This window comes from Aquarana catesbeiana, linkage group LG01 (genome assembly GCF_042186555.1).
Source record: "Aquarana catesbeiana isolate 2022-GZ linkage group LG01, ASM4218655v1, whole genome shotgun sequence".
Taxonomy (NCBI): Eukaryota; Metazoa; Chordata; class Amphibia; order Anura; family Ranidae; genus Aquarana; species Aquarana catesbeiana.
The window spans coordinates 893,018,452-893,162,630 of NC_133324.1; the positions used below are offsets into that span (position 1 = coordinate 893,018,452).

Genomic DNA, 144,179 nt, shown 5'->3' on the forward strand with positions numbered 1-144,179 from the left:
TATTTTATTCCTTTTGGATTATGGGAAACCCTATGAAAGACTAGGCTTATTTATTCTTATTGCTCAAATGGGATCACTTTTACGCAGTCAAAGAGGAGGTGATGAAATCTTCCCACAATTCAGATAAGCTCTCAATTCAGGGCCACCAAATTTAGATTTTTTCCGACCTTTCCCCCTACACGGTTCAAAAAAGACGCTCATTGAAACCTTTGCTCCAGGTTCTAACGCAGAAAGAAATTGTATAAAGATGGGTCTTCCCTTTTCGCCTGAATTTCTCCTACCAGAATAAGCCTCATGGCTTTTCATCCTGTGGGGAAGGAGAACACCTACTGGTACGCCTGGCGCTGATCGCCCAGGAGATTCTACAGCCGTCCACTGACAAAGGACCCCCCTCCATGAAACGCCCATCTCTGTCTAGCCCACTGACCCCTTTCTGGCAAAAGCAGCAGTCAAAAAGATCGAAAGAATCTTGCCCCCCCAATGCAAAGCTTCACCATGCTGGAAGTCCTACTTTACTTCGTTCTTTCTGGAAATGTTCCTATGAATCTTTGAGGATTCCACCCGATTCAACATAACAGTGGGGGAGTCCCCGGAATAAGAGACTTCTTGCTAGAGTCGAGGACCTTCTGGGAGGCAGCTCTTTCCTTATTTTTCTGTCATATTCACTGTGACAGGGCTTTGTCTATCAGTAGTTATTGTTTATATCTAATGGCGGGTTGACTGGAATCGTTGCAATGCACCTCCCTTAGTCACTTTGAGGATGATGTTCTTCTTACTGAGACAGCACGACTTACCTGGGGTGAGGGAGGATCTCCCTCTCTTAGGATTGAGGGGGGGGTGGCAGGTCCCTTCCTCACTCGACATTTAATCGATGTTTGCTTTTTGTATTAATTCATTTTTCTCTATCTTTTTCTCTTCCTTTACCTCCCTCTCCTTTCTTCTCTCCTCTCCATCGAACTTTCTCCCTGCTCAAGATCATACAGGGGACTATCCATCTTTGAATCGCAAGCTCGGGCTACCAGGGACCATGTGAGCATGACACTCCACCAGGATACCTTTCTCCTTGGGGTATGAAACCTATCAATTTAGCACAATTTCACTTTTCTGATCCATGACTGATCCACCACATGCAAATCGGAAACTAAGGATTCTCTCCCACAACACCCCGGGGTTAAACTCCAGAAATGCAGAAAGCTGCTGCAACTGTATCAAAAAGGCGGATGTCATTCTCCTCCAGGAGACACAAGTCCCATCCTCTTATAAGCCAACATTACTTCATCAACGATTCCCTTAATTCTATCTAGCTAACACTGAAAATAAAACTAAAGGAGTAGCGATAAGCTTTTCCAAAAAATTTAACTTCTCATCTTCAAAGGTTATCAGAGACTCAAGGGGCCAATATCTTCTGATTGAGGGCTCCATAGACGGGGGGACTTATACATTTGTCTCTTACTATGCCCCTAACAAGGGTCAGGGAACATTTTTCAAATCCATGATGAATAACTTAAAACCACATTTTAAAGGAACTGTCATTCTTGGGGGAGATTTGAATCTACCGTTCGACCTATCCCTGGATAAGTCCAGAGCGAGGACACCAAAAGATAAAAGACCACCCAGACAGAGCTTAAAAATAGCACAACTGCTAAACACGCTAGGTTTGGTGCATATATGGAGGGAGCTGAACCCCCACGCCAAAGACTACACACACTATTCCACCAAATTTATGCCAGGATAGACCACATAGCCTCAGCCATCCCACTAGCCATTGCCTCTAAGATCAGAGATACATCACTATCAGACCACTCTATTATGTCCCTATCAATAGGATCCCCCCGGGGGTGGAAGGGCCCTATAAATGGCGTCTTAACTAATCGATACTGAGCAACCCAGTCCATTGCACTATTCTTGAGAAATCTCTACAGGACTTCTTCCTTGACAATGACGATGGTGTGGTTTCCCCATCGACATTTTAGGCGGCCCACAAGACGGTGCTGAGGGGTAGGCTGATTCAGCTGTCCTCTCAGATAAAACGTGAACATAAAGCAGAAGTTCAGAAACTTACCAGGGAGTTCCTGGAAATAAGTAAATCACATAAACGTAATCCCACATCTGACTCTTTACTCAAATTAGAGACGGCTCGAGTGCAACTTAATCTAGCACTAACCACCGCAGCAGATAAATACCTCAGATGGACTGTGCAAAATTCTATTATCATTCAACCAAAATAGGAACTAAACTGGCAGCTAAATTGAGCCCCAAGACACGTACATTGTCTTTTCCTAAGATCCGCACTGCTTCCGGAGACCTGACCCAAAATCCGCATCATGAAGTCCTTCCAAGATTTCTACTCCAAACTTTACACAGACAGTAACCCCCCTACCATTAACAAAATAGACTCCTTTCTTTGGCATTTATCACTTTCCAAAATAACGGATACACATAGGGAAACCCTAGATAGACCCTTATCAACCAAAGAGGTCTTAGAGGTTATAAAATCACTTAAACAAGGCTCATCCCCAGGCCTGGACGGTTTTTCGGGATGTTACTATAAAAAATTTGGATCTTCCCTAGCCCCCTATATAGCCCCTTTAATTCTCTACGGGGGGGAGGGTCCCCCATGGACAAGGATTTAAAAACAGACTTTTTATCAGTTATCCCTAAACCGGAAAAAGATGGGAGCGAGGTAGGCAACTACCGCCCAATATCCCTCATAAACAATGACATTAAATTATGACAAAAATTCCTGGCATCTAGAATGTCTAGCTTTATAGCTTTATGTACTTTATATTCGTACACAAAGACCAGGTGGGCTTCATCCCGGGGAGACAGGGTCCAGACCAAGTTAGAAGAGCCATAGATTTAATCTCTTTATTGCACTCACAGTGGGACGGAGGGGCCCCACAGGAAGGCTTTCTGATCTCCATTGACCTACAGAGAGCTTTTGATTCTGTCTCATGGCCATACTTCGAAACGTTGAGGATTTGGCCCCAACTTCATAGGAATTATTCGCTCTCTTTATTCTACCCCCAGTGCACAAATCCGGCTAATGGGTCATTATTCTGAAAGCTTCAACATTCTTAAGGGCACTAGACTAGGGTGCCCCCTATCGCCGCTTATATTCACAATCGCCACTGAAACCCTAGCAATAGCTATCAGATCCAACCCAAATATTAAAGGGGTCTCTTGTGGCTCCCAAGAACACAAATGTGCTTTATTTGCAGACGATATGTTACTCTTCGTCACGTCCCTGTTAATCTCCACCCCCAATATACAGTGGGGACGGAAAGTATTCGGACCCCCTTAAATTTTTCACTCTTTGTTATATTGCAGCCATTTGCTAAAATTATTTAAGTTCATTTTTTTCCTCGTTAATGTACACACAGCACCCCATATTGACAGAAAAACACAGAATTGTTGACATTTTTGCAGATTTATTAAAAAAGAAAAACTGAAATATCACATGGTCCTAACTATTCAGACTCTTTGCTGTGACACTCATATATTTAACCCAGGTGCTGTCCATTTCTTCTGATCATCCTTGAAATGGTTCTACACCTTCATTTGAGTCCAGCTGTGTTTGATTATACTGATTGGACTTGATTAGGAAAGCCACACACCTGTCTATATAAGGCTTTACAGCTCACAGTGCATGTCAGAGCAAATGAGAATCATGAGGTCAAAGGAACTGCCTGAAGAGCTCAGAGACAGAATTGTGGCAAGGCACAGATCTGGCCAAGGTTACAAAAAATGTCTGCTGCACTCAAGGTACCTAAGAGCACAGTGGCCTCCATAATCCTTAAATGGAAGACTTTTGGGATGACCAGAACCCTTCCTAGAGCTAGCCGACCGGCCAAACTGAGCTATCGGGGGAGAAGAGCCTTGGTGAGGGAGGTAAAGAAGGATCCAAAGATCACTGTGGTTGAGCTCCAGAGATGCAGTCGGGAGATGGGAGAAAGTTGTAGAAAGTCAACCATCACTGCAGCCCCCACACCAGTCGGGGCTTTATGGCAGAGTGGTCCGATGGAAGCCTCTCCTCAGTGCAAGACATTGAAAGCCCGCATGGAGTTTGCTAAAAAACACCCGAAAGGACTCCAAGATGTTGAGAAATAAGATTCTTTGGTCTGATGAGACCAAAATAGAGCTTTTTGGCCTTAATTCTAATGCCCCGTACACACGGTCGGACATTGATCAGACATTCCGACAACAAAATCCTAGGATTTTTTCCGACAGATGTTGGCTCAAACTTGTTTTGCGTACACACGGTCGCACAAAGTTGTCGGAATTTCCGATCGCCAAGAACGCGGTGACGTACACCACGTACGACGAGACTAGAAAAGGCCAGTTCTGAACCAACCGTGGCACCCTTTGCTCGTGTTAGTAAAAGTTTGGTGAGAGACGATTCGCGCTTTTTCAGACTCGTGGTTTTCAGATCGTTTTCTGCTGTTCAGTTTGTGCTTGTGGGTTTGTATCTGCTCTTCAGTGCGTGCAAGCAAGCTACGCGTGACTTTGTCATTGTGTTCTTGTTCGTTCGTTACTGTTTTTCAGGTCGCACTTCACAGGCCTTGCTGTTCTTCAGTGCGTTCTGTTACTTCGTTCTGAGCAGCCGACCATTTTCTAGCCATGTTGCGTATACGTACTCCTCGTAGAGTTCGTGCTGTGCAGGGGCTTGGTGTTGTGGTCCTGACCTTGACACAAGTCCAGTCCATGAACAGGGTGGGGACCTCAGCCAGGACGAGGCTCTGGAATGTGGCATCCAGGAGGAGGCTGTGGAATGTGCCAGCCAGGAGGAGGCGGGGGTTAGTGGTAGCCAGGAGGAGGCAGGGCTAAGTGGCAACCAGGAGAAGCGTGGGACCAGTCAGAGCCTGACCGAATTGCAGGTCCCTCCCCTCCGCCTTCCATACAAAAGACCCAGGAAGGGGAGTCACTTTCAGGATTCAGCACTCAAGCTCATTCAGGAGGCTTCTGCGTCCCTCAGAGCCTTACCCACTCCTGAAGAGGCCTTTGCCTGCATGGCTGCCACCAAACTGAAGGGCATGCAGGAGGGTCAACGCCTCATATGTGAGAAACTTATTTATAAAGTCCTAACTAAGGGGGTGAGTGGCGAAATCACACCCAAGACCGACGTGATTGAGTTGGACCATCCCCCTCCTCCTGCCACAACTCCACCACCAGAGCCACAGCATGGTAGGAAGCGTGGAAGGAAGACCAGAGAGTGATGACCTGGGTTCAGTCTGGTCTGACAAAAGATGCAGTCTCTTGTATGACCACAGCCTGGGGACACAGATGTCATCTGCTGCTTTCCGGATCTCTGTGACTTCTGGACCAGACTGCACTCCCTTAGATATGGACTCCTCAGGCCACCAATTTTGCAGTAAAATTATTGATGTGTGCCCTGGGGGCAAAGGCTTCACCAATTTCAGCTGTTTCTCCAGCGTTGCCTCCCTCTTTGTTTGGTTGTGAGCCCTTAATAAAGGAATTTTTGGTTCAATTATACTCGCCTATGTGTGTTTTCCTTAAAAAAAAACAGTTTCATTGAGATTAAATATTACAGGATAATAATGGTGTTGTGGTAAGTTGACACACAAAACACACACAAAAATATTCTGGAATAAAAAGCAAAAAAAAGTAAAAAAAAAAAACTGCCTTGAAAAAAATTTTTTTACAATTAAAAAACAAACAAAAAAAAATTGGTCAGATGTGACAAATCAAAATATATTTTAGGGAATCCCGATAAATAATAAAGAAAGAAGTTTGTGAGAAGTCTGTGTGAATATGAGCAGCAAAACTACTTCATTCTTCTCACATTATAAACAAGAAGAGAGTGCGCTGTATTAAACCATTTTTTACATTGCAGCATGACGAAAGTACTGTATCCATTGCGAACGCTAATTTTACCAGACCGAGCTGTTCCGTCTCAGAATCTTCTTCTGAGCATGCATGGCACTTTGTGCATCGGAACTGGCCACCCACGGTCGGAATTGACGCGATCGGATTTTGTTGTTGGAAAATTTTATAGCCTGCTCTCAAACTTTGTGTGTTGGAAAATCCGATGGAAAATGTCTGATGGAGCCCACACACGGTCGGAATGTCCGACAACATGCTCCGATCGGACATTTTCCATCGGAAAATCCGACTGTGTGTACGGGTCATAAGCGGTATGTGTGGAGAAAACCAGGCACTGCTCATCGCCTGTCCAATACAGTCCCCAACAGTGAAGCATGGTGGTGGCAGCATCATGCTGTGGGGGTTTTTTCAGCTGCAGGGACAGGACGACTGGTTGCAATCGAGGGAAAGATGAATGCGGCCAAGTACAGGGATATCCCGGACGAAAACCTTCTCCAGAGGGCTCAGGACCTCAGACTGGGCCGAAGGTTTACCTTCCAACAAGACAATGACCCTAAGCACACAGCTAAAATAACGAAGGAGTGGCTTCACAACAACTCCGTGACTGTTCTTGAATGGCCCAGCCATTGAATTAAACCCAATTGAGCATCTCTGGAGAGACCTAAAAATGGCTGTCCACCAACATTTACCATCCAACCTGACAGAACTGGAGAGGATCTGCAAGTAGGAATGGCAGAGGATCCCCAAATCCAGGTATGAAAAACTTGTTGCATGTTTCCCAAAAAGACTCATGGCTGCATTAGGTCAAAAGGGTGCTTCTACTAAATACTGAGCAAAGGGTCTGAATACTTAGGACCATGTGATATTTCAGTTTTTCTTTTTTAATAAATCTGCAAAAATGTCAACAATTCTGTGTTTTTCTGTCAATATGGGGTGCTGTGTGTGCATTAATGAGGAAAAAAATGAACTTAAATGATTTTAGCAAATGGCTGCAATATAACAAAGAGTGAAAAATTTAAGGGGGTCTGAATACTTTTCGTCCCCACTGTATTACGAACACTTAAAGATTTCGGAGCTATCTCGGGCCTCAATGTCAATGTTTCTAAATCAATGGTATTAAATATCTCAGTCCCTCAAAACTGGGTCGATCAACTGAAACATCACTTTCCGTTCCCCTGGGCAACTGAATCCATTCCATACCTGGGAATCACACTCCCCAATAAGATAGACAAACTTTTTGGCTCAAATTACCCTTCGATGTTTAGGAAACTGGAAGAAGACCTTTAGGCTTGGTCGAAGTGTGGTCTGTCCTGGTTTAGTAGGATCAATGCGGTAAAGGTGACATTTTTTTTTCAATAAAAAGGGTTTTATTGCTCATAAAAAACAAACAGTACATTTATACATGAACCATAATCGACATTTTTTCCCCCAAGTATTAAAATAGCCATCAATCAAGTGTTATAGTTTACAGCTTAACCACTTGACGACCGCCTCACGCCGATGTACGTCGGCAAGGTGGCACGGACAGGCAAAATCACGTACATATACGTGATTTGCCTTCCGCGGGTGGGGGGTCCGATCGGACCCCCCCCCCGGTGCCCGAGGCGGTCGTCTTTTGCGATCGGAGGTGAGGGGGAGGCCATCCGTTCGTGGCCCCCCCCTCGCGATCGCCGCCGGCCAATCGAATCATTCCTTTGCTGCTGTATGCTAAACAGCAGCAAAGGAAATGATGTCATCTCTCCTCGGCTCGGTAATTTCCGTTCCGGCCCGAGGAGAGAAGACAGGTATGTGAGTGCACAACACACACACACACAGTAGAACATGCCAGGCACACTAAACACCCCGATCCCCCCCCCCGATCGCCCCCCAATCACCCCCCCCTGCGTGTCACAAACTGACACCAGCAGTTTTTTTTTTTTTTTCTGATTACTGCATTGGTGTCAGTTTGTGACAGTTACAGTGTTGGGACAGTTAGTATTAACCCCCTGTAGGTCTAGGATACCCCCCTAACCCCCCCTAATAAAGTTTTAACCCCTTGATCACCCCCTGTCACCAGTGTCGCTAAGCGATCATTTTTCTGATCGCTGTATTAGTGTCACTGGTGACGCTAGTTAGGGACGTAAATATTTAGGTTCGCCGTCAGCGTTTTATAGCGACAGGGACCCCCATATACTACCTAATAAATGTTTTAACCCCTTGATTGCCCCCTAGTTAACCCTTTCACCACTGATCACCGTATAACTGTTATGGGTGACGCTGGTTAGTTTGTTTATTTTTTATAGTGTCAGGGCACCCGCCGTTTATTACCGAATAAAGGTTTAGCCCCCTGATCGCCCGGCGGTGATATGCGTCGCCCCAGGCAGCGTCAGATTAGCGCCAGTACCGCTAACACCCACGCACGCAGCATACGCCTCCCTTAGTGGTATAGTATCTGATCGGATCAATATCTGACTTAGCGGTGTTAGCAGTGTTAGCGGGATCAGCCCAGATACCTGCTAGCACCTGCGTTTTGCCCCTCCGCCCGGCCCAGCCCACCCAAGTGCAGTATCGATCGATCACTGACACTTACAAAACACTAAATGCATAACTGAAGTGTTCGCAGAGTCAGGCCTGATCCCTGCGATCGCTAACAGTTTTTTTGGTAGTATTTTGGTGAACTGGCAAGCACCAGCCCCAAGCAGCGTCAGATTAGCGCCAGTACCGCTAACACCCACGCACGCAGCATACGCCTCCCTTAGTGGTATAGTATCTGAACGGATCAATATCTGATCCGATCAGATCTATACTGGCGTCCCCAGCAGTTTAGGGTTCCCAAAAACGCAGTGTTAGCGGGATCAGCCCAGATACCTGCTAGCACCTGCGTTTTGCCCCTCCGCCCGGCCCAGCCCACCCAAGTGCAGTATCGATCGATCACTGACACTTACAAAACACTAAATGCATAACTGCAGCGTTCGCAGAGTCAGGCCTGATCCCTGCGATCGCTAACAGTTTTTTTGGTAGCTTTTTATTGAACTGGCAAGCGCCAGCGGCCTAGTACACCCCGGTCGTAGTCAAACCAGCACTGCAGTAACACTTGGTGACGTGGCGAGTCCCATAAGTGCAGTTCAAGCTGGTGAGGTGGCAAGCACAAATAGTGTCCCGCTGCCACCAAAAAGACAAACACAGGCCCGTCGTGCCCATAATGCCCTTCTTGCTGCATTCACCAAACCTAATTGGGAACCCACCGCTTCTGCAGCGCCCGTACTTCCCCCATTCACATCCCCAACCAAATGCAGTCGGCTGCATGAGAGGCATTTTCTTTATGTCCTCCCGAGTACCCCTACCCAACGAACCCCCCCAAAAAAGATGTCGTGTCTGCAGCAAGCGCGGATATAGGCTTGACACCCGCTATTATTGTCCCTCCTGTCCTGACAATCCTGGTCTTTGCATTGGTGAATGTTTTGAACGCTACCATTCACTAGTTGAGTATTAGCGTAGGGTACAGCATTGCACAGACTAGGCACACTTTCACAGGGTCTCCCAAGATGCCATCGCATTTTGAGAGACCCGAACCTGGAACCGGTTACCGTTATAAAAGTTAGTTACAAAAAAAGTGTAAAAAAAAAAAAATATATATAAAATAAAAAAAAATAGTTGTCGTTTCATTGTTCTCTCTCTCTCTATTCTCTCTCTCTATTGTTCTGCTCTTTTTTACTGTATTCTATTCTGCAATGTTTTATTGTTATTATGTTTTATCATGTTTGCTTTTCAGGTATGCAATTTTTTATACTTTACCGTTTACTGTGCTTTATTGTTAACCATTTTTTTGTCTTCAGGTACGCCATTCACGGCTTTGAATGGTTATACCAGAATGATGCCTGCAGGTTTAGGTATCATCTTGGTATCATTCTTTTCAGCCAGCGGTCAGCTTTCATGTAAAAGCAATCCTAGCGGCTAATTAGCCTCTAGACTGCTTTTACAAGCCGTGGGAGGGAATGCCCCCCCCCACCGTCTTCCATGTTTTTCTCTGGCTCTCCTGTCTCAACAGGGAACCTGAGAATGCAGCCGGTGATTCAGCCAGCTGACCATAGAGCTGATCAGAGACCAGAGTGGCTCCAAACATCTCTATGGCCTAAGAAACCGGAAGCTACGAGCATTTTATGACTTAGATTTCGCTGGATGTAAATAGCGCCATTGGGAAATTGGGGAAGCATTTTATCACACCGATCTTGGTGTCGTCAGATGCTTTGAGGGCAGAGGAGAGATCTAGGGTCTAATAGACCCCAATTTTTTCAAAAAAGAGTACCTGTCACTACCTATTGCTATCATAGGGGATATTTACATTCCCCGAGATAACAATAAAAATGATTAAAAAAAAAAAAAAATGAAAGGAACAGTTTAAAAATAAGATAAAAAAGCAAAAAAATAATAAAGAAAAAAAAAAAAGCACCCCTGTCGCCCCTTGCTCTCGCGCTAAGGCGAACTCAAGCGGCGGTCTGTCGTCAAACGTAAACAGCAATTGCACCATGCATGTGAGGTATCGCCGCGAAGGTCAGATCGAGGGCAGTAATTTTTGCAGTAGACCTCCTCTGTAAATCTAAAGTGGTAACCTGTAAAGGCTTTTAAAGGCTTTTAAAAATGTATTTATTTTGTTGCCACTGCACGTTTGTGCGCAATTTTAAAGCATGTCATGTTTGGTATCCATGTACTCGGCCTAAGATCATCTTTTTTATTTCATCAAACATTTGGGCAATATAGTGTGTTTTAGTGCATTAAAATTTTAAAAAGTGTGTTTTTTCCCCAAAAAATGCGTTTGAAAAATCGCTGCGCAAATACCGTGTGAAAAAAAAAAATGAAACACCCACCATTTTAATCTGTAGGGCATTTGCTTTAAAAAAATATATAATGTTTGGGGGTTCAAAGTAATTTTTTTGCAAAAAAAAAAATAACTTTTTCATGTAAACAATGAGTGTCAGAAAGGGCTTTGTCTTCAAGTGGTTAGAAGAGTGAGTGATGTGTGACATAAGCTTCTAAATGTTGTGCATAAAATGCCAGGACAGTTCAAAACCCCCCCAAATGACCCCATTTTGGAAAGTAGACACCCCAAGCTATTTGCTGAGAGGCATGTCGAGTCCATGGAATATTTTATATTGCGACACAATATTTTTTTTTTTTTTGTCATTATTCAATCACTTGGGACAAAAAAAATAAATATTCAATGGGTTCAACATGCCTCTCAGCAACAATTTCCTTGGGGTGTCTACTTTCCAAAATGGGGTCATTTGGGGGGGTTTTGTACTGCCCTGCCATTTTAGCACCTGAAGAAATGACATAGGCAGTCATAAACTAAAAGCTGTGTAAATTACAGAAAATGTACCCTAGTTTGTAGACGCTATAACTTTTGCGAAAACCAATAAATATACGCTTATTGACATTTTTTTTACCAAAGACATGTGGCCGAATACATTTTGGCCTAAATGTATGACTAAAATTTAGTTTATTGGATTTTTTTTATAACAAAAAGTAGAAAATATCATTTTTTTTCAAAATTTTCGGTCTTTTTCCGTTTATAGCGCAAAAAATAAAAACTGCAGAGGTGATCAAATACCATCAAAAGAAAGCTCTATTTGTGGGAAGAAAAGGACGCAAATTTCGTTTGGGTATAGCATTGCATGACCGCGCAATTAGCAGTTAAAGCGAAGCAGTGCCAAATTGGAAAAAGACCTCTGGTCCTTAGGCAGCATAATGGTCCGCGGCTCAAGTGGTTAAAATTTTTCAACATTCGGACTATATGTCCCGTCTGATTTAACCAGAAGTATGTTCTCCAGTTACCTCACACCTTCCTCCTCCATCCTTCATTACACATTTTCTACAACTACATGTTATATTTGTCATGTGGCCTAGCTCCCAACCATCTGGCATACACCTCATTCCGTCTATGAATTTAAGCACTTCTTAACAATCTCATCTGTACCAATTCCATGGGGCTTATTCCGGGCACATCTAACCATGGGTCATATAGTCTATCAAATTTTCCAGGCCTCCCCCTGTGCTGATATATATATTTTTCCATTATAAGTGTTTTTCCGATGTTTTGTATCCATGTTGTGCACCTAGGTGGCGTAGCAGATTTCCATCCCATCAGTATTACCTTCCTGGCCTGAAACAGTGCTCGTGCAAAGGCGACCCTCGTCACCTCCTCCGCAATCACCCCCTCCAAAACTCCCAGTAAGCAACACAACAGATCTAGGGGGACATTGGCCTGGAGGTGAATCAGGTCCCCAGCCGCTGCCCTGCATCTGCCACATAGTGGGTCTGGTGCTCTGCCCATTCTGTATAACTTTACAGGGGTATAATGTACTCTCAATAGGATATATAGTTGGGAGACCTTTTGCGTCACGTTTAGTGAGCAGGTGTTAACCGCTTGCAAAGCTTCTTCCCAAACCTCCACGGAAATGGGGCCCACATCTGCTTCCCATTGAAGATGACATTGATGCCTCGTATACTCTACCTTTTATGATCACTCCCCATTCCTATAATCAAAAAGGTTATCTCAAAAATCTAAAATCATCAATTTTGTCTGGGGTGAAACAAGGGCACATTTTTCGAAAGACATTCTTTTCCGGCTCAAAAAGCAGGGAGGGTTAGGACTCCCAAACTTATGGTGGTATTACCAGGTGGCGCAATTGGCTCAGATTTCCACAGTGTACTCGAAGGGCCCCAAACCGGACTGGATAGCTATAGAGAGACAGGCAGCTCCTCACCACACAATCGACTTCCTGATGTGGAGCCCTCCAAAACAGAGACCCCCCCATCTTAGCTCCTACTCTTTCACACTCCTTGCCGCTTTGCGATATACTCCACAAGCAGGTCACTCTAGTCTCTACCATAAAAACCAATCGCCCATCTATTCCATAACCAGAACTTTAAGCCAGGGATGAACATTCTAGCCTTTAAGTGATGGTTAAACAAGGGATTATTTAGAATAGGTCACTTCTTCACCTCACCGGGCCCACTCACACTGGGTTATTGCTCCAACAAACTGGAGATGCCAAACGCTGAGAAGTTTAGATTCTCCCAGATTAAGCATTTCCTACACACCTTATGGACAGACAAAACTACCCCCCCCCCCCAAACCTATGGACTATGAACAATGGTGCTCCAACCTCATGGATCAGAGTTTGGTGGACAAGACAAGCTCACCCCTCTATGCTCAAGCTTGGGAGTTTGAACTGTAACTCTAACTGAATCCAGGAAAATGGTTTCTCTCTTTTTTCGAAGCTCATATAAAGGTATTTTAAATACTGGTCTAGTTGAAGCAGATGTTAAGATACTCACGAGATGGTACTATGTCCCATCCAGATTAGCAAGAATTTATCCAGAAACTTCTCCCTTGTGTTTCAGGGATTGTAATCAGGCGGGTACTATGTACCATATCTGGTGGACCTGTCCACACATCAGAAGCTTCTGGAACAAATTCTTCCATTTAGTGAGGAAAGTCACTGGTATGGCAATTCCCCAGGACCACTCCTAATATACTCAAACCCTGATATTTTTGATGCTTTTGGTGGCTAAAATCTCCTTGGCAGGGGCCTGGAAGATACCCAGAGTATCGATGCTGATAACAAAACACAAGATCTCTTGGATCATGACCCAAGAACAAATTGCAGCAAAACTTTTAGACAAGGTATCTACGTTTGAAGCAATTTGGGAGCCCTGGGCTTCATATAAAAAGTCGCCCTTCACCCTTCATAAAACCCTCTAAGCAGACTCTACTGGATGCCTTGCTCTTCCTCGCTCCTTCCTTCCATCGATGCTCTATCAATACTCTTTCTTCTCTTCTTTCTCTTTTCTCTTTCCTGTTCCACATTGCCCCTTTTGGTGTGATATCGAATGGCATAGTTAGGATACTTTTCGAGTTCATAGTTCTGAATTAGTGAATACAGTGGGAGATTTTTCCTAGCTGGGAATCTCCACTCAACAATATTTGCAATTTAGTGCCACAGGAGTGCATAACATGAGACTTCTCAGCAAAAGTAGGCAGGGGGGGAGGGTGTCAGGTTCAAGGTTCTCGGTCCGCCTACGGGAGGGCTGTGCAGGCCACAGCGTAATCCTTTTGGGGGTGGCCTGTGTGAGCTCTCTGGGGGTCGCCTGGGCCTACGTTATTGCTGCTGCTTTCCCTTCACTGTCCCCATTCTATTTACTTATCAGAAACACTGAGAATTTAACTCAATTCAATATGCAGGCAGCTCATGTATAATTCCTGCCTTATGGATGGACATTTAATCACAGCTGTATTTTAAGCATTTATTGTTACATATCTAACCTATGTCTGTAAGTCTCTATCAACAAGCTATGTTGGCCTGTAGGAGGGGGTACTATCTATATTGTTATTTTGTCTATTTAAACTGAAAATTCCAATAAACATATTGAACAAGAAATTTAACATGGATTATGCTACTAAGTGTACCTTACGTTGCAAACGAATATTAACATAACTTGATTCATCAGAGAGTCATGCATCACTGTCGTAGTATAAATGGTTAAAGTACCCACAGTGTCATATAATTGAGAGCTGCGATCAGAAACCCTCTTACACTGTGGGGGAATAAGTGAAGTGATTGCCAAGCACTGTGCAAGCTCTTGTCGTCAAGTAGGGGGGTGGTATGCATCATTGAGAGGACGAGTGATGACGCTTAATGAAATGTGCGGGTGGGACTAATTACTAAACAGATTGAGGCAGTTTTTTGTTCTTCAGCTGATGTGGAACTACAAGTCCCAGCATGCCTTACTAAATATAAGTTATTTAGCAACACATTGGTTTTTAAATGTCTGCTGTACATCCTTGTTGATTTTTTAATTTAAATGTATGTTTAATAGAAAGTTTTCAACAGTCATAGAAAAATATGGCTCAGCATTGTATACAAATATAGACAGGTCTTTTTTTCTCAAAGCATAGGTGTAGGAACTCACTGCTTCTCAGTCACTTCTTGTCTCCACCTTCTACCCACCTCTGAGCACCATTCATTGGTTCCACCCCCTACCCACTTCTGAACACCATTTATTGATCCCACCCCCTACCCACCTGTGAGCACCATTCATTGGTTCCTACCCCTACCCACCTCTGAGCACCATTCATTGGTCCCACCCCCTACCCACCATTCATTGGTTCCACCCTTACCCACCTCTGAGCACCATTCATGTTTCACCCCTACCCACCTCTGAGCACCATTCGCTGGTTCCACCCCCTACCCACCTCTGAGCACCATTCATTGGTTCCACCCCCTACCCACCTCTGAGCCCCATTTATTGGTCCCACCCCCTACCCACCTCTGAGTACCATTTATTGGTTCCACTCCCTGCCCACCTCTGAGCACTATTCATTGGTTCCACCCCCTACCCACCTCTGAGCACCATTCATTGGTTCCACCCCCTACCCACCTCTGAGCACCATTCATTGGTTCCACCCCTACCCACCTTTGAGTACCATTCATTGGTTCCACCCGCTACCCACCTCTGAGCACCATTCATTGGTTCCACCCCCTACACACCTCTGAGCACTATTCATTGGTTCCACCCCCTACCCACCTGCCTAATTTGTATGGAATTTGTTAATAACAACAAGAAAAGCAGTAAAGTAGATCCTTCGCAGCCAGCAGTAATAGATCCGTCCCAGCAACAATACATTCCCCCAGCAACAATGGGCCCAACAACAGTGGCAGCAACAACAGATTTCCCAGCAGCCAGCCCAGCACCAATAGACTCTCCAGCAGCCAGCAACAATAGAAACCTCCCTCAATAGTAGATGCCTTCAAGCAACAATTGACCCCCTAGCAACATAAGCCCAACCAGCAACAACAGATCCCCCACCAGCAACAATAGATCTACTCAGCAACAATAGACTGACACAAAAAATAGATTTCCTACAACAACAACTGATCCGCAACAGCCAGCAACATAAGACCCCTCCCTTAACAGTAGATCTCCAGCAATAATTGACCCCCCCCCCAGCAACAATAATAGACCTCCCCAGCAATAATAGACTGCCATGCAAAAATAGACCTCCTCCAGGAACAATAGATCCCCCAGCAGCCAGCATCAATGGACCCTCCAGCACATCCCAGCAAATAGAACAAGACATTTTAAATTCAGCCTTAAAGAAGTCTTGTCTCATACATATACGAATGTGACAGGCAGTAACAGCAAATGCTACGATAAAGCAAGGATATACAAATGTTCAAAACAAAGGGCCATAGTAATGTCCTTCAGATATTAGGGGGGCTGGATTGTGGCCAGTGGGGGTAGAAAATGTCCCAGCATCAATAGGAGTAAAAAATGCCTCAGGTTTGGTGGGCAGTGGGAGAAAAAAATGACCACGTGATCTGTAGGAGGAAGAATAGTGTGCTATCATTTTTATCAACTTAAAACTCCACTTCCTCCTCTCCAACCCCTCTTACCATTGGGGTCCCTTGGACCTCTACTACACGGCCTCCCTGGGTCAGCTGATAGCCTTTCATGACTTTCACTACCATTTATATGCTGATGATACCCAAATCTATCTCTCTGTCCCTCAGCTCACCCCATCAATCTCCTCACACATCACTATTTACTAACAGACATATCAGCCTGGATGTCAAACCACTTCCTCAAACTCAATCCAAAACTGAGCTCTTAATATTTCCTCCCCCACGTACCCCCTCCCCTGACTTCTCTGTCAAGATCAATGGCACCTCTATTAGTCCGTCCCTACATGCCAGGGTGCTAGGGGTAACCTTAGACTCTGAACTGTCCTTTCAGGCCCACATACAATCCCTGTCCAAATCAAGCCGCCTTGGCCTCCGCAACATTTTCAGAATACGCCCCTTTTTAACTAATGACACCACCAAGCTTCTAATTCACTCCCTGGTTATCTCTCGCCTCGACTACTGCAACTCCCTCCTCGTTGGATTACCTTTACATAGACTATCTCCCCTTCAGTCCATAATGAATGCCGCTGCAAGACTCATCCACCTTACCAACCATTCAGTGTCCTCCACCCCTCTCTGCCAATCCCTCCACTGGCTTCCACTCACCCAACAAATAAAATTCAAAGTACTAACAATAATTTACAAAGCCATCTATAACTCTGCCCCCAGCTACATCAATAACCTAGTCCCAAAATACCAACCAAGCCACTCTCTTTGGTCCTCCCAAGACCTCCTGCTCTCTAGCTCCCTTGTCACTAGGGATGAGCCGAACACCCCCCGGTTTGGTTCGCAGCAGAACATGCAAAAAATTTGTATGAACACGCAAACACCGTTAAAGTCTATGGGTCACGAACGTGAAAAATAAAAAGTGCTAATTTTAAGGGTTAATATGCAAGTTATTGTCATAAAAAGTGTTTGGGGACCAGGGTCCTGCCCCAGGGGACATGTATCAATGTAAAAAAAAGTTTTAAAAACGTCAGTTTTTTCGGGAGCAGTGATTTTAATAATGCTTAAAGTGAAACAATAAAAGTAAAATATTCCTTTAAATTTCATACCTGGGGGGTGCCTATAATATGCCTGTAACGTGCCGCATTTTTCCCGTGTTTAGAACAGTCTGAGAGCAAAATGACATTTCTAAAGGAAAAAAAAGTAATTTAAAAGTACTCGCAGCTATAATGAATTGTCTATGGGAGAAATCAAAAGTGCTAATTTTAAAGGCTTATATGCACGGTATTGTCATAAAAAATGTTTGGGGACCTGGGTCCTGCTCCAGGGGACATGTATCAATGCAAAAAAAAGTTTCAAAAACGGCCGTTTATTTTTGGGAGCAGTGGTTTTAATAATGCTTAAAGTGAAACAATAAAAGTGATATTCCTTTAAATTTCGTACCTGGGGGGTGTCTATAGTATGCCTGTAAAGTGGCACATTTTTCCGTGTTTAAAACAGTCCCTGCACAAAATAACATTTCTAAAGGATAAAAAGTCATTTAAAACTACTAGCGGTTATAATGAATTGTCGGGTCCCAACAATACAGTTCATTGAAAGTCATTGAAAAAAACGGCATCCCCCCCAGTCCATTACCAGGCCCTTTTTGCGTCTGGTATGAATATTAAGGGGACCCCCAAACCAAAATTTTACAAAAATATTGCGTGGGGGCCCCCCCAAATTCCATACCAGGCCCTTCAGGTCTGGTATGGATATTAAGGGGAACCCTGCGCCGAATTTTTAAAAAAATGGTGTAGGGGTCCCCCTCAAAATCCATACCAGACCCTTATCTGAGCACGCAACCTGGCAGGCCGCAGGAAAAGAGGGGGGGCGAGAAAGAGCCCCCCTCCTGAACCGTACCGCGCAACACATGCCCTCAACATGGGGAGGGTGCTTTGGAGTAGCCCCCCAAAGCACCTTGTCCCCATGTTGATGGGGACAAGGGCCTCATCCCCACAACCCTTGCCCGGTGGTTGTGGGGTCTGCGGACGGGGGGCTTATTGGAATCAAGGGGACCCCCAGATGCCAGCCCCCCCTGTTTGAAATGGTAACGAGTACATTGTACAACTACCATTTCACAAAAAAAGTGTCATAATGTTAAAAAAACCACAAGACACACCTTGGGACAAGTCCTTTATTAAAAAATAAAAAAATTAAAATGTCTCACAAAGTCAATTCATCTTCTTCTATCGCTCTGCAGACAGACCGAAAAATAAATAAATAGGATCTGCCTCCATGGGAGGCACCCACCGTGACCCCTCTGACGCACGGGGACTTCCCAATGGCTTTCCCGTAGCGTCAGAGGGGGGCGGGGCCACCAGTTTACGTAACCTGGTGGCCCCGCCCCCTCTGACGCCCCAGGAAAGCCATGGGGAAGTCCCCGTGCATCAGAGGGGGCGGGGTCACCCGGGCACGTCACCATGTGGCCCCGCCTTCAGTTATAAAAGAACTGTCACCTGCGAGGACGCGTCATACGGCGGGTGCCTCCCATGGAGGTGGATCTTTTTTTATTTATTTTTTCGGTCCGTCGGCGGAGCAAGAGAAGAAGATGAATGGACTTCGTGGGACTTTTTTTTTTTTTTAATAAAGGACTTGTCCCAAGGTGTGTTTTTTAACAGTTTGACACTTTTTTGGCACTTTTTTTGTGAAATGGTAACAGGTACAATGTACCTGTTACCATTTCAAACGGGGGGCCGGGATCTGGGGGTCCCCTTGTTAAAGGGGGCTTCTGGATTCTGATAAGCCTCCGTCCGCAGACCCCCATAACCACCGGGCAAGGGTTGTGGGGATGAGGCCCTTGTCCCCATCAACATGGGGACAAGGTGCTTTGGGGGCTACCTCAAAGCACCCTCCCCATGTTGAGGGCACGTGGCCTGGTACGGTTCAGGAGGGGGGGCGCTCTCTCGTCCCCCCACTTTTCCTGACCTTCCAGACCTGAAGGGTCTTCTGTAGACACCAGCAAACACATTTAATGGAAGAACAATCAAACATTATCTTAACAATAAATAGGTAGATAGATAAGAGGAAGGGTTGGGGAGTTATAAATGAGTGGGAGAGAGCCTGACAGTTAAAGCCATCCATAGACTGTACAAATCTCACCCCGTGGCTGCAGGAAAGAAAATCACTCCATCTATGGCCGACTTTTGCCTGGGTCGGCTTCCGAACTGGAATCTCAGTATATATATATATATATATATATATATATATATATATATATATATATATATATATATAGTAGTTGCAATGTTAATTAGCAGACTCCAAGACTTCTGTAGGTAGGCAGCCATGCAGGGAAAGGCATCCAGCAAGACACCACATCTGCATGTGTAGACACACTGTCTCCTATGGCAACAATCTTGAACAGTTTTTAACTAAGGTTGTAATGAACTCTTTCACTTCCTCCACAATCTCCTTCTTAGATCTTCATTCAACTGAGCTCCCAGTCTATCACCTAGACCCGCTGATTCACTGCCACTGGATCTCCTGAGCTCTTCCAATGTTCTCACTGAATATCTTCCTTAAGCGTCACCCCACTGGCCTGCTCAGTCCCTGGCTTGGCATACAAGACTGCTCTGCAAGCGTCACCTCCGCTGGCTGGGTCCCTGGCTTGACACCTGCTGAAGTTTCCCAATTCTTCACTGTCCCCGGTTGGTGAGAATACTTCTCTGGTACTTGCTTCAGCTACTCACGGTGGTCCCTGGTAACAAGGTGGATGGCCCCTTAGTTGCGACAGCTTCCCCTCTACCTCCAACCGCGACAGGTTCTCCGGCCGGCAGAACCATCAATTCGGTTGGACTGCAAGCCGCAGTCCCAACCCTGCGCTCCTCTCTCTTGCTTCTGGATAGGCCCTCAGACAGCCTAGCAGCCAGATGTCCCTGGGATAGGCCTCAGGCTTTGGCCTAGCAGCCCAAGGCAGTACAACACACGTCCACCCAGACAGCCGTCCAGGTGGCACAGAACCCTGATCACCTGACCTCACCCAAATAAATAGGCTCTCCCAGCAGGCCATGGGACCCAAGAAGATCCCTGCCCATTGGCTGATCTATGGCCCATCTATTCCTAATCTGTCATTGCAATGCCCTTGTCTTATCCAGCTACCCGGCCATCTAGTGACAGAAGAGAGAAGTGTAGCAATTCCATAATTAGGGTGGAATCAATTGATCTCCTATCAATTGGCCAAGGCAACTATACTTGGCAGGTAAATTTACTTGCAACCCTGCCTAAACATCAGGATGCTACATCCATTAAAAAAAAAAAAAAAAATTATTCACAATTTTTTTTTCCATACTGTCACTAGTGCAGTACGGTGTCATCATATGATTGGTGTGGCTGTGATCAGGGATACTGACTTTTTATTTAGGCCTTCTGAAGACGTCACCACGATGAAATGCTGCGTCAGGTTGGGCTGAACAGGAAGAGACATTGTCCTGCTGATACAAACTGTGGTGAGAGATATCTCTGTGAGAATAGCATCACTCGTGCTGTGGATTGCTCTTTGGACCAGTGGAGTTACTGCTATGTGTGATTACATGTCTCCATAAGGGGGCCCTGTCATGCTTTATTGCTATCACAAGGTATGTTTACATTTCTTGTGACAGCAATAAAAAAATTAAAGGGACAGTGTAAAAAAATATATTTAAAATAAAAAAATATTAATAAAAAAAAAGTTTAGGCCCCTTTCACACGAGCAGTTGGATTTCAGCTTTTAACTGCAGATAGAGGAACATATTTACCGCAGTTAAATCCACACGATGCATCCCTATGGCCCCATTCACACAATGCTTTTAGCAACATATTCATAACATAAGGTTTTGTGCATTTAAGAAAAATAAAGTTGACAGCATCCAGGGGCAATGTACCGAAGCTATCTGTATATAAACGCAGTTAATTGCAGTACAAAGAAAAAATAAGTAAACAGTTGCTATACAAATGACGAGAATTTACTACCGCAGATAAACGCAGCCGCATGTAAACGCAAGTAATCGCATAAAAACGCAATGTGCAAATGTGAGTAAACTGTGCCAGGATTGTTGGAATTTCAAAATAACAAAACATGCTTTTACCATTGACAGAACAACCGTCCGTGTAAAAGGGGTCTTAAAAAAGCAGGTCGTGCACGCATGTATATAGTGTATTTTTTCCTAAGAAATTTCAAAAAATTCTGCGTAAATACCATGTGACATAAAACATTGCAACAAGCACCATTTTATTCTCTAGGGCTTCTGCAAATATATATATATATATATATATATATATATATATATATATATATATATATATACACAGTTGTGCTCATAAGTTTACATACCCTGGCAGAATTTATGTTTCTTGGCCATTTTTCAGAGAATATGAATGATAGCACAAAAACATTTCTTTCACACATGGTTAGTGTTGGGCTGAAGCCATTTATTATCATTTATTATCAATCAACTGTGTTTACTCTTTTTAAATCATAATCACAACAGAAACTACCCAAATGACCCTCATCCAAAGTTTACATACCCTGGTGATTTTGGCCTGATAACATGCACACAAATTGACACAAAGGGGTTTGAATGGCTATTAAAGGTAACCATCCTCAACTGTGATCTGTTTGCTTGTAATTAGTGTGTGTATAAAAGGTCAATGAGTTTCTGGACACCTGACAGACACATCTTTCACCCAGTGCTGCACTGACGTTTCTGGATTCTGAGTCATGGGAAAAGCAAAAGAATTGTCAAAGGATCTGCGGGAAAAGGTAGTTGAACTGTAAAAAAGAGGAAAGGGATATAAAAAGATTGAGAATGCCAATCAGCAGTGTTCAAACTCTAATCAAGAAGTGGAAAAAGAGGAGTTCTGTTGAAACCAAACCACGGTCAGGTAGACCAACTAAGATTTCAGCCACAAGTACCAGGAAAATAGTTTGGGATGCAAAGAAAAACCCACAAATAACTTCAGATGAAATACAGGAGCTACAATAGGCACAGGCAATTTGGTCAGAATTGATGGAAAGATGAATGCAGTATGTTATCAAAAAATACCAGAGAAACATTTTCATTCATCAGCCAGGAAGCTGCGCATGGGACGAACTTGGACATTCCAACATGGCAATGATCAAAAACACAAGGCCAAGTCAACCTGTCATTGGCTACAGCAGCATAAAGTGAAGTTTATGGAGTGGCCATCTTAGTCTCCTGGCCTCAATTTCATTGAGCCACTCTGGGGAGATCTCAAACGTGCAGTTCATGCAAGACAGCTCAAGATTTTCCAGGAACTTTTTGCCAAGAGAAATCGGCAGCTTTACCATCTGAGAAGATAAAGAGCCTCATCCACAAATACCACAAAAGACTTCAAGCTGTCATTGATGTTAAAGGGGTCGATACATGGTATTACGAACTTGGGTGTGTAAAATTTTGATCAGGGTCATTTGGGTAGTTTCTGTTGTGATTATGATATAAAAAGAGTAAACACAGTTGATTGATACTAAATGGCTTCAGCCAAACACTAACCATGAGTGAAAGAAAAGTTTTTGTGTTATCATTCATATTCTCTGAAAAATGTCCAAGAAACCATAAATGGGATAGAAGGCAGCAGGCATTTTACATTGTATATATAATAAATTCAAAACCAAACAAGCAATTAATTTGAAATAAAATATTTTACTGGATAAATATTTTGGCCGCGGTTGTTTTTATTGGTTTAATACATTTTCTAAAATATTTACAAATAATTTTATTATTACATCACATACAAGTATAGCTAAATAAATAAACCCAGCCACTACGGCTCAGGCTTAATAATATTCTCTCTTCTGAGTAATCAAAACAAAATTAACCCAACCGACAGGAAGTATGATAAGCATACCGCCTGTCACCTAACCCCAGCCCGTGGCTTTTTCTATGCAAGTCTGGAAATCATTGTTTAAAATATCAAGCCCAATATCTGATAAATGAATACCGTCCTCACGGTATAAACCACAATGACCACCCTCCAATTATAAGTGGCAAAAACTAAACCCAAAAGGATGTTTCAAAATTTTATTAAAAGATCTATATACTATTTAAGGCCGTAAGTAGAAAGAATTAATTCATCGAAGTCTAGGAATAATTTCGGAAAATACAAATCTTAAATGAGGAAAAGCCAAGCTAATGAGATTAACTGTTTGTTGAATCTCAAAAACTAAATCTAAAGTCTTCATCTGACCTATGTCATTACCCCCTTAATGGATAAGCAAAATATCAGACTATGGCCAAAAGTCAAACAATCTATAAAACTCAGACTGTAAGTCATTCCATCGCATACCTCTCCAGCCACTCCAGTACACTTTAAAAGAAGAATCAAGACTCAAATTAGAAGAATAGGATCTTGCTGACGCTCTCTTCTGAGCCCAATACACGAAGGAGTGGCTGGGAATCCAAACAACATTCAACGACCTGTTAGCAAATTAAACCAAAGAGTTAGGACGGATATACAACTTGTAGGAATCAGATCTCCATCTACCCAATTTCTTAATAAAATTTGCATGAAAACCAAGTTTGGCCACTTCAGTGGCTGCACCTATTCTAAAAGAATGAGGAGTTAAGCAAATATGATTCAAATGTGGATAATCCAAACAGCCGTGAAAAACACGGTCAAACTGGTATCTTGTTAATGGAGAACCATCAACATGAACAAACAAATTATCATTAAATTCAGGTCTTACTAGCAAATATTGTCTTGAAAGCCATATAGGACAAATGTCAAAGAAAGGACACCGATTTAAATAAATCCAATGTCCCTTGCCATACCCATCAGTCTTAATGTAAAGAAGAAAAATCCTCAATTGGTTATCCTCAATAATTACATTCTCAATTTTCATCGGAGAGGGCTTACTTTTTGCAGCAGAGACAACCTCCGACATGTGAAATGCTCCAAAGAAAAGGAAAGAAAAAAACGATTTAAAAAGAAGATCTTCATAAACAGAAAAACAAACCTTTGCAGAAACAGAACATGCTCAATAGATCAATATTAATAGAAGAGCGTTCGTCTCTGCAATGCGTAGATTTCGTATACCCTTTTAATGCTTGCTTGACAGAAAAGAAACTCAAACAATGTGGAAATGAATTTAGCTTTAGAAAAAATGAAACGCCAGCTAACGTTTTAGTCAGATGAGACCATGAATATTGTTTATCCATTAAAGAACTAAGAAATAATAATATAACGTCTTCGAAAGAAAATTGTACAAAATTATTAGTTTGTAAAAAGGACATCCATAACTTCCAAGAGGAAATATAACTCAACCAAGTAGATTTAGCCAACGAGTGTTGAATATGGTCGAAAATTATATTAGATCCCATAAATAACAGGGGCATGAAACACCTTGAAGGTCCGCTTCCGGCATCAGATGATAAAAACGATCCATCTGGAATCTAGAAAGCGAGTCTGACAGACTGTTTTCTCTACCAGGAATAAATTTAGCTTCAATCCAAACATTTAATGACAAACATTTAAAAACCAAATACCTTAACAATTTATTAATCTGTTGCGATTTGGAGGAAAGGAAATTAATAGCATAAACCACCCCTTTATTGTTAGTACTGACAAGTAATCACCTGTTCTGAAAAGAATGTCCCCATAATTCTATCGCCACAATAATTGGGAATAATTCTAGCAACATTACGTTCTTGCAAAAACCTTGCACAGTCCATTTTGAAGGCCAACGGGAAGCACACCAGTGCATCATCCAAATAGTGGAAAAACCGACAGATCCAGCCACATCAGTGAAAAGAGAAAAAGCCTCACTGGAAATAAAGTCAAATGGCTTTACCATTAAAATGCTGTAAAAATTTCAACCAGATCAACATATCGGCTTAAATTTCTCCAGACAAGCGCACATGAGATGAAGGATTTTTTAACCCCAAAATAACAAAATAAAGACGTCTAGAAAAAATTCTACCAATCGGAAGAATTCTAGTCGCAAATGCTAACATCCCAAGGAGAGACTGCATTTATTTTAAAGTAATTTTATTACGTCTAATAAATGTAATCAATAACTAAGAAATTTTTTCTAATTTATCTAAACGAAGTCTAAATTCCATATTTAAAGAATCAATAGTCACACCCAAAAATTCTAAACAAGCAACAGGGCCAACAGTCTTTTCTGCAACTAAAGGAATATTAAAATACCTACAAATACTAAAAAAGGAATCCAATAAATAATTGCATTCTTCCGAATCGTATTTACCCAAAAATAAAAAATCATCCAAATAATGTATTATTAAATCCGAACCACATAGTTTTAACTACCCATTCCAAAAAGGTTGAAAAATAATAATAAATAATAACAAGCCAAAGAGCACCCCATGGGTAGGCATTTATCAACATAATATTCCCCTTGAAAATAAATACCCAATGAGCAAAAGGAATCAGGGTGTATTGGAAGAAGTCTAAAAGCAGATTTAACATCCGTTTTAGCCAATAAAGCGCCCTCACCTAACAAACGAAGATGTGAAATTGCAGATTCAAAAGATACATAAGCAACTGAAGACAAAGACGGATAAATTTGATAATTTAAAGAATCACCGTAAGGATATGACAAATGATGGATTAGCCGAAATGAATGGGGTTCTTTTTTAGGGATAATCCCCAAAGGAGAAATTCTCAAATCAGCAAAAGGAGGCTGCGAAAAAGGGCCCGCCATTCTCCCCTCATTAACTTCTTTTAACAATTTAAACTTAACAACAGAAGCTAATGTGGCAACAGAAGGTAAATTATGCACAATCTTACAACCAACTCAATTAAATTTAGGAAGCTGAAAAATGTGCGAAAAACCCTCAATTAATAGCAATGCTTGCTGCCGATCAGGTTAAATTAGTAGCCAAGGCAACATCTTTTCCAAGCTCACTGGTGATCTGGCTTTTACCCGTAAAGTTTCTAGGTTGTTGTTGAGAATGTGACGATAATTTACGAAAACATTTTGCTACAGGGAGAGCACCAGAGCAAAATGCACATTAGTGCTTGTACCTACAGGAATGAAGCCATTTACAGTGGCTATCATTATACGCAGAACAAATCCCCTTTTTATAAGGCGGAGTAGAGTAAACACTAGAAGAAACATTGGTTGGACGAGGCAGAACAGGTTGAGTAGGGAGGAATAAATTCAACCAATGTCCCACAACCTTTACACCCCATTGTAAAGTAGGATGAATACTCAATTTATGTCTGAATGCTTCATCATACGTAAACCAGTAATCTCCACCAAACTTACGATAAGCTTCCAGAACAATCAATGTCCATATGTTGGAAAAATCCTGGACTCTTACTTGGAAACTTCTTGCAAATAACACTGGAAAAAATTGAAAAAGCCTGAAGCCAATTAAAAATTGACTTGGCAATAGACTTTTTACGATCATCATCAAGCCTATCGTCCTTCTTACCCAGTTTAGACAGGTAGTCTTTTAAATACGGTAATAAAGTTAAAATAAAGTTAAAATAAAGTTAACAACACAGTGTATTCACCACTCCAAATCTTTTCTTTGACATCCTTGGGCGAATGAAAACCCAACGGTGAAAGTATACAAGGCATCACTTCTTTACCATATTATTCAGACCTGTTGGAAGAAGCATTTGTAAATGAAACTGTAGAATTAGAACAATTAAGTGAACTGTGATCCACACCCTTATCAACAACCACATTAGCAGCATTGATTTGATGCGAAGGTTGTTGAGGATTATCAATAGCAGACCATACAGACGCTGCAGGATCAGAAATATCATTACTATGTGAAGCAGTTGAATTGGTGGGCACAGTAATGCTAGCAATAATATTAGTTAAAGAAGAAGACAAATCATTCAATAAATGCAAAGTATGAGACCCACCTCGCAGAGGAGATTGAGGAGTCTCAGCCCGTGTAAACTGTTGTTGCGTCAATAGAACAGGAATACTCTGAAAAGACGATCCAGGTGCTGCATTTGATAGAACAGAGCCTTCAGGAACACTGCTGGCTGAAGCTGTATGTGAAGATCGGCAGTCAATATCCTTCCTAGCTAGAATAGAAGAGGCACAGAATGTCAGCTGATTCTGCGCCGATGATGTCTTCCTCACCGCAGCTGAGCTGACAGGCACTCGTTTACCTTTCGAGAAGGCCAACCCAGCTGATCAGTGTGACGTAGCTCTGTTAGGGGATGGACTGTAGCTCCATCTCTGAAGGCGCCTCCTCTTACTGAGACTTCCGATGTTAGTCCCGCCCTTAGAGACTGACCGCTCTTCATTCACAAATACAGGGTCAGCTGGAACGATGCTTTCGACTATCTCTGGTCCTTGTTCACTGACAGGATGACGCTGCATGGGACCCAGAATAGAAGAGACGCCAGCCACGGAGCCGAAAACTTCCTGCGCCATCATAGTAGAAGGTAAAGAAAGGCAATTCTTTAACCAATCCACATCTTCGGCACCGGCCTTTTCAAGAAGTTGTAACATCAGAGACCGTACAGAGCCAGATGAGCAGTCAGAAGCCATGGAAATGGCAGGAGAGCTTTCCTCTTCACTTTCTTCCGGCAACTGTCAACGGTTCATAACCAGTAACCCATATTTATAGGGGTATTTTGCAATATACATGCATTCATTGGTGGGTTAACTGATTTAACTGACCTATCCTATATTAAATTTAAAATGTATATAATTTTATTGGATAACTCATGCTAGCCTATGAATTTATCCCGTTTTCAAAACTATTGGGATATATTTAAGACAATTACCGCTGCCTTGGATCCCACGAGGAAAGGGGGGCTTTTTTACCCCCTTTTTTCTTTACATTCTGCCAGGGTATGTAAACTTAAGAGCACAACTGTGTGTGTGTGTATATATATATATATATATATATATATATATATATATATATATATATATATATATATATATATATATATATATATATATATATGTAGCACTGGTAGATTGTAAATTGTATATATATGTAGCACTGGTAGATTGTATATATATGTAGCACTGGTAGATTTACAATCTACCGCAGATTAGGTAAATTTAGTAAATAGAGTGTTAGGAAGGTCAAAAGTTCGCCTCTGTTCCAGCTTGGCTGACGTTGTGTGTGCTTCCGTGCTGACCGGTGGGTGTCGCTGTTACCATTAGTCAGTGTTGGAAGGGCAACGTGTCGAAGTGTATGGATGCTCCTCTGTCTTGGGGGCAAGCTCGGTGGAGGTGGTCCTCCGAGTTGCATTCTGGGCGAGGGTATTTATGGGACAGACGCCATGTTCTAGGTTCATTTTGCAGCCACCTGCTGGCCCTCCTGGCCGACAGGTATGCGTTAAGGAGCTACCTCGTGGTCCTCCGATAGGGAGGCCCACGATGCTATGGCGCAGGGGTGGGTCCAGAGGCTTGTCTGGGGTCTACCACCGCGGCCGAGGAATGGTCCTGAGCTGTCGGTCCTGTGTGACGAAGCTGGACGGCCGAGGAGATCCCAGGGGAGGACCCGTCTTGGAGAGATCATGCAGCATGCTGGTCTATAGAGGGGCCTGGTGACTCAGCTGGAGGACGTATCCAAAAGAAGTAACCACACAGCATAGTGTCGCCGGTTTGGCTTAAAGGTTCAGGCACTGTGACTAACTGTTCACTGCAGAAGATCTGATACATCCTGTGGCAGAGGATCGTGCAGATTTATCCCCCCAGGTAAGTCTGTGGCAGAGACTTTAGATTCGTGCTGCGTACTGGCTGCTAGACCGGTGAGAGAAGCCTATCCAGACGAGCAAAGAGTGTGTCCTATGAGGGGAGCGCATTCCACATAATTATCTGAATTCTATCGGGATATTTGTCGCTAAGATTTTGCAAGAAGATATTTGAGTTTCTCCTGAGAGTTTCCTTTTCCGTCTCTTTCCTGCTACTTCCTAAAGTTGGACTGTTTAATATAGCGTTGAGGGTGTGCTCCAGTGTTGGTGCGTGTGTCGTCCAGCAGTGGACTCAGCGGAACCCCTGGACCCAGTGCCGGTGAAACAAAGGGAAGCAAGGTGAAGGTAACAGACCCGCTTAAACCAGCAGCTCCACAGTGAGTTAGTGCTACACACACATATACAACGCTGTATCCTGGCCTAGGCCAACAAGGCCCAGGCCTAGGGCAGCACTTTGCAAGGGGGCAGCACGGAAAGAGTCCCCGCCGGCTTGCGCTACACTGTTAGTGTAGCACCAGTCTTATGGGGCGGACTGGGCTGAGAGGCAAATTAGTCTAGCGCCCCCATAAAGCAGCCTCACTGCTTCAGTATGCGGGCGGCTGGCATTCCGCAACTGTGGGGGGGGGGCGCCACTTCTAATTTTGACTGTTCTCTCATCCTGGACCAAAAACCTTCCTCACTGTGCTATATGTTATCTGCTGCACCACTGGCATGGTTATATCTTCTTAGTCCTCTCCATAAAATTATCAGGAATTTGTGCTTAAAGTAGAACTATAGCCACCACATTTTTTTCATTTTGGATAGAGTAAGGGAGGGCGATAACCCTTGTCAGTTTATTTTTTACCATCCCTGTCCCATTGCAGAGATTTCCATTCACTTCCTGCCCCATAGCCAAACAGGAAGTGAGAGGAAATCTATGCAAATTAAGGAACTCTATTGCCCCCCCCAGGCCCTCAGAACTAGTGTCCCCACTTGAAAATTTCAGGGCGGGTCTTAAACAGCAAGGGGTGTGGCCTTGACAGGAAGGCGTGGGTCATATTTAAATTAGGGGGTGCACGAGTTTAGTCAGGCCTAGGGCAGCACAAAACCTAAATACACTACTGCACATATATATATATATATATATATATATATATATATATATATATATATATATATAATGTTTGGGTGTTCTAAGTAATTTCATAGCATAGAATACAGATTTTGACTTGTAAACACAAAAGTGTCAGAATGCTGGATTTTCAAGTGGTTAAACCTTAGTAGTAGTAGTAATAATAACAATCAGGATATTTCATATGGTTACATAAGTGTTAGTGCTCCTGCACACAATTACTCTAATACCCGGTCAAATTAATGGGCTGAAATTGCTCTGTACCCTGGATTGCATGTGGGAATTGCACAGAAATAAACAGTACAATTGTGAGTTATTCATGGTGTGGACTGGCCCTAACTCTAGGTTCACACTAAATGTGGCTTTGAAATCGTGCGATTTCAAAGCTGCATGTCAGTGCGACTCCAGGTGCGTCTTGGCTGACATCTGTGCGACTTCATGCACAGATGTCTATGCAAATCCCACCTGAAATCGCCAAAAGTAGCGCAGGAACTTATTTTTCAAATCGGTGTAGCACTGCAAAGTCGGGGTCGCACCGGTTTGAACAGTTCCAATGTCAACGATAGGGTTCGACTTGTCATGTGATTTGACCTGTCAAATCCAGTGGCGGCTGGTGCTGCAGTATATTTGTAGGATTTTTGGGGGTGCGCCTTACAGCAGAGCTCCCCTGGACTGTCAGACGCCGCAGCTTCTGTCTTCACCTGGTCTTCTTTCTGGGTTTTGAATGGCTGGGAAGGCGCAAGCTAATGCTGACTTGCTGGCATCTCAGGGTGGGAGGGCTCGGGGGGAACTGTGCTCTGCGCCCAGAGGACAATATAAAACTGGCCAATTGGGACCTCGGGATGTGGTCACGTGCCTGTGAGGGGGTGACGGACCTGGTAGAAACCTATTAGTCAGGCGCCCTGCACAGTCACACAGCGCCCCTTGTGAACCGGCTGCCACTGGTCAAATCACATGATAAGTTGCACTGGGTGTGAACAGGGGCTAAATGCATAGTTGCCAACAGTCCCGATTTTCCCGGGACAATCCCGATTTTGGGACCCTCGTCCCGATTGGAGAATGTCCCGAATCAGGATTTTCCATAAGGAAAATCGGGAATGTTGTTTTTTTTTTTTTTTTTTTGGAGCAGCGGGCTCCAGCAAAATGGCGGCCGGCGCCGCCGCTCTCTCTTCCTCTAGTGTTCAGTGGAGAGGGGAAGGGGGCTCGATCCGTGCAGCCAATGAAGCGCCTTCTTTAGCTGCACGGCCCCTCCCCTCTCCACTGAAGCGAGCAGAAGACACGGCGTCGTCGCCGTGTCTTGCTGAAAGCTCCCAGCCCCGTATTGCGCAAGTGCTGCGCCTGCGCAGTACAGGGGGTCCTCCATTGCCGAGTGGAACTTTCTCGGCAGAACACCGGCCGCTCCTGCACTGAGCGGGGGCCGGGCTGCATTGAGGGGGGCTGCACTAACAGGGGGGGGCTGCACTAACTGAGGGGGGCTGCACTAACTGAGGGGGGGCTGCACTGAGGGGGGGCTGCACTAACTGGGGGGGGGGCTGCACTAACTGAGGGGGCTGCACTAATAGAGGGGGGCTGCACTGAGGGGGGCTGCACTAATAGAGGGGGGGGCTGCACTAATAGAGGGGGGCTGCACTGAGGGGGGCTGCACTAATAGAGGGGGGGCTGCACTGAGGAGGGGCTGCAATAATAGAGGGGGGCTGCACTGAGGGGGGGTCTGCACTGATGGAGGGGATCTGCACTGATGGAGGGGGTCTGCACTGAGGGGGTCTATACAGACTCTGGCGGGGGCACCTGATGCAAGGACAGACTCTGGCGGGGGCACCTGATGCAAGGACGGACTCTGGCGGGGGCACCTGATGCAAGGACGGACTCTGCTGGTGGCACCTGATGCAAGGACAGACTCTAGCGGGGGCACCTGATGCAAGGACAGACTCTGGCGGGGGCACCTGATGCAAGGACAGACTCTGGCGGGGGCACCTGATGCAAGGACAGACTCTGCCGGGGGCACCTGATGCAAGGACAGACTCTGGCGGGGGCACCTGATGCAAGGACAGACTCTGCTGGTGGCAGGCGACGTGGCTAGTGACACGCTCAGGGATCCCACTGATTCGGCATTATGGTGAGTTGAATGATTTCCTTTCATATTACAATGTAATAATAGAAACAATGCGCTTCAATCATCCTGACACCATAACAACCATGGTGCCAGGATGATTGAAGCGTTAACACCAGGCGTTTGGAGTATCTTTATCTGCTGATTGTTAAACTTTCTAGAATACACATATTTCTATTGTGTAGGATCTGGGGCTGCTGTCCCTTCATTCCCCTCTCCATCCCTCATTCATCTCAGACTCTAACCACACCCTCTTGAGCCACGCCCATTTAAGCCATGTCCACTTTCACGTAAGCCACACCCACTTTTCACATAAACCACGCCCACTTTTCCATGCAAGCCACGCCCATATTTCGCCGCACTTATGCATTTTTTGCTAAGCCGCGCCTACAAACGAATGCCCCGCCCCCTAATTATTGTACAGCTCCGCCTACAGCCAAAAAAGCATCACACATATTTTTTTTTCAATGTTGGCAACTATGTAAATGGAACTTTCCAAAATTAGGCACAGGACTTTTTAAAAGGATCACAGCACCAGAAAAGTTTTGTAAAGGCTTTATTGAATTGCCCTCATTATTTCTCTGCTGCAATAAAAAAAACTGCATGTTCACTCATTTTGGATTTTTATTTGAAGTTGAACATATTTTGACCCTTGTGGGCACTTATACAAAGAGGAAAATCGCGTCGTCATGGTGCTGGTGGCTATTGCCATGTAGGGCAGCCGCGCTCCAGCGTCCGTCGGCCATCTTTGATGTGGGCAGACAATGATGGAGACACTAGCCGTCAGTTCAGGCACCTCTCGCCTTCACCTCCCTTCTCTCTGCTCGCTTTATTCCAGTATAGGTATGGGAACAGACACGAAGCTGTCACCTACAGGAGCCAGCCATGACCGTCCCCCTGCACACAGGTATCGCGAGAACTCAGCGCGGGCACCATTCCGCCTCACAGCGCCAGAGGGGGGCCTCGCAGCTTTTTTTTTTTTTTTTTTAGGTGTCCTCATAAAATGCCTGCTCGCGATGTTTTTTTTTTCTCAAGATGGCGTCGATGAGGGAGAGCGACACCGGCCTGTGGCTTCACAACAAGCTGGGCTCGGCGGACGAGCTCTGGGCTCCCCCCAGCATCGCCTCGCTGCTCACCGCCACCGTCATTGACAACGTGCGCCTGTGTTTCCACAACCTCTCCTCCGCCGTCAAGCTGAAGCTGCTGCTGGGGATGCTGCACCTCCCGCGCCGCACCGTGGACGAGGTGAGACTTCCGAACTACAAGGCCCAGCGGTGCCTGCCGGTCACGTGACCCTCCCCTCCCCCTGGGCCGCAGAGCTTACAGTCTAGGTCTGATCAGAGGCGGGTGTCCGTCCAGCAGAACGTTCCTCAGGTGGTGATGAGGGATTCAGACACTTCATTGGTACTTCCCTCCCCGCCTATACATTAGATCTGTCTGTGGATGACGGACACACGTTGGGATCAACTTCCCATCGAAATCAAAGGAGACGCATCCAAACGCTGTGCGTCCGTTCTGTCCGCGCGAGGAGGTGCGTTTCCATGGATTCGGAGCAGATTTGCGCTCACCTGTGTAGTAAAATGCAGCAGGCGCTGTGAGGAGCGGTGTGGCGTCTGTTTCAGCGCATTGCACTGTTTTTTTGTTTTTTTTTCTTTAACTTTATTAAGTAGAACTAGTGAGAATGCACATTCCACTCATGAATGTTTGTGCGTGAAGTGGAGTGCCACTGTTTTTTTTTTTTTGTAAGTTTATGCCGACTTTAAGAGCCGGTTCACACTGAGGCGGCAGGACTTGCAGCGCGACTGCCTCAGGCAACCTGGACCCGTCTTCAGCGGCGACTTGCAAAACGACTTCTATATAGAAGTCAATGCAAGTCGCCTCAAGTCGCCCCCAAAGTAGTACAGGAACCTTTTTTCTAAGTCGGAGCGACGATTAGAACGGTTCCATAGTACAGAACGGAACGCGACTTGTCAGGCGGCTAAGTTGCCTCAGTGTGAACCGGCTCTAAGGCTACTTTCACACTGGGGCGGTCGGCGGTAAAGCGCCGCTATTTTATCGTAATTTTAATCTTTTCGTCCGCTAGCGGTATGCTTTTTAACCCCACTAGCAACCGAATAAAGGGTTAACTCCCGCGGCACTTTGCAGGCGCTTCCCGTTGATTTTCAATGGGCAGGGGCGCTTTAGTAGCGGTGTGTACGTCGCTCTTAAAACGCTGCAAAGATGCTGCTTGCAGAACTTTTTTTAACGTCCCGCAAGCGCAACGCTCCAGTGTGAAAGCCAGAGGGTCTTCACGCTGAAGTGACCGGAGAGGCGCTATTTTTAGCGCCTGTAAAGCGCCTCAGTGTGAAAGTAGCCTTAATAAACAGACACTCACCTGTCCCACGGTCTGGCAATACGGGCGCACGAAGCTTCGCTCCTCTCCCCTCTTCCTTTCCGCGGCGCCATCATTACTAGCGTGGGCACCCAGCTGTGACAGCTCGCGGTTTTGCTGCCGGGCACGCACTGCGCATGTGCGAGTCGCTCTGTCAGTGGCCAGGCAATTTTCTGGGACCTGGGGATGTGTCCCAGAAGATTTCAAAGAGGGAGGGGCCGTCTAGACTGCAAACCGGCGGAAGAAGGAAATGGGACAGGAAGTACCTGTCAAAACTTATAAGGGGGCGAGGAGTGCTTAAAGCGGAATTTCCACTTTTGGGTGGGACTCTGCTTTAACTTCACTTTAATTGGCTGCTCTGCGTATGTTTGTCACGCTAAGGAGACTCTGGTGTGTCTTTTTTTTTTTTTTTTTACGTTTTACAGCACAACTGCAGCAAATTGGACTGCGTTTTACAGTGCAGTTATGAATGAGAGGCTCCCAAACATGTTTTAGTGCGATTTGATTCCAGATTGCTAAATGTAAATGGGGACTTAAAGGATTAGTTCACCTTTCTAACAAAAGGGAAAAAAAAAAAAAACAATTACTGCAGATAAAATGTGCCCTCGAGGAGCTTACAGTCTGCGGTCCCTAACTCCCATTCATACATAGAGTAGGGCCAAGTAACCTACCAGCATGTCTTTGGAAAGTGAGGACAAAGACTGACGTAAATGTACATATTAGAGCTGCATGATTATTCGCTAAGAATCGAAATCGCGATTCTACACCCCTCCCGATCTTAAAACAGCATTTCCCAATTCTATGTAACAAGTGAAGAAAGTTCTCTGCTCACTTCTGACAGCTGACAAAAAAAAAATTAAATCCAGGCAGCCTGCCACATTTTTCTCATCGGAGATAAAGAGATACGTTGTAAACATTTTATTCTTAGATCAAAGGGATGAACTTCGGTCTGTAAATGAGGGAATTTTAAGCACTTAAAGACTTATGGCGCGTACACAAGCCGAAAATCGGACGACAGATCGTTTTTTGCTTGCTAGTCGCATATTTAAAATGGAGGTTACGAAAAATTGTTGTAGGACAATAAAAAAATCGTGATGTCATGTGTTGTAGTGTATTTGTATTTTCGAACAACAACTGTACTAATTAAACAAAAAACATACGATCTGGTGTCGTACAAGAAATTTTCATGTTTGTTCGAGTGGATAATATCGGATGAAGTGTCATGATTGTCTCTCGAAAGCTCTGTACTAACGATCCGATTATCATACGATTGCTTAGAAAGCTGTATTTTGTTTTTTTTTCTCAGATTTTCAGATGGTGTGTACGGACCATAAACCTTTCTGATATTTGTTGCTTTACATCTTTAACATCTGTGTGTGAAAAAGCTGCTCAGTGTGTGAAATTGTCAGTGGAGTGTGGGGAACGGAGGTAATCAGCTGATTTTTGCACAAAAATCGACCGATGCCGATTACTTTAAGAAAGGCCAAATATCGGTCGACCTCTAGTTTTATAGACCCCCATAAAGAGGACCTGTCATGTACCATTCCTATTACAAGGGATGTCTACATTTCTTGTAATAGGAATAAAAGTGATCAATAAATAAATTAAAGAGAGTGTAAAAATAAAAAAATAAACAATACATTTTTTTTTTTTTAAGTGCCCCTGTCCCCGTGTGCTCGCGCACAGAAGCAAACGCACACGTAAGTCCCACCCACATATGTAAACGCCATTGAAACCAAACATGTGAGGTATCGCCGCGTGCATTAGAGCGCGAGCAACAATTCTAGAACTAGACCTTCTCTTTAACTGTAAACATGTAACCTGTATAAAAAAAAAAAAAAAGCGTCGCCTTTGGAGATTTAGAAGTACCGACGTTTGGCACCATTCCATGAGTGTGTACAATTTTAAAGTGTGACATGTTGGGTATCGCTTTACTTGGTGTAACATCATCTTTCACATTATACAAAAAAAATTGGGTGAACTTTACTGTTTTTTGTTTTGTTTTTTTTTTTATTCATGAAACCATTTTTTTTTTTTTTTTTTTTTTCCAAGAGAAACGTGTTTAAAAAATTGTTGCGCAAATACCGTGCAACATAAAAAGTTGCAATGACCGCCAGTTTATTCCCTAGGGTGTCTGCTAAAAAATATATATTGTTTGGGGGTTCAAAGATTTTAACATGATGGAGAGGAGTGCCAAAATAGGCCTGGTATGGAAGTGGTTAATGAATTTAAAAAAAAAAAAACTAACGTTAGCCCAATTTTTTTGTATAATGTGAAAAATGTTATGCCACGAGAATCGTGATCTTTAGTCTAAAGCAAAAAAAATTGTGATTTTCATTTTAGCCAGAATCGTGCAGCTCTAGTACATATACAGTGGATATAAAAAGTCTACCCCTGTTAAAATGTCATGTTTCTGTGATTGGACTTTTTCCACTTTTTTTTTTTTTTTTTTTTTAATGTGACCTATAAACTGTTCAATTCAATTAAAAACAAACTGAAATCTTTTTAAGGGGGAGTAAAAATAAAAAAATAAAAAAAATAATGTGGTTGCGTAAGTGTGCACACCCCCTCTTATAACTGGGAATGTAGCTGTGTTGAGAATTAAGCAATCACATTCAAACTCATGTTAAATAGGAGTCAGCACACACACCTGCCATCATTTTAAAGTGCCTCTGATTAACCCCAAATAAAGTTCAGCTGTTCTAGTAGGTCTTTCCTGACCTTTTCTTAGTCGCATCCTACAGTAAAAGCCATGGTCCGCAGAAAGTTTCCAAAGCATCAGAGTTATTATAAGGTATCAGTCAGGAGAAGGGTACAAAATAATTTCCAAGGCATTAGATATACCAAGGAATACAGTGAAGACACAACAGAGACATTACCAAGAACTGGACTTCCCTCCAAAATTGATGACGAGAAGAAAACTGGTCAGGGAGGCTGCCAAGAGGCCTATCGCAACATTAAAGGAGCTGCAGGAATATCTGGCAAGAACTGGCTGTGTGGTACATGTGATAACAATCTCCCATATTCTTCATATGTCTGGACTATGGGGTAGAGTGGCAAGACGGAAGCCTTTTCTTACGAAGAAAAACATCAAAGCCTGGTTAAATTTTTCAAAAACGCATCTGAAGTCTCCCAAATACATGTGGGAAAAATGTGTTGTGGTGTGATGAAACCAAGGTTGAACTTTTTGGCCATAACTCCAAAAGAAATGTTTGTCACAAACACTGCACATCACCAAAAGAACACCGTACCCACTGTGAAGCATGGTGGTGTCAGCATGATGGTTTGGGGCTGTTTTTCTTCAGCTGGAACAGGGACCTAAGTCAGGGTAGAGGGAATTATGAACAGTTCCAAATACCAGTCAATATTGGCACAAAACCTTCAGGCTTCTGCTAGAAAGCTGAACATGAAGAGGAACTTCGTCTTTCAGCATGACAACGACCCAAAGCATACATCCAAATCAACAAATGAATGGCTTCACCAGAAGATTAAAGTTTTGGAATGGCCCAGACCTGTATCACATTGAAAATCTGTGGGGTGATCTGACAGATTTGGAGTGTTTTTGCAAAGAAGAGTGGGGAAAATATTGCCAAGTCAAGATGTGCCATGCTAATAGACTCATGCCCAAAAAGACTGAGCGCTGTAATAAAAATAAAAACATGCTTTCAACAAAGTATTCGTTTAAGGGTGTGCACACTTGTGAAACCATATTTTAGTTTTTTATTTTTACTTTCCCCCCCACCTAAAAGATTTCAGTTTGTTGTTCGATTGAATTGTACCGTTTGTAAGTCAAATTAAAGGTGGGAAAGTTCTGAAATTATTTGTGTCCATATTTTTTTTTTTTTTTTTTTACATCACAGAAACCTGACATTTTAACAGGGGTGTGTAGACTTTTTATATTCACTGTTTATATATAGCGCTCCCAGCTGCTGAAACTGTTAGTGAAGTAAATTGGAGCAGCTTGGTCAAAACAAGCTGTTTAAAGGGATTGTAAACCCCTGTGTGGTGTTTTTATAATAAAACAAAAAAAACAAAAACATTCTTGCCTGCTCTGTGTAATGGTTTTGCACAGAGCAGCTCTGATCCTTTTCTGGGGTTGCCCCACCAGCGCTCCAGGCCCCTCCACTTCATTGCGTGCCCCACGGAAATTCGCTTCCTCTGGGGGGCGCAGAAGGATTTACCCCCTTAATGACCAGGCCATTTTTTGTGATACAGCACTGCGTCGCTTTAACTGACAATTGCGTGGTCGTGTGACGTACACAAACAAAAAATGTGTGTCGTTTTTTTTTTTTTTTTTCCCGACAATAGAACTTTCTTTTGGTGGTATTTGATCACCTGCGGTTTTTATTTTTTGCGCTATAAACAAAAAAATGCCGACAGTTTTGAAAGGCAAATGGTGTGGCATAAAATATTGCAACAACCACAATTTTATTCTCTAGGGGTCTCCTGCTAAAAAAAACTATATAATGTTTGGGGGTTCTAAGTAATTTTCTAGCAAAAAAAATACTGATTTTAACTTGTAGGCAACAACTGTCAGAAAAAGGTTTGGTCTTGAAGTGGTTTAACTGCCCTCATTTACAGACGAGGTGAACCCCTTTGATCTAAAAGAACTGTTACAATATGTCTATCTCTGTTGTGAGAAACTTGGCAGTGGGTGTTTTTTTTTTCTTTTTTAAGATCAGGAGGTGGGTAGAATCGTGGGCTCGATTCTTTAATGATTAATCGTGCAGCTCTACCGCTGCTACGTCCATTGACACTAGATTTGATTGACAGCCAATGGCTCCTGCTGCTATCATTCTGTCTGAGGAGAGAGACCATGGCTGGAGCTGCTGCACTCATTCACATCGCTGGATCAGGCTCGGGTAAGAAAAGGGGTTAGGGGGTCTGGGGGGAGCTGCAGAGAATGCATTAAAGTGTAAAGCCTCAAAGTTTTTCGACCACTTTTTAAGGTTAAACAAAATCTGGAGATCAACTTTACCATGAACCTTTCAGGAATGAAATATGGAGGCTACCGTCTGACTTAACCCTGGAACCCTGGCTCACACTGCCACGACTTGAGAGTTCAAAGTCACATGAAAAGTCATGCCCTATTAGCAGCAATGGAACCGTCACCATTTTTCTCTTGGTGTCAGAACTTATCAGAAGTGACGCATGCTGATAGAGGAACAAAGTAGGAGACAGAAATTACAGTTAGTGTTCTGGATTGAGACAAGTACACACTATAGATGGATGTGCTTTGTTCATATTTCATATCTGAGGTTTACAATCCTTTAACCATTTGCCTACTGGGCACTTTACCCCCTTCCTGCCCAGGCCAATTTTCAGCTTTCAGTGCTGTCACAATTTGAATGACAGTTGTGCAGTCATGCGACACTGTACCTAAACAACATTTTTTATTTTTTTTCACACAAATAGAGCTTTCTTTGGTGGCATTTAATTACCGCTGACTTTATATTTTGCTAAATGAATAAAGACTGACAATTTTGAAGGGGGGGGGGGGTGTAGAATTTGCATAGTCTGTCAGGGGGGATTTGATTTAAACCAACTCGATATAAATCATAATTTTTAAACAGCAACTGTCATCTCTGTCCCACAGCGGCGGCTCCTCTGACCCGCTGTTGACTCACCGACAGTCCCATTCACTTTAATGGGACGGCTGGTGATGCAGCAGTGACACAACAAGGTGAGGGACGTGGCGGCAGCAGGTGAGTGGATGCCCGCTGACAGGGCGCTGCCATGATCTGAAATGACAGGTACTCTTTAAATGTAAGGACTTATTTTTGCTGGTAGTTTGAAACTTTTAATATTTTGCAAACAAAATGAAGGTTTCCTATTTAGAATAATAAGCTGTCAGGTTAGTAAAACAGCAATATCAGAACCGATTTTGGGTTATTCACACATAGTTGGAGAACCTTCAAGTTCTTTTAATTAATCTTGCATATTCTTGTATTTGCTTAAACATCAATGTTTAGAAACTGAATTGCATAAACAAAATATTTTTGAAAAAACAAAACAAAAGAACTTAAACTGACTATATCAGCTGGGTCCACATAAAAAAATAAACGTCAAACACGGTCCTTTCATCACAGCACATCTTCTCATGATGTTTCATTTGGGCCATTAGGCCTTGCATCTCTTTGTTGCATTTTGCACACATACCTGCTTTACTCATAGGTAGAGGAACTTCATAAAAATATTCCCAAACTGGGTCTTTTTAATGGCCTGCTGCTATTTTTATATATATCATGAAGTACTTCAAGATATATGCAGAAAGTTCACAAAGTTTATAAGCTGCTTAAAAGGTTTCACTTTCATTTTTAATGCTTGCCCTTCCTCCTCACACTTAGAGCCTGGTACAGATGCATTTCTCTTCAAAACAATCATACAGTTTTTGTAGTGTACATATATTTGCAAAACAATGGGATAAAGGAATATTCCTGAACTTTGTTTTATCTCATGGTTACTGTGAAATTGTGTGAATGCATCAATGCAGTGCATGTTATCTCAGCTTGCAGAGCTTGGACTCATTGAATGAGTTTACCAAAAATGTAAATATTGCAGAATATACAGCCTCATGCTACATAACTAAGCTCCATTTCATGCTGACTAAACTAAATTATTAATGTATCTTAAATAGAAGAATATCTTTTAGATAGATTTTTACTCCAAAAGCATTTTATTAAAATTTAAATTTGATTTAAAAAAAAAAAAAAAAAAAATCTGCTAAGCACTTGCCGACCAGCCGCCGCACTTATACTGCAGCAGGCCGGCTCTCCTGCGTGAACCAACATGTGATGGACGCGATGGCCGCCCGCGATCGCTGTATACAGAGGCAGAACAGGGATTTGTAAACAAGGCGGATCCCCGTTCTGACAGGGGACATCTCAGAGATCTGCTGTTCCCAGTGATCAGGAACAGCGATCTCTATCATGTCCCAGGCAGCCCCGCCCCTACAGTTAGAACACATTTAACCTCTTGATCGTCCCCCTAGTGTTAACCCCTTCCTGTGTCATTTTTGAGACCCTGTGTAAGTTTGCCCTAGGACTGTGCAATGCTGTACCCTACACTACTACTCCACTAGTGTGTGTGTGTGTGTGTGTGTGGTTGTGTTTGAAACAGTCACCAATGCAAAGACCAGGTTGGTCGAGACAGGAGGGACAATAAAAGCGGGTATATCTGCATTTTCTGCAGACACAACATCTTCTTTGGGTAAGGGTACCAGGGAGGACATATGGAAAATGCCTCTCATGCAGCCGGCTCACTGCATTTGTGTTGGGAAGGTGGGCCACAGCACCGTCTGTAAACAGAAGGGCTGTGATCTCTTCCTGGAATTTAAGGACGAATCCAGTTGGTCCTGAAGCTTTGTATAGCATATAAGTATTCAGCAGAGCCAATTGGAATAAATATACAGACACTTTCTCCTATCACCTTCCAGGACGGCACACCTGAGAGATGAGGGCTCCTCCCTACAGGAAGCACAATCAATTGACAGCTTGTTATAAGTCCTCACTCTTCCCCTTGATCCCCAGTATTGATTGTTTCTCCCGAACACAGCAGCATGTTTGTTTTGTTTAAAGACCGAATGACCGGGGAGGGTCGGATGGTCCCCTGTTGAGACAAGTTCTAGGGAGGCTGGGAAGGGCTGAACTAACCTGCAGGCTTGTCCTTCTCACAGGTTGCCCTCAAGGCTGCACCAGCGCTCTGGCTGCAGGGAGTGCGCGCCATCGCTTCATGTGCATGAAACACCGCCGCCAGCCGCTCTCTTCATTGCCGGGAGTCATCTTGCAGGAAGTGCTGCACTCCAAGCCTCACTCTGGTACACGGCCGCATCAAAAGCAGCGTGGAGAGACAGAGCAAGGCGACGGACAGTGGTTGGCTTCCTGTACTAGCCCGACAAGCAGTACCAGCAGCCCAGGACCCAGCCAACCTCCTCATGGAACAGGAAGAAGGGAAGGCAACTACAACTGTGGGCAGATCCAGGTCGGGATTTGCTCCCACCTGTGTGTGGGCTAGCTACACCTACTCAGACTTATGCAGTAGTAGGGTAACGGCTACCACTACTGTGGTATAGTCACACACCTCAGACTTCCATTATTTGGAACTACCATGTTCTTTCCCTGGGTGAATGGTTAGTATCTGAAGGTCAGGTTATGCCTAGGATAGATTGTTTGTCTGACCGCACATCAGAAATAAACAACATTGGAAGTTTGTTTTGTGTCTTTTCTGTGTTATAACTATCTTATGGCTCACTAGAAATGCATAATATTGATTATGTGACTGTACACTGTTGCTTATCAGAAACTCATAACATTAAATTGTTAGTGACACTTCTGTTATGTAACCGTACACTATTGCTAATCAGAAATGCACAACATTGAATTGTCAGCGACATTTCTGTTGGTTATATGACTGTACAAGGTTGCTATTCAGAAACACACAACATTGAATTATTGTTAGTGACATTTCTGTTGGCTATATGACTGTACACTGTTGCTAATCAGAAACAGACGGCATTCAGTTACTGATAGCGACATTTCTGTTGGTTATATGACTGTACAAGTTTGCTAATCAGAAACGCACAACATTGTATTGTTGGTAGTGACATTTCTGTGGGTTATGTGACTGTACACGATTGCTTTTCAGAAACGCATTATATTGAATTGTTAGTGACACTTCTGTTATAGAACTAGGGATGCACCGAATTTTTCAGTCCACCGAAACATATCTTTTTGCCGAAAGTGGGGCGGGGCTCCGCCCCTGGTGCCGCCTATCAGGGGTGCTTCCTATATCGTTGAAAGGGGTGAGAGCCGCCGCCTGTTTGATTACAGCGCTGGAAACATCACAGCTTTCATTTCAATAGCTGTGTGTTCCCCGCTGCGCGCCGTCACATACAGCCCCTCCCCCTTGTCCGAGCACTTTGATAGACAGATCACCCGTCCAATCCTGGGACGGGTGATCTGTCTATCAAAGTTCCCCGGATGAGGGGGAGGGGCTGTATTTGACGGCACACAGCGGGGAACACACAGATATTGAAATGAAAGCTGTGATGTTCCCGGCGCTGTAATCAAACAGGTGGCGGCTCTCCTCTCCCTTCACTGGCTGCAATGGGGACACTGGCTGGCTGCATCTGATGGGCACTGGTGAGGCTGCATTAATCTCTTGTATCATGTCCGCAGTCTCTGACTCTCTGACCATGTCCCTAGTCTCTGACTCTCTGACCATGTCTGCAGTCTCTGACCATCTCCTGTACCATGTCCGCAGTCTCTGACCATCTCCTGTACCATGTCCGCAGTCTCTGACCATCTCCTGTACCATGTCCGCAGTCTCTGACCATCTCCTGTACCATGTCCGCAGTCTCTGACCATCTCCTGTACCATGTCCGCAGTCTCTGACCATCTCCTGTACCATGTCCGCAGTCTCTGACCATCTCCTGTACCATGTCCGCAGTCTCTGACCATCTCCTGTACCATGTCCGCAGTCTCTGACCATCTCCTGTACCATGTCCCCAGTCGCTGACCATCTCCTGTACCATGTCCCCAGTCGCTGACCATCTCCTGTATAAAAATATTTTTCCCCTTTCGTCTTTCAGGACAGCCACCATGAGAGATAGTCTCCTCCTCTTCCTCTAGGAAACACTGCGCCAGCCCATAAATTCTTACTTCCCCCTGCCAGACCTCAGTATTAGTGTTTCCTCCGGTGGGGAGACACTGTGCAAGGAACCAGGCCATTCAGTCAGGGTGACTGCGGCTGTTTATATTTTTTGGAGCCTGTAATGGGAGCAGGGGTTTCCTAGGGCATAGGGGGGACTTACCCCTCGTTCTATTGCCACCACTTCCTAGCCGAGTGCGGCTTCAGGTTGGGGGGACTCCCTATCGCAGCTACAGGGCTGCAGCAGGCAAGCGTTCACCTTCCCTGTATTCCATACAGACCGCTCTCTTTTTTTTTTTCTTTTTTTTGGAACTAGGCGGGCCGGGCGACGTCATTTCCGGCGGAAGGGCGAGTGCTTGCCTTTGACCCACGACTTCCGGTTCCGGGTCGCGGCGCTGATAGGGAAGCCAGGCACAGGCTGGAGACGAGTCTGGGACGCGCACAGGCAGCGTGGGACTCGGTAGTAGCAACCACCTGCAAGTCATGTCGGAAGCAGATGCTCAGCCAACGGACACTACCTCCAGCCTTCCTAAGGTAAGAGTGCCCTGGGGAAGAGTACTCTTTATCTAGGATTGTCCCTCCATGTATAGTTCCTGTCATGGGGGGGCAGACACCCTGGGTGGTCAGGGGAGGGAGGCTCAGATCCCCACATATTAAGGAGGGTCTTGTGCACTCCCAGGGTTGTATCCTTGTTTTTTTGAAAAAAAAAAAAAAAAGTGACAAAATGTTTTTTTCTTTTCATGTATTTCAGAAAGCATAGCTCTAAGAAGAGGTGTGCCTCTTGCAGGGACACTTTAGGGGAAACATGGACAAAGGTCTTGTGTAGGGAGTGCATAGACTCCCTTGTTAAGGAGAGGGACTCTGAACAGGAGTCAGGACTTGCAGCCTCGGTTAAGGAGCTTTCGTCCACCTTCTCTTCATTTAAAGCCTTATTTGAAAGGTTTCAGCCTCCCTTTAGTCCAGTTCCCCAGGATACAACCTCGCCTCAGGCTCAGGGCTCTGCTCCTGCCCAACCTGCAACTTCAGTTAGGGCACTGGAAGCTCCAGGGCCCTCCGGAGTGGAACAAAGACAACCAGACAGTTCCTCCTCCGATTCCCAGGATGGTTCAGAGGGAGAGGACCTGGACGGGGAGTCCAGGAAATCCTCCAGATATAAATTATCCCTGGAAGAGGTAGAGGACCTCTTAGGGGCTATTTATACAACCCTCGGTATTCAGGAAGACAGGAAACCCCTGACCCTTCATGACCAAATGTACAAGGGTTTAGGGGAACAAAGGAGGAAAGTTTTTCCAGTACATGAGGTACTGGTTGAAACTATTAAAAAGGAGTGGCAGGATCCCGAAAGGAAACCCTTTTTTTCTAGATCCTTAAAAAGGAGATTTCCATTCTCGGATGATCCTACATCTATCTGGAATAAAAGTCCCAAGTTAGATGCTGCCTTCTCCCAGGTTTCCAGACACACAGACCTGGCTTTTGAGGACATGGGGGCCCTGGTGGATGTCATGGATAAGAGAATAGACTCTCTTCTCAAAAAGACTTGGGATTCAACAATTGGTAATTTAAAACCTGAGTTGGCTGTCACAGTAGTGGCTCGCAATCTGGAGCACTGGCTCTCTAAGATTCAGGAGCATATTGAAGCTGGAACGGCAAAAGAAACCATTCTATCTTCTTTCCCTACGATTCTGCGGGGTATCGCCTACATAGCTGATGCCTCGGCAGAATCAGTCCGTATGTCGGCCAGATCAGCGGCTCTGGCCAATTCGGCCAGGAGAGCCCTCTGGCTAAAAACTTGGCCGGGCGATAGCGCCTCTAAGGCCAAGTTGTGCGGCATACCGTTAACGGGAGACCTTCTCTTCGGCCCAGGGTTAGAGACCGTCTTGGACCGCACAGCAGACAGGAAGAAATCCTTCCCAGTTAAGCGGAAAACCCCTACACAGACAAAGAAGGGGTTTCGTCCGCAAAAGCGTAAAGAAATTCCAAAGCTGGAAGGGCAAAAGAAATTCTGGGGTCAGAAGAAGGGCAGGGGAGGGGCGATTTTTCGCCCTCCTGAACAGCCCCGTAAAAACCAATGACTCCCCAACCAGGGTGGGGGGAAGACTGGGGGCCTTCCTCCCACAGTGGGAAGCGATATCCCCCAATCGCTTTATCCTAGGGATTATAAGAAGGGGGTACCATATCGAATTCACAAATCCTCCTCCACGGAGATTTCTTGTTACGCACCTACCCAGGTGTACGGCAAAAGCCGAGGCTCTGTTGGAAGCATTAAGAGATCTGGTAGATCAAAATGTGGTTCTCAGAGTTCCAAAGACCGAGGAGGGAGAGGGTTTCTATTCACACATCTTCGTAGTGAAGAAACCCACAGGGAAATTCAGACTGATTCTGAATTTAAAGCCCCTGAACAGGTCAGTGACGTACAGGAGATTCCGTATGGAAACAATTTTCACAGTCAGAGCCCTGTTGCCCCGCAACTGCTTTATGGTATCTCTGGACCTAAGGGACGCGTATCTACACGTTCCTATTACAGAAGCCTCGCAGAGGTTTCTTCGGCTAGCGGTAAATGTAGGTGGAACAACGGTACATCTACAGTTTCAGGCGCTGCCTTTCGGGCTATCCTCCTCGCCCCGCATTTTCACCAAGGTCTTGGCGGAGGTGATGGCCTTTCTTCGACTCCAGGGAATATCAGTGATAGCATACCTGGACGACCTGCTCCTGTTTGCACCGTGTCCACTGCAGTTAGTCAGAGATCTAGAACTAACAAAGAGAGTTCTTACAGGTCTAGGGTGGCTAATGAACTTGGAGAAATCCAGTTTGATTCCCTCTCAGCGCATCACGTACTTAGGCTATCTGTTGGACTCAACGCTACTGAGAGTGTTTCTTCCAGCAGAAAAAGTACAAAAACTGGACAGGGCAGTGGCTGTTCTCCAGTGCAGCAGTCAGGTCTCCATAAGAGTTCTGATGTCGGTCCTGGGACTATTAACCGCTACCCTCCCAGCAGTGCAATGGGCAGGTCTGCACTTTCGTCCCTTACAGTCCTTTGTCTTAAGGGTGTGGGATCACAGTCAGAAAGATCTGGACACCTTGGTACAGGTTCCACCCCAAGTAAAGAGATCCCTCTGGTGGTGGAGGAGGGTCTCAAACTTGTCGCAGGGTCGTCTGTGGTTCATCCCAGTTTCTCAGGTGGTAACCACAGACGCAAGGGTTGGGGGGCGCATCTGGGTTCCCTTTTAGTACAGGGCACCTGGGAGGGCGACGAACTAAGAAGGTCGTCCAATTGGAAGGAGCTGAGGGCAATCGGGCTAGCACTCAGGTTCTTCAAGGAGGAGCTACGGGGCCACCATGTTCAGGTGCGGTCGGACAACTCGTCCGCCGTGGCCTATGTAAACAAACAGGGCGGCACAAGAAGCGGAGTCCTGTCGGCCTTAGCATCAGACATTCTGAACTGGGCCGAGATTCACACTCTCTCACTCTCAGCAGTCTTCCTGAGAGGAGAAAAGAATGTGATAGCAGATTTTCTCAGCCGAACCAAACTGAGAGAGGGCGATTGGATCCTCAACCAGGAGGTTTTCAATCTCATTTCAGAGAAATGGGGTCCTCCAGAAGTAGATCTGTTCGCGTCAAGAAGCAACGCGAAAGCCCCTTGTTTTTTCTCCCTTAACAGAGGGGAGGGAGCGCGAGGGGTCGACGCATTGATCCAGAACTGGCATTTCAGAATCTGCTATGCCTTCCCGCCCCCAGCATTATTACCGGCAGTTCTCAGGAAGTTCCAGATTGAAAACACGTCCCTGATTCTAGTAGCACCACATTGGCCAAAGAGGGCTTGGTTCTCAGTACTCAAGCAACTAGCGGTCGAACCTCCCTTATTCCTGCCACCTCGAGAGGATCTCCTCTCACAGGGCCCAGTCCTCTGTCCACAGGTTCACCAATGGCAGTTAGCGGCCTGGCTACTGAGGAGGGTATGCTAAGAGCTAGGGGTTTTTCTGAGAAATTAATCTCCACCCTCCTCAACAGCAGGAAGAAGGAAACACGCCAGATTTATAAAAAGGTCTGGGTACGTTTCAATGAATGGTGTGCGGAAGGCTCCTTTGCGGTACACAGTCCCACAACGGTGTTGGAATTCCTTCAGTGCGGGGCAGATAGGGGTTTATCCATAAGTACCCTTAAAGGTCAGGTGTCAGCACTCAGTGCTTATTTAGAAAAGCATCTGGCCACCAACCCTTGGGTGGTCAGATTCTTTAAGGCTCTGTCTAGACAAAGACCGGTTCAGGGCCCTCCCTTTCCCAAGTGGGACCTATCTTTAGTTTTACAGGGCCTGACGGGAACCCCCTTTGAACCTTTAGAGGAATGTCAACTAAAGGATCTTACGTTAAAAACAGTTTTTTTGGTAGCAGTGACAACTGCCAGGAGAGTCAGCGAGATTGAGGCCTTATCTGTTAGACCTCCTTTTTGCGTTATTTTTCCAGATCGGATCATCTTCAAGACTGATCCAGCATTTTTACCTAAGGTTGCTTCTGGTTTTCACAGAAGTCAGGAGGTAGTTCTACCCTCATTTTGTCCCAACCCCTCGGGGGAAAGGGAATTAAAATTTCATTCGTTGGACGTAAGGAGATGTATCCTTCAGTACCTAGAGCTGACCAAGAGGTTTAGAAAGTCAGACTCTTTATTTATTTTGTTTTCTGGGGCCAGAAAAGGATGCAAAGCGTCTCAACGCACTTTTGCCAGAGTAGCCATTGGCCAGGCCTATACATTAGCAGGGAAAGAAATCCCAATGGGTATAAGGGCACACTCTACTAGAGCTATGGCAGCTTCTCAGGCAGAGAAGGCTGGAGCAACACCAGAGCAGATATGCAGGGCTGCAACATGGTCCAGCTATTTCACTTTCGTTAAGCACTACAGAGTGGACCTGGTGTCGGCTAGTGAGCAAGCCTTTGGGCGAAAGGTGTTGCAAGCTGTAGTCCCACCCTAACTGGTAAGTGCTCGTTCATCCTCTCATGGTGGCTGTCCTGAAAGACGAAAGGGGAAAATTAAAGTTACGTACCGGTAACGTCTTTTCCAGTAGTCTTTCAGGACAGCCCTAGTTACCCACCCGAAATTTTGGGGTGTCTTATAAAAGACCAGAACGCAGCATGATAATGATATGGAATAGTATGTTATTAATGTGTTCTTGTGTCTCCCCAGCTGACCGGAGGTAATCTTGGAATATACTGAGGTCTGGCAGGGGGAAGTAAGAATTTATGGGCTGGCGCAGTGTTTCCTAGAGGAAGAGGAGGAGACTATCTCTCATGGTGGCTGTCCTGAAAGACTACTGGAAAAGACGTTACCGGTACGTAACTTTAATTTTTAAAACAGTCACTTTCGGTATCGATGTTTCGGGATCAAGGAAGATTTATTTTCGGTAGCGGTTTCGGCACCAAAAAACCCATTTGGTGCATCCCTATATATAACCGTACATTATTGCTAATCAGAAAAGCGCAGCATTGATTTGTCAGTGACATTTCTTTTGGTTATACGACTGTACAAGGTTGCTATTCAGAAATGCATAGCATTGAGTTTTTGCTAGTGACATTTCTGTTCGTTATATGACTGTGCAGTGTTGCTAATCAGAAGTGCACTAGATTGAATTATTATTGGTGACATTTCTGTTGGTTTTATGACTATACCCTGTTGTTAATCAGAAGTGTTAGTGTCACTCTCTGCTGGTTATGACTGCACGTGGTCCAGCACCAACAATACACAACTGTAGGTCGCATGTGTCTTTTCTGTTGTCATACTGGCTAGGGTTGTACCGATACTTTTTTTTTTCAAGTACTTACCGATTACCGATACTTTTTTTTTTTTTTTTAATGTCACGTGACAGTTTTTTTTTTTTTTTTTTTTTTTTTGCTAGTTTTTGGGGGGGGGGGGGGGGGGGGGTGGTGAACGTTGTATGTGTGTGTTTTTTTTTGTTTTTTTGTTTTTTTTTTACAATTTTTATTTTTTACAATAATATTTTTTTATTCTTTTATTTATTTTTTTTTTTTTAATCAGCCCTTTTGGGGGGCTTTGGTGAGATATCGGAGGTCTTAACAGACCTCCGATATCTCCCCCTTGAGACAGAGAAAGAGACGGAGGATAGAGATTCCCCAGTCCCTTTCTCTGCAGCCTCAGCTGCACTGAGAATGAATGGAGAGAAGACAGCGGCTCCTCTCCATTCATAAACTGACACATCGTAATCACAGGAGATTACAATGTTTCAGTTATGTGAATGGACAGAGTCAGCTGACTCTATCCATACACAAAGGAAGGAGGAGGAGGACTGAGGAACGGAGGGGGAGAACAGAGGGGACAGATAAGGAGAGAGGAATGCAGGGGACAGCGGAGAGGAACAGAGGAACGGAGGGGGCACGGAGGAGGATGCAGTGACAGTCAGCTGTGACCGATCACCGCTGTATGTCACTAAAGCTGCTGAAAACCGCTGGGGGAGAATCTTGTAACTCCCCCACGCGCCGATCACTGCTGTCTTCCAGGTATCGGGGGAAGCATCGGGAGCATTTGCCCGAGTACAAGTACTCGGGCAAATGCTCGGTATCGGTGCCGATACCGATACTAGTATCGGTATCGGGACAACCCTAATACTGGCTATGCGACTTAATTTTCTTGATCAGAAATGCACAATGTGTTTGTATAATTTCTGTTGGTTATATGACCGTACTGCGTTCGGTATCAGGAATGCACAACACCGAAGTGGTTCTTGTCCTTCTGTCTTGCATCTATTACCTTACTTTGCTGTACATCAAAAAAAACACAGCAGTGAAAGGTGTCTGTCTTCTCTGTTTTTCATATTGGTTGCTCAGAAAAACACCACATTTGCATTTGTTAGTGTCCTTTCTGTTGAATGTATGACCGTACCTTGTTAAGCATCAGAAGCACACATTTGAAGTTTGTGTCCTTTCTCTTTGCTCAGTTTATACGATGGTATCTTAATACGTATTAGAAATACACAACATTTTACGTTTTGTTTGTGTCTTCTCTGTTCTACAGGTGACTGTGTATATCAGAAAATACAACAGTGAAGGCTGGGTGTGTCTTCCTGTTTTGTATTCCATATAAAGCTTGAGCTTGCTACCCTTCAGAAATACAAGATTTATGGCCTGTATATCTGTGATATTATATATTTGTCACTTTTATTTCAGACCTTATGTTCCATGCACATGGAAGGAACAGGAGCTCTGACTGCAAAAAAACCCAGATGTCAAAAAAATTCAGTCCTTTACATTCAGGCATGCCAGAGGCTTGAACCCAGTAGGGTTATAGGACACTGGAAGAAGGTCATAGAATCACCCATCATGATTTTTTAGTAAGAACTAGGGAGTTATGTTCAGAGGAGTTTTATGGCAGCATCAGAACTTATCTGACCTGTTTACCCGACCCGATAGGTTTAGGGCTCGGCTGGTATCCTTCATGTCACCCCCTTGGACGAACTGGATGTAGCTAGCCAATATTAGTCTCTTACTCATGCTATAGACTTAATTCCCTGTAGTAGGGATCTGCTTAATTTAACACTCATTGGTACCAAGAGGCACTCATTGGTGCTTGGAGTGGATTATGGTCTCGGACACCTGATATTTATGAAATAGTTACTATCAGCTCTTACCAGGCTCCTTTCTGCTTAATTTTAATGCATCTAACCGCAGGATTATAAGAAGCCTGGGGATAATAAAGCACTTTCACATCTGACATGTCAGCATTCAGATGGGAAGAAAACCAGAAGTTGGGTATGCTTGGTTACATACCTGTCCAGTCCTCTGAGCCCAGGGAATAAGCTTCCCTTAATCTATTATTCTTAAGTGGGTTTTTCCTTTTCACCATGACTATGGCAAATAAATAAAAAGGGGACCCGCAAGAATTGTCTGTCGGGGAGCCTTTTTTCTAAATCATTCTCCTGAATGATTTAAAACCAGATGTTCTTTGTTGACCAAAGTAGTTCCTTGTTTCACAGAACAAGTCTCTGATTAGTCTTTTTAGTGGTCCTATGCAGCAGTTACAGACTTTATAGACCACGATTGCTAGAAGGTTGATGAATGCTGCGTTTTTTGGGAACCCTAAACTATTGGACGCTAATCTAGTTCTGATCAGATCAAAGATTTCGATCTGTTCAGACACTATACTACTAAGGGAGGTGTATAGTGCGTGAGTGTTGGCACTAATCTGACGATGCCTGTGGCGACACAAGACCCTAACTGATATCACCCGCCGGGTGATCACGGGGTTAAACCTTTTATTAGGTAATGTACGGCGGGTGCTCTGACGCTATAAAAAAAATAACTAACCAGCGTCACCCGTGACATTAATACGGTGATCACCGGTGACGGGGTGATCAAGGGGTTAAACCTTTATTAGGTCTAGGGACCCCCCCCATCTGGGCCTACTACTAAGTACCCTGATGCTGATTAGTGTACAAATGACACCAGTACAGTGATCAAAGAAAAATATGAACACTGCACTGGGTAACAGTGACAGGGTGAAGGGGTTAACTGGAGGGGCGACCGGGGGGTGAAACATGTGCCTATGTGTACTGTGTCAGTGTAGTGTTGGTGCAACTCCACGTTTTGGATGTCCTCTCTCCTCTCTGGAACGGAAAAAAAGAATTCCAGAGAGGGAGATGTCACTTCCCCTGCCTGCGTTTACACTTGGTCAGGGGAAGCATTTAATTTGTCAGAACCGATCAGCAGGTCCAGGCCAAAAATCGTTGGCCTGTGCCTGGAGACTGATCGGTTATAAAACTAATCTGATCTCCGCGGCCACCTAGGGGGCGCATGCGCGCCTGACGTGAGGTAACGTAGTTTTGCCCACCCGTGCCATTCTGCCACAGTAAAACTGTGGCGTCTGGTCAGGAACCGGTTAAGCAGTGCTGTATTGCGAAAAATATATCCTGGTCATTAAGGGGGCCAATCCTTCCGGAGCTGAAAAATCTTTTTTATTTTTATTTTTTTTTTTCCCCCAACCCTGTAGTTTGTAGGGCTGCAACTAACGATCATTTTCATAATCGATTTAGTTGGCCGATTTTATCGTTTCGATTAATCGGTTAATAACCTTAAGTGTGGCGTATAGTTTCGTTAATATGTAAAGTTTAAAAAAAAGGTAATTTATTCTTAAATATCTCTATGCAATGGTAAATATAAATAACCAACTATTTGGTTAGGGAGCAAAATCTCTAATCCACTCTGAGAATAACAGACAGAAGCGATATACTGTATATACTATTAGAGGTTGAATCTGGTAAATATCATCAGACTCCAGGTGTTTTTTTTTTTTTTTTTTTTTTCTCATTTAAAGAAAAAAAAAAAAGTTAGACTGTTTTGCAGATATTCAAACAGAACTGTAATATATTATATGCTGGCCATACAAAAACAATGTCTTCCTTCAAAAAAAAAAATGTCATTTTAAGAACGTTCGTTCGATTTTCAAATCATTAGTGGGGTCAAATCCACATTCGTTTTCAACCACAGTGACGGGAACATTTAGAAATAGAAAGCTGTTTGGTCAAAGAAATTTTCAGACCGTGTATGTGGTTTTCGTTCAGAAATTACATTCATTTTAAAACAGAATGTTAAAAGCAAGAGAAATTTTCAAACAACATTCTTTCATTCAGCGAATGTACAAAGATTTTTCATATGAATATTCTCGTCTGAAAATTGATCCGTGTGGCCAGCATAAGGCTCAGTACACACCTATGCAGTTTGCTTTTGGTCTGTTTCTACACTGTTTTTTGCTGTGCGTTAAGTACAGTATAGAGTGCCCCAATAGCAAGGTAAAGATAACTTCTGCACCACTCGCTTCCTGCCGAGGACTACATGTCCCATGAGGCATTGGTCCTCACACATTCACATGTTCTCAGGCACTTACATGTATGGACAATGTACTGAGCTGTACCTGTGCTGCACTGTATTTCCTGATATGTATACAAATAATGCATTCTGTATGCAGGCCAACTAATCAGCTGGCCGATTAATCGATTATAAAAATAGTAATCGATTAATTTCATAATCGATTAGTTGTTTTCAGCCCTAGTAGTTTGTTATAAACTTTTGCAAACAGGGAATTTTTTCTCCTTCACTTATGTGCACTGATGAGGCTGGTAGGCGGTACTGTTGGGACTGCACTGATAATCAGTGTGGATGTCCCTTTTTAGAGAAGTCTATTGGCTCTCTTCTCCTCTCATGCTCTCAGCATGAGGAAAGGAGTGCCAATAACTGGCTTCTGTTGACCTCCATGATTGTCCAACTGATCACGTGGTAGAGAGACGCTGATTGGCTGTACCTCAATATGTGATCAGCATTGGCCGGACAGTGCAATCGCAGAGCAGGCCCATGACAACGTCCCAAAATAGCCGGCTGCACTGTAGCTGTCATTAGGCTATAGCGTGGTCGACAAGTGGTTAATGTACGATAGTGAGTGGAGTGCATCTGTTTCCACCATGTAACTTCATGAGCAAAATGATTGAAATACGATCATATTCATGAATAAAGTATCTCAGTGCTGCTAATTAATGCAAAACGATGCCTGGCCTTTCAACTTAGTTCGTTTTTGAATGTAGAAAATCAGAAAGGAAGTTATTATTCTAATTGTTCGGAGAAAAAAATTGCAGCGTGTATGGCCACAATTTAACGTGGACAGCGTCAAGATGGCAACTATGGATACCCCATGTTAAGTTATCTTCTGTCACTTCATTTTTTTCAACAAGTTATACATTATGAGGAGGCCGTTTTGACACATTTGTATTGTCGGAGATTTATGAGGTGGGATTCGTCATTAGCCCAGAAATTGTGATTATCAGACTAGCGAGGTGTAATTGGGAAGGAAAGAAACACAGCTAGAGGGGTGAATACATGATCTTCTGTTTTTGTGCCAGCTTTCCTTTATTAGTCTTATTAGGTGCCAGAGCACTCAAGGACTTCACATTATACCGGTTGAATAGAACTAGTTTACATTGTAACCTGATAGTGTAGCAAATGACAAAATTGGAGCAAACATAATTAGGATTGCATGAATTGAACTACAATGCCAGTGATTTTATCTGTCGTGTAGGAACAATAAAGTGTGCTAAAACAGAATTTAGTTATTCCAGTTACTCTAAACATATTAAAGTGGTTCTAAAGGCTTTAAGTGGTTGTAAAGTCAGAAGGTTTTATTTTTTTTATCTCAAAGGGGTTGTAAACCCTCGTTATTTAAAAAAAATAGATAAACATATACTAGCCTCCACTGTGCAGTTTTGCCCAGTGTGGCCCCGATCGTCTTCTGGGGTCCCCCAACGGCGCTCGCGGCTGCTCCTTGCATCGGTAAACCCCTTAGGAGAAGCGATCTCCCTGGGGGTTACCTTGCAGGCGAGTTACCGAGTCCAGCATTTGCGTCAATAAACACAGAATTCCGAACTCAGCCCTGGCACCCGCGTCATTGGGTTTGATTGAGGGCAGTGGGAGCCCATGGCTGTGCTGCTATCGATCTGTCTTGTGGGATGTTCTCGGTCTATAGAGTTCTGGACTGACCAAAAGTGGTCCAAGGAAGGAAAACTGGGGACAGGGTCCCAGTTGGCCATGGCTCACTGATGCACATGGGGAACCAAGGCTGGTCCGTGTAGTCCAAGCCAATAGAAGAGCTACTGTAGCTAAGATTTATGAAAAAGCTACTGCTGGTTCTGACCATAAGGTGTCAGAACACACAGGACATCGCAGTTTGTTGTGTTAGGGGCTGATTGAGCACCCTGACTGGTCTGCGGCTATTCTGATCATATCCACAGCCAAAAGTGCCTACAATGAACATGCAAGCATTAGGAGTGGACCACGGAGAAATGAAGGCCTGGTCTGATGAGTTCAAGAATTGGTTTGAGGAACACAATGAGTTCAAGGTGTTGACTTTGGCCTCCAAATTCTCCAGTTATCAATCCAATCAAGCATCTGGGATGTACTGGATTAACCAGTTTGATCCATGGAGTCCCCACCTTGCAACTTACGAAACTTAGTGGTTGTGTTAAGCCACTTTGTAAACTACACACAATCCCCTCTGTTATAATAGATATGTTGCAGTACATGTTTGTAAAACCTATGCCCATTACTACCTGATTTCAGAGCGTCGCTCGGTGCTCACGTGACCCCTCGCTGCTCCCTCTCCCGAGCATCCCCGCTGACATCAGTTGGGAGGAGAGAGCCGAGACGTCAGCTGGGGAGCAGCTAGGAATCACGTGAGTGCCGCTCCGAAATCTGGTAGAATTGGGCTTTTTGTTTTACAAAGAACAGACACTGCAGCATAGGATTCTTTATAACAGAGGGGATTGTGTGTATTTGCTACAGTTATTTCAGCAGCAGGAGGGGGCGGAGAGGCACTTGTAAGAGCTGACAGGCAGGCAGGGAGAGGGGAAAGGACGGGGCAGAGGGAAGACAGGAGAAGAGGCCATGATAAACCGTGGTCAGTTTACAGAGGGGAGATCATAGCCAGGCAGGATCAGCCAGGTATTTTAGGTGATAAAGGGGGCAAAATTACAGTACAAGCACTGTGCTGTAAAACATGCTTTAAAGTAACAGGATCCAATTCTTTTTCTTTTTTTGGGGGGGGGGGGGGGCGGGTGGTTACAAACACTTCCATGCCGCGCAAATTCTTTTCTCTCCTACATGTAAAAATCATAATTCTTTTGCTAGAAAATTACTCACAACCCCCAAATATATATATATATATATATATATATATATATATATATATATATATATATAAATTTTTTTTTTTTTTTTTTTTTTTTTTAGCAGACACCCTAGGGAATAAAATGGCGATCATTGCAACGTTTTGTGTTGCACAGTATTTGCGCAGTAATTTTTCAAATGCAATTTTTTTTGGGGGGGGGGGGGGGACACATTTTAATGAAAAATAAACAAAACTGTACAGTTAGCCCTTTTTTTTTTTTTATATATATAATTATAATGTGACAGATGTTACGCCAGGTAAATGTCACGCTTTAGAATCATGCACACACGTGGTATAGCGCCAAACTTCTGTACGTAAAAAATCTCCATTGGTGACCTCCCCTTTTTTTTTTTTTTTTTTTTTTTCCCTTTTTAGGAGGTCACCTATGGAGATTTTTACGTACCGAAGTTTGGCGCTATACCACGCGTGTGCATGATTTTAAAGCGTGACATGTGAGGTATCCATTTACCTGGCGTAACATCTGTCACATTATATAAAAAAATATATATATATCTGGGTGATGCCTGCAGCTGCAGGCATCATTCAGCTATCTCTACTGAAAGCCGAGGACGTCATATGACGGCCTGCGGTATGGAAGTGGTTAAATATTTATTTGCTTTTTGTTTCACAGCAAGTCGGAACTGAGGAAGAAAATAATGTACGAAAATTCTCATACGGCAAAGGTGTTTTTTTTTTTTTTTTTGTTTTTTTTTTTTTATGGTTTCTGATCATGCTCAGTCTGTCTTTTCTGATTTTTCTCGTACGAAAATAGAACACATTAAATGAAAATTTGTTTATTCTGTTCCCGTACGAGAGAAATTTTGCCTTTTTTTTTTTTTTTTTTTTTTTTTTTTTTTTTTTTTTTTTGTCCCTTTTGGAAATTTTAGTTTGCAAAGTCTGAATCGGATGTCCACAGTTGTGTACGCACTATACGAAAATCGAACGATCGTGCCATGTATGGAATTTTTCCTCTGATTTTCTCAGTGTGTCTGGGGCTTAAGTCTAGTTGTATGGCCGCGGCATATTATAGAGCCACCTGTGTTTTGTTGTGCATGAAAGCACACTGGTCGGTTACACACATGCAAATTGGTTTGCAGAAATTTGAGGAAGCAGCTGAGTTTCTTGTTTACAGTATGTGTTTGTGTGTGGGGTTTTTTTTTTTTTTTCTGTTTTGCTTAGTTTTGTCTAGCCACGCTGTACTCTCATTAGGGCCGTATGCCTGGAATGCAGAATTCTTGTTTTCCGGGCATACATCTCTGATTGCATACTTGCTTTTTTTTAACAGAAGAAATCTTTATTAAGATATTCAGATTACTTGTGTAATGTTTACAGCTATTCACATGAATAGGTCATTCCAGGTGGTAGCTAAATCATCTTGCATACATGGGACATTTCCGCTCTTATTTCCAATCTTGGAGTATACTCATTGAGTCTGTCAAGGGCATGTAAGCATAACGATACTGTAATTACCCGTTCACCCACCCCCCTGTGGTGAGGATTTTGAGGATTTATTGTGGTGCAAATCAGCAGACGCCGGGAGGGGGGGGGGGTAGCAGCCGGAAGAGAGAGAGAGGGGGGAGGCAGGAGCCAGTGCATTCCATCATATCTTGGAGTGAGGCGTCTGGCCTCCACCCACACCGACCATATTTTTTGAAACTTTTTTTTTTTTTTTTTAGGCAGTTGCGCCCCATGTATGTCAGTTTGTATAGTGGTAGGGTGGCATTCACCAATGTTTTCCATGCAGAGCCGGGGTGGCTCAGTTGCCTTCTAGTTAATTAAAATTAGTTTTCCTGGCGTAGTATGCACAGTAAAAGATAAAGGTTTTGGTGTGTGGGTTAGTAGGTATAGTATCAGTCACTCCTAGGAGAAGGATCAGGGGATCAAGTTTGATGGGTATTCCACTAATTGAACTAATGTCAGCAGACACTGCCTGCCAAAAAATCTGTATTGGGGTGCATTCCCACACCATGTGTATGTAATAACCTACTCCCTCCTTGCATCGCGGGCATTCTTCAACATTGCGGTATATGACTGAAAGCCCTTTGGGGCGTATAGTACACCCTATGGAAATATTTTATCTGAATAAAATGGTCTTTGGCTGCTATCATTAGGGGGATGTATTGTTGGAGGCTCTCAGACCAGTCTTCCTCTGTCAGGTTAGGTATGTCTCTCTGCCAAGCTGCGAATGCTCTGTCAGCCCCATTACTGCCTGCGCAAGTGAGTCTAAAGTATATGGAGGATAGCGTTCTGATTGCGTGCCATGAGGAGGTTCAACTGAGTGCGGGGCTAGGGCGATCGGGTCCGGAAAATGTGCCCCGACCGCATGTCGGAGCTGCAGAAATCGGAAGTACATCCACGAAGGGAGTGAAAAGTATTCTTTAGTTCCCTAAAGGGAAGGAGACGGCCCCTAGGCATTATATCCCGGAGAGTTTTGATTTCGTGTCTGGCCCATATTTGTGGATCGGGCACTGTCCGTAGATCGGGCAGCTCTGGGTTACCCCACAGGGGAGTATGGGCGAATGGGTCTGGGGCCTCATCGGAGATCCCGAGACTCGTCTCCACAACCCAACAGTGGTTCTCACAGGGGTGCTAATGTGTATGTGGGAATGAGGCCCTCGATATACTAAGTTACTGAGTTCTGCATATGACCCTAATAATTTTTTTTTTCTTTTCTTGCTTTTAAGTGTAAATGTGAGGTCTGAGGTCTCTTTGACCCCAGATCTCACATTAAGGAGGCCCTGCCATGCTTTTTTTTCTATGACAAGGGATGTTTACATTCCTTGTAATGGGAATAAAAGTTTTTCAAACTTTTTTTTTTTTTTTTTTTTAAAGGGTCAGTATAAAAATAGTAAAATAAATAAGAATTTTATGTTTTATTTATTTTTTAAAGCACCCTGTCCCTCCCATGTGCAGAAGCGAACACATATGTAAGTCGCACCCACGTATGTAAATGGTATTCAAACCACACATGTGAGGTATCGCAACGATCGTTGGAGTGAGAGCAATAATTCTAGCCCTAGACCTCGTCTAACAATTTTGAAGCATGACTTCTTCGATATCAATTTACTCGGTGTAACATTATCTTTCACATCATATATAAAAAAAAAAAAAAAAAAAACAGAACAGTAAAGTTAGCCCAATTTTTTTTCTTAAAAAAAAAAAAAAAAAAAGTGAATAGTTTTTTTTATTTAAAAAAAAAAAAAAAAATGCATTTGTAAGACTGCTGCGCAAATACAGTGTGACATAAACTATTCTCTAGGGTGTCTGTAAAAAAAAAAAAAAAAAAAAAGTGTTTGGGGGTACTAAGTAATTTTCTAACAAAAACTGATTTTAACTTGTAAATGACAAGTGTCAAAAATAGGCTTGATTCTTAAGTGGTTAAAGTAAAAGGTGGTTCAACAAAATACTGACACAAGGGCGTCTTCATTTCAGGCTGCAAAGCAACAAAATATGATTATTTTAAAGGATAAGTTCACCTCCAGTTTGTACAAAAAATAATAAATGCACATCTTTTTGCAAGTAAAAATGTGCATTTAATTTGTTTGTTGTTTTTTTTTTTAATATTAGGAGCCTCTAAATAAAGCATTGCACCAATATGAGGTATTTGCTGTAAATGAGCCAGATGTATGTAAAAACCGGTTTTATAGTTTTGCGTTCTTATGACCTGTACACACGACCGGTTTTGAAGTCGGAATAAACTCTGAAAGTTGTTCAAATGGAATTCCGCTCAAGCTGTCTTGCATACACACGATCACACCAAATTCTAACCGTCCAGAACACGGTGACGTACAACACGTACGACAGGACTAGAAAACGGAAGTTCAGTAGCCAATAGCTTCCGTTTCATACTTGCTTCAGAGCATGCGTCGTTTTTGGTGCGTCGGAACAGCACACAGGCGAGCGGTTTTTCCGATAGTAATTTGTTCCGTCAGAAAAATATAGAACATGTTCTCTATCTGAGTCCGTCTGAATTTTCAACAGAAAAAGTCCGATGGGGCAAACACATGGTCTGAATATACGATAAAAAAGCTCCCATCGCAACTCTTTCTGTCGGAAATTCCGCTCGTGTGTACGCGGCATTAGAGCTCAGCTTTAAGAAGTGTTAAAAATATGTGAACATGTACTTGTTGCACATTTCTCTGTTGCTGTAAACCTGCTTCTGATATAAGCACACATTAAGCCGTCATGACCTATTTTACAGCTAGACTGATTGCTTGTAATGGCCGTTCTACATCCAGATATACTTAGATTGGACAGCCACAGCATATACAAATATTTACCCCTACAGTATTTGCTGCAAGTAGAGGCATGTTCTGCTGTTTATCACACATTAATGGCCTATTTGTCAAGCTTGGCAAAGTCATTGCTTTTCATTTCACACCAATCTGCAACCGAATCATGCCTGAGTTTTCTCTCATTTATAGAATAGAAGGGAGGTCGTGCCAGCTTTTTCTGCAGTTTATAGAATGGAAGGTTGGGAGCTGAATTGCTGTATAAAAGGAGAAAGTAGTAAAAAGTAGACAGATACAGAAAAATGGTTTAAATTATAGTCAAAATCACCTTGGTGAAAGTTCCCTCCATTGGTGATAATGGGTTATGCCAGATTTCCAACTTTGCTACAGAAAGGTGATCCGGTTCTCTTTATATTTTTTCATTATGTATTTAATTGGATTTGGATTACAGTACAAATTGGACCAAAACCAAAGGCCCAGGGGCTGTACACTTCTGACAGCTTGAGTTTCTCAGGTGGTGTTTTGTGGCTTTAGTTCCAGTTGATTTACCTTCCTACTTCTATAAGCTGTCCAGGTATAGGTCAATGGCTTCCTAGGACAGTTCACCTGCTGTATTCATTACAAAGGTGGGTTGTGTCCTACCTGCAGGATTTCACATTTTGTAGTGGGACAATTGCAACATGTAGCTTGGAAAAGCGCCAGGAACTCTTGAAGAGATCTCATTTATCAGACTCTGTATTAAAGCTGATCTCCAGCTTTTAGTGTACTCTATAAAGCTGAGGCTAGATGCAGTTTATACAGCGCACCCAGCTGCTGGTATCTGTGAGGGAAATGTTTTGTTTGGAACAGTTTGGTTCAAACTTCAGTAAAAGGTAGAGATCAGCTTTAAATGACCCCTCGGCATTCATCTAGAACAGGGGTCTCCAGACTTTTTTTAAACAAAGGGCCAGATTGCTGTCCTTCAAACCTTAGGGGGGCCAGACTGTAACCAATGAGAATAGAAAATGCCCCACGTCAGTGGGAGTAAACTATGCCAAAGGCTTGGTGTTCGGTGGGATCAAAAATAAAAAATAATTGCTTGGTACCTGTGGTCAGAGGAATAGTGCCCCATTGCTATTGTTGGTGCTGGTGGGAGGGATAGTGCTCCGTCGTTGGTGTTAGCGGGAGGTCTAGTACCCCATTGTTGGTGCCAGTGGAACGAATAATGCCCCATCATTGGTGTCAGTAGAAAGGATAGTGCCCCAATGTTTGTATCGGTGGAAGGAATGGTGCTTTGTATCAGTGTGAAGAACTGTGCCCTAAAGGCCATATAAAAGCAAGCAATGGGCCACATCTGGCTCCCGGGCCGCTGTTTGGAGACCACTGATATAGAAATAAAATGCTGCAAACTTCTTTTTATTTTTTTAATTTTTTTTCACTTGCAGTGCCGTTCATTGTTGATGGCGCCCCAAATATGGGAAAACAGATATGCATTTTTTACATAAAACTCGGAGGCACATGTAGTACTTTTGCACATGTAGGGCGGCCCATTAGAATTAATGAGCTGTCCTGTGTGTGGAGTATGACAAGGTGCATATGCATAGCGTGTTTTTTTTTTTTTTTTTTTTTTTTTTTGCGTGTTCATATAAAAGGCTATAGTGTGAATGCACCCTTGGTTTATATTTGAGGACCACGCTATGCAGAAATATCACCTACTGTATAACTGTAAATATGTGCAGCCCCATTTGTACTATTGACTGCATCAATTTAACATGAGGTGTGCGTGTGTGGTGGTTTGTTTGTGTGTTGTTTGGTTTTTTTGTTTTTTATTTTCTTTTTTCCTTCTTTTTCTTTTTAACTGTTTGGCTAAGCCTATGCGAAGTACATCTATCCAGCAGAGCACATGACTGCCGATAATGGATCTTCTCTTTTGTTTGCCATCTTGCTGTGTCCTTCAGGGATTTCAGCTGATTACTTTGTTGCACCAGTGCATGATGAAATGGCAAGAAAGTTTGGATATATATTATAAACAAGTCACATGACTCCGTAATAAATATAGCACTGTACATAGATGTTTGTCTTCAAAACTTTCCATTATAATATCCCCTGGCGGTTATTTACCTTGTTGGTTTGACTTTTTTTTGTTTTGTGTTCATTGTATGATGTCAGGTTTTAGTGACAGGAGCTCAAACTAACGCTGGTCATTTGATATGCGTATTTGGCTGCCCCCAACTGGGGACATGGCTAAAAAAATATTCTCAATTGATGCAGCCATTAACCTGGTTTGTGTGGATTGAGGAATCTCCATGCGTGACCAGTTTAAAGCTGATCTCCATCTTTTTGATATACTTTGCATAATTCATTTGGGCCAGCTTGGCCAAAAAAATCTATGGGGTTGATTTACTAAAACTGGTGCACACAGAATTTGGTGCAGCAGTGCATAGTAACCAATCGGCGTCTAGATTTTATTGGCAGAGCTAAATTGAACAAGCTAAAGTTAGAAGATGATTGGTTACTATGCACAGTTGCACCAAATTCTGTGTGCACCAGTTTTAGTAAATCTCCCCCTATGTCCCTCACTAGCATGTGAGGCTGCTGGATGTGTGGTATTATATTAACTAGGGTTGCACCAATACAATTCTACTTCAATATTCCTCTCTTTAATACCACCACTGGGTTTATTTATTCTTTGCTAAATAAACAGCTAAAGACCAAAAATTTTGAGAGAAAAATCTTTCATAGTTATAAAATTTTGCAAACTGGTAATTTTTCTGCTGCACTGATGGGGCAGCACTGTTGGGACTGCACTAATAATCTGTGCCCTGATTGTCAGTGTACATTGCACAATGTCCCTTTTTTAGAGAAGCAGTTATCGGCTCTCGTCTCCTTTCCTCGTGTTGTCAGCATGAGGAAAGAGTGCCGATAACCGGCTTCTGTTTACATCTGTGATCAGCTGTGATTGGACACAGCTGATCACATGGTAAAGAGCTGCTGATTGGCTCTTTACCTCAATCTGTGATCAGCAGTGCTATGATAGAGCATGTCGCCCCCGGTCATATGACTGCGTCCAAGAACTAGCCAGGCCGCGCTATAGCTGAATGACAGCTACAGCGCAGCCTGGCTAGTTGGACGCAGTCATATGACCGGGGGCGACATGCTCTGTCATAGCACTGCTGATCGCAAGTGGTTAAGGTCAAGTAGACTCAAGTACTCCAACCTTTTTTTTCAAATATATATAAATATTTTTCATTTTAATTGCTTTTTCAGCTAGAGTTCTTTAGAGGGTCTTTTTTATTTATTTATTTTTTCTCTTTTTACAGATGAAGATGGCATTGACAGAAATCATCCAGCTGGCCTCCCTGGACTCCGATCCCTGGATTCTTATGGTGGCAGACATCCTAAAATCCTTTCCAGACACAGGCTCACTAAACCTTGATCTTGAGGAGCAGAATCCTAATGTGCAGGATATTTTGGGAGAGCTCAGAGAGAAAGGTGATGTAGTTGGGTTATTTTCTGCTTTGGCTGACAGATCTGCTACTATTTTTTTCTGAAAGGTAACACTGTCCTTCTGTTTATCCAGTGGGTGAATGTGAGGCCTCTGCCATGCTGCCCCTGGAGTGCCAGTACCTCAATAAGAATGCCCTCACCATGCTGGCTGGTCCACTGACTCCTCCCGTCAAACATTTCCAGCTGAAGCGAAAACCAAAAAGTGCCACGCTCAGAGCAGAGCTTTTACAGAAATGTAAGTTGGATTTATGCTTTTTTTAGTTATTTTTAACATATAGATTGTTAGGTTTGGGGCTTTTTTTTCCCAGCTGGCTACAAGCATTTGTTTGTATGATTGTTCAGTTTCCTATAGTTTTCCTAATGGGCTAACTTTGAATCACTTGATTGTAGAGCAGGGTTTCTCAACCATGGTTCAGTAGAACCCCAGGGTTTCTTCAGAGGTTGCTAGGGGTTCTTTGAGCAATGTGCAATTTCCGCCTCTCAGGTAAGTTCCCACTGACACCATTGATCTTTTTAGCTGTTTGTAAGGGGGTACTACTTCCCAACAAGTGTAAGGATCAGATCTAGTAATTTTTAGCATGGGTTCCCTGAGACCAGAAAGTCATTTTATGGGTTCCTCTGTGTTGAAAAATTTGAGAGGCTTTAATAGCAAATCTTTATGTAGAACAGCCTAAGTGCCGCCAAAAGTAAAACCAGAGAAATAATCACAAGGAACATAACTTAGTCAGTAGGATGTGCTCGTTGTACTAATTCCCCTTCCTTCCTTGCTTCCCCTCCTTAATTTTTACAAAAAAAAAAAAATCCTCCTTTCTGGACTCCCCCTTCTGCCAAGTTGGAGTTAATACAACTAAGGGATTGTCGCAGGCTGTCATCAAGAGTCCATCTATGCCCACCCTGTCCTCCCCAGCTGCACCATCCGTAAAAGCCATACTACAGCATCTATAAATAAAACCGGATCTGTAAATGAAGGTGGCAGAGTTTTCAATCATCTACCCATCTGCAATCCTCTACCCGTCTATCCCGCTGCAGTATGGTTTCTAGGCATGAAACGGCTGGGTGGAAAAGGGTGGGCATAGTTGAGCTCTCTGGATGAGAACCTGTGACAGCCCCTTGGTTATATTATCCCCTGCCGCTTCAGAAGATTGTGGGGGATGGGAGCAGGACGGAGGAAGATTGCTAAAAGAGGAGGAATTGGTACAATGGACACATTCTACTGACTAAGTTATGTTCCTTGTGCTGATTTTTCTGTTCTTGCTTTTGGTTGCACTGTTGTTTTAATGAAAGGTCAATAAAAAGAAAACAAATAAGGCTGGGTTCACATATGCTGCAGCTTACAGCATGGGGTCAGGTGCATCCCTGTTCACTGATTCAGGTGCGACTCGGGTCCAAACTTTTGCCTGAATTCGCACCTGAATCGGAACTAAAGACGTATAGGGCCCTTTTTAAATGCGGATCGCGTTTGCCCCAGAGTTGTGTGAACCAGCTCCATTGAAAGCCAGTCACTCTCTCCTGTCATGCAAATTGAATGCGGGGAAAGCCACATCCAATTTACATATGTGTGAACCCAGCCTAAAGGAGAAGTATAGCCAAAGCTATTTTGATTGTACTTCTATAGATCACAGGAGTGCAGTTCTTTCTGCACTCCTGTGACCTGTTTTCAGCCGACAGCGGGCTAAAGCCTGCTGTTGGCTGACGTCACTCACCTGGTCCAGGCTCGGCAAAGATCCTTGAAGGGGTTAATATGCCTTCATTCTAATAAAGACTGTTTAGGTGACCATTGTGTACATTATTAGATTCGCATGTGTGGCACCAGTTTTTCTCTAACTAGACAGTGTTGCATTTTTTTTTTATTCTGCTTTGCAAAGTTTGATAGTTGAGCAATGAAGACTTGTCAAATGTTTTGCTTTTGCTTTTGCTTTTTCAGCTACAGAAACTGCACAGCAGCTTAAGAAGACTGCCGGAGTTCCATTTCATGCAAAAGGAAGAGGTCTAGTAAAAAAAATGGACACAACTAGTGAGTATGTTGGGTTCCTAAAGTACCTACAGAAGGTAGATGAATTATGAAAAGATCTGTCATCTTTTCTACAATAATTAACAGATAACACGGTAATCTAGGAACATTTTAAAAGGAGCTCCAGGTCCCCTCCAAAAAAAAAAAAAAAAGGGCCAGCACCTACAAATACTGTAGCTGCTGACTTTTAATATAAGGAAACGTACCTGTCTAGGGATCCAGCAATGTCCGAACTAGGGATTGATCAATATCGTGTTTTTTTTTTTTTTTTTTTGGTTTTTTTTTTTTTGGGTGCCGCTACAATACCGATATTTTGGTCACATCTCAGGCCGATAGCCAATTATTCTGTACATTTAAAAAAAAAATAATAATTTTTTTTACACTTTTTTTTTTTTTCACTGTTATTGCTGTCACAAAGATTGTAAAATCCCTTGTGACAGTAATAGGCAGTGACAGGTACTCTTTATGGAGGCATCGGGGGTCTACAAGACTCCAAACCCCTCCTCCTGCACTTGAAAGTATTCAAAACGTCAAGATCTGCGTTTTTGGATACCTTATAATATTTAAAACTGGTGCCTTTAAGATGCCAGTAATCCGGGAAGTGATGTCATGACATCACTTCTGGGTTACTAGATCCAAGGATCGGCTTTGTTCGGGTCTTCGGCCAGCCGGCGAAAGAGCCAGCTGGTTGCTCAGGCCTCTCAGTGGGATGCGAGAGCCGGGGGGGGGGAGACTTTGTCCCCTCCGGCTGCTTGTAATAACAGCTGAGAGTTTGCTGAGCCGCATCACCCCGGTAAAACCCCTTCAAGCAATATCAAGTACGTTTGTGCCCGGTACTTCAAAAAAAGTGAATATCGGCCTCACCGATAATCTGTCCATCCTTAGTCCGAACTAATTCTTTAAACTGCTTTGGGTGCAGGTATCAGCATCTTAAGTAAGGGAAACAAAGTGGGAGCAGGTACCTGCTCCCCCCCCAAAAAAAGTGAAAAATGTGGGAGGGTGCAAACAAGTGGGAACTTCCACTTCTGAATGGAGCCTTACTTTAAGGTTCTTAATGATTTTCCATTAGGACACCCTTGGTATTTGGGAATACATCAGCCACTTTTTTTGCTCTTCTCAAGCAAGCCCCAAGTCATTGTCTGTGAATGGAGTTTTGATGAAGCAGTGACTGCGCTGAAGGTCAGATATCTGCAGATGCTGGTTTTGCGGTCTTTAACCACTTCAGCCCCTGAAGATTTTACCCCCTTCCTGACCAGAGCGCTTTTTACAAATTGGCACTGCATCGCTTTAACTGAGAATTGCGCAGTCATGCAAACCTGTACCCAAACAAACTTTTTTCCCCACAAATAGAGCTTTCGTGCACGCAATCACGCCCGCCGGCCACGCGCATCAGGGTGCTTCGGTGTGCAGCACGCCTCTGGCGGCTCTTTGAGGGAACAACGTACCCATACTCTGTTTTGCGCAGCGGTGTCATTCTGCCAACGTACATCAGCGTGAGCCGGTCGGCAAGTGGTTTAAAAAGCATTCAGTTGCCAATGAAAACGTGGCATTGGTCATTTTTGTTTAAATTTAGGGAAGCTTAAGATAAAACCCCAGTCTAAACAATCCTTTGTCAGGTTTTTGTTGCAAAGTTTTCCCATTTAGGCGATAACTGTATCTCACTTCTGTGAATACTAAAGAAAATTGTAGTTGAGTGGAAATCTCCTGTATGAGGACACCTGTTTGATGACCCTCGTCAGAGGTAGGATTCTTTACTGGATATAAAGGCAGTGGCTCAAAAGACTTTTCAGAGGTCCTAACCCTTCCCTGCTCTTTCCAGAATAGAAGTCAATGTGAAACAAATTTCATTTCAGAGCACTAAATGGACACACATATATTCTCTAATGGAACACCTTATTTTGGCACAACCTCCCCAGGCATCAGCACATTTTACTCTTATGCCCTGTACACACGGTCGGACATTGATCGGACATTCCAACAACAAAATTCATGGATTTTTTCTGACGGATGTTGGCTCAAACTTGTCTTGCATACACACGGTCACACAAAGTTGTCGGAAAATCCGATCGTTCTGAACGCGGTGACGTAAAACACGTACGTCAGGACTATAAACGGGGCAGCAGCCAATAGCTTTCGTCTCTTAATTTATTCTGAGCATGCGTGGCACTTTGTTCGTTGGATTTGTGTACAAACGATCGGAATTTCCGACAATGGATTTTGTTGTTGAAAAATTTTATAGCAAGCTCTCAAACTTTGTTTACAAATTCCAATGGAAAATGTGTGATGGAGCCCACACACGGTCGTAATTTCCGACAACAAGGTCCTATCACACATTTTCAATCAGAAAATCCTATCGTGTGTACAGGGCACACTTCTCTTCCTTTTTTTTTTTTTCCTTTATGTGAATCTTAGTAGGATTAAAAATTGTCCACATGTACTACTCCTTAAATAAAACTTCCATTTTATAAACTTTTTTTTTTACAGCTCCTCTCAAAGGTATACCAAAGCAGGCACCCTTTAGAAGTCCCACAACCCCCAGTGTGTTCAGCCCAACTGCCAACAGAACCCCCATTGCACCTTCCAGGACGCCGCTTCGTAGAGAGAGAGGAGTAAAGGTGGGTGAATGTCCTGAATGAGTTACTATTACCCTGTTATAGGGAAGAGGGGGAAACGTGTGTGTGATTTATTTTATTTATTTATTTATATATATATATATATATATATATATAATATTGGGACATCGACACAATTCTAATCTTTTTGGCTCTATACACCACCACAAATGAATTTGAAATGAAACGAACAAGATGTGCTTTAACTGCAGACTTTCAGCTTTAATTTGAGGGTATTTACATCCAAATCAGGTGAACGGTGTAGGAATTACAACAGTTTGTATATGTGCCTCCCACTTTTTAAGGGACCAAAAGTAATGGGACAGATTAACTATCATCCATCAAACTTTCACTTTTTAATACTTGGGTGCAAATCCTTTGCAGTCAATTACAGCCTGAAGTCTGGAACGCATAGACATCACCAGACGCTGGGTTTCATCCCTGGTGATGCTCTGCCAGGCCTCTACTGCAACTGTCTTCAGTTCCTGCTTGTTCTTGGGGCATTTTCCCTTCAGCTTTGTCTTCAGCAAGTGAAATGCATGCTCAATCGGATTCAGATCAGATGATTGACTTGGCCATTGCATAACATTCCACTTCTTTCCCTTAAACTCTTTGGCTGCTTTCGCAGTATGCTTCGGGTCATTGTCCATCTGCACTGTGAAGCGCCATCCAGTGAGTTCTGAAGCATTTTGCTGAATATGAGCAGAAAATATTGCCCGAAACACTTCAGAATTCATCCTGCTGCTTTTGTCAGCAGTCACATCAATACAAGAGAACCAGTTCCATTGGCAGCCATACATGCCCACGCCATGACACTACCACCACCATGCTTCACTGATGAGGTGGTATGCTTTGGATCATGAGCAGTTCCTTTCCTTCTCCATACTCTTCTGTTCCCATCACTCTGGTACAAGTCGATCTTGGTCTCATCTGTCCATAGGATGTTGTTCCAGAACTGTGAAGGCTTGTTTAGATGTTGTTTGGCAAGCTTTAATCAGGCCTTCCTGTTTGAGGCTCACCAATGATTTACATCTTGTGGTGAACCCTCTGTATTCACTCTGGTGAAGTCTTCTCTTGATTGTTGACTTTGACACACATACACTTACCTCCTGGAGAGTGTTCTTGATCTGGCCAACTGTTCTGAAGGGTGTTTTCTTCACCAGGGAAAGATTTCTTCGGTCATCCACCACAGTTGTTTTCCGTGGTCTTCCGTGTTTTTTGGTGTTGCTGAGCTCACCGGTGCATTCTTTCTTTTTAAGGATGTTCCAAACAGTTGATTTGGCCACACCTAATGTTTGTTTTAATCGTTTGTTTCATTTCAAATTCATTGTGGTGGTGTATAGAGCCAAAAAGATTAGAATTGTTTATGTCCCAATATTTATGGACCTGACTGTGTGTGTGTGTGTGTGTGTGTGTGTGTGTGTGTGTGTGTGTATATATATATATATCTATATCTTATGCGCACACACACAAATAATTATTTGATCCCCTGAAGTTTGCCTGCTTACAAAGAAATGAATGGTCTATAATTGTTATCATAAGTGTATTTGAAATGGAAACGAAATATCAACCAAAAATCCAGAAAAACACATAATATAAATTTTAGTTGCAGTTCAGTTAGTAAAATAAGTATTTGATCCCCTACCAACCAACAAGATTTCTGGCTCCCACAGACTGGCTACAGTATGTGGTACAGAGATTAGTCCTGTCAATTTAGAAGGTGCTCCTAATGACAACTTGTTATGTGTATAAAAGACACCTGGACACAGAATCTTTCTTCCATTCAAACCTCACCATCATGGGCAAGACCAAAGAGCTGTAAAAGCAAGTCAGACAGGATTGTAGACCTGCACAAGGCTACAATGGACTACAAGACCATCAGCAAAAAGCTTGGTGGTAAGGAGACAACTGTTGGCACGATTATTCACAAATGGAAGAAATACAAAATAACCGTCAAACGCCCTTGGTCTGGAGCTTCATTCAAGATTTTGCCTCATGGGGTAAGGATGATAATGAGAAAAGTGAGGGACCAGCCCAGGACTACACAGGAGGAGCTTGTGAATGATCTCAAGGCAGTTGGGACCACAGTCACCAAACAAACCATTGGTAACACAATACGCCACCATGGATTGAAATCCTGCAGCGCCCGCAAGGTCCCCCTTCTCATGAAGGCATATGTACAGGCCCATCTGAAGTTTGCCAATGATCTAAATGATTCAGAGAAGGATTGGGAGAAAGTGTTGTGGTCAGAGAGCAAAATTGAGCTATTTGGCATTAGCTTGACTCACCGTATTTGGATGTAGAAAAATGCTGGCTATGACCCTAAGAACACAATCCCTACAGTAAAGCACGGAGGTGGAAACATGCTTTGGGGGCTGTTTCTCTGCTAAAGGTACAGGCAGACTTTGTCGCATTGAGGGGCCAGTGGACGAGACCATGTATTGTAAAATCTTGGATGAGAACCTTCTTCCCTCCAGAACACTGAAGAGGGGTCATGGATGGGTCTTCCAGAATGGCGATGACCCAAACATACCACCAAGGCAATAAAGGAGTGGCTCAAGAAGAAGCACATTAAGGTCATGGAGAGGCCTTGTCAGTCTCCAGACCTTTATCCTATAGAAAATTTATGGAGGGAGCTGAAACTTCGAGTTGCCAAGAGACAGCCAAGAAACCTTAAGGATTTATAGAAGATCTGTAAAGAGTGGATCAAAATCCCTCTTGAGATGTGTGCAAACCTGGTAACCAACTACAAGAAAAGTCTTACCTCTGTGCTTGCCAACAAGGGTTTCTCCACCAAGTACTGAGTCATGTTTTGCTTGGGGGTCAAATACTTATTTTACTCACTGAACTGCAACTCAATTTAAAACATTCATATCTTTTTTTTTTTTTTATGGATTTTTGGTTGATATTCTGTCTCTATCTTTAAAAATACACCTATGATAACAATTATTAGACCCTTTGTTTCTTTTGTAGGTGAGCCAACTTACAAAATCTGCAGGGAATCAAATTATTTTTCACACTGTAGTCTGTACGGCTTCAGAACGGGCTATTTAGTTCTGCCCCCTGCTATTTACTGCAAGTACAAGTGGCACATCAAAAGTTGAATGCACATGTTTGCTTACAGCTCTTGGATATATCTGAATTGGACATGGTGGGAGCAGGGCGAGAGGCCAAGAGGAGAAGAAAGACTGTTGGTGAGTACTAATTTTATTATCGCTGATCAAAAGTCTCAGATGTTACCCATAGGGTTTGTCGTTTGGTCCTATGGTACCTTGTGATTCTAGAATGTTCATCTCCCATGTAATCTTATGCCTGTGGCTAAGCTTATGGTGGCAGTTTGAGGATCAGTCTTCTTTTGAAACACTTTGTTGGTAATTTTTTTTTTTTTTTTTTTTTTTTTATGGGGTCATACGCTGTAGTGTACTTTTTTTATTTGCCATAAATGAATTTTTAGAGCCATTGCTATTTTGATGCAAATGGTCAGTGTCTATTTCAGGACAACCTACAGTTGTGGCCAAAAGTTTTGAGAATGACAGATATATTCATTTTCAGTGTCTGCTGCCTCAGTTGAATGTTAAGAGTGATCAGATTGATTAATTGCAAAGTCCCTCTTTGCCATGAAAATTAACTTCATTCCAAGAAAAACCTTTCCACTGCATTTCAGTCCTGCCACAAAAGGACCAGCTGACATGTCAGTGATTTCTCTTGTTAACATAGGTGTCAGTGTTGACGAGGAAAAGGCTGAAAATTGCCCTGTAATGCTGATTGAGTTAGAATAACAGACTACAAGCTTTAAAAGGAGGGTGATGCTTGAAATCATTGTTCTTCCTCTGTTAACCATGGATTACCTGCAAGGAAACCTGGGCAGTCATCATTGCTTTATGCCCTTTTCACATGATAAGCCTGCTCGGATTCGCCTGTCCGTTTTTTTTTTTTTTTTTTTTTGTTTTTTTTCAGGCGTATCTGAGCGGGCCACCCATTGACTTCTATGGGCAGGCGGATGTCAGCGGAGATGTGTCCGCTGACACCCGCTTGCCATTCGCCTAGAATTGCTCAAAACAGACGTATGGCGATACCTTCACCATCCGTCGATCGGATGAAAACTAACAGGTGGATCCGTTTTCGTCCGATCTGCCATAGATGACAGCGAGGTTCTGATGGGTCTGTCCCTGCACAGTGAGCAGAGACAAACCTGTCATCCGCCGGCTCTGCAGGGATCAACAGAGCGATCTCCCACTGAGCTGGCAGTGTCCGCTGAGCGGATCCGTCCTGTGCGAATGGGGCCTTACACAAAAATGGATTCGCAGGCAAGGATATTGCTGCTACTAAGATTGCACCTAAATCAACTATTTATCGGATCATCAAGAACTTCAAGGAGAGAGGTTCAGTTGTTGTGAAGAAGGCTTCAGGGTGCCGAAGAAAGTCCAGCAAGTGCCAGGACCATCTCCTGCAGTTTATTCAGCTGCGGGATCCAGGCACCACCAGTGCAGAGCTGTGTTCAGGAATGGCAGCAGGCTATTGTGGGTGCATTTGCATGCACGGTGAGGCAAAGACTTTTGGAGGATGACCTGGTGTCAAGGGCAGCAAAGGAGCCACTTCTTTCCAGGAAAAACTTCAGGAAACGACTGATATTCTGCAAAAGGTACAGGGATTGGACTGCTGAGGACTGGGGTAAAGTAATTTTCTTTAATGAATCCCCTTTCTGATTGGGGCATCCGGGAAGAAAAGGTGAGTGCTACCATCAGTCCTGTCTCATGCCAACAGGAAAGCATTGTGAGACCATTCGTGTGTGGTGTTGCTTCTCAGCCAAGGGAGTGGGCTCACTCACAATTTTGTCTAAGAACACAGCCATGAATTAAGAATGGTACCAAAACATCCTCCGAGAACAACTTCTCCCAACCATCCAATAACAGTTAGGTGAGGAACAATGCCTTTTCCAGCATGATGGAGCACCTTACCATAAGGCAGAACTGACATCTAAGTGGCTTGGGGAACAAAACGTTGACATTTTGGGTCCATGGCCAGGAAACTCCCCAGACCTTAATCCCATTGAGAACTTGTGGTCAATCCTCAAGCGGCGGGTGAACCAAAAAAAAAAAACACAAATTCTGACAAACTCCAAGCATTGATTATGCAAGAATGGGCTGCCATCAGTCAGGATGTGGCCTAGAAATTGATTGACAGAATGCCAAGACGAATTGCAGAGGTCTAGAAAAAGATGGGTCATCACTGCAAATATTGACTCTTTGCATAAACTTCATGTAATTGTCAATAAAACCCTTTGACACTTATGGAATGCTTGTAATTATACTTTAGTATACCATACCATGGTAACACCTGACAAAAAAAAATCTAAAAACACTCAAGCAGCAGACTTTGTGAAAATTTTACATTTGTATCATTCTCAACATTTTTTGACCAAGGCTGTACATATTCTGGTACAACATCAGTTTTCGCTCTATTTCTCCTCTTCCTCATGTTTGGATTTTATTGCTGCTCATGTCCCTGTTGGAAAGATTTACCCTCTGTACCTATTTTACCAAAGATTAAAAGTAGTGAAAGTGTCTTCAAGGCAGACGGCAGGATTTTTTTTTTCATTATTCCAGCAGTGTGTTTGCTACTTGAGTCCTCCTAAATGCCAAATCCTTGCATGCATTGGTTCTTATGAGTTGTTAAATCCCTGACCTTTCTATTTTTTTTTTTAACAGAAACCGATGTTACAGAAAAGCCTCAGAAAGAAGAGACTGTTGTGGAAAGCGCCACCCCGGATTATGCTGCTGGTCTGGTGTCTACACAAGTGCGTTGGTTTCTCTTGATGCAATACCATTGTGATAAGTGACAGAGGTTTTATGTGATTTGCAAGTTGTCTTTCACTTGTAATGATGCTGGCCTGGGGTTAGCTTTTACATTAAATTTTAAAGTTTTTGGGTAGAGGAGGATAAAATGTATACTAAACTGTATGTTCATTGCAGAAACTTGGCACGCTGAACAGCGAAAGTGCACTGCCCTCTACCAGTTACTTGCCAGCCACTCCCAGTGTGGTACCATCTTCCTCCTATATTCCAGCATCTGAGACCCCACAAGGTACGCACATTTTATCATATTTTGAAGCCAACTCTGATATTAAGAGTAATTAAAATTATATTCTTTATGGAGGATCTTGGCTGAAATAAGCCTGGAAGTTTAATGAACTAATTAAAGCAAAACATTACGCAACATGGCATTTTAGAGTTTTCATAAACTTTATTGTAGATTCCAAATTGTTTTTGTTCAGGATATATTAAGTGAAGGCTTTTCCTTTTTTGGATTGCCCTCATTTTTCAAAATGAGAACTGACTAAAAAAAATTGCGCAGAGCTTTTCAATCAGTGTAACAGACTAGCTGTCTGCCCTCATTGATGACTCGTTATTTTGGAAACTGGCTTTACTTGGGTAGTGGGGGTTTTCTCCTTTTTTTTTTTTTTTTTTTCCTAACAGATTCCTCCAGGAGGGTGTGTGGGGAGGTAGGCAGCACATGCAAAGCCCTCCTCGGTGAGGTTTGTAGGAGTGGGTACTGACAAAAAGAATACTCGCTTCACCCAACTCTATTACAGGCTTGGGGGAGGAAGAGAATTTGCGGTTTTTCGCATTTTATATAAAAAAAAAATACCGCTATGTACCTGATTTCAGAGCGCCCCTCGGCGCTCACGGGACTGGCTGCATCTCTTATCTCGATCTGACAGTTACAGCGTGATGTACCGAGAATCCCCCGCTTACGTCAGTCAGGAGGAGAGGTGGAGAAAGGAGCCGGTCACATGAACGGTGCTTTGAAATAAGCTAAAGAACCACACACACTGGGCACCTATCATTATCAACCAGAGAGGATTGTATGGCAATTCAACAGTAATCTTAGCAGCAGGAGAGGGGGGGGGGGGGGGAGTGGGCACTGGTACGAGTTGACAGGCAGGGAGGGGGGAGAGGAGGATAGTGGCGGATGATGGAGACACGTAAACTGCCCACGGTGTCAGGGCTCAGCAGCCATGATAAACTGTGGTCAGTTTACAGGGGGGAGGGCAGAACCAGGCAGGATCAGCCCAAGTATTTTAGGTGATTGAAAGGGCCAAACTACACAGCACAAGCACTGTGCTGTTATGCATGCTTTAAAGAAACAGGATCCCCTTTGTTAAAAAAAAGAAAAAAGCTTTAACTTGGGCTCAGTTCACACCTAAACTGGCCGCGGATCGCACAGCAATGTTGTTTGTCCCTGTTCTCTGTTTCAGGGACAAATCAGGGCAGAATCTTTGCCTGAATTCGTCCCTGAAACGGAGGCAAAGACTCACAGCGTTTCTGTGCAGTGCGATCCGAAGCCGCCCCGGAGACATGTGAACCGACTCCATAGAGAGCCGGTCATATTCTCCTGCTATGCAAATTGAATGTGGAGAAACCTGCATCCAATTCGCATAGGTGTGAACCCAGCCTAAAGGTTTAGGAGATAGGTTTCACTATTGTAGGTTATTGAGAATTGGACTCAGCCAGTCCCCCACCCTGCTACTGAGACAGCATCCTGAGCTAGCTAAGAGCTGAGCTTGCAGTCAGGTATGACACATTTTTCCTCAAACATCCAAAAGGTAAGAAGAAAAAAAAATATATAGGTATGCTGTGTTAATGAGAACACACAATCGTATAGTGGGGTTTTTCTAAAAATTTGAAAAAAAACATACCTGCTGTGCAGTGGTTTTGCACATAGCAGCCCCTATCCTCTTCTCTTCTTCTCGGGTCCCCCGCTGGTGCTTCTTGCTCCTCTGCCTTGACCATTGCCCCCCAATAGCAAGCCGCTTGCTTATGGGGCACTGGTACGTGCTCGCTCCTGAGCCCTGCTCTCTGCATCCATAAGATGCACAGAGCTGTAGCTCAGCCCCCCCGCTCTCCTCATTGGTTCCCTGGCTGTGATTGATGCTGCTTTCCCATCCAATGAGAAGCAGTCCTGGGACAACCGAGGCTCCCGTGCACATCACTGGATCATGAGGGGGCTCAGGTAAGTATTGGGGGCGGTGGGAGCAGCACAGTTTTTTTTTTTTTTTTTTTTTTTTGTTTTTTTTTTGTTTTCTTTTTTTTTTTAACCTTCATGCATAGAATGCATGAAGGTAAAAAAAACTTGTCGGCCTTTACAACCACTTTAAAGCAAAATTGAAGTTTTAGATGCTGCTGTCGACAGGTTTTTGTTTGCCACCACTGCTTTTCTCCCATGCAGTCATTGAGAATGCAGTAGCAGCCTGAATAATCAAATGCCAACTGTTAATGAGAGATGAATGATCTCAGGAGGGCCTTAAACTGATCCCAAATGGAAACGAGCTGAAATTTGTCCATCGACACAAATCCCCCTTAATCCACTTGTCTAATTCTAATTCTAGATCTAGTCTAATTTGTAGAATGATTCCTGTGTGCTGCAGATTAAGGAATGGCTAACACATGGTTTAGAGCAGTGATGGCGAATGTTTTCACCCCAGATATTTTGGAACTAAATTTCCCATGATGCTCATGCACTCTGCAGTGTAGTTGAGCATCATTGGAAATGTAGTTCCAATACATCTGGGGTACCAAGGTTTGCCATCATTGGTTTAGAGTCTTATGCCCTGTACACACGGTCGGACATTGATCGGACATTCCGACAACAAAATCCATGGATTTTTTCCGACGGATGTTGGCTCAAACTTGTTTTGCGTACACATGGTCACACAAAGTTGTCGGAAAATCTGATCGTTCTTAACGCGGTGATGTAAAGCGCGTACGTCAGGACTGTAAACGGGGCAGTAGCCAATAGCGTTCATCTCCTAATTTATTCTGAGCATGCGTGGCACTTTGTGCGTCGGATTTGTGTACACACGATCGGAATTTCCGACAATAGATTTTGTTGTCGGAAAATTTTATAGCCTGCTCTCAAACTTTGTGTGTCGGAAATTCCGATGGAAAATGTGTGATGGAGCCTACACACGGTTGGAATTTCCGACAACAAGGTCCTATCACACATTTTCCGTCGGAAAAAATCCGACCGTGTGTACAGGGCATAAGAATGTTGGCTGAATTGAGGAAAAGATCAGGTCTGTAATGGTATAGTGAGGTCGACAGTAGTTGGCATTGTTTGACCTGACAATCTCTGTGGTATCCGTAGAGCAGTTTATTAAACAATTGGTACACCTTCCAACAAGTCTGTGGAAGGTTTCATAAGATGGTCAGATAGGGAATAGGAAGGAAGCACAGGCACGGTTTGGTTTTGAGGTTAAATTGATTTATCTTTCTATTTGCACAGCTGGTTCAGTTCGGGAAGCATTACAAACCACAAGACAAGCAGAGGAACCTGTACCTCCCAACAACACTCTTGCCACACAGTTCAAACAACGGACGCCGATGTATCACAGCAACCCCAATACTCCAGCCGCTACCCCAACTCCTGCAGCCACCCCTACCTCTCCACTGACACCTGCTGTAACACAGGTGGTAACACCTGCAGCACAGGCACCTCAGATCACTACCATACAGACACAGCCTCCGCCCAGGAAAAGCTTGTCTCTTACAGTAAGTCTTGTATCTTTATCTGAGAACATCTGTGCTGACAAAACGAATGCATGAGATGGTTCAGAGCTTTCTCTAGTGCTGTTGGCTGCAAGATCACTGAAGACGGCATGGGCGTCTTTAGCATATGATAACAGCTGGACTATATTTTGAGCAGAGGTTTTCGCATCAGATGTTGTGTGACATAGTTTGGCATCAGAAATTATCTCAATCTTACAGTAGTTTTAATGGCTCCTACCTTCAGGTGATTGGCCGCTGGCAAAAATCTTGCTTGGGGTTGCCCCTAGAGTGCACAGATATAACCCCCCCCCCCATTCTTGAAGCTTCTATTAAGATCTGACCACTTCCTGCCTATTACTAAACCTTGTAGATTTTTGGTTGATTGCTCTGTCTGTACCTTGGACATTTAACCACTTAAGCCCGGACCATTTGGCTAGCCAAAGACCAGAGCACTTTTTGCGATTCGGCACTGCGTCGCTTTAACTGACAATTGTGCGGTCGTGCGACGTGGTTCCCAAACAAAATTGACTTCCTTTTTTCCCCACAAATAGAGCTTTCTTTTGGTGGTATTTGATCACCTCTGCGGTTTTTATTTTTTGCGCTAAAACAAAAAAGAGCGACAATTTTGAAAAAATAGCAATATATTTTACTTTTTGCTATAATAAATATCCCCCAAAAATATATTTAAAAAAAAAAAAAACATTTTTTCCTCAGTTTAGGCCGAGACTTATTCTTCTACATATTTTTGTTAAAAAAAAATCGCAATAAGCATTTGATTGGTTAGCGCAAAAGTTATAGCATCTACAAAATAGGGGATAGTTTTATGGCATTTTTAGGTTTTTTATTTTTTATTTTTTTTCTGCGACATTATGGCGGCACGACCGCAGGGCAGCAAATTTTAAAGGGACAAACCTGTACGCCCATTTGCCTGTCCGTGCAATTCTGTTGACGTATATGTACATGCGGTCAGCAAGTGGTTAAAGCTACATCTAGATAGTAGAAAAGAAAGTGTCAAATTTTAAGCAAATTTAAGATTTGTGTGTGTGTATATATGTATGTATGCATACATATAAAGAGCACCTCCCTGCCTGCTCGCAGCCCTGTGTGCCAGGATTACTGACTCCTGCGCATGCGTAGGAGTTGCATCATTCTGAGCCGGCCAGTCAAGATGCCAGAAGACTGGCGCTCGGGAAGGCTATGCTAGTGAGGGGCCTGGACTATTGGAAAGGAGGTAAGTTTTAGCACTTATGTGCTTATGTTGAGAAATGTTCAAGACAAAATGGCAGGGGTAGCCGCAATAAGTGAATAACTCGCCAATCCTCTGTAGAACTTCATAGTGTGCTAAGAACTGCAGATTATGTTATAAAAGTCAGGAACTGGTGCCAGCATACAGGAAAATCCTGTCTTGCCTTATCCACAATGCCGGGCTACAAAGACCAGGCTTCACCCGTGATACTGGCCATACCCACAGGGGTACGTCAGGGTCTGGGAACAAGACCATGGTCCTAGACCTGAATGGCAGCCTGCGGTTAACTACACGTTACTTAACATGCCAAGATGTGTGCCTAACACAGAATCCAGTGCCTGAAGCAAACATTACAGGCTGGCCCCACGATTGCTTGATTCTCATTTTGTTCATTTATGTATCTGGCTGGATTTTACTGCATGATCTGTTTTAATTGTATGAAAATGTTACTGTGATTTTTAAATGCAACAAATTTTTGCTGCAACATGTTTATGTAATCTTCTTTTTTATTTATTTTTAACAGCGGGAACAGATGTTTGCAGCTCAAGAAATGTTCAAGACTGCAAACAAGCTTACAAGGCCAGAGAAGGCTCTAATACTGGGATTTATGGCGGGTTCAAGAGGTAGGTTACAGAGCCCTGATATACCAGCAGTCTTAGTGAATGGCAGATCATATTGCAGGAAACTGCTAATATTTGGTATCTCAGATGGCTATTTATCTAGTAAGAGCACCTTGGTGACCTGTAAAGGTGCTGTCATTGGACAGGGAGCTGTGCTTAGCCCTGAAGCACAAGATGACTTGTGCTTAAGTTGTGTTTTTTTTTCTAATTTATTTGTTTTAATATTGCAATTGTCTCTGTAAAAAACAGAACCGTGTGCAAATAGATTTTTTGAAAATGAAAGGATATTTTAAAAACGGACTTTCGGTCAGAATTTTAATCTTGCATTTGGATTGCCAAAAAGAAAACTTTAAAAGTATGACATGTATGTTTGTGCAGCTTTAATAAATAAAAACCAGGATCAGATTGGTGCTAAGAAGAAGTGACTTTTGACTAACAAAGTAATAATGGTGCCTGTTTTTAAAGGATAAAGTACACCTTTGGGAACATGTTACATGTTACCAATATTTTTGATCGATTTGGGAAGGGTTTCAACCCCATGTCAGGTTTTATTGCTATCTGTGTCCCCACTGATTTATCCTCGCCATTGGTCCTATTGACCATTGTTTTCTTTACATAAAGCAATGGGAACTGTTTTTCAGGAAGGGGAGGTCCTATCCTAAAGACAACTGCAAGAGGTGATAACCTCCTTGTTTTAGAGTTTTCTTTTAACATCCTGCTGTGTGTATAGGACAAGAAGCTAAACACAATCTCCGCATAAGGACACAAAAAAATAAACTGATGGGAGTCTTTACCATTCCCAACTCTAATCTATCTAAAAAAAGAAGGGGGGAAACTGCAAGGCCTGCTTTTAACCTAGGAAAGGGTTGTAATCTGTAAAATTGTATTGATTGTTTTTGAGGCCAGTTTAGATGAAGAAGAGTTGTGTATGCATTTTTAGTTTCCAGGCTCTTGGTTTATTTCTTTCTCATATAAATGTCTTGGTTTGTGCAGAAAATCCGTGCCCAGAGCAGGGTGATGTCATCCAGATCAAACTCAGCGAGTACACGGAAGTCATCCAGAAAGGAGATGGAACAGGCAGCACCACCATGATGGTGGATACGGTTTTTGAAATGAACTATTCTACTGGAAAGTGGACCAAGCTAAAAAAATACAAGCCCCTAACGAACGTCTCTTAGAGAAGACCGCAGGCTTGGAACTGTGGACCAAAAACTCAGACTTGTAGATGGGCGTCAGTACAACAATCAGACATCTCCCTGGATGGACGCATTGTCTGCCATGACTGGAATCCAGGATGGGATATATCAGTGGTGACCACACTTAATCTATTCCTCAAACTCAGCAGGGTCCGGACACAGAAACGCGCTCCGTTTTGTATCACCAATTTTAAAACGAGCTATACAATCAGGAGCAGATTGTCCAGTCTCATTGTCTTCACCTTTTTCTCATGAAAATCCTGTGGATCCACCTTCATTTTCTAGGTTTTGAGAAATGGCAGTGTACAATTTTCAGCATTACTTCTTTTTTTTTTTTTTTTTTATCTGCAGTATTTGCAATGTAAATTTTGTCTTCTAAAGTATTGAATATAGATCAGGGTCTTGGTTTAATCTTGGTTTAATTTTCCTGTAACTTTAGATTTGAGCGAATCGGTTTTAAAGGTTCACACGCAGATTAGAGAAATTAACTCTGCACAGTGTGGGGAATTTGTCAAAAATGGAGCAGCTGTCCTTACCAACCAATCGGCTTCTTGCATTTTCAGAGCTTAACTGAACAAGCTGAAGATGGAAGCTGATTGGTTTCTGTGCACAGCTGCTCCATTTTTGATAAATTCCCACCAGTGACTCTTGATTCATTGGTCTGCTTCTGTATGTTCACACCAGTTTCCTCAACTGCAGCAGACTAAACTATTAAAGCAGAACTAAAGACATCTATACTCTCCACCTTCTAGCGATTTTGTGGACCGCGATCCACTCGCTGGCATGAAAATCTTTATACAGATGTCTTTTCAATCGGCTCTTGAGTGCTGCCATCGCCATTCCTTGTAAGAAAAATCGGCAGTGAAGCCTTTCGGCTTCACAGCCGGTTCCCGACTGCGCATGCGCCGAACACGCTGCGCTTTCTGAATGGCCAAGGAGAGGGGGCAAATTTCCTGCGGTGAGGTCACCCGGAAGTGGGGACGGGTACCTGTCAAAAACAAGTAACTGCTCCCCCCCCTCTCCTCCGAAAGGTGCTTTTGAATGGAACTCCGCTTTAACTCCCGTGCATGCCCATCTCGGTGTACATTCTACAAAGGCATATAAGCAGGGATGTAAGAAGCATCAGAGTAGGTAAGGGTTAGAAATCTGGGGTTTTTTATTACTTTTTTTTTCCCCCACTTTCTGTTCTGGTGACTGACGGAAGTGTGGAAAATACTCCCTAGTTGGGTACACAGAAATGGGTCTTAAAGTGTATCTAAACCAAAGAACACAAATGTAATATATTGTAGCTCGCCAGTGCTTAGATGTGACAACTGCATTTGTTTTTCTTTTCTTAGGATGTTTTTTTTTTTTTTTCCCTTTTTAATTTTACCAAGTAATCCTGTCAATTTGATTCCTGTCCTGGGGGGGGGGCGGCAACAATCACTAAACTGTATCTATAAAAGAACCTCTGTGTCACCCTGGGCTGCTTGCTCCTAATTTGGTCTTCAGAACACCTTCCTTTCTCATCTTTTACTTAGAGGGGGGTTATATGTAGTCCAGGGCTTGCCAAGTCCGGATTGTCATTTTGACTGAAACCTGGCAACTTGGTCAGCAGGGGGGCCCAGCCAAGTGTAGTTACTGTATACTGAAATTCTCCTCGAAAGCGGGCACAAGTGAGGACAGGGTTGTATAGGATGAACCAAAGCTGGTCATACACTAGTAGATTTACTAATGATCCTTCGTATGAACATTCATACAAAAAATCTTAAATACATTATGATGACTTGATGAATGTTGTTCAAAAGTACTTTAAAATTTTGTTTGATTTTGGCATGAATGTATTTTTCGGAAAGGAAACCACATTCACTGTTAGAAATGTGTTTGTTTTGAGAAGTTCCATTCTGCATGTTTTTGACCGCAAAAAATTTAACAAACGTTCCTGGAAACAAATGTTTTCTACCAATCTTCTAGTGTTTGGCTAGCTTGAGAAATGCACAGAACAGCCCCTTCTATTGGCTACCACAGAAACTTTCAGTATCCTGTATAGGGCGCATAGTAGAGCTGCACGATTAATCGTTAAAAAAAATCACGATCTCGCTTCAACCCCGCTCACATCTCTATGAAGAATTTCAGGATTCATTCATGTAACAAAGTGTAGAGAGTTCTCTGCTCACTCAGCTGTCAAAAGAAAAAAATCGGGCCAAGTTTTTCACAACATTGTTTGAGCTGGTAGAGAACTATAAATAGTTATAAATGTAAATAGGCAAAAATGAAAAACGCCTGTAAACGAAGTTGTCTAAACGTGAGTTACCGCGTTTAGAAGCACTTGGCATGCCTCTAAACTCGGTGTCTGAACTCATTTTTTTGCTTTCCAAAAAAAGGCCTCTAAACTCAACTGCCTAAAAAACGTCATTAAATGAACCTGTGTACATGTACACATAAGACCCCTTTCACACTGGGGCGTTTTTCAGGTGCTTTAGCGTTAAAAAAAAAGCGCCTGAAAGAAGCCTCATCTGCAATCCCAATGTGAAAGCCCGAGTGCTTTCACACTGGGGCGCTGCGCTGGCAGGGCGTCAAAAAAAAGTCCTGCAAGCAGCTTCTTTGCAGCGCTTTCCTGTTTTTGTCACCGGGCTGGGTGTGCCGATGGCCCGAGCCCTTTCACACTGCAAGCGCCCGAAATACGCCTGAAAAAACGCCCCAGTGTGAAAAGGGTCTCAAGCGGCGCTTTACCAGCGTTTTTTGGGCGCTGGCAGTGTGAAAGGGCTCGGGCTTTCACATTGGGATTGCAGATGAGGCTTCTTTCAGGCTCTTTACAGGCGCTTTTTTTAACGCTAAAGCACCTGAAAAACGCCCGAAAAACGCCCCAGTGTGAAAGGGGTCTAAGATGATAACATTGGATGAGTTCAGGGGCAGCTGAAAAAAAACATCCAACTGCCTCTGAATGTCTGTTTACCAGCAGTAGTGTACATGAGGCCTTAAAGTCTAAACCTTTTTTTCTGACACTTGTTTCTTACAAAGTTAAAATCAGTATTTATTTATTTTTTTGCTAGAAAATTACTTGAAACCCCCAAACATAATATAAATAAATTTTATATACATATATACACACACAGGGCCTAGAGAATAAAATGGTTGTTGCAATGTTTTAGGTCGCGCAGCCTTTCAGACTAAATTTTTTGGGGGAAAAAATACACTTTACTGAATACAAAAAAAACTACAGTAAAGTTAGTTATTTATTATTATTTTATATTTTTTTTTGTAATGTGAAAGATGTTACACCGTGAGAATCTTAGTCTTTATTCTAAGCAAAAAAATTGTGATTCTTATTTTAGCCAGAATCATGCAGCTCTAGCGCATAGCAAGGAATATTTTACCTTTTGCGAGTGTGGTGGGTGGAGAGAGGAGACTATGGAGAGAATGGTGGAGTCTATTGGACTTGGTAAGGATGAAGGCTTGGAGAAGCTAGGCCCAAAGGAGTTAATGCTTCCTGCTACTGCAATCAGAGCCTCAGTGACCTGGGATCATACACATAGCATTCCTGCAGATGGTATTAGCTGTGCTGGCCATAAACATCTATGTACCCATCAGTACAACATCTGTATAGTGTTCCTGTGCAGTTTTATACATCTGTTGGTTTTATTTATATCCATATTGAAGGATTTGTAATGAAGTGTAGCTTATAACGCTACTTTTTTGTTTGTTTTGTTTTAAAGTCAATTTTTTTTTAAACTTTTGATAAAACTGTAAACGGTTGCTCCCTGGTGATGGGGTTCCTAGGTGTTTTAATCTGGCTTCTGGTTCTGGGTGAGATTTATCCAGGCCTACCATAGTCCACAAAAGTGAACTGGGTATGGCTGATGACTGCTTGGCTTTGGATTTCAGTAAAGCACAGGAAGTTATCTCACTTCTGGCAGGATAAAGGGGCATCTTTGCATACTTCCATCATTTCTAAAGAGACAAAACATGGGGAAATTGGGCATGGATTTATTCTCCCAGCCATTAACATTTCCCAGTTCGGTCCAAAAGTAGAAACTCAAAAATTGGCTGTTAAACTGATCCGTATTGTCATTGATTAGGATTACTAGGGACACTGAAAATCTCCTTTTGGTGTTGAGATCACACCATGTAGTAGCGGATATTCTAATGCAACAGCTCCTGGATTTTGCTGGTATAGGAGTCTGCAATTAGATTTCACCTGCATTCTGCCACTTGCTACTGAATCTGGTGAACTGCTGAGGGTTAAAAAGAACCAATAAGGGAAATGCGCAGCCCTTGGTACTGTACTTATTCTGGTGCAGTCTTTAATGCTCCCTTCTGCTCAGAAGGTTTTGTACACAATTACAAATTAGGCAAATTCCAGCAAACATTTATTATACTGCAGCTTACCAATTCGTAGGTGTGACAGCTGCATTCAATTCATAGGCTTTCTTTCCTTCATTTTCACCTGGTGATCTGGCCAGCAAGTCTGTTTTTCAACAGAACAAGCTGTCCTGCAAATGTATCAGTTACAGGGCTGAAACAAATCATTCGTTACTGACGGGGGTACTTGCAATGATCAGCTTTTATTTATTCATGTAAAAAAATCTTCATCCAAAAAAAAAAGTGTATGTGTGTGTGTGTGTGTATATGTTGATATATGTTGAGATTATATATATATATATATATATATATATATATATATATATATATATATATATATATTGTGTGTGTGTGTATATATATATTTTCTCTCTGAGCTGGCGTTTGGCTTCAATTCGTTTATCTAAGTTTCACTTCTGAAAAAAGAAAAGTGTGTGAGTGTGGCGCTGTCCCAAAGTTGCAGAAGAAATGTCTGCATATATACAGTTTTATCAAAAGTGTCACGTGTGTATTCCTTTTAAGTGAAATATGTATGGCAGTTATTACCACTCCTGTGGGTTAAAGTGACTGGTGATTTAAACACGAGAAGCATAATGAGTGCAATAAATCGCATCCAAGGTGTCTAGTGCTATATTCCCTCAAAAGGAAAAAACAGTATTAACCACTGCTAAGAGCATGAAGCGGTCTGTGTCTAAACACTAGAAAACACAAAGTTGCAATAAATACATCACACGTGACATGCAAAAAATTCTAAAGTGTCTAGTGCTAAATAAATAAATATTAAAATGTTGTTCTACAAACGTTGCAAATAACAAAGTGACGGTCTGCATTGTCCCAGGGAAAATGGCCGCCGACACACAAAAACATGGCCGCTGGAACACAAACACATACCAAATATAGCACTAGACACCTTGGATGCGATTTATTGCACTCATTATGCTTCTCATGTTTAAATCACCAGTCACTTTAACCCACAGGAGTGGTAATAACTGCCATACATATTTCACTTAAAGGAATACACACGTGACACTTTTGATAAAACTGTATATATGCAGACATTTCTTCTGCAACTTTGGGACAGCGCCACACTCACACACTTTTCTTTTTTCACTTTTTCCGCTCATTCCACCCCCTGTGGAGTCAGCGTATGTGAGGGCAGCAGTCTATCAATTTAGGAATATACTTCCCACCTAGGCTTCTAATTACACCCATTAGCGCAGACTCCCTATTTCCTCTGTAAGTTTCACTTCTCCCCCTTCTGATTAACAATGCTGCTGTGCCTCTGTGCTCCTTCATCCAGAGTGGGGGCACTCTAAGGAGGTGTGTTTTACTGGCCAGATCACCAGGTTAAAACAGCGGAAAAAAAACCTTAAAAAAAAAAAATGTATGCAGCCACCACATCTGATTGGTAAGCTGCAATATTATGTTTTTGGTTTACCACTTTACGGAAAGAAAGCTTGAGGCTGATTGGTTGCTCTGCACAATGACTCCAGTTTCTGGCCGCTCCAATCTTAGTAAATTCTCCCCTGTGTGTATTGGACACAGCCTTGCTGGTTCAATGCATGTATAAATAGCTTCATGAAGTCCAGCCTGTGTTACTAAATGGAGAGGTACCAATCAAATTTTGGGTTTTTACTTTTCCGGGAAATTCTCTTTTTAAAAATCCCCAGAGTTCTCCTTGGTTTGGTCATACAGAAGCATATTGGAGTATTAAGGTTTGCTGGTAAAGTATCTCATCAACCTTGATTCGCTCAATCTATGGCAAGAGTGCAGGATTTTTTTTTTTTTTTTCCTAATTGAGCACTGTGTGAGTATCCCTGTGCTGGACATTGGGTGCGGACACAGCTGCTGTTGCTTATTGTGCTGTAAAATATTGCAAGAATTCTCTTTTACTAGTGTGGTACAATCAGGACCTAGGTTGATGGTGATGTCTGAGGTGCTAGCGGGGGAGGAGGACCTTACACATTCGTTATTATGATGTTGCCATCATTTTTTGTCTGGACACAAGCCAGTAATGCTTTTCAAATGGTGTGTGTGAATTACAGAAGAGAAGTAACTGTAGAAACTGGATTAAAAAAAAAAAAAAAAAATCTGGTTTCTTTGGGCAACTTTTCCTCCATTTTGTGTTTTTGTAATTATTAGATCTCATTTAGAAGTGTGTGGTTTTTTTTTTTTTGTTTTTTTTTTTTTTTTTTTTTTGTTTTTTTCCTTGTGGGAAAGCTAATTAACATTCTTTAGCTTTCTTTTTCATTGAGGGACACAGCAAGTCTTTAGCTTAAAGCGGAGGTCCGCCGACAATTCAATTTTTTTTTTTTTTTAACAATTCATAAGTTAATGTAAATGTTACTTGTTTTATGAAATATATCCCCTGATGTCCGGTTTCGTACATAAAACATACTTAAAAAATTAGTAATGGCAGGTTTCATCTTGCTTGTGGGCATGTGAAGCCCACAAGCATAAACTTCCTGGCTATGGTGATGCTGCGCTACCCGCATTCGCTGTTCGTTCCCGTGCATGCTCAGTTTGTACGGCGCGGAGCGCTGTAAACTTCCAAGCTGCCATCACAACGGGCATCGTCAACGGCAATGAAGATAAACCGGTTTCCGAATTTCAAGAGAATTAGCGGCAGCCATCCGCACTGACTCCTGGGAATAAGGACACATAGCTCCCAGGAGACAGTGCGCCACAGGATATGATGACCATACCCGCGGGGATCAGACAGGAAGCAACCAAGAAAAAACAGATATACAGGTACCCCCCTCTGAAAAAAAAAAAAAAATTTCCATTTGACAATGTATGCAAGGCAAGAATGCGATGAAGGCTAACTTAAAAATTTGTGTGGACCTCCGCTTTAAAGGTTTACTAAACCCACTACCGTAAAATCGGTCTGTATATGCAGCATAGCATGCTTGTTATACTCACTGTGGAACTTAAGGGGTTAATTCTCCACATTGTGTAAAAAGGCTGTTTTGATCCTGTATGCACAGATCCTCCCCCTCCTGCACTGTCTATCTGGGGAAGGCCAGCAAACACACAGGCAGGGTAGCCAACCAGCACATGCTCAGTTGTGTCTTTTATGCTGGAGAGAACATTTCCTTGTTCTCAGAGCTAGCCAGGTGACATGATGGTAACATCACACATGTGGGCGTGTATACAGACTATAGTGAAAATCTCCTCCTACCTGAACACACAGCTCTGGACAAACTGCAGTTTATCATGTGACTGTGGTATATAGATCAGCCAAAAAGGTATATAGTGGCAGTATTTTAATGTAAAAAAGATTTTATAAGCTGTGGGCACTGTGGGGGGACAGATGAACTATTTTCATATTACTGGGTTTAGTAACGCTTTAAGGTTATACTGCTGCCAACAGGACAATTAGGCCACGAACTGTGCCAGTGTCCAATTTCTTCAGCTCTGTTGTGTAAAATGTTTGCTAGCATCCTGTTTTTTTTTTTTTTTTCTTCTTAGATTTGTGTTTTTTTGTTTTTCTGTCAAATCTCTTCTCTGCATCACTGCTAGAGGTTTGTCTCTGTAGCTCTCCAGTCCCCTTTGTCTGCTAAGATTTTTACCAAAGTCTTTGACCCAGCTGATCCAGTAATTGGCTGACTTTGTAGAGGCCACAAGCATGCTTTAGTGCCCTCTCCTGCAGATTCTACATCTAATTTGCCAGTGGCTTTTGAGCCATCAGCCACAGATACTAAGACTCTGAGCCGCTCAAGTCCTTGACTTGATAGGCCTACCCCTAAGAAGTCCGAGACTAGTGCTATTACGCCCACATTAAGAAAGATTGTTTCGGCTCTTATTGATGCAGTGCTCACCACTCCACAACTAGGGCAGTGGTGGGTGCATTGTGGGCACATGGGTGCAGCCCCCCATCTATTACTTTTTGAAGCACCTGATTAGAGCCAGAGGCTCTAATCAGGGTGTGGGCACGGGCACAGGGGCTGCACATGCGCACAGAGAGGCTGAAATTTATGTGGGGTTTTTTTTTTTTTTTCAGTTTGTTTGCATCCCCCCAAAAATTTTGAGCACCAGTCGCCACTGAACTAGAGGGTCAGTGTGTTACTTTTGCCGGGGCTGTTTAAGGCTGGGTTCACACGGATGCGGTCTGCTGTATCCCATGTCATTTGTACAGGAAGCTCACACGATTCCTGTACAAATTACATGCAAATTCGCACTGGATCTGCCCAAAAAATGTGCAGGACTTCTTCCTTTTTTTTTTTTTTCCTCCCCCTGCACTGCATTTGGATCATATGGGTGCTCGGACCTATGCTATCCGATTCCATAGTTCACACTGCATTCTGCAAATCGATTTGGAGGTGTCATTAAATTTATATTGACAACCGCAGCGGTTTGCAGAGCACAGTTGTACTTCCTGCGATTCTGGTGCGGTGTGGGAACTGCACAGGAATCGCTGCGGTTCCTGCACTGCATCAGTATGAACTGAGCCTAAAACGCGGTAAAATCTTTACCGCTTTACTTTTGCATCAGCCTTTTCACCAGGCTGATTCATACTACACTGGCCTTAGCTTAGTGACTCAGGAATCCAGTTAGCAGTTCTTCCATCCAGTCTTTCGGCGGATCCTCACAATGGATGCCAGCATGTTACAGGACATGGGGAGGAGTCCTGGGCACCCTGTCACTGCAGTGGAATAGTTTGTTGGGAGTCTTGTTTCCTGATCAACATCCTGGAACTTTGGGTGATTTGGCCGTTCCTACAAAGTTGGACAATCCTAATGGAGGGACATCCAATCCAGATTCAGCTGGACAATGCACTGGTGGCGGGGGGTACATCACATCCTTCCCCAGGCAGAACTTTGTTCTAGCTTTGTCTACCATTCCAGGCATGAACAACTGGATAAGCAGGACATTTCCCTTTGAGAGATATGTAAACCCTTACCTTGTAAAACAACCCATTCCGTTTAAAATCTAAATTTAATGGCAAAACATATACTTTTTTTAATATTCTTTATTTTCTTTTTTCTTTTCTTTTTTCTAAGTGATCACTTGACCTCTGTTCTCAGCTGCTTAAGAGGTTTGGATAGCTAGCTGTGGAGAAACAGCAGTACACTTGTCTCCCCAGTGAATGGCTGTGCAGGGGGAGGGGGTGTCTTTGCCATTGGAGAACAGAAAGACTGTACTCCCAGCACAGATAGAAAATGGCTACCACTGGGGAAGAGGGGGATCCAGGGCTGGCCTACAATGGGTTTTTTTTTTTTTTGTTTTTTTTTGCTAGTCTCCAATCCTGTCGCCAACACTATCTTTCTTGTATCTCCCAATGGACTTCAAGAAAAGGATTTCACAGCGAGTACAAAAATCCTGTTTCCATGGAAAGGTCAAATGCACACTCATCAATATTATGGAGACACTTAAAATGGACAATATAAAAAAAAAAAATGACATGCTGTGTTAGTAGCACAAGAAATTTATTGGGAGTCAAAAAACTATTATTTTTCCACTTTCTTTTACACACCATGCTGTCCAGCAAAAAAAAAAGGGATGGGGCAAACCATATCACTGTCTGGGGTGCTTGCAAAGGTCTGCTTTTATTTATATGGTTAAAAACTGTTTTCTAAAAGTAAACAAAACATTTGTTGCTGTACCTGCTTGATTGTTAGCTGAAATTTTAGGCTTTGGATTGTTTTGTATGTAAAGTTTGTTTAAAACTTTGTCTGAAGTAAAGCCTCTTTAAAAAAAAAAAAAAAAATACACTCTGCAAGGCAAAGGCATAATGAGCTAGTATATATAGCATACTAGCTCATTATGAATTACCTGAGATCTAAGCCCTGGCATCGGCCCTCGTTCGCCTCCTCCGACGCTGCCATCTATCAGCACTGTGACTGGCCGGAACCGCGATGATGTCACTCCCGTGCATGTGTGCTGGTGCCGCCACGAACGGCATGAGAAATGGTACCGATGTCTACGGCGCATGCCTGCAAATATCTCCTAAACCTTTTAGGTTTGGGAGATATTTCTTGCACCTACAGGTAAGCCTTAATCTAGGCTTACCTGTAGGTTAAAGTGGTTGTAATGGGTTTACAACCACTTTAAAACTCCCTGTCCACCAAAGCATACCCTGGTCTGCATGGTAAGAAGGCTGCTGTCACAAGAAGAGGGGGGTCAAAAAAATCTACTGGCAGGATGGAGAAGTAATAAAACAATGTAAAGGGGGGAGAGAGACAGGGACTACTGTAAACAAAAACTACTGTTGATGTTACTGTCATACAAGACATTTGTGATTTTGGATTTTCTACCTTAATTCATCAGTGTATGCAGGAGTTGCTATTCTTGCATATGTTTAACGAGTTTGCTTTCCTTTCTTTCCCCTACAAGTCTACTTATTATAAGGGAAACGAGGACCATGTTTCCTGACACTTTTTAAACTAGGTGTTCTATGATGCCTCTTGCTAGCAGTGGTACACAATTTTGTGAGCAGAATTCTTAAAGGAACAAAAATGTTGCTACTAGTTTATGTGCAGTGTCGTAAAAGTATATGAAAAGTCCCTTTACTACTACTACAAAAAAAAAAAAAAAAAAAAAGTCACTTGGGTGTATTACTGGGAATACAGAAACCGCTAAATTGTATTGTTTTACTGGACAGGAATGTGGTGGTTTACCATGCATCCACCTTCATTTTATGTCTTCAGTTAATTTGCAATTTTTACATACAGTATTTATTTGTGGATGGTATTGACCTCTTTTGAGAGCCAAAATTGTACATAAATCTCCACTTTGCAAGAGTCAGTCTTGACCTCACCCCTTTATTTATCCCAAGCTCTCCCTATTGCCTTCTTAATGTGAGTGGTGATCTTAGTAGAAGGGTTGGGTGAGCTCAGTTCTTACATGGAAAGTTGAGGTTTGCATATAACCTCAGATCTCTGGACCTGCTAATGTCACTCAAGATTACCTCTGCCTGTGTATTTTTCATTATATTCTCAGTTTGCATTGCCCAAATATTAAAAGGAAAACCTGGTATAAGTCACTAGAAATATTCAGGGATGTGATTTTTTATCATGCTAGCAAGGGCCTGTTGATTTAATTCATTGTCACAATGATCTTTTATATGCGGCTTCATTCAATTTTTTTTTTTTTTTTTTATGGATCTGTTCTAAAGCAAAAAAATTATATAGAGGTCAATTCACTAACGTTGACCACATCTGATAACACAGTCATGTGATATATTCGCATAAATTATCACATGCGGTAAATGAAGTCCCATTCACAAAAAAAAAAAAAAAAAACGATTATGCGATATTTACCGCAAAATGAAAAATGTGCCGATAACTATCATTTAAGAAGCTCACAAGTCCAATTCACAAACGGACCAGAGAGTAAAAAAAAATGCGATATTTACCACCAGTGTTTTTGTCAAAAAACAGCGTGGGGGTTGGGTTGCTAAGAGGTTGGCCTGGTTCCCTGCTGACAGCTGAATGTAAAATCCAAAATCCATACCAGACCCTTTAGCCGAGCATGCAGCCTGGCAGGTCAGGAAGGGGAGGGACTGGTGCATGCTGGGTCGATGATGTCATGTGGTGGGGCGGTGCCAGCAGGTAATGTTGCCAGGTAAGAACTGTCAAACGGCGCAGGAGGCATTCGGTGGTCAGCCACCCCCACGAGCAAAGCTGTTTTTTTTTTGTTTTTTGTTTTTTTCTCTTCTGGGTTTGGCGGTGCAGCAGGCAGTGTGATTGATGATGGATTTACATCGGGGGACACTTTTTTAATAAAGGAATTGTTAAAAAACTGTGTATTACTTTTTGACAGTCTTTTGGTGAATGGGTAGGTGTACTCCATACTCCTTCATATAGGGGGGGGGGGGCTGGGATCTGAGGGCCCCTTTGTTAAAGGGGTATCCAGATTCTGATAAGCCCCCTGCCCGCAGACCCCCACAACCACCGGTCAGGGTTGTGGGGATTAGGTCCTTGTCCCCATTAACATGGAGACCAGGTTCTTTGGGGTGAGGTCAGAGCCCCCCCCCCTTTTCCTGACCTGCCGGGCTGCGTGCTCGAATAATGGTCTGGTATGAATTTTGGGGGAACCCCACGCCGTGTTTTTTTTTTTTTTTTTTTTTTTTTTTTTTTTTTTTTTTTGTGCAGGTTCCCCTTAAAATTCATACCAGACCTGAAGGGCCTGGTATGGACTGGGAGGGAGGCCCCACGCCATATAAATAAAATAAAAACATTTCTAGTGCTGGCAATTAAAATGTCATTTTATTCTTTTTTTTTTCTTTTACAAATGTAATTTTTGCTGTAGCATGTGCTATACATGCTATAGATGGTATGCATGGGGGGACCCTACACCCCCCCCCCCCCCCATACTTTTTATTTGTCGGCATGGTTTTTTTTACATTCGCCTGTCAGCGGGTAACCCGCTGCTAACTCATCCATTGTTGAGGATGCGGCAGCCGGCTTCCCGGTCCACTCCTTAGCAACCAGTACAATGCAGTAAATTACCGCATGAAAAAATGCGGTAATTACCGCTAAATCGAACAAATGCAGCGTTTGGTATTTAAAGCTAAATTTTTAGTGAATTGCACTTTCAAAACGACTTTACCACAAACGTTATTTTACTGCATTTTTTTGGCATTTGGCGGTAATTAACTCGTGAATTGACACCACCGTTCTTTTCAGCCCTTTAACCCCTTCATGCCTAAGCCTTTTCTGAATTTTGTTGCTTACAAGTTAAAGCGGAGTTCCACCCAAAAGTGGAACTTCCACTTTAAGCACTCCTCGTCCCCTTACATGCCACATTTGGCATGTAATTTTTTTGGGGGGAGAGGGGTGGGTGACTAGTTTTGAGTGGGACTTCCTGTCCGCCTAGGCGACTCCTCCTCTCACCCTAGACGGCACCTCCCTCTCGGCAATCTTCTGGGACACGTCACAGGTCCCAGAAGATTGCCTGTCCACTCGGAGAGCGCAGCGTGGCTTGCACATCCACAGTGCGTGCCCAGCCGTGAAGCCGCAAGCTGTCACGGCCGGGTGCCCACTGTTTCAATGGAGGCGCTGCGGAGAGGACAGGGAGAGGAGCGAGGCTCTGTGCGGCCACATCGCTGCACCGGGGGACAGGTGAGTGTCTGTTTCTTAAAAGTCCGGAGCAACACTTTTTTTAGCTGCTGACTTTTAATAAACCAAAAAAAAAGCCTGGAACTCTGCTTTAAAATCCATATTTTGTGCTAGAAAATTACTTAGAACCTCTCAATATATATCTAAATAAAAAATAAATATATATATATATATATATATATATATATATATATATATAATTTTTTTTTTTTTTTTTTTATAGCAGAGAGCCTAGCAATGGCGATCGTTGCAAAATTTTATTTCACACGGTATTTGCAACACTCAAGTATTCAACAAAAACAAAGCAGTAAATTTAGCACAATTTTTTGGTATAATGTGAAAGATGATGGTAGGTCGAGTAAATAAGTCTGTAACATGTCACGCTTTGAAATTGCGCACACTTGTGGAATGTCGACAAACTACAGTACTTAAAACCTCCGTAGGCAATGTTTTTAAAAATTTCTACAGGTTACCAGTTTAGAGGTACAGAGGAGTTCTTGTGCTCTAATGATCACAGCAATACCTCACATGTGTGGTTTGAACACCATTTACATTTGTGGGTGTGACTTACGTATTCTTCTGCACGCGATCCCAGAGGGACGGGTGATTTAAAGTTTTTTTTTATTTTTACACTGTTTCTTTAAAAAAAAAATTCTAATCATTTTTATTGCTGTCACAAGGAATGTAAACATCTCTTGTGTCAGTGATAGGTACACTTTATGGAGAGATCTGGGGTCTAGAAGACCCCATATCCCTCCTTTTGCACTTAAAAGCATTCAAAACGCCAAGTTTGGCAGTTTTGAATGCTGTCATTTTTTTAAAAATCTGGCACCTTTTAAGTCTTCAGTAAACTAGGGTTACTAGATCCGAGACCCGATCAAAGCGTGCAGCTGCAGGCATCACCCCTGTACAACTCCTTCAAGCCGAGGCTGCATATTTGTGTATGGTCGTCGTGAAAGGGTTAAAGGTGTATTCCAGTCAGATTTTGAGGTTTTGGATTGAGAAATCCTTTACACCAAATGTTAATGTGAGTGTTACTAAACCCACAACAGTAAAATCAGTCTGTATATGCAGTAAAGCATGCTTCTTCTACTCACTGTGGAACCTAAGTGGTTAATCCACGGCATTGTGTAAAAAAGCTGTTTGATCCTGTCTCCTCTGATCCTCCCCTTTTACTGTCCCTAATCCATCTGCTGCTAGAACAGAGCCTTGGAGGCACTCTGCACATGCTCAGTTTGGTGTATATTGTTTTTTTTTGGGGGGGGGGGGGTGCATGTGATCAGCACAGGGCCATTCAGCACTGTCCAGACAGAGGGTCAGGGGTCATGCAGCCCCAAAGAAACATGAAAACGCCTACAAACTTTAACCAGTGATTGGCTGGACTTTGGTAGAAGTCACAAGACTGCTATATACTGCTGCTAAGAAAAGGTATTTAGCAATTTATATTTACTAAAATAATTGCATTTCCATGTTCTGTGGACTGTGGGACACCAGATATAGTGCATGCAGGGTCCTGGGTTTAGTAACACTCTAAAGCCTAATTCCAGGAATAGTATGACTAAATAGTTTGTTTGGACCAAGTATGTCCTAAACAAACTATTTCCTTTACTAGTTGATGCAGCTGTTAGAAATATAAAATGTTCAACAGAATATGGCTCTACCGTGTTTCCCCGAAAATAAATAAGACCTACCCTGATTTTCGCGAAGGGCTGCAATATAAGTCCTACCTCGAAAATAAGCCCTAGTTTAAAGTGCTGGTAAAATACTAGAATCCACTCTATTACAGTAGTATATAATGTAATCTGGGTATGTTTATGTAATCTAATTGTGCCACATACCTTCTTATAGTGCCATTTGGCACTCAGCTGATCTCCTGCTGCTTTCCTCCTTTCATCCCAGCTGTCAGCGGGGGATTAGCTGATCTCACGCTGCTCTCCTCTTCTCCAAGCTGTCAGGGTGGGGTCTCGTGCCCCCCTCCTTCTGCAGCGCTCTGGCGGCTCACAGAAGCCCCCAGCGGCGCTATAAGAACGTATGTGGCACAATTAGATTACATAAACATACACAGTTTACATTATATACTGTAATAGAATGGATTCTAGTATTTTACAAGCACTTTTACATGGTTCCACAGGGGATTCCTGACAGGCAGGGAGGGAGAGGGGGAGAGAAGAAAGCACAGGGCAAGATAAGAACTACCCCAAAAATAAGCACTACTGTGTCTTTTGTTGCCAAAATTAATATAAGACCCAAGCTTATTTTCAGGGAAACACAGTAACAGATGAAAATGAGGATTTCTGTGGACCTCTAAGACCAGCAGTAAATCCTGAAGAAGAAAAAAGGGGCTTCCAAGGAGGCACAGAGAAACAGTTGCACCAATAAATGTTTGACCCATCTATCTCCGCTCGGAGCTGACAATGCTGATAACTGCTCCCTCAATATATTGTAACTAAGTCTAAAGCTGTTTGTAGAAAGTCTAGGGCAGGGATATGCAATTTGAAGACCTCCAGCTCTTGCAAAACTACAAGTCCCATCATGCCTCTGCCTCTGGGTGTCATGCTTGTGGCTGTCAGAATCTTGCTATGCCTCATGGGACTTGTAGTTCTGCAACAGCTGGAGGTCCGCTAATTGCATATCCCTGGTCTAGGAGATCTGCCATTTTCGGAATTAATATAACGATAGTCCTATCTTTCGCCAAGGGAAAGAACCCTTTTCCACACCAGATGATAGGTACGATTTGTGAAAGGTTTTCATGGTTGAAGCATTGTCGGTCACTGAAGAAGCCAGACTGGATACTGAGGCTCTCCCTTTCAATAACCATGCAGCCAGGTTCAATCTGCGAGGCTTGGGATGATGCCAATATTTCTGAAAAAGTCTTCCTGCACAGTGAGTGGTAAGGAGGTACTACCATCTTCTGCTTTAACAGAGTGTACCAAGGCCTCTATAGCCAAAATATTACCATGACAATTGGTCTCCAGGACTCTCTGCAGATCTTCAGGAGAGGTTTCAAAATCAGTGGTGTTGGTGAAAACACATAAGCCAGGGTGAAATTCCAGTTGATTGAGAAGACATCCTGGACCACTGCTTGAAGATTGAAAAAGCGGGAAAAAAAAAAACAAAGGAAGACAAGCATTCTCTGGGGTTGCCACCAAATTTGTTTCCAGTGCTCCCCATTTCTTGAAAATTAGTTGAAGATATATATCTGTTAGAGTTCAATCCATCTGGTTGAAGACATAGGGGGTTATTTACAAAAGGCAAATCCACTTTGCACTGCAAGTGCACTTGGAAGTGCAGTCGCTATCAATCTAAGGGGTAGATCTGAAATGAGTGGAAGCTCTGCTGATTTTATCATCCAATCATGTCCAAGCTAAAATGCTGTTTTTTATTGTCCTTGCATGTCCTCTTCGGATCTACAGCGACTTTACTCCCAAGTGCACTTTCACTGCACGTTCAAGTGCACTTGCAGTGCAAAGTGGATTTTCCTTTAGTAAATAACCCCCATAGTCTGTTGGAGTCCATCAGCTCTGGTCCAGCAATAGGCAATCTCATTGAAGGAGAAAGCCTGTTTTAAAGGCACCTCATGCCACCGAGCCCAAAGAACATCTGGGATGACTGCTGTAACTTTTCATCATACAGGAGTACAATACGTTGTTCTGCATTTAGAGTAGGAGACTTACCAACTGAGAACAGCATCTCAAATGTCACCTTGTGAGGAGGTAGAAAAACTCTTGCTTTAGTCATATTGAATAATAGGATGCCAAAATATTCTATTCTCTGCTGTAGAGACAATTTACTCTTCTGGCAGCTCACCAACAACCCAAAACTTGTCAGTTTGTAACACTAATGCCCCGTACACACGGTCGGATTTTCCGATGGAAAATGTCCGATCGGAGCGTGTTGTCGGAAATTCCGACCGTGTGTGGGCTCCATCGGACATTTTCCATCGGATTTTCCGACACACAAAGTTGGAGAGCAGGAGATAAAATTTTCCGACAACAAAATCCGTTGTCGGAAATTCCGATCGTGTGTACACAAATCCGACGGACAAAGTGCCACGCATGCTCAGAATAAATAAAGAGATGAAAGCTATTGGCCACTGCCCCGTTTATAGTCCCGACGTACGTGTTTTACGTCACCGCGTTTAGAACGATCGGATTTTCCGACAACTTTGTGTGACCGTGTGTATGCAAGACAAGTTTGAGCCAACATCCGTCGGAAAAAATCCTAGGATTTTGTTGTCGGAATGTCCGAACAAAGTCCGACCGTGTGTACGGGGCATAAGACGTTGTGATTCAACAAGTCCTGATAGGAGTTCTCTAAAACCAGAACTTTGTCTTGATAATGATATACTCTTAAGTTGGCGCAGAAGGGCTATCACTAACACAAAGACCTTTGAAAATGATCTCAAGGTTGTGGATAATCCAAAAAGGAGCCAAGTAAACTGGTAATGTTGATTGAAGATCTGAATATGCAAAACATCTCTGGTGACTGGTAGCAGTTGGTATGTGAAGGTAAGCATTTGCAGGATCCATCAAAATCATCCAATTATTTTTCTGCGCTACTGACCTTTTTTGCAAGAATTCCATATAAAAGCTGTCAACATTGATAAACTTGTTCAGATCCTTCAAGTCAAGGATTTGCCTCAGACCTCCTGAGGCCTTTTTTTTTACTAGAAAAATCTGTGACTAAAACCCTGGGTTCTGTTCACATGACGACCCCGAGTCTTGGAAACTATGTTTTTAACCAACTGATCCTGGGAAGGAGAACTCTATACACTATATGTTTGTTATTGATACCACCCAAGCTTCTGCAGTCTCCTATGTCCAAAGCAAGAGAAACAGGGACAATCTGGCACCCACTAGGGGTGCTTGAGCCCTCCTACCTTTTTAGTATGATTTTTCTGGGGACGTGGGAGGATTGTTCTGCTTTTTCATTAGCATTCCAAAGGAAAGATTGTGGGTTCCTCTCCATTGAGATTGAGCGTAATGCAATCCTTTAAACGCTCTAGAGCAGTGATGGCGAACCTTGGCACCCCAGATGTTTTGGAACTACATTTCCCATGATGCTCATGCACTCTGCAGTGAAGTTGAGCATCATGGGAAATGTAGTTCCAAAACATCTGGGGTGCCAAGGTTCGCCATCACTGCTCTAGAGTCTCGAAATCCTTTTAATGCTGCCTGTTTGCTGGTAGCTCCGCTTGCCCTGAGGAATAAGATCACATTTTCTCCCGGAAACCCTGTTTTATGGCTTCTTTTGAGCGGTTTACCATATAAACCATTGCATGGAACTGAGCACAAAGCTTGCTTGGAGGAAGAATCCGCCACCCAGTGTCTGAGCTATAGCACCCACTTTGCTGTTATAGAATGGCCCATAAGTCTACCAAGGATGCAGCCAAAAAATCTGAAGCTAATTTCACCTCGTCCGATGCTGTGACAATTGTTTTTTGATTTACCAGCATTTTCTATGTTTTCAATCCATATCTTTAAGGTTTTAGAAACCGAAGTCAAGGCAAAACCTGGACGACAGAGTAGGCCTGAAGTCGCGTAGAGCTTCTTAGGATCTCCATCTATGCGGTGATCCATAGGATCTTTAAACACCACTGAATTCTCGGAGTAACGTGTCTGGCTAGTCTGTGAAGAGCAGCATCCACCACTGGGAGTGTCTCATAGAGCTGTGTCTGCTAGTACAATCAAGTAAGCGTTGCAAAGCATTTCTGCCCTGTAGATCGCTTATCTGGTATCTCCCATTCCTCCTTTATCAAATCTTTTATCTCCACCATCAACAGAAAAGAGGCTCGCTGTGTGTGGTAAGCACTCTACCTTACACTTTGCATCTGTATTGACTTCTACCCCAGCCACCTACATCGGGCTCCCTCACAGACATGCAACATTCGGCCTGTCTAACTAAAGCAGATTTCTCGGCCATTATGTCTTATCTATTACACAGGCTAACTCCACTACTGAAAACAGTAGGTGCCAAAATCTATAAACACTCTTTTGTCTTTCCTTCCCCTGACATTATTCACAGGTTACAACCTAAACTGCCTGGTGCGCTTACATTTGCAGACGGTAAGAAGGACTGAGATATCGTAGTTTGCTGAAGATTTTTCACTGCCAAATTTGAGGTAATTCTTCAGCTTCTCACCACATGCTGGCTACCATAGACTCATCAAGTGAGGCAGTGCATACCAATCTCCGGCTAGCCATGCCTAGTTCTGCACAGCATCCACATGTCCCAAAGCGCACAAAAAAAAGGCAATACTTAGAACCCCTTTCTCTATTTTTGATCAAGCCAACTGGGCTTTATATAAAGATTGGCTCAACTCCAAGAGATTATTCACTCCTGGCAATTTTGCTGCCTTGCACCCTATGAAAGAATAATTTAAAAAGAAATGGTCCTACTTTGGACCTGGCCATTTTTTGCACTAAATAATCAATCTACTGTTTTGCAGGGGTAATTATTTGCTCACAAATGATAAAATCTGCAATTTTTGCTTGAAACTACTTTAACCCTTTTACTGCCACAGCTGTATATCATGGCGTGGAAGTAGGGGTGGGGTTGGGGTGGGATTACACACACAAGTACAAAAAAACACAATATTTAACTAAATTTTTGGTAAAATATAAAAGATGCGGTGGCATCGAGTAAATGGTTACCAAACATGTTAAGTCTTACTTAAAACTGCATGTGCCCATAAAATCGCAAAAAACTAGGGTACCCAAAATTTTCCATAGGAGACATTATAAACACCTTTAGAGGATATCAGTTTAGAATAAATCATGAATTATGGCCCTAGATTTATTGCTCTCACTCTGATGTTCACAGCCATACTACATGTGTGGCACTATTTATGTTTACATACGCGTGCGCACCCTATGCTGCGCTTTTGTATTGAGGTGTGTACAGGTGGGCACAGGGGTGTATTTGATTTTTTTTTTTTCTTTATAATTTTTATTTAGTTCATTATCTTTTTTTTTTTAATACTTTTTTGTTTAATTTAAGTTTATTGCTATGGCAAAGGGATAACAAGCCCCCGATGTGATGGCATAAGCAGTTGACAGGTAATTTTAATAGAGACACCTGGGGTCTGTTAGACTCCCAATATCTACTCTGCCCTCCGCTGCAGCTAATAAAGCACGGATTATCTGCCTGCCTCTCTCACCAAACATCTTTAGTTATATGACTATTCTACAGACTCTCCCCAGAGATCTCTCAGCATCTATAATTCACTGATATTTACCAGTTAGACATATTCCTGCTTCTAGGTTGGGTGCCCCTTTTTTCCTTGGAGCATGCGGATCACTTTCCCCATACTCTGCAATCTATCATGTGAGGTAGGTCTTACCTAGTGTGATGATAGGGAACCCCATCCAAGAACTTGTTCTCATTCCTAATCCTGCAAATTTTGATTTGCCCTTGCTATTCTGCATGTCATGGTTCAGCCAGCCCTGTGTATCCTCTTTCTAATACTTAGGCTCTTGCACTTCTGTGCATTCTTTTTTGCCAGAAAAATTCTCTTCTTTGTCACTCGCTATGACCTTCTGTGTCCCTCTGAAGCCTTCTTCAGGTACTCTTGCCGATGCAGAGCCCTTTATGTTCAAGGGGGTTACTCCCTTACAATGTCCACTGTCAGAACTGAGCCTTCTTCTCTCCCTTGGCCCTGGCAGCTGTAGGTCTGCCTTGGCTCCCCCTAATTTCTTCTTGGGAAGCCTCCTCTTATGCTACATGGGGACAAACTATTTTGGAAGCCTGTTCTTGCTTCTCTGGTGTTCTTCTTATCACCTTTTGTGGCAGTGTCATTTTTCCTCCCCATATCCTGCCTTGAAAGCATGCCAAACCATTTAAGATTCACCTTATGGGTGGGTTTAAGTTTCTTCACAAGACAGTCTCTTGTGAAATCCAAGAGCTACTATGTATGAAGGTGGCAATGCTGGGATCAGAATGACTGCCTCAAGGGCCTGCACCTCTTTAAGAAAACCCCTTCTGAAATAAATATGCAGTCTGACATTGCTGACCACCTTAAAATGTTAGTTTCCTGGTTGTCTTTATTCCCTTGTTAGTTACTAACCCAACAAGCATGCAGTGATATCACTTGCCAAGTTGTGTCCTGAATCAGTGGTTGAGATTGTGATGAAGCCTCTGGATAAGTATGACAGCCAGGTGACTACTATTTTCAGAAGTAAGCAATGGCAGCCTCCATACCTTCTTATTATGGATAGTCTAATGGCGCGTACACGCGAGCGTACTTTTCGACCGGACTGGTCCGACGGACAATTCGACCGTGTGTGGGCTTCATCTGACCTGCAGCTGACTCTTTCGGTCGAAAATCTGATGGACTTTAGATTTGGATGTTTCAAATCTTTACATCGGAACTCCGCCGGACCCAGTTCCTATTAGCTCGTCTGTATGCTAGTCCGACGGACGAAAACCGACGCTAGGGCAGCTATTGGCTACTGGCTATCAACTTCCTTACTTTAGTCCGGTCGTATGTCATCACGTACGAATCCATCGGACTTTGGTGTGATCGTGTGTAGGCAAGTCCGTTTGTTTGGAAAGTCCGTCGAAAGTCTGTCGATAGTCCGTCGGATAGACCATCGGACCAGTCCGGTCGAAAAGCCCACTCGTGTGTACGTGGCATAAGAAACACATTGTAGCATTCATTTTATTTCTGTTTTAACAACTTTAAACAGAAACCTTTGTTATAGATCTATATATATTTGGAGGTACATAGATAGACACACATCCATCTAGTTCAACCAATAAATAAAAAAATAGAAAACCCCTATATACAGAAGCCTATACCTACTGTGGATCAAGAGGAAGTAAAAAAAAATAAAAAATAAAATAAAGCATGATCCAATGTGCTCCAGTGGGGAAAAAAACTCCTTCCAGTTCCCCCAGAAGGCAATCAAATATTCCCCAGATCAATAATCTTGGTTTTATTACCTATAAATATTAAGATTCTGTTATATTTTGTGCATTAAGGAATGCATCCAGCTGTTAAAAAAAAAAAATTATCCACTGAGCTGGCCAGAACTAGTTCTTGAGGGACTCTAGTCCACGTTTTCACAGTTCTTACTGTGAGGAAGCCTTTCCGTATTTGGGGATTAAATCTTTTTTCCCCCAGGTGTAAAGAGTGCCTCCTTGTCCTATGTGATGACCTGAGAGTGAATAGCTCAACACCAAGTTCACTATATGGACCACTTATGTATTTATACATGTTGAACATACCCCCTCTTAATCTCTTCTTCTCAGGAGAGAATAAATTCAGTACCTCTAATCTTTCCTTATAGCTGAGCTCCTCCATGCCGTTTATCAGTTTGGTTGCCCTTCTGAGCACTTTTTCTGTTGCTAGTATAACTTTGTTCTTTGTATTTTCCTTTTAGTACAGCTGTAATAGCCTGCCATCTACACATCTTCATTGCGTATAAAAAAAATTTGGATTTTCTAAGAATTCAAATGTGGTGGTGTTGCATGTGTTTTACTTTTTCTTTTAATAAAACAGAACAGTGGTGCATTGAAATACCAGGCTATTCTTTGAGCCCATCTTCTAGCTACAAAGTTTGACATTTTAGCTTTATTGCAAGTGATGTTTTACTGATCACGGCCGTAGGTGGAAGGGTGTCTCCTACAGGGGTGTTGGGTTGGGATGGAAGCTGCTACCAAATAATGCCACAATTATTACAGATTGCCTTTCATGTCTGTTTCCTGTGAATGGTGCACTGCCAGCTTCTCTGTGCAATTGATAGTTGAGATAAGCAGCCAGGAAGACATTATGGAATAGAGAAAAAGCCTCATACTGGCGGCATATCTAATGCAGCTATTTATACTTCTGTTACGTAACCAAACTCCAGCAAGTGTTGTTCATCTGTCAGCCAAGTCTTGTAAAACGGCCCTAGAAACATGCAACAATGAATTATAGATGAGCCATTACAGCTTGATGGAACAATGCACTGGTCTCTGTAAGTTGCTCCCCAACTTAAAGTGGACCTTCACTCACCTTTTCTTCTTTATATAAAAATGCTACTTTCTTCCTCAGTACACAATTTTTGTATAATCACTACCTTTAAAAAAAAAATAAAAAGTTGGCGTTTCCTCCTGTCTTAGCAAGGTGAAAATGACATCCTGGGATACTTACATCAATCATCCCAGGAGACTTTGGGGTCATCTACAGCAGTGGTTCTCAACCTCAGTCCTCAAGTACCCCCAACAGTCCATCTTTGCAGTTTTTCCTTTATGTTGCACGGGTGCTTTAAATCAGAATCAATGGCTTGGTATTTTGGACAGCTATTTTATCTAAGAGAAAGTCCCAAAACATGGCCTGTTGGGGGTACTTGAGGACAGGTTTGAGAACCGCTGATCTACAGCACATTGCTTATGCAATGCAGTACATCATAAGGGGGCTGGCTGCAAAAACCCAGAAGAGACAGCCAGACCCTGATGTTGTAGGAAGAGAAGATGGTGATGTGGGACCCAGCGTGCAGAAGCGGAGCAGTGCGTTACATCAGACAACACTGGATTTTCTGGGCATGAGTATGTTTTTAATGGACAACTCAGTGGACATCTTAAGGAGGAAGGCTGTCCACAAGGTTTAGGAGTGTGTCTATGGGAATGTTTGACCATTCATCCAGAAATGCATTTGTGAGATCAGGCACTGATGTGGGACGGGAAGGCCTGGCTCGCAGACTCCGCTCCAATTCATTCCAAAGGTGTTCTATCGGGTTGAGGTCAGGACTTGCTCATCCATGTCTTTATTGATCTTGCTTTGTGCACTGGTCCAAATCATTTGGTGGAGGGAGTATTATGGCGTGGGGTTGTTTTACAGGGACTGGGCTTGGCCCCTTAGTTCCAGTGAAGAGAACTCTTAAAACTCACAAATGCACTTCTGGAAGAACTGTCAAACATTCCCATAGACACACTCCTAAACCTTGTGGACAGCCTTCCCAGAAGAGTTGAAGCTGTTATAGCTGCAAAGGGTGGGCCAACTCAGTATTGAACCCTACGGACTAAGACTGGGATGCCATTAAATTTCATGTGGGTGTAAAGGCAGGCGCCCCAATACTTTTGACAATATAGTGTATTTTGTTCCCATTACTGCAAGGGTACTTACAAAGGTGCTCTTCTATTCACATGACCTTAGATTTTAAAAGAAAAAAAAAATGTTGCAGCCATTCTGAATTTTCACAGCTACTATCTAGGGATTGCTAGAAAGCTGTGATAAAAGAGTTTGAACAATAAAGAACATGAATAGACACATTTAAATGGAATAGAAAGAGGAATGCCATGAGTCATTATAAATTGAAAATTGCTGCTGCAACTGCTCAAGCACTCCTGGCAATGTACTAAGGTTTTCCAAACTCCTGTCAATGTCACTTATTGGATAGCTTGATCACTATATAAAGGTGGGGAAAAATAAGGGCATGTAAAGGTAATGCTATCATTACATGCAGGGCTGTGCTGGGGGCAGATGCTGCCCAAGGAGGCCATTTTTGGCAATCATCTTGCAGGCTCCAGTCATCAGCCTGCATTTTTTGAATGGGCTGCAAAATGCAGGCATGGAGTAACCCTATTTATCATAATAGAGAGGTGATAATGATAATCACTCTCCATAAATACACTTGTCTGCTGCCCGTTAATAGCCGCAATTCTGCCTGCATTTGTAAATCGCAGCAAAACGTGTGACGCATATTTGGGTGCAATGCATTCTTAATAGCACCCCAAATGCAGTGCGTTTTTGCTATGATTGTCATGTAACAAAATGAGCAAAAAAACGTGCAAGTAAAAAACATGCCTGACTCAGTGCCAAAATTTGGTGCATAAGCTTCTTTGGTGCAACAAACTCGCATAGGAAAGCTCATTCAAGTTTGCCCTAACACGCGTGTGTAAATCGCACAAAAATATCACGAGCGGGAACACGCTTTCCTGCTACACAAAATGTGCCTGAAACCGCAAGAGAGAGAGAGAGAGAGACTGTTCTTCTTCTGCAGAACTACAAGAACCCAGCACACTATACTTCTATCACTGAACCACAATTCCCAGCATACAATTAAACCTCTTTAAATGCCCCCTAAACTCTATACCTTTTAAGAATCCCAAATTTCAAACACTTGTTCTGTATCAGAGACCCCAAAAGCACTTTCAGAAGGTGGAGTCAGCAATGATGGCTTGGATACTTTTCACATAACAGAATTTCTTAATTAAGCAACATAAGAATAACGCTAAAAGCCCCCATCTGACTTCGCCCTTTGGCCCTAAACACATGGCATTTTTTCACCTTAGCTTGTGAACACTATGCTGATTACAGCAATATTTACCATGCAAGAAGTTCACTCTAGACATGTGCATGACAAAATTTGTTTTGTTTCGTTTTGATTTGTTAATCTAGTTATTTTGTTTAGTTAAATTCGGTTGATTTGTTCAATTTGTTTTTCGGAATTCATATTCGGAATTTTCAAATTTTCTTCGAATTTAACGATTTTTTTTTTATTCGAAACAATCAAATCAATACATTTTCAAATCGGTTTGAAACGATAATGTTATATTGTTTTCGATTCGAATGCAGCAAAGTGAACAAACAAAAGAAAAATCTTCATCAAATGACAATTACAATGACTCTTTAAATCACCTTTGGCTTAACAAAAACCGCATTATTTCGAAATGGTACTCTAATAACACACACAGTCTTTGATTTCAGAATAATGAATACAGACAATTTGACTGGAGTTCAATGTAAGATTCGATTCGAACTGCAGTACGAATTTCATTAAGTTAGTCGAAGCGTTCAGGTAAAATTTGTTTATATTGTAATTCGGGTATTCCCAATATATCCGAATCTCCAAATAACGAAAAACTTGTCTGAATATTAATTCGGAATGAAACAAACCGCACATGTCTAGTTTACTCTGACAGCCATACCAGCAGCACATACTCCTCTTCTCTGTGCTCCCCCACTGTTTCATTCAGCTGAAAAAAATACATGCTACTGCTGGCTATAGGGAGCATGTGACTCATTACCCCTCCTCTTACACCAGTCATGTCCACAGTCCAGCCCGTGGGCCAATTGCGGCCTGTGTTCCAGTTTAATACAGCCCCACAGGTAATTTGTCAAGATCTATCTGTTGTGGCCACCAGTGAATCCCTGAGTGCCGTTCATGACCCCTGGGATCTCAGGATAAACGCCGCGAGACTGCAGGTCCACAGTCTGCGTTCTCGCGATCTCTCGGACGTTGCGGGATTTGGTGCTTTCCTTCTCCCTGTGCTGCATCTTCATCACACACAGCCACAAGGGCAGGCAATTCATCTTTGCTGCAACTGAAGAGAACCTACACTTGCCATCTTTATTCAGGACAGAGGACAATAGACCATAGTCCAGAAGGGCACAAAGGGCTAAAAGTAAGTAAAGAGCCGGTTTCAAGAGATTCAAACATTGGCTAAGAAAATGCTGAGCTTGTTTGGCTCCACATATTTGTGTGAGAAGACATTCTCTGCTATTCTCTGCTTAACAAAAACCACGTGGGGACAGGACTAAAATCTTACCGTTAGTACGCTCCTTTTGACAATTGTTGTCCAACTTTTGGCCAACAAATGTTGGATGACAGGCTAGTAAATTTTTGGCGGACAGCGGTTTGACGTCAGATTTTCGTATGTTCAGTACACAAATCCGTCACACAAAAGTCAAGTACAAACACGCATGATCGGAACCAATGCTCTCCAAACACGAAATCAGCAGAAGGGGCCCAAAGGGTGGCGCTCAAGAGCTGAAATTCCTCGTAGTACATCACTACGTTCGTGTTTGTGGCACGACAATTGTGTACCGTTAGTATGCAAGACAAGATCCTGGCACACGCAAAAAAATGACAAATTTGACAATTGAAAATTTGAAAATTGGCAACAAAAATCAGACACTGGATTGGCCAACAATCGTACCATGTGTACGAGTCTTAAAGCGGAGGTCCAGCTCAAAAAAAAAAAAAAATTAAAAGTCAGCAGCTACAAACGCTGTAGCTGCTGACTTTTAATAAGCACACTTACCTGTCCAGGGTGCCTGCGATGTCGGCCGCCCGAGGCCAATCTGCCCATTGGATCGGGTCCCGGAGCCGCCGTTCGAACTAAGGGAAACAGGCAGTGGAGCCTTGCGGCTTCACTGCACGTTTCCTACTGCACATGCGTGAGTAGCGCGGTGCTTTGTGAATGGCCGGCTGCGTTCTGGGACACACACAGCTCCCAGAACACAGCACGCCTCATTCCCCAGAAGACAACGCGAGGAGGAGAATAATGAAGATCACCGCGGAGTAGGAAGTGGCAGATTAGGACGATCTGCCTAGCAACAGCCATTTTTGGTAAGAAAAAATTGGGGTTTTTTTTCAATTTTTTTTTCAGATTTTTAGGAGCATTTTTATGTAATTTTTTTTTTGTTTTTAGGGTGGACCCCCGCTTTAAGTGACTCTCACCTGCGCAACATTTTGCGCATCAAAACCACTGCCTTTCAACCAGACATAGTCTATATGCTGCCGTCCAGATCTCAGTTTCACCCTTCACATTAGTGCAGGCAAAAAAAAATTTCAATTGAGATGAATACATTGTAAAATCTCAGTTAATGTCAGTTGGACTAAATCAGTTATAAATACAGTATATTTGTACATTTATCCCTCTGATCCCTCCTGTATTGATTTGTATTGTAAGTGTACTGTCTGTCCTCATGTTGTAAAGCGCTGCGCAAACTGTTGACGCTATATAAATCCTGTATAATAATATTTGGACACAACATGTATACTTGGTGTTATGTTCCTGTTCATATTGTTTGAGCTTAAAAATTGACAGACAACCCTTATTACCAATAATATGTAATGTACAGTGGAACCTCAGTTTGCGAGTAACGCGGTTAACGAGCGTTTCGCAATACGAGCACTGTATTTTTAAAAATCGTAACTCGGTTTGCGAGTGTTGTCTCGCAAAACGAGCACGATTCAGACCAAAGTGGTGTGCAGTACCGCTTTTGGCCTGAGGTGGGGGGAGGCGCCGGAGCCGAGCAGAGCCGAACGTCGCTGATCGGCGCTGTTTGGATATGCACGGAAAGGCCCGAGGACAGCACTGCTGACCTTGGCAAATCTCGGGTAGGAAGTCTTTCTGAGGTTTGCCGAAGTCAGCCGAAGTGTGCTAGGGCCTTTTCTCCCGTTTCCGAGGCTCTCCGGTGCCCCCCCCCCCCCCCCCGCATTGAAGTCAATTATTTTCGTTTCCATTGACTTCAATGGGAAAACTCGCTTTGATATGCGAGTACTTTGGATTACGAGCATACTTCTGGAACAGATTATGCTCGTAATCTGAGGTTCCACTGTACTTTACAATGTTCCTGACGTATATTTCAGCTTCCTGAATTTTTCTTTTCATCTTGCCTTCAGATATGAAAGGCAGAGTGATTTAACACCTGTTTAGATTTGTCATCCGTGTGACTAAATGAAAACGATGCCGTTGGCAATAAACTTTGCATAAAATAGTTAATTTGCATTTAATTTTAATGCTTCAAAGAATGTCAGGCAAAATGGTCGGCCCTCACGCAGGTTTACTTGATCAAATCTGACTCTCTTTGAAAAAAGTTTGGACACCCCTGTCTTACACGGACTGGATGCTTAGATACCCTCTGCAGTATCATGGGGATGGGAAGACAGTTCTCAATCTTGTTGCAACTCAGAGCCAACTGTCTTCTTCTCCACCAGTTGAATGGTGGAACAAAAGGGAAGGTATGTGCTGCTGGTAGAGCCAGCTTTAAAGTAAAACCTGTTGCTTTGCTTTGTAGGGATTGAAAGCTGAATTCCAGGAATTAGGTTTATGTCACCTCTAGAACTTATCTCTAATATGTGATAGGTTTATTGCACTCTTTCCGGCTGTGAGAGGAGAGAAGCACAGCTTCTATGCCCACCCCTTCTCTCTGTTGCACATTCACAGAAGCCTTTGTATTTTGTGAATGAGTTCAAATAATACAAAGGCTTCTGTGAAAGGGCAGAATGAGGGGATTAGTGGGCATAGCAGTTCCAGCGACTGCTCTTGAAGGAACTGAGACCACAGTGAGCAGCGTTGGAGCTGCGGAAGCTATTTTCCTGGAGCACAATAAACCTGTCAGATGTGAATGATAGAGATACATTTATGAAGTAGCAGGCACCTCCTTAGACTTAAAGAGGAACTGCAGTCTGCTCACATAATTTGTAATAAAAACATCTTTGCCATTCTGAAGCCTCCCTTCAACCACTTTGCATATTATTTTATATATACTTTGATTCTGTACTTGCCAAATATGCTGCAGAAATCTCCCTCCACTAAGTCTGGCTGCAACCATTTTAACTGTGGGCAGCTGAAGCCGCTGCCTGTTCACTTCCTGGATTTACACAGACACACAGAGACACACCTCCATCTCTGCAGCCCTGCAGCTTTTATTGGCCCTCTTATGACTCACCCCCCCCCTTCCTGGCAAACTCTCAGAAGAGAGAGAGAGAGAGAGAGAGAGCGCGAGCGAGAGCTGTGCATGATGTCATTAACCTAGGCTAATGACCAGACAAGAAACAAGAAGTGGGCTGTATAAGGTATTTACTGGCAGAAGAAAAATGTTTTATTATCCAAAGTTAAAACAACAAGGGCAGAAGATTTAATAGATGGAAAGTTGAAAAAATGACTGAAGGTCCGCTTTAACTAATGCTATGCCTGCAGTTTTTGCAAAGTAGCTGAATTCTATGAATTCAGCTTTAATGCAGCTTAAACCTACCTTCCCTTTACTTTGCCTCCAATATGTTCTCTGGGGGAAGGGAAATTACTTACCCTTTACCTTTGGGTATGGCAAAATTAGTCTTCCCTTCCTTCCGCACAATAGCCTGGTGCTTGGTGAATGGCCACTCAAGCATCCAGCACTGTTCCATGGGGGTAAGATATGTGCTCCTTCCAGTAAAAAAAAAAGGGGGGGGGGGATGGTTCAGGACGTGCTGCTGGAAATGGTGGCATTGAAGTACACTTATTGCTGTACCCTTGATGGACAAAGAACAGGTTCACTTTAAATGAAACCAGAAAAACCTGGACCGACAATGCTATTTTCTTTAGTATCCAGCTAATGCTATTTCTGCCTTCTGTCTCTTTGCACAGATTTATTGAAGCAAACTAGGGGGCTCCTCACTGTTCTAGATATCGGAGGCCATATTTTCTGGACAAGTTGGGGTACAGCCTGCACACTTGCATATCCTATTGTTACTCCAATAGAGATATACAGTATCTCACAAAAGTGAGTACACCCCTCACATTTTTGTAAATATTTTATTATAACTTTTTATGTGACAACACTGAAGAAATGACACTTTGCTACAATGTAAAGTAGTGAGTGTACAGCTTGTATAACAGTGTAAATTTGCTGTCCCCTCAAAATAACTCAACACACAGCCATTAATGTCTAAACCGCTGGCAACAAAAGTGAGTACACCCCTAAGTGAAAATGTCCAAATGTCACTCTCTCATACTGGTCACTGGAAGTTCAATATGGCACCTCATGGCAAAGAACTCACTGAGGATCTGAAAAAAAGAATTGTTACTCTACCTAAAGATGGCCTAGACTGCCAAGACCCTGAAACTGAGCTGAAGCACAGTGGCCAAGACCATACAGTGGTTTAACAGGACAGGTTCCACTCAGAACAGGCCTCGTCATGGTCGACCAAAGAAGTTGAGTGCACGTGCTCAGCGTCATATCCAGAGGTTGTCTTTGGGAAATAGACGTATGAGTGCTGCCAGCATTGTTGCAGAGTTTGAAGGGGTGGGGGGGTCAGCCTGTCAGTGCTCAGACCATATGCCACACACTGCATCAAATTGGTCTGCATGGCTGTTGTCCCAGAAGGAATCCTCTTCTAAAGATGATGCACAAGAAAGCCCGCAAACAGTTTGCTGAAGACAAGTAGACTAAGGCAATGGATAACTGGAACCATGTCTTGTGGTCTGATGAGACCAAGATAAACTTATTTGGTTCAGATGGTGTCAAGCGTGTGTGGCAGCAACCAGGTGAGGAGTACAAAGACAAGTGTGTCTTGCCTATGTCAAGCATGGTGGTGGGAGTGTCATGGTCTGGGGCTTCATGAGTGCTGCCGGCACTGGGGAGCTACAGTTCATTGAGGGAAACATGAATGCCATTAAAGCGGATCTTCACTCATTTTTTAAACCTCAGCTCCATGGCTTCTAAATATAGTGCTATATGGACTTTTTTTTTTTTTTTTTTTTTTTAGCCTACCTTGCGATAAGTGGCCCGGCCTGTGCTCGGTCCCTCGCATCATTTCCTATGATCGCCGCACTGTCTCCTGGGATCTCGTGTCATTCATCCTAGGAGTCAGTGCGGAGACCCGCCGTGAAATCTTGCGTGATTTCAACCTGAGCTGTTGACGGCGCTACGATTTCTATTCACTGCGCATGCGCGAGATCAGGGATAGAACAGGCGGTGCATGCTGGTCGATCAGCAGCACCATATTCCGGAAGAGGATGCCTGTGGGCTTCACATGCCCACAGGCAAGATGACAATCAGCAAAAGGAAAATATATAACTTTTTTTTATCTGCGAAAACAGAGAGCAGTAAGCTCGAAAAAACGGAACGAGTAAATTAGATATTTTAATATATCAAACATTGTCATTTTGCAAAAAAAAAATAAAATTTAATGACACTGAAAACACTGCTTTAAAGGTAATGGACTGGTCAAGCATGTCTCCAGATCTAAACCCTATTGAGCATCTGTGGGGCTTCCTCAAATGGATGGTGGAGGAGTGCAAGGTCTCTCACATCCACCAGCTCCGTGATGTCGTCATGGAGGAGTGGAAGAGGACTCCAGTGGCAACCTGTGAAGCTCTGGTGAACTCCATGCCCAAGAGGGTTAAGGCAGTGCTGGAAAATAATGGTGGCCACACAAAATAGACACTTTGGGCCCAATTTGGACATTTTCACCTAGGGGTGTACTCACTTTTGTTGCCAGCGGTTTAGACATTAATGGCTGTGTGTTGAGTTATTTGAGGGGACAACAATTTTACACTGTTATACAAGCTGTACACTCACCACTTTACATTGTAGCAAAGTGTCATTTCTTCAGTGTTGTCACATGAAAAGATATAATAAAATATTTTCAAAAATGTGAGGGGTGTACTCACTTTTGTGAGATTCTGTATTTCATTCTACTGTATAATGTAACATGACCCCTGACAGGAAGATAGGTTAAGGTAGGGACCCATTTTTGTAGTTAATTAATAGAGTTGGTGTCCTGGAAATACCCTTTAAAGGGTACTTAATATCAGACACATGCTCTGTGAAAGGATATCCTCCACAGGGTGGTTTATTCCTGGTTAATTTAATTGAAACAATACTTATATTAGATTTTCTAATTGGAGTTATCTTTTGAGGATGAAGTCAATACTGCATGCTGTTTATGAAACATGTCGTGAATAATGAGACCGCTTTCTGTGTCAGAGGTCGCATATGATATCGTAATGAAGATCCCGACAAGCACATGGACATTCTGATGCTTGCCAACTGCGGAGAGACTACAAGTCCCAACAACTCCTGGCTATATATTTTTTCTTAAAGCGGTATTAAACCCAAAACCAAAAATGTAATATGTTGCAGCTTACCAATCATTAGATGTGGTGGCTGCATTTGTTTTCTTTTTTCAGGCTTATTACCCTCTGTTTTCACCTGGTGATCTGGCCAGTAACACACCTCTTGCATTAGAGTGCCTCCACTCTGGATGAAGGAGCACAGGAGGCAGATTTAGACAGCACCATTGTCAGTCTGGGGAGGGGGGTGTGTTAGAAGTACTGGCAGATTTAACCCCTTGGTGCCGGCTCCAGCCTGCTCTTTAAGGGGTTTGGATTGCCGGGTGGTGGGGCAGAGCTTATGGCCATGTGACCACCGTGATTGGCTGTCATGGTGGTCATATGATTGGAAAACTTTCCATGAGCCGCCAGTCACTGTGACGGGAGCATGCAGGGCGCGTACTCTTGGCGAAGCCGTAACTGCGCTATTGCACGCAAATATGCAGCTGCTTGGCGCCAAGGCCCGGGCGCCCAAAGGCCGGATATTTGCGTTCAAGTTAAATAAACTAACAAATTGAAGCTGAACTCCATGTAATACTTTATAATCAGTTACAGCAAACAGTTTTTTCCCTTTGGGGATAAAGGTTTTACATGGATAATTAAATGCTGATCATTTTAAGCACCCCAGTGTTAAATGGTTTGTCTCATCTCTGTAACGGCAAGAGAGCTTTTCTGTTGAAACATAACAGACTTACTGTCTCGATCACCAGATTACAATAGAAGAAAAAAAGCCTAAAAAGGAAACTAATGCAGCTATTACATCTAATGCCGCGTACACACGGTCGGACTTTTCGTCTACAAAAGTCCGACAGCCTGTCCGACAGACTTCCGGCGGACTTTCGGCGGACTTGCAGCAGACTTTCTAACGAACGGACTTGCCTACACACGACCACACAAAAGTCCGACGGATTCGTACGTGATGACGTACACCGGACTAAAATAAGGAAGTTCATAGCCAGTAGCCAATAGCTGCCCTAGCGTGGGTTTTTGTCCGTCGGACTAGCACACAGATGAGCGGATTTCGGGGTCCGTCGTAGTTACGACGTAAAGATTTGAAGCATGTTTCAAATCTAAAGTCCGTCGGATTTGAGGCTAAAAAAGTCAGTTGAAAGTCCGGAGAAGCCCACACACGATCGGATTACCAGCCAGCTTTAGTCCGTCAGCGTCCGTTGGACTTTTGTAGACGAAAAGTCCGACCGTGTGTACGCGGCATAAGAATTGGTAATCTGCAATATAGTACATGTTGCTTTTGGGTTTAATACTGCTTTTAAATAAAAATGAATACATGATTTGCTTTGTTATAGGTAACATTTAGAAATGACAACTGTGTTTAAGAGTAGGGATGAGCTTCAAGTTCGAGTCGAACTCATGTTCGACTCGAACATTGGCTGTTCGCAAGTTCGCCGAACAGCGAACAATTTGGGGTGTTCGCGGCAAATTCGAATGCCGCGGAACACCCTTTAAAAGTCTATGGGAGAAATCAAAAGTGCTAATTTTAAAGGCTTATATGCAAGTTATTGTCATAAAAAGTGTTTGGGGACCTGGGTCCTGCCCCAGGGGACATGGATGAATGCAAAAAAAAGTTTTAAAAACGTCCGTTTTTTCAGGAGCAGTGATTTTAATAATGCTTAAAGTCAAACAATAAAAGTGTAATATCCCTTTAAATTTCATAGCTGGGGGGTGTCTATAGTATGCCTGTAAAGGGGCGCATGTTTCCTGTGTTTAGAACAGTCTGACAGCAAAATGACATTTCGAAGGAAAAAACCCATTTAAAACTACTCGCGGCTATTGCATTGCCGGTCCGACACATAGAAGTTCATTGATTAAAACGGCATGGGAATTCCCCACAGGGGAACCCCGAACAAAAATGTAAAAAAAAAAAAAATGAGGTGGGGGTCCCCCTAAATTCCATACCAGGCCCTTCAGGTCTGGTATGGATATTAAGGGGAACCCCGGCCAAAATGTAAAAAAAAAATGACGTGGGGGTCCCCCTAAATTCCATACCAGACCCTTCAGGTCTGGTATGGATTTTAAGGGGAACCCCGCGCTAAAAAAAAAAAATGGTGTGGGGTCCCCCCAAAAATCCATACCAGACCCTTATCCGAGCACGCAACCTGGCAGGCCGCAGGAAAAGAGGGGGGGACGAGAGTGCGGCCCCCCCCTCCTGAACCGTACCAGGCCACATGCCCTCAACATTGGGAGGGTGCTTTGGGGTAGCCCCCCAAAACACCTTGTCCCCATGTTGATGAGGACAAGGGCCTCATCCCCACAACCCTGGCCGGTGGTTGTGGGGGTCTGCGGGCAGGGGGCTTATCGGAATCTGGAAGCCCCCTTTAACAAGGGGACCCCCAGATCCCGGCCCCCCCCTGTGTGAAATGGTAAGGGGGTACTTACCCCTACCATTTCACTAAAAAACTGTCAAAAATGTTAAAAATGACAAGAGACAGTTTTTGACAATTCCTTTATTTAAATGCTTCTTCTTTCTTCTATCTTCCTTCATCTTATTCTTCTGGTTCTTCTGGCCCTTCTGGTTCTTCCTCCGGCGTTCTCGTCCAGCATCTCCTCCGCGGCGTCTTCTATCTTCTTCTCCTCGGGCCGCTTCGCACCCATGGCATGGGGGGAGGCTCCCGCTCTTCTCTTCATCTTCTTCATCTTCTTCTCTTCTTCTTTTCTTCTCTTCTTCTCCTCTTCATTTTCTTCTCCGGGCCGCTCCGCATCCATGCTGGCATGGAGGGAGGCTCCCGCTGTGTGACGGCGTCTCCTCGTCTGACGGTTCTTAAATAACGGGGGGCGGGGCCACCCGGTGACCCCGCCCCCCCTCTGACGCACGGTGACTTGACGGGACTTCCCTGTGACGTCACGGGGAATGCCACAGGGAAGTCCCGCCATGTCCCGTGCGTCAGAGGGGGGCGGGGTCACCGGGAGGCCCTGCCCCCCGTTATTTAAGAACCGTCAGACGAGGAGACGCCGTCACACAGCGGGAGCCTCCCTCCATGCCAGCATGGATGCGGAGCGGCCCGGAGAAGAAAATGAAGAGGAGAAGAAGAGAAGAAGATGAAGAGAAGAGCGGGAGCCTCCCCCCATGCCATGGGTGCGGAGCGGCCCGAGGAGAAGAAGATAGAAGACGCCGCAGAGGAGATGCTGGACGAGAACGCCGGAGGAAGAACCAGAAGAGCCAGAAGAACCAGAAGAAGAAGATATAGAAAGATAGAAGAAAGAAGAAGCATTTAAATAAAGGAATTGTCAAAAACTGTCTCTTGTCATTTTTAACATTTTTGACAGTTTTTTAGTGAAATGGTAGGGGTAAGTACCCCCTTACCATTTCACACGGGGGGGGCGGGATCTGGGGGTCCCCTTGTTAAAGGGGGCTTCCAGATTCCGATAAGCCCCCCGCCCGCAGACCCCCACAACCACCGGCCAGGGTTGTGGGGATGAGGCCCTTGTCCTCATCAACAGGGGGACAAGGTGTTTTGGGGGGCTACCCCAAAGCACCCTCCCAATGTTGAGGGCATGTGGCCTGGTACGGTTCAGGAGGGGGGCCGCACTCTCGTCCCCCCCTCTTTTCCTGCGGCCTGCCAGGTTGCGTGCTCGGATAAGGGTCTGGTATGGATTTTTGGGGGGACCCCACGCCGGTTTTTTTTGGCGCGGGGTTCCCCTTAAAATCCATACCAGACCTGAAGGGTCTGGTATGGAATTTAGGGGGACCCCCACGTCATTTTTTTTTTTTTTAATTTTGGTTCGGGGTTCCCCTGTGGGGAATTCCCATGCCGTTTTTATCAATGAACTTCTATGTGTATTGTCGGACCGGCAATGCAATAGCTGCGAGTAGTTTTAAATGGGTTTTTTCCTTCGAAATGTCATTTTGCTGTCAAATTGTTCTAAACACAGGAAACATGCGCCCTTTACAGGCATACTATAGACACCCCCCAGCTATGAAATTTAAAGGGATATTACACTTTTATTGTTTGACTTTAAGCATTATTATTATTGTTATTATTATTATTATTGCTTCTGAAAAAACGTTTTTAAAACTTTTTTTTGCATTAATCTATGTCCCCTGGGGCAAGACCCAGGTCCCCAAACACTTTTTTATGACAATAACTTGCATATAAGCCTTTAAAATTAGCACTTTTGATTATTCATGTTCGTGTCCCATAGACTTTAACGGTGTTTGCGTGTTCGAACGAACTTTTTTCCTGTTCACATGTTCTGGTGCGAACCGGACAGGGGGGGGTGTTCGGCTCATCCCTATTTAAGAGATACCCTGAAAATTGTACCTTTCATTTTGAAATCATCCTGAAAAATAGCAGTGCACTTCCTGGTATGTGTGCCTAGGCACTTCTGTGCTATCTGCAGTGTGAGATCTAAGCCACTAATGCCTCCAACTACTATTCTTATGAAATTTTTGAAAGACTTGTTAATGTTACTACTGTGCTGCTCACTTTTGTTCTAGCTGGAGGCTCTGACATAAGAAAGTAAGGCTTTGCCTCTACCAAGATGGCCGCTTCCATACAATGACACAGTGCAGAACCAGGCATTGCAATTCAGTAATGGTAAAGATAAGCTGCAGCGAGACCACGGGCAATAATAGTGACTAGACATTTTTCCTCTGCCTGCCTCTTTTTGGGCACAGTTTCCTCTCAAAAGAGGTCCAACAGGCAGTGTTAAAAAAAAAAAAAGCAGCTCAGGCTTCAATATATTTTTAACCACATGCCGACCAGCGCATTACGATGTATGTCGGCACAATGGCATGGCTGGGCAAATGGGCGTACAGGTACGTCCCCTTTAAATCGCGGCATTGTGGGTGTACTCCGTGACCGTGCCCGTGCGTCCCACGGACTCTATGTCCGTCGGGGGCCCGCGATCGTGTCACAGAGCGGCAGAACGGGGAGATGCTATGTAAACAAGGCATTTCCCTGTTCTGCCTAGCAACACGACAGAGATCTACTGCTCCCTGTCATCGGGAGCAGTGATCTCTGTCATTTTCTAGTGAGACAATCCCTCCACAATTTGAATCACTTCCTAGGACACACTTAACCCCTTGATCGCCCCCTGGTGTTTAACCCCTCCCCTGCCAGTGTCATTTACACAGTAATCAGTGCATTTTTATAGCACTGATCGCTGTATAAATGACAATGGTCCCAAAATAGTGTCAAAAGTGTCTGTGTCTGCCATAATAATAAAAATGCCATAAATCTATCCCCTATTTTGTAGAGGCTATAACTTTTGCACAAACCAATCAATATACGCTTATTGCGGGGTTTTTTTTACCAAAAATATGTAGAAGAATACATATCGGCCTAAACTGAGAAAGAAATTAGTTTTTTTATATATTTTTTGGGGATATTTATTATAGCAAAAAGTAAAAAATATTTTTTTTTTTTCAAAATTGTCGCTTTTTTTTTGTTTATAGCGCAAAAAATAAAAACTGCAGAGGTGATCAAATACCACCAAAAGAAAGCTCTATTTGTGGGGAAAAAAATGTCAATTTTGTTTGGGTGCAACGTCGCACGACCGCACAATTGTCAGTTAAAGCGACGCAGTGCCGTATTGCAAAAAGTGCTCTGGTCAGGAAGGGGGTAAATCCTTCCGGGGCTAAAGTGGTTAATTTGGAGCTGTCCCCAACAGTACCTCTTCTCTACTACAAGATGCCCTCAGTCTTCCAAGTTGAAATGGGACCAGCATTATTTGACCTGGAAGACTGAGGACATACTGTGAGTGCAGCATGTCACTACTGTGTCCTTCATTCCTAGTGAACTTGATTAGAGAACAGCACTGGTATAATCATGTCAGAGATGTTATTTCTGCATTTGTGAGGACTGCCCAGACTGGGGAGGAGGAAAAGAGAAACAAGATTCTGCAGCAGCACAGGAACAACCACAAAAAAATTTGCATGCATGGGGGACCAGAAGGATCATCCTCGTCTTTAGTCTTCCTGACCTCCTACCTTCTATCTATCCTATTAAAAGAAAAGTATGGGAATTTTTTTTTCAGAATCATTACTTACCTAGGTGGATGCAGCATCAACCTGATGCTGCATCTCTCCCCCCACGGCTCTAAGACTGAGAACGCTCGGCTCTCAGTGCTCCCTGAGCAGAGAGCTGGTGATTGTCAGTCACCGTCTCTCCTCTGCTCTGCCCCCCCCTCGCTGAGAGGCCGAGCCGGTCCAGGCATGTGGGTGGATCCTGACCATATGGTCACAAGCTTTCCTGAGCCTGGACCGGCTCTGTGACGTCAGCCGACAGCGAGCTTCGGCCCTCTGTCTGCTGAAAACGAGTGCAGAACAGACTACACTCTTGTGATCCACAGGAGAAGTACAGCCAAACAAGCTTTAGCTGTACTTCTCCTTTAACCCTGATCACAACCCTCTTCAAGGTTGGCCACTCAAGTACAGAATCCTCATAGACTTGTAGAGTCACCTCCCAACACTGGAGACACAGTATAACATGGATAACAAATTGATAACTTGCCATTTTTATCTTGCTGTCCTTTAAAAAATAAAGTGTGTGCATGTAAGCGGGTATAATTAGCTGTATTATAGTGGGAAACACTGCGTGGTATTGTAAATGAAAAAGTAACTTTAATTGCCAGATAAGCAGCAGTGGAAATGGATATTTACAAAAGTGGAGTAAATAGTTCTCTTGTTAGCATATAAGGCACAGATTAATAGTCCATTCACCAAAGATACAGAATGCAGCTCAGTAAACTGGCACTGTAGTTATTCCTCTCTTCGGGCACATCAGTGGTATACAAGGCACATTTTGATTACTTGCCATAGGCTGGTGTTCATAGGTAGGTTCCACAGATGCAGCAGAGATGATTTAACAGGAAGACACACTGTCTTAGATGATCTTCTATCACAAGCACGGCAGCAGTGCTGATAGGCAGGACTCCTGAGGATCCCTGTTCTGCCCCTACAGGCTGGAACACTCTCCCTGAGTAAGGCCTAGCTTTCCCTTACAAGCAGTGCACCTTCCCGTCACTCATTCCACACACGTCTCCTCAAAATTGTGGCTGTGCATTCTTTTATATGGAAGCTGACAGAAAATGGTAGACAAAATCTCGAGAGAACTTGGTACCAATCATAACATGAGGCTTCTCCAAGATGGCTGCTGGAGACAAGTTCAGATAAGTTACAGCCTCCGCAGGATTACACAAAACAGCAGGAAACACAAACACATTCTGAATATAATATGACATTTCTGCATGAGGAAGTAAATACGATGCAATTGTAGTCCCACTTCTCCTCTCAGCCAGCAAGACTGTCCTGTCACAGTTAGCTGTATGTGAGGAGGCTACCTACATTTTCCCCCGCTTAAAGAATGCAGTCCTCGGCATTCACCTAGGTAAAAGCAATTAAATAGAGCAATAGCATAACAAGCAAACAGTCATAACAGTTCAAGTCACATAATCAGAATACTTGACAGGTTTCAGTCCCCTGGTAGTGCGCCTGGGTAAGTGAGGTTCCGGAACTTGCAACTGTCCATCTCCCTCTGGGGACACAGGGCACCGTTCCTCCTCTGCATCAGAACCAACAAGGAACACTTCATCCACAAAAGGCTCAGCTTCAACAGGAGTGGAGGAAGCCTGATTATCTGTAGCTCTTTCAGCTCATGATACCTCCCCTACTGGTGGCAGAGGGCGTATGTACCACTCTGCTGGATCACTATTGATGATCTCTAGGCTGGTTTCCCATACCTCCCAACCGTCCTGGATTGCCCGTGAAAGTGGGCACCTACATTCCGGGACAATACAATGTCCCAAACTTGCCCCCTGGGCAGATCTGATGCTCCCTAAATATGCCGCCGCTGTCCCTCACTGTCTGGTGTACTGCTGGCCGAGACCCACTTTATTATTAACCCCCAGGCACTGCCTGGCTCACTGCCCAAACAACTGGTTCCTGGACGCGGCCCGCCTGGCATCTAGCAATCAGTGACATCATGACGAGGAGGAGAGCGGGGCCCCAGCATTCAGAGCAAGCCAGAGGAAGATTTAACTTCTTCCTCCTGCGCACCTAAGCTCCACAGTCATCCATACCTAGGACCGCCGACTCTGCCCTGACTCCACCCCCCAGCTCCGGGTCTCGCCTGAAGCAGGCTGTTCCTGCCACTGGAAGAGAGGTGGGAGAAATGCTCCATGCCTGAGGATGCTCATGGTCACTTTTCTCCCTCCCACACACTGTCCTCCTCCAGTCATGCTGTACAGTCCCCCCATACTGCCCTCCACTACCCCCCTCCCATCATACTGCCCTCCACTGCCACCCCTCCCATCATACTGCCCTCCACTACCATTCCTTCCAACATACTGCCCTCCACTACCCCCCTCCCAACATACTGCCCTCCACTACCCCCCTCCTGTCATGTAGCCAAGGCATTAGGCAGAAGCAAGGTCAGGAGGAAGCCGCGATCAAGAACCAGTAGTCAGGAGTCCAACCGCAGGGTCAAGGAAAGCCAAGTTCAGCAATGGGTATCAAGCAGGATATCAGCAGGGTTTCAGGGTTCAGGGTATCAGGAAGCAGTTGAAGACCAGTCAGCATCAATCAGGGATCAGGGCACATTTTAAATAGGCCATCTGGCGCCAATTAGGACTAGGGACACGCTCCTGCGTGTGCACGCAGTCCGTCGCGCACACACATGCGCATTGGTGCCTATGGGCATCTGCAGTCGCCCGTGAGTGCACGCATGTGCATAAGTGCATGCCGGGCGTATTCTAACAGTTCTCTTACACCTCCCATCATGCTGCCCTCCACTGCCCCCCCTCCCATCATACTGCCCTCCACTATCCCCCCTCCCATAATACTGACCTCCACTGCCACCCCTCCCATCATACTGCCCCCTCCCATCATACTGCCCTCCACTGCCTCCCCTCCCATCATACTGCCCTCCACTGCCCCCCCTCCCATCATACTGCCCTCCACTACCCCCCTTCCATCATACTTCCCTCCACTACCCCCTCCCATCATACTGCCCCCCCACTACCACCCCTCCCATCATACTGCCCTCCACTACCCCCTCCCATCATACTGTCCTCCAGTGCATCCCTCCCATCTTACTGCCCTCCACTACCACTCCTCCCATCATACTGCCCTCCACTACCCCCCTCCCATCATACTGCCCTCTACTACCCCCCCTGCTGTCACGTACCTGAAGGTAGACTGAGATGATGAGGTCGGCCTCTCTTGTATCTGCAACCCAGGTCCTGCTGAGAGTGGAACAGAGGGAGCCGAGGGACAGGAGGAACACGAGTGCCTGCAGGTGTAGACCTGGAAACTTGCAGCAGAGGATGCGACCTTGGGACAGCAGGAGAACCATCAGATTATGAAGGGCAGCCGTGCACCATGGGTCAGCTGAGGTTAAAGAGGCACTCTGCTTGTACTGCGGAACTGGAATCTGGCGATGTAGATTTTCTGGCAGGCTTGCAGCAGGAAATTGCAGCAGGTCACAGGACTGTAGTCACAGACACTCGGATGGCAGTGTTGAGCCAAGCAGGGAACAGGAGCGAGGTCACAAGGATGGACAGAAGCAAGGTCAGGAGGAAGCCAGGATCAAGAACCAGTAGTCAGGAATGTAGCAATGTACCATGTAGCCCTCCACTGCCCCCTCCCATCATACTGCCCTCCACTACCCCCTCTCCATCATACTGCCCTCCACTGCCACCCCTCCCATCATACTTCCCTCCACTACCACCCCTCCCATCATACTGCCCTTCACTGCCACCCCTCCCATCATACTGCACTCCACTACCAGCCCTCCCATCACACTGCCCTCCACTACCACCCCTTCCATCATACTGCCCTCCACTACCACCCCTCCCATCATACTGCCTTCCACTACCCCTCCTCCCATCATATTGCCCACTGCCACCCCTCCCATCATACTGCCCTCCACTGCCACTCCCTCCCATCATACTGCCCTCCACCCCATCATACTGCCCTCCACTGCCACCCCTCCCATCATACTGCCCTCCACTGCCACACCCCCCCCCATCAAAAACTGTAAAAAAGAAAAAAAACTATAAAAATACAATTGTAAAATAATATATAATGGTTAAAAATAATAAAAAAATAAAACAAAAATTAAAAACTACTGATCCCGTCCACTGCCCTACTGATTTTGTCCACTGCTCTACTGACCGTGTCCACTGCCCTACTGACCACGTCCACTTCCCTACTGACCATGTCTACTGCTCTACTGACCATGTCCACTGCCCTACTGACCACGTCTACTTATCATGTCCACTGCTTTACTGACCATGTCCACTGCTCTACTGACCACGTCCACTGCCCTACTGACCACGTCCACTGCCCTACTGACCACCTCCACTGCTCTACTGACCACCTCCACTGCTCTACTGAATATGTCCACTGCTCTACTGACTATGTCCACTGCCCTACTGACCACATCCACTGCCCTACTGACAATATCCACTGTTCTACTGACCATGTCCACTGCCCTACTGACCACCTCCACTGCTCTACTGACCATGTTCACTGCTCTACTGACTATGTCCACTGCCCTACTAACCACGTCCACTGCCCTACTGACAGTATCCACTGCCCTACTGACCACGTCCACTGCCCTGACAATATCCCTTGCCTTACTGACATTATCCACTGCCCTACTGACCATGTCCACTGCTCTACTGACCATGTCCACTGCTCTACTGACCATGTCCACTGCCCTACTGACCACGTCCACTGTTGTACTGACTGACACCATTCACAGTCTACACTGACATCACTGGCGGAACTACTAGCAAAGGTTGCACTTGCGACTGGGCCCTGGCCTTCTGCCACCATGGCGAGGCCCAAGATGGCAGGACTGCACAACATGTGAAAGGGATCCACTCTGGAACCATGAAGGGTCGTGGGATCAGTGGGAAGGGCTCTGGGCTCAGAGGGAATAGCCCAGGCCGGAGGTGGGGGGGCCCTTCATGGTTTCTTGCACCAGGGCCCTGAAGGTTCTAATTACGCCTCTGCTGCACCTGGTATATAGCTACTGTATATAGCTCATTTCAGAACCCTGCACCCTGTACGCAGCTCATTTCAGAACCCTGCACCCTGTACGCAGCTCATCCCAGAACCCTGCACTCTGTACATAGCTCATCCCAGAACCCTGCACTTTGTACATAGCTCACCCCAGAACCCTGCACTCTGTACGCAGCTGATCCCAGAACCCTGCACCCTGTACATAGCTCATCGAAGAACCCTGCACCCTGTACATAGCTCATCTCAGAACCTTGCACGTTGTATATAGCTCATCTCAGAACTATGCACCCTGTACATAGCTCATCCCAGAACCCTGCACTCTGTACATAGCTCATCCCAGAACCCTACACTCTGTACATAGCTCATCCCAGAACCCTGCACTCTGTACATAGCTCATCCCAGAACCCTGCACTCTGTACATAGCTCATTCCAGAACCCTGCACTCTGTACTTGACTCATCCCAGAACCCTACACTCTGTACACAGCTCATCCCAGAACCCTGCACCATGTGCATAGGTCATCCCAGAATCCTGCACTGTGTACTTATCTCATCCCAGAAACCTGCGCTCTGTACATAGCTCATTCCAGAACCCTGCACTCTGTACATAGCTTATCCCAGAACCCTGCACTGTACACTTATCTCATCCCAGAACCCTGCACTCTGTACATAGCTCATCCCAGAACCCTGCACTGTGTACTTATCTCATCCCAGAACCCTGCACTCTGTATATAGCTCATCCTAGAACCCTGCACCATGTACATAACTCATCCCAGAACCCTGCACTCTGTACATAACTCATTCCAGAACCCTGCACTCTGTACATAGCTGATCACAGAACCCTGCACTCTGTACATAGCTGATCACAGAACCCTGCACTCTGTACATAGCTGTTCACAGAACCCTGCACTCTGTACATAGCTGTTCACAGAACCCTGCACTCTGTACACAGCTCATCCCAGAACCCTGCACTCTGTACATAACTCATTCCAGAACCCTGCACTCTGTACATAGCTGATCACAGAACCCTGCACTCTGTACATAACTCATCCCAGAACCCTGCACCATGTACATAGGTCATCCCAGAACCCTGCACCATGTACATAGGTCATCCCAGAATCCTGCACCCTGTACATAGCTCATCCCAGAAACCTACTCTGTAGATAGCGCATTCCAGAACCCTGCACTCTGTATGTGGCTCATTCCAGAACCCTGCACTCTGTATATAGCTTATCCCAGAAGCCTGCACTGTGTACATGACTCATCCCAGAACCCTGCACTGTGTACTTGACTCATACCAGAACCCTGCACTCTGTACGAAAGTCATGCCAGAAGCATGCACTCTGTACATACCTTATCCCAGAACTCTGCACTCTGTACTTGACTCATCCCAGAACCCTGCACTCTGTATGCAGCTCATCCCAGATCTCTGTACATAGCTCATCCCAAAACCCTGCACTCTGTACACAGCTCATCCCAGAACCCTGCACTCTGTATGCAGCTCATCCCAGAACCCTACACTCTGTATGCAGCTCATCTCAGAACTCTTCACCCTGTACATAGCTCATCTCAGAACCCTGCATCCTGTACAAAGCTCATCCCAGAACCCTGCACTCTGTACACAGCTCATCCCAAACCCTGCACTCTGTACACAGCTCATCCCAGAACCCTGTACTCTGTATACAGCTCATTCCAGAACCCTGTACTCTGTACATAGTTCATTCCAGAACCCTGTACTCTGTACATAGCTCATTCCAGAACCCTGCACTCTGTACATAACTCATTCCAGAACCCTGTACTCTGTACATAGCTTATCCCAGAACCCTGCACTGTGTACTTGACTCATCCCATACCCTGCACTCTGTACGCAGCTCATCCCAGAACCCTGCACTATATACATAGGTCATCCCAGAATCCTGCACCCTGTACAAAGCTCGTTCCAGAACCCTGCACTCTGTACATAGCTCATTCCAGATTCCTGCACTCTGTACATAGTTTATTCCAGAACCCTGCACTCTGTACATAGCTCATCCCAGAATCCTGCGCTGTGTACTTGACTCATCCCAGAACCCTGCACTCTGTACGCAGCTCATCCCAGGTCTCTCCACTCTGTACATAGCTCATTCCAGAACCCTGTACTCTGTACATAGCTTATCCCAGAACCCTGCACTGTGTACATGACTCATCCCAGAACCCTGCACTGTGTACTTGACTCATCCCAGAACCCTACACCCTGTACATAGCTCATCCCAGAACCCTGCACTGTATACTTATCTCATCCCAGAACCCTGCACTCTGTACGAAAGTCATGCCAGAAGCCTGCACTCTGTACATACCTTATCCCAGAACTCTGCACTCTGTACTTGACTCATCCCAGAACCCTGCACTCTGTATGCAGCTCATCCCAGATCTCTGTACATAGCTCATCCCAAAACCCTGCACTCTGTACGCAGCTCATCCCAGAACCCTGCACTCTGTATGCAGCTCATCCCAGAACCCTGCACTCTGTATGCAGCTCATCTCATGAACTCTTCACCCTGTACATAGCTCATCTCAGAACCCTACACTCTGTAAATAGCTCATCCCAGAACCCTGCACTCTGTATATAGCTCATCCCAGAACCCTGCATCCTGTACAAAGCTCATCCCAGAACCCTGCACTCTGTACACAGCTCATCCCAAACCCTGCACTCTGTACACAGCTCATCCCAGAACCCTGTACTCTGTATACAGCTCATTCCAGAACCCTGTACTCTGTACATAGCTCATTCCAGAACCCTGTACTCTGTACATAGCTCATTCCAGAATCCTGTACTCTGTACATAGCTCATTCCAGAACCCTGCACTCTGTACATAACTCATTCCAGAACCCTGTACTCTGTACATAGCTTATCCCAGAACCCTGCACTGTGTACTTGACTCATCCCAGAACCCTGCACTCTGTACGCAGCTCATCCCAGAACCCTGCACTATATACATAGGTCATCCCAGAATCCTGCACCCTGTACATAGCTCGTTCCAGAACCCTGCACTCTGTACATAGCTCATTCCAGATTCCTGCACTCTGTACATAGCTCATTCCAGAACCCTGCACTCTGTACATAGCTCATCCCAGAATCCTGCGCTGTGTACTTGACTCATCCCAGAACCCTGCACTCTGTACGCAGCTCATCCCAGATCTCTGCACTCTGTACATAGCTCATTCCAGAACCCTGTACTCTGTACATAGCTTATCCCAGAACCCTGCACTGTGTACTTGACTCATCCGAGAACCCCGCACTCTGTACATAGCTCATCCCATAACCCTGCACTCTGTACATAGCTCATTCCAGAACCCTGCACTATCTACAAAGCTCATTCCAAAACCCTGTATTCTGTACATAGCTTATCCCAGAACCCTGCATGGTGTACTTGACTCATCCCAGAACCCTGCACTCTGTACGCACCTCATCCCAGAACCCTGCACCATATACATAGGTCATCCCAGAAACCTGCACCCTGTACATATCTCATCCCAGAACCCTACACTCTGTACATAGCTCATCCCAGAACCCTTTACTCTGTACATAGCTCATTCCAGAACCCTGTACCCTGTACTCTGTACATAGCTTATCCCAGAACCCTGCACTGTGTACTTGACTCATCCCAGAACCCTGCACTCTGTACGCAGCTTATCCCAGAACCCTGCACCATATACATAGGTCATCCCAGAATCCTGCACCCTGTACATAGCTCATCCCAGAAACCTACTCTGTACATAGCTCATTCCAGAACCCTGCACTCTGTATGTGGCTCATTCCAGAACCCTGCACTCTGTATATAGCTTATCCCAGAACCCTGCACTCTGTATTTGACTCATCCCAGAACCCTGCACTGTGTACTTGACTCATCCCAGAACCCTGCACTGTATACTTATCTCATCCTAGAACCCTGCACTCTGTACGAAAGTCATGCCAGAAGCCTGCACTCTGTACATACCTTATCCCAGAACTCTGCACTCTGTACTTGACTCATCCCAGAACCCTGCACTCTGTATGCAGCTCATCCCAGATCTCTGTACATAGCTCATCCCAAAACCCTGCACTCTGTACGCAGCTCATCCCAGAACCCTGCACTCTGTATGCAGCTCATCCCAGAACCCTGCACTCTGTATGCAGCTCATCTCAGAACTCTTAACCCTGTACATAGCTCATCTCAGAACCCTACACTCTGTAAATAGCTCATCCCAGAACCCTGCACTCTGTATATAGCTCATCCCAGAACCATGCATTCTGTACAAAGCTCATCCCAGAACTCTGCACTCTGTACACAGCTCATCCCAAACCCTGCACTCTGTACACAGCTCATCCCAGAACCCTGCACTCTGTACACAGCTCATTCCAGAACCCTGTACTCTGTACATAGCTCATTCCAGAACCCTGTACTCTGTACATAGCTCATTCCAGAACCCTGCACTCTGTACATAACTCATTCCAGAACCCTGTACTCTGTACATAGCTTATCCTAGAACCCTGCACTGAGTACTTGACTCATCCCAGAACCCTGCACTCTGTACGAAGCTCATCCCAGAACCCTGCACTCTGTACATAGCTCATTCCAGAACCCTGCACTCTGTACATAGCTCATTCCAGATCCCTGCACTCTATACATAGCTCATTCCAGAACCCTGCACTCTGTACATAGCTCATCCCAGAACCCTGCGCTGTGTACTTGACTCATCCCAGAACCCTGCACTCTGTACGCAGCTCATCCCAGATCTCTGAACTCTGTACATAGATCATTCCAGAACCTTGTACTCTGTACATAGCTTATCCAAGAACCCTGCACTGTGTACTTGACTCATCCCAGAACCCTGCACTCTGTAAATAGCTCATCCCATAACCCTGCACTCTGTACATAGCTCATTCCAGAACCCTGCACTCTCTACATAGCTCATTCCAGAACCCTGTACTCTGTACATAGCTTATCCCAGAACCCTGCACGGTGTACTTGACTCATCCCAGAACCTTGCACTCTGTACGCACATCATCCCAGAACCCTGCACCATATACATAGGTCATCCCAGAACCCTGCACCATATACTTAGGTCATCCCAGAAACCTGCACCCTGTACATATCTCATCACAGAACCCTGCACTCTGTACATAGCTCATTCCAGAACCCTGTACTCTGTACATAGCTCATTCCAGAACCCTGTACTCTGTACATAGCTCATTCCAGAACCCTGCACTCTGTACATAACTCATTCCAGAACCCTGTACTCTGTACACAGCTTATCCCAGAACCCTGCACTGTGTACTTGACTCATCCCAGAACCCTGCACTCTGTACGCAGCTCATCCCAGAACCCTGCACCATATACATAGGTCAACCCAGAATCCTGCACCCTGTACATAGCTCATCCCAGAACCCTGCACTCTGTACATAGCTCATTCCAGAACCCTGCACTCTGTACATAGCTCATTCCAGATCCCTGCACTCTGTACGCAGCTCATCCCAGATCTCTGCACCCTGTACATAGCTCATTCCAGAACCCTGCACTCTGTACATAGCTCATTCCAGATCCCTGCACTCTGTATATAGCTCATTCCAGAACCCTGTACTCTGTACATAGCTTATCCCAGAACCCTGTACTCTGTACATAGCTTATCCCAGAACCCTGCACTGTGTACTTGACTCATCCCAGAACCCTACACCCTGTACATGGCTCATCCCATAACCCTGTACTCTGTACATAGCTTATCCCAGAACCCTGCACCCTGTACATAGCTCATCCCATAACCCTGCACTCTGTACATAGCTCATTCCAGAAACCTGCACTCTTTACATAGCTCATTCCAGAACCCTGTACTCTGTACATAGCTTATCCCAGAACCCTGCACGGTGTACTTGACTCATCCCAGAACCCTGCACCCTGCACACAGCTCATCCCAGAACCCTGTACTCTGTACATAGCTCATTCCAGAACCCTTCAATCTGTACAAAGCTTATCCCAGAACCCTACACTGTGTACTTGACTCATCCCAGAACCCTGCACTCTGTACGCAGCTCATCCCAGAACCCTGCACTCTGTACATAGCTCATTCCAGAACCCTGCACTCTGTACATGACTCATCCCAGAACCCTGCACTCTGTACGCAGCTCATCCCAGATCTCTGCACTCTGTACGCAGCTCATCCCAGATCTCTGCACTCTGTACGCAGCTCATGCCAGATCTCTGTACTCTGTACATAGCTCATACCAGAACCCTGCACTCTGTACACAGCTCATCTCAGAACTCTGCACCCTGTACATAGCTCATCCCAGAACCCTGCACGCTGTATATAGCTAACCCCTGAACCCTGCACTCTGTACATAGCTCATTCCAGAACCCTGAACTCTGTACATAGCTTACCCCAGAACCCTGCAATCTGTACATAGTGCATCCCAGAATCCTGCACTCTGTACACAGCTCATTCCAGAACCCTGCAATCTGTACATAGCGCATCCCAGAACCCTGCACTCTGTACATAGCTCATCCCAGAATCCTTTACTATGTACATAGCTCATTCCAGAACCCTGTACTCTGTACATAGCTCATTTCAGAACCCTGCACTCTGTACATAACTCATTCCAGAACCCTGTACTCTGTACATAGCTTATCCTAGAACCCTGCACTGTGTACTTGACTCATCCCAGAACCCTGCACTCTGTACGCAGCTCATCCCAGAACCCTGCACCATATACATAGGTCATCCCAGAATCCTGCACCCTGTACATAGCTCATCCCAAAAACCTACTCTGTACATAGCTCATTCCAGAACCCTGCACTCTGTATGTGGCTCATTCCAGAACCCTGCACTCTGTATATAGATTATCCCAGAACCCTGCACTGTGTATTTGACTCATCCCAGAACCCTGCACTGTGTACTTGACTCATCCCAGAACCCTACACTCTGTACATAGCTCATCCCAGAACCCTGCACTGTATACTTATCTCATCCCAGAACCCTGCACTCTGTACGAAAGTCATGCCAGAAGCCTGCACTCTGTACATACCTTATCCCAGAACTCTGCACTCTGTACTTGACTCATCCCAGAACCCTGCACTCTGTATGCAGCTCATCCCAGATCTCTGTACATAGCTCATCCCAGAACCCTGCACTCTGTACGCAGCTCATCCCAGAACCCTGCACTCTGTATGCAGCTCATCCCAGAACCCTGCACTCTGTATGCAGCTCATCTCAGAACTCTTCACCCTGTACATAGCTCATCTCAGAACCCTACACTCTGTAAATAGCTCATCCCAGAACCCTGCACTCTGTATGCAGCTCATCCCAGAACCCTGCACCATATACATAGGTCATCCCAGAATCCTGCACCCTGTACATAGCTCATCCCAGAACCCTGCACTCTGTACATAGCTCATTCCAGAGCACTGCACTCTGTACATAGCTCATTCCAGATCCCTGCACTATGTACATAGCTCATTCCAGAACCCTGCACTCTGTACATAGCTCATCCCAGAACCCTGTGCTGTGTACTTGACTCATCCAAGAACCCTGCACTGTGTACTTGACTCATCCCAGAACCCTGCACTCTGTACATAGCTCATCCCATAACCCTGCACTCTGTACATAGCTCATTCCAGAACCCTGCACTCTCTACATAGCTCATTCCAGAACCCTGTACTCTGTACATAGCTTATCCCAGAACCCTGCACGGTGTACTTGACTCATCCCAGAACCTTGCACTCTGTACGCACATCATCCCAGAACCCTGCACCATTTACATAGGTCATCCCAGAACCCTGCACCATATACTTAGGTCATCCCAGAAACCTGCACCCTGTACATATCTCATCACAGAACCCTGCACTCTGTACATAGCTCATTCCAGAACCCTGTACTCTGTACATAGCTCATTCCAGAACCCTGTACTCTGTACATAGCTCATTCCAGAACCCTGCACTCTGTACATAACTCATTCCAGAACCCTGTACTCTGTACACAGCTTATCCCAGAACCCTGCACTGTGTACTTGACTCATCCCAGAACCCTGCACTCTGTACGCAGCTCATCCCAGAACCCTGCACCATATACATAGGTCAACCCAGAATCCTGCACCCTGTACATAGCTCATCCCAGAACCCTGCACTCTGTACATAGCTCATTCCAGAACCCTGCACTCTGTACATAGCTCATTCCAGATCCCTGCACTCTGTACGCAGCTCATCCCAGATCTCTGCACCCTGTACATAGCTCATTCCAGAACCCTGCACTCTGTACATAGCTCATTCCAGATCCCTGCACTCTGTACGCAGCTCATCCCAGATCTCTGCACCCTGTACATAGCTCTGCACCCTGTACATAGCTCATTCCAGAACCCTGCACTCTGTATATAGCTCATTCCAGAACCCTGTACTCTGTACATAGCTTATCCCAGAACCCTGTACTCTGTACATAGCTTATCCCAGAACCCTGCACTGTGTACTTGACTCATCCCAGAACCCTACACCCTGTACATGGCTCATCCCATAACCCTGTACTCTGTACATAGCTCATTCCAGAACCCTGTACTCTGTACATAGCTCATTCCAGAACCCTGTACTCTGTACATAGCTCATTCCAGAACCCTGCACTCTGTACATAACTCATTCCAGAACCCTGTACTCTGTACACAGCTTATCCCAGAACCCTGCACTGTGTACTTGACTCATCCCAGAACCCTGCACTCTGTACGCAGCTCATCCCAGAACCCTGCACCATATACATAGGTCAACCCAGAATCCTGCACCCTGTACATAGCTCATCCCAGAACCCTGCACTCTGTACATAGCTCATTCCAGAACCCTGCACTCTGTACATAGCTCATTCCAGATCCCTGCACTCTGTACGCAGCTCATCCCAGATCTCTGCACCCTGTACATAGCTCATTCCAGAACCCTGCACTCTGTACATAGCTCATTCCAGATCCCTGCACTCTGTATATAGCTCATTCCAGAACCCTGTACTCTGTACATAGCTTATCCCAGAACCCTGTACTCTGTACATAGCTTATCCCAGAACCCTGCACTGTGTACTTGACTCATCCCAGAACCCTACACCCTGTACATGGCTCATCCCATAACCCTGCACTCTGTACATAGCTCATTCCAGAAACCTGCACTCTTTACATAGCTCATTCCAGAACCCTGTACTCTGTACATAGCTTATCCCAGAACCCTGCACGGTGTACTTGACTCATCCCAGAACCCTGCACCCTGCACACAGCTCATCCCAGAACCCTGTACTCTGTACATAGCTCATTCCAGAACCCTTCAATCTGTACAAAGCTTATCCCAGAACCCTACACTGTGTACTTGACTCATCCCAGAACCCTGCACTCTGTACGCAGCTCATCCCAGAACCCTGCACTCTGTACATAGCTCATTCCAGAACCCTGCACTCTGTACATGACTCATCCCAGAACCCTGCACTCTGTACGCAGCTCATCCCAGATCTCTGCACTCTGTACGCAGCTCATCCCAGATCTCTGCACTCTGTACGCAGCTCATCCCAGATCTCTGTACTCTGTACATAGCTCATACCAGAACCCTGCACTCTGTACACAGCTCATCTCAGAACTCTGCACCCTGTACATAGCTCATCCCAGAACCCTGCACGCTGTATATAGCTAACCCCTGAACCCTGCACTCTGTACATAGTGCATCCCAGAATCCTGCACTCTGTACACAGCTCATTCCAGAACCCTGCAATCTGTACATAGCGCATCCCAGAACCCTGCACTCTGTACATAGCTCATCCCAGAATCCTTTACTATGTACATAGCTCATTCCAGAACCCTGAACCCTGTACTCTGTACATAGCTTATCCCAGAACCCTGTACTCTGTACATAGCTTATCCCAGAACCCTGCACTGTGTACTTGACTCATCCCAGAACCCTACACCCTGTACATGGCTCATCCCATAACCCTGTACTCTGTACATAGCTTATCCCAGAACCCTGCACCCTGTACATAGCTCATCCCATAACCCTGCACTCTGTACATAGCTCATTCCAGAAACCTGCACTCTTTACATAGCTCATTCCAGAACCCTGTACTCTGTACATAGCTTATCCCAGAACCCTGCACGGTGTACTTGACTCATCCCAGAACCCTGCACCCTGCACACAGCTCATCCCAGAACCCTGTACTCTGTACATAGCTCATTCCAGAACCCTTCAATCTGTACAAAGCTTATCCCAGAACCCTACACTGTGTACTTGACTCATCCCAGAACCCTGCACTCTGTACGCAGCTCATCCCAGAACCCTGCACTCTGTACATAGCTCATTCCAGAACCCTGCACTCTGTACATGACTCATCCCAGAACCCTGCACTCTGTACGCAGCTCATCCCAGATCTCTGCACTCTGTACGCAGCTCATCCCAGATCTCTGCACTCTGTACGCAGCTCATCCCAGATCTCTGTACTCTGTACATAGCTCATACCAGAACCCTGCACTCTGTACACAGCTCATCTCAGAACTCTGCACCCTGTACATAGCTCATCCCAGAACCCTGCACGCTGTATATAGCTAACCCCTGAACCCTGCACTCTGTACATAGTGCATCCCAGAATCCTGCACTCTGTACACAGCTCATTCCAGAACCCTGCAATCTGTACATAGCGCATCCCAGAACCCTGCACTCTGTACATAGCTCATCCCAGAATCCTTTACTATGTACATAGCTCATTCCAGAACCCTGTACTCTGTACATAGCTCATTTCAGAACCCTGCACTCTGTACATAACTCATTCCAGAACCCTGTACTCTGTACATAGCTTATCCTAGAACCCTGCACTGTGTACTTGACTCATCCCAGAACCCTGCACTCTGTACGCAGCTCATCCCAGAACCCTGCACCATATACATAGGTCATCCCAGAATCCTGCACCCTGTACATAGCTCATCCCAAAAACCTACTCTGTACATAGCTCATTCCAGAACCCTGCACTCTGTATGTGGCTCATTCCAGAACCCTGCACTCTGTATATAGATTATCCCAGAACCCTGCACTGTGTATTTGACTCATCCCAGAACCCTGCACTGTGTACTTGACTCATCCCAGAACCCTACACTCTGTACATAGCTCATCCCAGAACCCTGCACTGTATACTTATCTCATCCCAGAACCCTGCACTCTGTACGAAAGTCATGCCAGAAGCCTGCACTCTGTACATACCTTATCCCAGAACTCTGCACTCTGTACTTGACTCATCCCAGAACCCTGCACTCTGTATGCAGCTCATCCCAGATCTCTGTACATAGCTCATCCCAGAACCCTGCACTCTGTACGCAGCTCATCCCAGAACCCTGCACTCTGTATGCAGCTCATCCCAGAACCCTGCACTCTGTATGCAGCTCATCTCAGAACTCTTCACCCTGTACATAGCTCATCTCAGAACCCTACACTCTGTAAATAGCTCATCCCAGAACCCTGCACTCTGTATGCAGCTCATCCCAGAACCCTGCACCATATACATAGGTCATCCCAGAATCCTGCACCCTGTACATAGCTCATCCCAGAACCCTGCACTCTGTACATAGCTCATTCCAGAGCACTGCACTCTGTACATAGCTCATTCCAGATCCCTGCACTATGTACATAGCTCATTCCAGAACCCTGCACTCTGTACATAGCTCATCCCAGAACCCTGTGCTGTGTACTTGACTCATCCCAGAACCCTGCACTCTGTACGCAGCTCATCCCAGATCTCTGCACTCTGTACATAGCTCATTCCAGAACCCTGTACTCTGTACATAGCTTATCCCAGAACCCTGCACTGTGTAATTGACTCATCCCAGAACCCTGCACTCTGAACATAGCTCATTCCAGAACCCTGCACTCTCTACATAGCTCATTCCAGAACCCTGTACTCTGTACATAGCTTATCCAAGATCCCTGCACGGTGTACTTGACTCATCCCAGAACCCTGCACTCTGTACGCACCTCATACATAGGTCATCCCAGAACCCTGCACCATATACATAGGTCATCCCAGAAATCTGCACCCTGTACATATCTCATCCCAGAACCCTGCACTCTGTACATAGCTCATTCCAGAACCCTGTACTCTGTACATAGCTCATTCCAGAACCCTGCACTCTGTACCTAACTCATTCCAGAACCCTGTACTCTGTACATATCTCATCCCAGAACCCTGCACTCTGTACATAGCTCATCCCAGAACCCTGCACTCTGTACATAGCTCATTCCAGAACCCTGCACTCTGTACATAGCTCATCCCAGAACCCTGCGCTGTGTACTTGACTCATCCCAGAACCCTGCACTCTGTACGCAGCTCATCCCAGATCTCTACACCCTGTACATAGCTCATTCCAGAACCCTGTACTCTGTACATAGCTTATCCCAGAACCCTGCACTGTGTACTTGACTCATCCCAGAACCCTACACCCTGTACATAGCTCATCCCATAACCCTGTACTCTGTACATAGCTTATTCCAGAACCCTGCACTGTGTACTTGACTCATCCCAGAACCCTGCACCCTGTACATAGCTCAACCCATAAGCCTGCACTCTGTACATAGCTCATTCCAGAACCCTGCACTCTCTTCATAGCTCATTCCAGAACCCTGTACTCTGTACATAGCTTATCCCAGAACCCTGCACGGTGTAATTGACTCATCCCAGAACCCTGCACCCTGTACATAGCTCATCCCAGAACCCTGCACTCTGTACATAGCTCATTCCAGAACCCTTCACTCTGTACAAAGCTTATCCCAGAACCCTGCACTGTGTACTTGACTCATCCCAGAACCCTGCACTCTGTACGCAGCTCATCCCAGAACCCTGCACTCTGTACATAGCTCATTCCAGAACCCTGCACTCTGTACATAGCTCATTCCAGAACCCTGGACTCTGTACTTGACTCATCCCAGAACCCTGCACTCTGTACGCAGCTCATCCCAGATCTCTGCACTCTGTACGCAGCTCATCCCAGATCTCTGTACTCTGTACATAGCTCATCCCAGAACCCTGCACTCTGTATTCAGCTCATCTCAGAACCCTGCACCCTGTACACAGCTCATCCCAGAACCCTGCACGCTGTATATAGCTAACCCCAGAAACCTGCACTCTGTACATAGCTCATTCCAGAACCCTGCACTCTGTACATAGCTTACCCCAGAACCCTGCAGTCTGTACATAGTGCATCCCAGAACCCTGCACTCCGTACACAGCTCATTCCAGAACCCTGCAATCTGTACATCGCGCATCCCAGAACCCTGCACTCTATACAAAGCTCACCCCAGAACCCTGCACTCTGTACATAGCTTATCCCAGAACCCTGCACTCTGTATATAGCTCATCCTAGAACCCTGCACTCTGTACATAGCTCATCTCAGAACCTTGCACTGTATATATAGCTCATTCCAGAACCCTGCACTCTGTTCATAGCTCATCCCCTGCACTCTGTTCATAGCTCATCCGCTGAACTCTGTACGTACTGCACTCCAAACCCTGCATGCTTTTATCCTTTATTTAAATGAATGTGCTGGGGTTTATATGTATCCATGAGACTCTTGTATGCGGAACAATAATAAAAGCATGTTTTATAGGTACAAGGAAGCCAGAGTTTTGTTAATGATGCCCCTTAAGCTCCTCCCACTGTCAGAAATTTGACCACGCCCACATTTGCCGCGGCACACTATGCAAGGTTACTTCCTTCCTCAAGTGTCCCTCATTCTGAAATTCAAAAGTTGGGAGGTATGGTGTCCCATCTGGCAGATGGAGGAAAATCAGGAACAGGTTCAGCCAACAGTAAATCTGCAGTGAACACACATGGGCAAAGTAGGCTATGGTGCAGTCTCTTGCAAGGCACATTTGGCTTCTCTGACACAACATCATACACAGGCCGTCCAGGAAAAGGTTGCTTTTCAACTCAATATGGGCAGGGCTTCCAGCTTGATGCCTCTAATGTGTCTGCACACAAAGACCCTGTCTCCTGGTTTTAGTGGCAGCAAGTTGACAGTACTTTCGTCAGCCAGATCCCGATGCCTCCCCAGCACCATTTGTTTAGCTCGGGCTAGGCGATGGCCAATGGTCTTGGACCCACTAATCAGGGGTCCTTGAAGTTATGGGCGCTGGAGTTTCCAATAATAAATCCACATGTAAACGGCTGCAATGGCTAAACATCAAAAAATGGGGAGTATAACCAGTTGCTCCATGCACTGTCTGATTATAAGCCCAAACAACATCACAAACATACTGTGGCCATCTTTCTCGTTGCTCTTGCTCCAAGGTACGAATCAACCCAAATAGTGTGCGATTAAGGTGCTCACAGACACCATTCCCTTGGGGATGATAGGGGGTGGTATGAGATTATGAGATTTTGGAATGCCACTAAGGCAACACAGTTCAAAAAACACCTGAGACTCAAAGTTTGGGCCTTGGTCAGACAAAATCCTCTTGGGGCACCCATAGGGTTGCACCACATGTTTCCAGAACAGTTAAGCTGTGGTAATGACAGTCTGATCCTTGGTTGGCACGACAATGGCAAACTTAGAAAAGTGGTCCACGAACACCAAGGCATAGAGGAACCCAGATGTTTCAGCCACTGTCAGAAAGTCCATGATCAGTAATTCAAAGGGCTTTTCTGTGCTCACCACCAGAGGGGTGGTTTTCTCTGACACTCCTGACTAGGGATGAGCCGAACAACCCCCCTGGTTCGGTCCGCAGAAGAACATGTGAACAGGCAAAAAATGTGTTTGAACATGCGAACACTGTTAAAGTCTATGGGACATGAACGTGAAAAATGAAAAGTGCTAATTTTAAGGGTTAATATGCAAGTTATTGTCATAAAAAGTGTTTGGGGACCTGGGTCCTGCCCCAGGGGACATGTATCAATGCAAAAAAAGTTTTAAAAACGGCCGTCTGAAGGGTCTGGTATTGATTTTGAGGGGGACCCCTATGCAATTTTTTTTTTTAAATTGGCGCAGGGTTCCCCTTAATATCCATACCAGACCTGAAGGGCCTGGTATGGAATTTGGGGGGACCCCCACGCAATTTTCTTTTTAAATTTTGATTTATGGTTCCCCTTAATATTCATACCAGACCCAAAGGGCCTGGTAATGGACTGGGGGGATCCCCTGCCGTTTTTTTCAATTACTTTTATCTGTATTGCCAAGACCTGACAATTTATTATAGCTGCAAGTAGTTTTAAATTACTTTTTTCCTTTAGAAATGTAATTTTGTGCAGGGACTGTTCTAAACACGGGAAAAATGTGCCACTTTACAGACATACTATAAACACCCCCCAGGTAAAATTTAAAGGAATATTTCACTTTTATTGTTTCACTTTAAGCATTATTAAAATCACTGCTCCCGAAAAAACGTCCGTTTTTAAAACTTTTTTTTTGCATTGATTCATGTCCCCTTGGGCAGCTCCCAGATCATCAAACACTTTTTATGACAATACCATGCATATAAGCCTTTAAAATTAGCACTTTTGATTTCTCCCATAGACTTTTAAAGGGTGTTCTGCAGCTTTCGAATTTGCCACAAACACCCCAAATTGTTCGCTATTCGGCGAACAGGCGAAAACCCATGTTTGAGTAGAACTTACGTTCAACTCGAACATCGGGCTCATCCCTACTCCTGACACACCTTCAGCACCGACTTAGTCAGTTCAGGACAAAAAACATACTTTCGAACAAGAGCCTCTGTCCTTTCGGCACAAAAGTGACCTCCAGTACTGTGAAAGACTTGACAGACCTCTAAGGCCTCCGACTGAGGGATGATCAGTTGACGGATAATCCGTGGTTCTCCTGGTATGCGTGGTTTTTTGGTACAAGAGTCCATTATGTCTTTCCAACTTATTCCACTGCTTAAGAAGCTGACACAAGGTTGACAAGAGCCTTCTTCACTTCATGTAGTCTGGTTTTCTATTCCTGTCCTAATATTTCATGAGCTGACCAATGTTGGGGTCTTTCCACTGAAGTTTAATCCACACTTGAAGAGTATGAATTTCTGTCCCTCTTTATGGGATTTGGTCACTTTGCAGTGCTGAGGATGATTGTTGCCCTCGCAGGTTGACCCTGGAGGGGACAACCTCATACTCTTCACGCTGTTGATCTCTATCCTCCTGAGGCTGGTCATGGGGAAACCTCGAGAGGGCATCAGCATTGCCATTGGAGCGCCCTGGCTTGTAGTGAATAGTATAGTTGAACTTGGCAAGCCGGGCCACCCAAAATTGCTCCAAGGCCCCAAGTTTAGCAGATTCTAGGTAGGCAAGAGGATTGTTGTCAGTATAGATGTCCACTTGTCGACCTACCAAATACTCAGCAAACTTTTCAGTCATAGCCCAGGCTACCGCTAACAGCTTAAGTTTAAAAGAGCTGTAGTTGGCTGGATTAGGTTCTGAAGGTCGCAAGCTGCGACTAGCATATGCTATCACTCATTCAGTCCCATCTTGCTCCTGAGTAAGCACAGCCCCCAAGCCTTGGAGACTGCCATCGGTGTATACCCGGAAGGGTTTACGGTAGTCAGCATAAGCCAGTATGGCCGCAGAAGTCAACTTTGCCCTGAAGGTCTCAAACGCTTCACTCTGTGCTGCCCCCCAACTCTAATTAATACTTGGGGAAAATTTTCCTTTTTTATGGGCAGGTTGACCACACAGCAACTGGGTGAGTGGGGCTGCAAGACTAGTAAAGTTCGGAATTAATCTGCAGTAATAACCCATAATTTCCAAGAAAGAGCAAAGCTCTGTCACCGTTTTTGAAGTGGTCCAAGCCTGCACAACCTGAATTTTATCTGGATCTGGGGACACCCCCTTTGCCTTGACCACATGCCCCAAATAGTGGATAATGGTCTTCATAAAATGAAATTTTTCTGGTTTGAGCTTAAGTCCATATTGAGCTAGCCAAGAGAGGACTTGGTCCAAATGCTTCAAATGGTCCTCAAACGTTTTGGAAAAGATGATGATGGTGAAAGATCATCCAAGTAAATCAGAATGGAGTCAAAGTTCAAGTCTCCCAAGCAACGTTCCATTGGCCTTTGGAAAGTGCTGGGGCATTAGTCAGGTCGAAAGGCGTACGATTGAACTCGTAGTCCCAGAGGGGTAATAAAGGCTGTTTTTTCATGGTCGTCTTCCTTTACTGGGACCTGCCAGTATCTGCTGGCCAGGTCTAGAGTAGAAAAATACTGAGCCTGGCCTAAGGTTATTAGGGATTCTTCGACCTATGGCAGTGGGTAAGCATCTCGATGCGTACATGAGTTCAGTCTGCGATAATCCACACAAAAACGTAAATTTCCATCTTTCTTTCAGACAAGAACTATGGGAGAAGCCCAAGGACTGCAACTCTCTCATATCACCCCCCCCCCTTGTATCATTGTAGAATTCCTCACAGTAAGTCTTTAAATTCCTGACAAAGGGCAGGGGGTATATTACGACACCTTTCACGGATGGGAGCAGTGTGGATTGGATGATCCAAAGCAGTAGTACAACCATAGTCTTCCGGGCCCCAAGAGAATGCAATCATATGTTTGTGAACCAACTGCTGTGTTTTAGTTAATTGACCAGGAGTCATCTTTTGAACTGGAAGTGCAAGTTGTGCTACTAAATGGAAAAGATAAGAGTCCTCGAATCAGGCAGAGCAGATTGTAAAGGAGTACATGCAGCTTCCACTCCAGGGCAAGGATTATTGATGCAGTTTCTAGGTACTGTATATACATCTGCAATAGCCAAGTCAGTGGGTGCGAGGAGAGGGGCCGACCCCAGGTTAACAAGTTGCACCAATTGCTGTCCCTGCTGGACAACAGATGAAGTCCTGGCTATTAACCATTCACCTTTTATTTCTAGATTGCGTTGTGGTTCTACCATCTCCTTCTATGTGCCTTCTAGCCATAACAGGAAGGGGGCACACCAGCTCTTGACTTTCTCAGTATATTTGTGACATGATATCTGAACAGCCGGACAAGCATTAATCAGATTCTGTAGCTGGGTTTCTGGCAGTTTAAACCCCTGTGTAGAAGTCTTCTGAAGAAGGCGGGTTAAGTCCAGTTCCTTCAGGGCATTCATGCCCAACACCACTGGAATATCTGGGAAAGAATCACAGGTCACCACCACCCTGACCTGGGTGAGGGTCTGCCCATAGACCTTTAGGGACATCCAGGTGACACCTACTACTGGAGTAGGCAGGTTATTTGCAGCTTTCAGATTTAGCCAGGAAGGATATTGAGTTGGGGTGTTGCCAACTGGTAGATGGTAGTGACCTCTGATCCAGTGTCCACTAAACAGCTGACCAGCTGGTCGTTGAAAGTCATAGCTACTACTGGGCATGTCAATATCATCATAGGATCTTGTTGGGGCTGTGAAGAAACACTTCCTATGATTTGCCCCTCTG

At 44.2% G+C, this 144,179-nt stretch overlaps 1 protein-coding gene across 2 annotated transcripts; it reads left to right on the top strand.

Moving 5' to 3' along the window:
- Window positions 1–32,883: 32,883 nt before the first annotated feature.
- On the top strand, window positions 32,884–82,210 carry NELFA (negative elongation factor complex member A). Of its 2 annotated transcripts, none has more exons than XM_073610920.1 (11): window positions 32,884–33,041; window positions 64,393–64,564; window positions 64,653–64,814; window positions 66,504–66,593; window positions 69,075–69,205; window positions 72,327–72,396; window positions 74,911–74,999; window positions 75,175–75,286; window positions 78,488–78,753; window positions 80,520–80,619; window positions 81,610–82,210. In XM_073610920.1, exons 2-11 carry the CDS (start codon window positions 64,393–64,395, stop codon window positions 81,792–81,794), a joined length of 1,377 nt encoding a protein of 458 aa, XP_073467021.1. In that variant the 5' UTR covers window positions 32,884–33,041; the 3' UTR covers window positions 81,795–82,210. The 2 variants fall into 2 exon arrangements, with proteins under 2 accessions (XP_073467021.1, XP_073467020.1); XM_073610919.1 differs by lacking the exon at window positions 32,884–33,041 and adding an exon at window positions 33,125–33,379.
- Window positions 82,211–144,179: the final 61,969 nt, after the last annotated feature.

Coding starts and splice junctions, on each gene's coding strand:
- NELFA (XM_073610919.1), top strand. CDS start 33,170: ATGGCGTCGATGAGGGAGAGCGACACCGGCCTGTGGCTTCACAACAAG. Junction 69,206..72,326: donor GTAGAGAGAGAGGAGTAAAG/GTGGGTGAATGT, acceptor GTTTGCTTACAG/CTCTTGGATATATCTGAATT. Junction 75,287..78,487: donor AGCATCTGAGACCCCACAAG/GTACGCACATTT, acceptor CTATTTGCACAG/CTGGTTCAGTTCGGGAAGCA.